We start from the raw sequence: 123,699 nt of genomic DNA, 5'->3' as shown, positions 1-123,699 counted from the left end.
CCCTTGCTACCCATCTGGAATAAGCAGTTCTATTCTCAAATGACTATTTCTATGCCTATATAAAAAGATAGATTATGCAGGTTATTATGTAGATATTACTGTTTAACAATATCTTATTCTCCCCTTCTTCCAGGCATACAGAAGACAATATTTCTTAGCTGCCCTTACAGGTAGGCAGGGTCATGTGACTAATATGACTAATGAAATGTGAACAAAAGTAATGAGTCATTTGTGGGCCAAAGCAGTGAAAAGCTGTTTGTGATTCTCAAGTCTCTCTTCTGTTCTGCCATTGTGATTGTGGAAGGGGCCTTGTGTTGAAATGGAGGAGCCAAAAGATTGAAGTAGCCTGTGTCTTTGAGTCATCATATGGGAGGGCAGAGCAGATTCCCGACTTTAAAAAATCTCTGTGTATATTGGTAGTGGCAATAAGGATATCCTAGGTCCTTGTAAAATGAAAGTGGTAGCTGATAATAGAGCCTCTGGGCATCTTTGAGTTGAATTATTGGGCTTTTCATGGCCGAAAACATATTGGCCTTAAACATGTTGTTTAAGCAGCTTTTTGGAGAGAACTTAAGCTTTGTGTAGGCAATAACCCATTTATCTTTTCTTGGAAACCTAGATTAACTCTTTACACAGGCAAACCTACTCTCTCAAGAGTAAAGAATATAGCATGGAGGAGGGGAGCATGAATGTTGGTGTCAGTTGGACCTGGGTTCCAATGCCTGCTCTACCATTTCAATTGTGGTCAGGTAACACTGGACACTTACTTGACCTCTCTAAACTCAGTTTTCCCCTCTACCAAAGATAAAAATGCCTATTTTGCAAGGCTGTTTTGAGGACAATAAAATACTGAATTAATGAAAACTTGTTACAGTGTGTGGCACATTGTAGGACATCAATTAAGGATAACTATATAAGGTCAATTTCTGTTTATTGATGTTTAAATAAAACATATCAAAGGGAAAAAAATCACCTTCAAACATTTAAAAAAAACTCTCTGTATAGATTTAAATAAAATATTGCCTAATAAACCCTGTATTTTAAAAAAAGTTTAAAAATCACTTATTTTGTAATTAGCCAAGGACAGAATTACTTTTTGGGAAATTTTGCTTAAGATTTAGAAGTCTAGAATTTAGCCTTTACATGATTGGGCTAAATATGCTTAATTTTTATGGTTCTTAGTTTTTGGTATGTTAAATTACCATCAAAGCAATTATCTGTTTAAAAGATACTAATATAGCCCACCATATATTACAAATTATCCCAATATGTAGACTGGAAAATGGTTTCCTACTGATATGAATCTATGATTATATCTCCTAATGCAGTCTCCCAATTTCTAGTAGTTCTAACACCTACAGACTTGCTATTAAATTCATCAAGAACATCTAGGAAGGGGGACTGGTCAAGGTGGCTCATGCCTGTAATCCTGGCACTTTGGGAGGCCAAGGCAGGAGGATTGCTTGAGGCCAGGAGTTCAAGATTAGCCTGGGCAACATAGTAAGATCCCATCTCTACCAAAAATTAAAAAATTAGCTGGGCACAGCTGGGCACACCTGTACTCCTAGCTAGCTACTCAGGAGGCTGAGGCAGGAGGATCACTTGACCCCAGAAAATCATGCCGCTGTACTCCCGCCTGGGTGACAGAGAGAGACCCTGTCTCTAAAAAAGTCATAAATAAAATAATAAAAAATTTAAAAAAGCATACCTGGGAAGGTAGAAGTTGAATACCCCTTCCCTCCCCACCCTAGGAAGCTTCAATAGTCACATACACACAGACACACACACACATAGTAATCATAAAGCAACCAGACTAATTTTTAATAGCAAATATGCCAAACTAAAATATTCATGAGTATTATCACCTTCAAAGGAGTCACCTTGAAAAGCTATTTAGCTGTTAAAGAATATCATGATTTCTCAGTACCTTTTTAGGACTCCTCTTTTATAGTTAACTTCAGAAGCTGGTACATTCTTTCTTGTATCCCTGATCATAATAAATATGTCCTTTAAGAAAAAATTTGATTTTTTTAAAGAGTCAAAATTTTGGTGAATTAAGTGATCACGCCAGTAATATATATCTTCTTTAGTAAAAGAGGAGATATGACTATAAAATATTATGACTCATAGTCTGTCTTGGAAGTAATGGCACAGCTTTGGAATAAAAGTATAAACTTATTTCAAAATTTAAAGGGCAAGAGTCATTTGGATATATAAATATATAAGTGCACAAAAACATCCACAAAGTAATGCAAAAGTCACTAAGTGATTTTTATTTCATACTTTCTTGAGCAGCAGGAACAGTGTTGCCTCTCCTGCTCCTGGCTGCCAGGCCACAGCATGCTGCAAGAACAAGTGTCTTCACCTCCCAAAAGGAGAGGGGAAAGATGGCAGGGCTAAAAAATATTCAAAGAAGTAATGGCTAAAAAACTCCTACATCTGGCATAAATCATAAGCCTAAAGATTCAAGAAACTGAGCAAATTCTAAACAAGATAAACCAAATGGAATTCACACCAAGACACAGCATATAGTCAAACTTCTGAAAATGAAGAAATAAAAAAAAATATCTTGAAAGTAGCCAGAAAGAAGTACCACCTTACCTACAGAGGAAAAACAGTTTAAGTAATAGCGGAGTTCTCACTGAAATCATGTAGGTCAGAAAGAAATGGCACAGCATTTTTCAAGTGCTGAAAGAAAAGAACTGTTGAGCCAGAATTCTATATCCAGTGAAAATATCCTTCAGGAAAAAAGGAGAAGGAGATTATAGTTTTATAATTTCGGGGACAATAACCAAAATCTGGGAATTTTTCCTTGGGAAGTCAAGGGCAAACAGCAAGACCAAGAGATGTAGTTTCAGGGAGCAGGGAAAGCACAGGGAAGTAGGGACTCTTCCTTGGAGCACTGATCTAAAAGTTTAGGGGGAGTTTGGAGGATAGGAAATCTTGGGGTGTCCTGATGAGTTGGTTTGTGAACCCCAGGTATACAAAGACATTCTTATCAGGCAGGATGTTCTAAGGGCTTAGAGGTTATCTCTCAGGAGCCAGTGAAGGGCCAGTGTTTTGTTTGGAATGTACAGAGTTTATACATCCAAGCCTGCTCAGTTAACCCTTACTGCACACATGGCAACCAAAGGAACGGTGTGGAATTGGATTTTGGTTCAGACACCTGTAAATAAAACAGAACAAAATAAAACAATAACCTTTTCTTTCAATGGCTTATTAAAGTATAATAGAAACATAATATATTGCATATATTTAAATTATACAGTTTAATAAGGTTTTTTTGTTTGTTTTTGAGACAGCATCTTACTCTGTTGCCCAATGTAGAGTACAGTGGCCTGATCATAGCTCACTGCAACCTCAAACTCCTGGGCTCAAGTGATCCTCCTGGCTCAGACTCCTGAGTATCTAGGATTACAGATGCACGACACCATGCCCAGCTAATTTTTTAAAAATTTTTTGTAGAGGCCAGGCATGGTGGCTCACGCCTATAATCCCAGCACTCTGGGAGGCTGAGGCCAGAGGATCACTTAAGCTCAGGAGTTTCAGACCAGACTGAGCAAGATTGAGACCCTGGCTCTACTAAAAATAGAAAAATTAGCCCAGCAGCATGGCATGCACCTATACTCCCAGCTACTCGGGAGGCTGAAGCAGGAGGATCACTAGAGCCCAGGAATTTGAGGTTGCAGTGAGCTATGATAATAACACTGCACTCTACCCAGGGTGACAGAGTGAGACTCTGTCTGAAAAATAATAATAATTAATAAAATAAAATAAAAATTTTAAACAATAAAAATAGAATTTTTTGTAGAGACAGGGTCTCGCTATGTTGCCTAGGCTGGTCTCAAACTTTTGGCCTCAAGCAATCCTCTTGCATCAGACTCCTAAAGTACTGGTATTACAAGGGTAAGTCACTGCACCCTGCCCAGTTTGATAAGTTTTGGTATTTGCATATACCTGTGACACTATCACCGTAATTAAGATAATGAATGTATACATCACTCCCAAGAATTTCTTCTTGCTCTTCTGGAATCCCTCCATCTGGCTCTTCCGTGTCTTCCCTATCCCCAGGAAACCACTTATCTTCTTTCTGTTACCAAGTTTGTAGTTTTTAGAGTTTTACACAAACAGAATCATACCGTATGTACTCTTATGTCTGACTTCTTTCATTTGACATAATTATTTTGAGATTTATCCATGTTACTGCCATATCTATAGTGTATTTCTTCTTATTGCTGAATAGTATTCCATTGTATTTCTGTTCATCAATTAGTTTAATACCTCAATATTTCCATCACCTGGTTTGTTTGGTTCGTTTCCAGTTTGAGGTTATCACAAATTAAGGTGCCATGAACATTCACATACAAGTCTTTGTATGGACATAAGCTTCCATTTTTCTTGAGTAGATATCTAGCAGTGGAACTGTTATATTATACAGTAAGTGTATGCTTAACTTTTTAACTACTGCCGGGTAATAGGCCTAAATGTAAAACCTAAAACTATCTAGAAGAAAACATAGGAGAAAATCTTTGTCACCTTGGGTTAGGCAAAGATGTCTTAGATATGACAAGAAAATATGATTCATAAAAGAAAAAAAAAGATAAATTTAATTTCCTCAAAAGGAAGAACTGTACTCTCTGAAAAACACTGTAAAGGCTCATACTTGTAATCCATCCCTTTGGGAGGCCAAGGCAGGAGGATCACTTGAGGCCAGGAGTTCGAGACCAGTTTGGGCAACATAGCAAGACCCCATTTCTACAAAAAAAAAAAAATCAGCCAGGTATAGTGGTGTGTCTGTAGTCCCAGCCACTCAGGAAGCTGAGGCAGAAGGATTACTTGAGCCCAGGAGTTCAAGGCTGCAATGAGCTATGATCGTGCCACTGCATTCTAGCCTGGGAGACAAAGTGAGACCCTGTCTCTAAAAAAAGAGAAAAGAAAAACACTGTTAATAGAATGAAAAGGCAAGCCACAGATGGGGAGAAAATCTTTGCCTATCACATATCTGATAAAAGACTTATATCCAGAACATATCAAGAATTCTCAAAACTTAAGAAAATAACTCAATTTTTTAAATAGGCCAAAGATGTGAACAGACAGAAGAAATATGAATGGCAAATAGGCACATGAAAAGTTGCTCAACATCATTAGTCATTAGGAAAATAAAAGTTAAGACATACTGAAATACTACTATGTGCCTATTACAATGTTTAAAATTAAAATGCCTAACAATATCAATTACTGGTAAGGATGTGGACTAACTGGAACTCTCATAAACTGGTGGGAACATAAAATGATGCAACCATTTTGGAAAACAATTTGACAGTTTTTTATTTTTTGTTTCGAAATTTTGACCTTCAAATACTTTCAAATTTACATAAAAGTTGCAAGAATCATTCAAAGAACTCTCATATATCCTACACTTAAATTCCCCAAAAGTCAACATTCTACATTTGACTTATCATCATCTCTCTCTTTTTTCCCCTGAATCATTTGGGAGCTAATTGCATATTTAATACTCCATCACCCCTTAATGCCACAATGGAAATTTCCTAATAAGGAGGATACTTTTCTACATGACCACAGTATAACCATTAGTCAGGAAATTAACACTGATATAATACTGCCATCTAATCCACAGACTCCTTTTAAATTTTGCTGATTGTTCTGATTATGTTCTGATGCTTTATAGATCCAGCATCCAGTACAGATTCTAATTCTAGACAAATGGAAAAAATTGAACATAGATTAGGTATTAAATGTTAAGAAATTGTTATATTTTAAGGTATGAGAATGGTATTATGTTATATTGCTTAAAAGTTCTTTTCTGTTAGAGATACATAGTTAAGTATTTATGGGAAAAATGATATAATGTTTAACAGTTTCTTTAAAACACTCCTGAGGGATAGGTAGAAGAGAAGAAACAAGATTGGCAAAATAACTATAATTGTTGAAGCTGAGTGATGAGTACAGGGTAGTTTATTATCATATTTCCTATATTTTTATGTATGTTTGAAATTTCCATAATTAGACAGTTTTTTTAAAAAAATAAAAAGACCAATGGAGAAATGGAAGAATTTTAAGGATTGGAGTGATATTTGTGAATTACCTCTGACTGCAATAGGAAGAATGGCTTAATGTGAAGCAAGAATGAAGACAGTGACTGGTTAGAGAGCCACTGAAGTCATCCAAGGAAGAGGTGATGGTAGCCTGAACTAAGTTAGTGGCAATGAGTTGGAATGTAGTAGATGGATAGTTACTATTTCTTTAGAAATAGTAACTCTCTGGATGTGAGAGTTGAAAGAAAGGGAATCCAGAATCACACTTAGTAGTGTGGTACCATTTACCTATTCGGGATCACTGGAAAAGGAACAGGTCTCCAGTGGAGGGAAGAAGATTTTTTTAAATGGCCTTGGGTCAAGCTAGTACATTTGTGTAATCTGGCCAGAACTAAGTAGATAGATGATAGTAAGGTACCTACATAATCATTATCTAGTGAATAGTGTAGAAGTAAGCCAGGTGGACAGAATAAACACATAATTAAATCTAGCTTGGGGTAATGTGATATTCTAAATGGACATTCGGCATTAGTAGGCAACAGAAAATGAAATGCAGTGAGAATGTCTGGGTAGATAGGTTATTTTATAAACTTGAAAAAATATGATTGGAGGCAGGATATAGCAGAAAGACTCCTTAAATTCACATTAAGTGAACTGAGCAGGGAGGATAATTCTTTTCATGGGAATGTAGCTCATAAAGATGTGTGAATGGAAAGACATGTTTCAGTTGAAATTGCAAGGTGGTACTGGAGATCCCTAAAGCTGGGGAGTGTAAGGGGACAGAGAACATGCGTGGGATGTTGAATCTATGGTTAACAGGATGACATGGCCGCCCTGCCTTGGCCACAGCGCTGCCATGGTTGGTGACCGAGGGGCCCCCGGGCACGGCCGGGACGAGCCTCCGGGGGGCTACCTGCAGCGACAGGACCAGGATGAGCTTGATGGTACTTAACTGGGGAGAAGGAGGGTACTGGTCGCAATTTTTACTCCTAGTAGCCTTGTTCCGGAAGGTTCAAGGTGACACTATAAGTGACTTGAGAACCCATCAAAGTCAGCTCTTTAAGAGTTTCCTCTCACTAGCCATGCCAGAGTGGAAGAGTTCCAGCAGGCACTTCTGTTAAAGAGACTTGTTCCGTGAAAACTATACAAATTGATGTTTTCATTCCTAAATGTATGATTGATCTACTTTCGTGCAGTTCCTTTGCTCCCATTTCCACCAAAGGATGTGAGCAAACCCTACCTTCCCGGTTTGCCTGGGCTGCTCCAACCTCCTGAGCCAGCCCACAGTGCAGAGCCCCGCCTACGAGCCCGTCCCCAGCGCGGAGCCCCGCCCACGAGCCCGTCCCCAGTGCGGAGCCCCGCCCACGGGCCAGGCTCTGGCACGGAGCCCCGCCCCCCTGAGCCCCGCCCCGGAGCCTGCCCGGGGCCCAGCGCCGCCGCGGCACGGCCGCCCTGCCAGGGCCACAGCGCTGCCATGGTTGGGGGCCGAGGGGCCCCCGGGCGCGGCCGGGACGAGCCTCCGGAGAGCTATCCGCAGCGACAGGACCACGAGCTCCAGGCCCTGGAGGCCATCTACGGCGCAGACTTCCAGGACCTGCGGCCACGCGCGCGCGGACCGGTAGGAACGTGGCTCATCTGGCCCGGCTGGCGTTCCCCGGCCTCCCCCGGCCCCGGGCCAAAGGCGTGACGCCTCCAGCTTGGGCGGCCCCTTTAGGATCCTGCAGGCTTTTCATCCTTCCGATTCCACCCTCGCTCACTTTTTGTCCTTGCACCCGCAACTGGTCTCCGGAACCCCCCACCTGGGCCGAATTCTCCTACAGCCTTTTTCCCAAATCGGCTCCTCTCTCTCACCTGGCACTGCTTTTTATTCTCTCTGACACCCCATAACATCTCTGCCTCCTTCCAACCTTGCCCCCTTTTCCCTCCTGAAAGCCCCGGATGATTACACAACAGCACATTCGTAGGCACCCGTTGCAACTTTGTTCTAGGAACGCTTTTGGGGCGCTCGAACAGGCCTTATGCCCTCAATCAGAATTCTCAAGTCTCACTCACGTATTCAAAACGGCACACCACGACATTCCTACTTTATTCCCTGGGCATCCTCGCTGTGTTTTCTGGTATGGAAGAACCTTCTGTACCTTCCTCGAAGGCATTTGTCTGAGAGTTTAGAATATCTTAGCTGTAACAGAAAGGGAGTTTACTTAGTCTAGACCTTTTAAAATGGCATTTAGTTTAAAATATTATTTTCCTTTTTGTCTGGAAGTTAAGGCGCATTATAAGCTGCTGATACTAACATTTTCCCCCCTTCCTTGAAGAATGAACTAATATGAACTAATATCTACTGAACTAATATGTTTCTGAACAGTCATTTAAAAAGTACTACCTTCCTTCATCTGCCTTTAATTCTGGCACTTCACAGCATCTGCCTTATCTACACATCCAGGATTTCCTGAAGAAATAGCATCTTCTGGAGCTGTCAGGGCAAAATATTCTCCCTCTAACCCAACGTACTTCCTCCTTCCTTCACTAAATATTGTTTTAGGCATTGGAAATACAGCTGTGGACAAAGCAGTCAAAAATCCCTGCCCTTGGGTAGCTTACTTTTTTAGTGCTTAATTTCAAGACTTATTTTTAACCTGAAATAGTAAAAATATAAATATTCCCCTTATACATGCTTATAGTAACGTAAGTTTCTGGTGATCTGTTTCCAGACATTGAAAACCAGGAAGCAGCCCCATTAAGAAGACAAAATAGGTGTTATGAAGTGTACACTGGACTCTATGCAAAGCTACTGAGACTTCACTCAGAACCAGTTTGTTTACTTTTTACAAGCTAGGTTATCTGCTCCTAAGGCTGCAGAAAAACCAAAGGGAAAAGGAAGCTGCTTTTAGGTATAATTTACAGCTGGTGGCCTTATAATAAGATAGAAGACTAGACAAACCAAAACAAAAATTTAAAAAGGCAGGCAGAAGAATTCAGATAGCTCTGTGGTGCACGGGGCAAATGGCCTCAACACTTTCACAGGCCCTGCAGGCAAGCAATTGATGGTCATGGGATGAATCAGAGTACTTATTATCACCTGCTATTTGCCAGTCTTCAAGGAAAAGTTATGCAGGGCCACAATCCTTTATGTAACACTCTGGAGGCCCGATAGGTTTCAGGATTCAAAAGTGTTCCTGTTCACGTTTTTGTGTGCACATTCCACACATTACCTAACACCTTCCTCAATGTCTGGGACAGCATCCAAAATCAAACACAGAGAAATTTATGAATATTCAAATTTCACACCGAACTGGACAAATAAAGACTACTAATAACCTCATACCAGTTCAGACTAAATTTGCTGCTGATAAATTCAGGTCAGATTTTTTAAAACTTTTGGGAAGGACTTGCTGTAATATAAATTTTAGTTTAGTTGTGAATGTGTATCATTTATAAATAACTAAACATTTTGAATCAACATTTTAAGCATTTATAACTAAATATTTTAGTATATACTAAAAATTATTTTGCATTTGAAAAAAGTTGAGATACCACTAGTTGAAAATATAATCTATAGGCCAGGCGAGGTGGCTTATGCCTCTAATCCTAGCACTCTGGGAGGCTGAGGCAGGAGGATCGTTTGAGCTCAGGAGGTCGAGACCAGCCTGAACAAGAGCGAGACCCTGTCTCTCCTGAAAAATAGAAAGAAATTAACCGGACAACTAAAAATATAGAAAAAATTAGCCAGGCATGGTGGCGCATGCCTGTAGTCCCAGCTACTCGGGAGCCTGAGGCAGGAGGATTGCTTCAGCCCAAGAGTTTGAGGTTGCTGTGAGCTAGGCTGATGCCACAGCACTCTAGCCCGGGCAACAGAGTGGGACTCTGTCTAAAAAAAAAAAAAAGAAAGAAAAAATATATATAATCTATAATTTATAGATAGTTATAACTTATTAACTTGCTTATTTTGGCTAGCTTTCCATATCAGCACAGGGTCTGCTTGTTTATAGTTTGATAGCTATTGCAAACTTCCCTCCAAAAAGCTTGCTTCTGTCCTTGGGCTCGCCAATAGTGTATGAGGGTGCTTGTTTTCCTAGATGATCACCAACATTGTATATGTCAGACTTTTTCGTCTTTGCCAGTAGACAAACATACCTCATTTAATTTTTATTTATTTATAAATTATGTAGGCCACCTTCGTGAACCATTTATTTTTCTTTTTCTGTGGACTGTTCATGTTCTTTGATTTGTTTTTCCACTCTCTGTGGTCTATTGGCTTATTCATTTATGAGAATTAGATATATGTTAAGATTCACATTTCGGGTCATATATTGCAAGTATTTCCTTCTAATTAACCATGTGCACTTTGATATTTATGTAATTTATGTAATCAAACATGTTGAGCCAAAATGACCAATTTTTTGTTCGATAGTCCCTGTGGTTTGTCTTATTTTCCAGAAAAGACTTCTCCGTTCCAGTGTTACCAAAAACCAAATTCTTTGAGGTTTAAAAATTTTTTTTATGAATTCATTTTTAAATTTTCATCAAATAAATATAGAAATAGCTTTTGAGACAGAGTCTCTGTTGCCCGGGCTGGAGTACCAGCTCACAGCAACCTCAAACTCCTGACCTCAAGCAATCCTTCTGCCTCAGCCTCCCGAGTAGCTGGGACTACCAGCTAATTTTTTTCTATATATTTTTAATTGTCCATATAATTTCTTTCTATTTTTTTAGTAGAGACGGGGGGGGGGGGCGGGGGGAGTCTCACTCTTGCTCAGGCTGTTCTAGAACTCCTAAGCTCAAACCATCCGCCCGCCTTGGCCTCCCAGAGTGCTAGGATTACAGGCATGAGCCACCACACCCGGCCTAGAAATAGGCTTTTTAAAAAGTTCTTATCTCTGGCCTGGTGTGGTGGGTAATCCTAGCACTCTGGGAGGCCAAGGTAGGAGGATTGCTCAAGGTCAGTTCAAGAATAGCATGAGCAAGAGCGAGACCCTGTCTCTGCTAAAAATAGAAAGAAATTATCTGGACAACTAAAAATATACAGAAAAAATTAGCCAGGCATAGTGGTGCATGCCTGTAGTCCCAGCTACTCAAGAGGCTGAGGCAGAAGGATTGCTTCAGCCCAGGAGCTAGGCTGATGCCACGGCACTCTTGGCTAGGCAACAGAGCAAGGCTCTGTCTCCAAAAAAAAAAAAAGTTCTTAACTCCATCTGAGTCTAGGCCATCCCCCAGCCCCTACCTCCTAGTGTGCCTCCCCCCTCCCCCAAGTAGGCAGTTAGAAAAACACACGTGATTCAGTTTTTCATTCTTTTCCACTAATTTGAGATCCTGCCTTTACATCATATGACAGGGTTCGTGTGTTTGTTCACTCCTACATCCTCAGTGCCTGGTTAAAAAAAAAAACTCTCAAAAATTTTTATTGAGTGAAGTATTTCCCAGATGTATTTAGGTGTATTTGTTGACTGTATTCTGTGCCGTTAATCTATTTAAGCACCACTACCACATTGCTTTAATTACAGAAGATTTATAACAAGCCTTAGTATTTAGTGTGGTTTACTTGACAGAATTTTCTTGACTAGTTTTACTTTAGTTTTTCCATATGAACTTTTTAAAAATTTATTTATTTAGAGATAGGGTTTCACTATGTTCCCTGGCTGGAGTGCAGTGGCTTTTCACAGGCAGGATCATGGGACACTACAGCCTCAAACTCCTGGGCTCAAGTGATCCTCCCATCTCAGCCTCCAAAGCACATGAACTTTAGAATCAGCTTGCCTGGTTCAGAAAATTCTGTTGGCATTTTTATTGGAATAATACTACATATATTTAGTTTGGGGAGAATTCAGATTCTGAACATTTTACTGTTTCTTTAAAACGGAGCTGTAAGTTATTATTAAACTTTAAGGAATCTAGCATTCTAGAAATTCTCAGCAGCTTGACAAATTTCTTGAGAACAGATGAATGAACTTGGTGATTTTTTACAAGGTCAGTTACAGAAAATATTCATTTTTAGATATGTTCATTTTAGTATTCATTCATTTAGAAAAATCAATAAGGCATTTAACCTAAAATCTAGAGGAGTGTTATCTAATTTCCATTTTCTGGGCTTTTGCTATTGGCATTTTTGAGCTTTTGCTATCATTTTTATTTTTTGGCTTCTTCACAGACTTAAAACCAAAGTCCTGCCCAAATTATCTAGCTTCCCCATGATACTTTATTTCTCGATTGGTTATATTTTCACACAGAATAGTTTCTTGCCTGTGTTACAAACAGCAGTTGAGGGGATCTGGAGCAGGTAAGAACAGAGGCCATGTTAAGTAAAGTCTTGCCCTCAAATTCAAGGAGAATGAGTAGTAGAAACCTAGGTAACGATTCTAGACCAATCACCTGAAAGTGATTTTAATTATATTATATAACTGTTTTCAAAAAATAATTGTGGGAAAAAACACTTAACATAAAATTTATCATCTTAACCATTTTTAAATGTGCAGTTCAGTATTATTAAATATATTCACACTGTTGTGCAATGGGAAATTGTGTAACATTTTAAATTAATTTCCCAAACTTCATGCTCACTCTGCTGCTTTTCTTATAAACTAGTGAAGTTTAATCATGGGGCTGTCATTGACCTACCCTCAACCCTTTGAATCTTAGAACCCAAGATTTGCAGCTGTGTGAAATAGCTGATCAGTTTTTATCCTTTCCTTCAGTATTTTATTTTTATTTTTATTTATTTATTTTTTTTGAGACAGAGTCTCACTCTGTTGCCCAGGGTAGAGTGTCATGGCGTCAGCCTGGCTCACAGCAACCTCAAACTCCTGGGCTCATGCGATCCTTCTGCCTCAGCCTCCCTAGTAGCTGGGACTACAGGCATGCACCACCATGCCCGGCTAATTTTTTCTATATATTTTTAGTTGGGCCGCTAATTTCTTTCTATTTTTAGTAGACACGGGGTCTCGCTCTTGCTCAGGCTGGTCTCGAACTCCTGACCTTGAGTGATCCACCCGCCTCGGCCTCCCAGAGTGCTAAGATTACAGGCATGAACCACCACGCCCAGCCCCCTTCAGTAGTTTTAACGGATATAGACACATGTTTAAACCAGTTTATTTTGCTGGGCTTGAGTGTTAGGAAGTGTCTGAAAGAAGCACATTTGGACCAGCAGCAGGGATTTCTGAGGCTTCGGTTGGGGACTCCATGAGGTGTGTGTTTTGCTAAAAAGAGGGTCCCCAAGGTTCCTTCCTAATCCTTGCGTTAAGATCCTTGGCTGGTTTTGTTTCTTGATGAGCTGATGCTTTTTATTTCTTTTTGGGACCCAGCGGGTGGCGGTGTGGGGGTAGGGGATAAGTTCCAAATGAACATTGCCTCTCCTAATGTTTTGGGGTGAATTTGCATCACTCTTTTTTATATGCTTTATGATTTATTTGGCTGTTTTATAACAGTTTTAGGAGAGTATTCAACTTCATGATCCTATTAAAAAGCAAATTGAATTCATTTCTTATTCTATGGCCTTCTTTCCTTGACTACTTATTATTTTGCTTTCATGTCACTTGCATTTTCAGTCTTCAAAACAAATATATTTTTTTCTCATGTAGGACTTTGTATATTTTCTAGCTCATACACCCTGCATTGTGTTTTCCTTGTCTTTAGTGCTCTCAGAAATTTTTGGTTACCCCTCACTTTGTGTTTATTTGCCTGCAAATGTTTCAGGAATTCATTATTTCCTTGTGCAGATTAAGTCAAAGATTTTATCAACACTGAATTGTAATGACCATTTGACTTCTAAACAAAGGAGGCCCTACCCCAGCCCATTTCCAGTTACATCTTGGCTACTAAACTTTTTAATCAAATTCTATTCACCTCCACAAGTCCTTGAATGCCCCAATATAAGGTAATGTTTGTATGTCTTGCATAAAAGCCTCTTCACCATGTTGGGAATCACCATGTTGAGAATCCTTTCAGTTTGCTTGAGAAAGCCTAGCAGATACTCTGCTCTTATTTCTGAAAGTATCATTCCCTGAGTGGGTTTCTGGGGCGCAGGGGTTTGTTTTGTTTTTGTTGTTGTTTTTTACTGTGAGCCTGTAATGGTTAGAATTAAGTTTAGCAGCATGTGACAGAAAACTTCCCTGATGCTTGCCGGCAGTCCTTAACGGGATTCATTGTGTTTTATTAAGCATTCCCTTTAATAAAGAATATCTTCAAATGTGTAGTCCCCCAGTCCTCCAATAGGCCGCTGTTTGCTGAGGATTGCTTCCAGTTCCAGTGACTCTGGGCATAAAGTCATGGCCTCCCAGCACTATTTCCCAAGAAGTTTAATTTCATTCATATACACTCTTTGCTTGTTAAACAAAGATAAAAGAGAATGTTAAACCACATTTGTTATCGTACACAGGCAGTGGTAACTCACCTCATGTGGCATGTGTTGTGTGTTATCTATGTGTTTGTTACAAGCTCTTTTCCATCCTGGGTCCAAGAAAGGCCTATCCTTTGCATTTGTAGTTGTATAATACAAGTAGAAACTACAAATGCAATAATTTATAATTGTAGTTCTACTTATATTTACATGCTTCTTAACTCCTTCCAATTATAGAGGGCTACTCCAGTTTTGTAGCTTCAAAAACAGAAAATCTGCCATTGCTCCTAGGTGCGGTGCTTGCATTTTATCATCTTAACTCTTTCATGTTGGATCTGCCAGGTCTTGAATATTTTACTTTATGAAGACCATCTGTATGCATTTTCCCTTTTCTTCCCTTATTTCTTTTGCCTCTTTTAAACTATGTTAGTCAATATGGATTTTGACTACTGTTCCTGTTTGCTGTTCTGACATAAAGTTTTCACTGGTTAATAGCTAACTTAGAAAATGAAAGGCAGAATAATGTGTAGGTGAAGGTAGATTTGTGTAAGATAAATTGACCCTTCTTAGGTAAGAAGAGAATTTTGTACTTCCTTGTACTTTTGATATTAAAATATTTTGTATTTTCTAAAGTGATATACAGTAAAGAGGTAGCAAAAAAGTATTTTCTTGACAAAACAAATTATAAATTGGTGATCATAATGTCTATCCAAAACTTAACAGCCTGTGAGACAAGAAAGCACTGGTAAAATTTTGTCTGAGTCTCACCAGCCTTTCTCTTAGTTTTTACATCCCTAAAATGGGGATCTATAATCTCCCTCCTTCACGGGATTGTCGTTAGGAAATGAAGAACAATAACACAGGCAAAGACTGGTGTTGGTAGGATTATTAATACTTCAGAATAATCCAAGTGGTGGCTGAGAGGAGCAGCAACATGTAAACAAGATTGGCTGTAAATTGGTAATTATTGAAACTGGATGGCAAGTATAGGGAGTTCATTATACCATTGTCTCTGCTTTTGTTTGAACATTTCCATGACAAAATTTTTTTTTTAAGTCAGGGTACTTAAGGAGACTGATCAGGACGATAATTTTTCATTTCCTTCTTAGCAACTAAATATTTTAGTTACTCTTAGCCGCTAAATGCTTCCTATGCTAAATTCCATCTGATACAGAAAGTCAAGAAAGCTGGCCTGCTCTAGTTGAGGAGGAAGCAGGAGGCCTGGAGCTTGTTCAGTCTCACCCTTGCCCCTCTGAGCCTCCCCTGCAGAAACCCACCAGCCCCTATACCTGCTTTTCCTCTCATGTCCTCCTGTTACTCTAGAATAGGAGCCCCTCCTCCTGTCAAAGTCCAGCTGTCTCTGTTGTGTCCAGGATCTGTGGCCTTCTGCCCTCCAAAGGGTTTTGCTGCTTCAGATACAAATTTTGTATCTTTCCCACTCTTCTATAGCATTCCTGTCAGCATCCTCACATGCTCTAGTATCTCCCATCTTTAAAAGCAGAACAAAACAAATTGCTCCCTTGATTTCACATCCCTCTCCATCTCTGACCCCATTCTCTGTCCCGCTTAATACCCAGGCCTTCTTGAGGGAGTTGTCTAGACTCGCTGTGTCCACCTCCTCACCTTGCCTCCACTCTGCAGCATGCCAGGGCCTGTGCACAGCAAGGCCACCTGCAATCACGTTACCGCAGCCGTGAGCACTTTCTGTCCTCATCCTCCTTACCCTCAAGGGGCATCTGTGACAAGGCCTTACCTTCTGTTTTCCTCCCTCACAGCCCAATCTCTGTCAGCTCTATCTCAAATCCACTTCTGTCTCTCTCTCTCTCTCTCTCTCTCTCTCTCTCCTTTGCCACCAACACAGTCTGGTGGTTATAATAGCTTTTGACTTTTGCTCTTTCTTGTCCCCATTCATTCTTTACTCAGCAGCCAAAGTGATCTTTTAAAACATGTATTAGAGCATATCGTTCCCATCTTAAAATCCTGCCAAATATTTTACCCTCCAACAAGGCCCTGCATGATCCAGCTGTTCCCTGTCACACCTGCTTTAACCCGGTCTCCCCTTTACCGTAGGTTCCAGACATACAGGCCTCCTTTTGGTTTTCGGAATGCACCAATCTCTGATTCACTTTTGAGTCTCTTTGCATGCTCTTTCTTTGTCTAAAATGCTTGCTGTCTGCCTTATCTCAACACAAATGCTACATCCTTAGGTCTTCCCTGATGACCACATTGAAACGTGTTCCCTTGTGCCCACTCTCCCGATCATTCTCTAAGTAGAGCACAAGATCATCTCTTCAACACAGTTTCTTTTTGAAGATCATAGCTTCAAATCCTGGGCTCAAGCAATTCTCCTGCCTCAGCCTCCCAAGTAGCTGGGACTACAGGCGTGCCAGGCCTGGCTAAGTTTTCTTCTTCTTCTTTTTCTTCTTTTTTTTTTTTTTAGAAATGTGATCTTGCTATGTTGCACAGGCTGGTTTGGAACTCCTGTCCTCAAGCAATCTTCCTACCTTGGCCTCCCCAAAGTACTAGGATTACAGGCATGAGGCACTGTGCCTGGCCTCTCTTTAACACACTTTCAAACTTGTACTTACACATTTGTTATGTTTGTTTTCCCCTACCAGACCAAAGGTCCGTGAGAGCTGGAACTATGTCTGTCTTCTCACCTCCATAGACTAAGTACAGCACCTGACAGAGTCAGCGCTCAACAGTGTGGGTGATGTATGTGTGATGGGTGAATGAGTGGATGAAAGGCCTCGTAGACCACAGAATGCTTAACCCTCCCTGGGACCATGTTTACAGAATTATGCTTCACTGGAGGACTCCCAGCTTTTATCAAGGATTATTATAAAGCCATATAAAAACTGATATTATAGATTTCATACACATAGATGAGAACATTGTTTATTATGTGATTCAGGGTACCACATGTAAGGTTTACGTTATAAATTTGTTAAAATTTAGTGTTGCTAAGTACTTTCTTGCCCCTAAAAGAATTTTTTGGCTTTCTCCTTTCTGATAATACCGCTTTTCTCTTTTTGCCCTGGCTGCCTGGATGTTCAGAGAAAAAGTTAAGGCTCAATCACCAGGATTGGCATAATAAAGGAGTGGCTTATGAAAGAGACACAGGTTGTGGAGTTCGAGCTGGGTTTCAATTCCAGCTCTGACACTGTGTATCCGTGGGCAAGAGTTTTAAACTCCCTGAGTCTGGGCTGCTGTGTCTGTAAAATGGCGATGACACCCACCTTGCAGAGCTGGTAACGTGCCTGAACCACAGGAGTGCTCAGTGATTATTTTTCCCTTCAGCCTCCCCTTTTCATTAGCTACATGTAATATAAACTGCTTCAAATCCTTTTTGGAAAAAGTGTATATAAATAACTTGAAGAACAACAGAATATTTGGTGATTTGGTGAAAAGCAATTGATTGAAAACATACAATTTTACAAGAGCCATCAGATTTCTCTAGTCAAGTGTTTTTACTTGTTAATATCTCAGTATTCAAATCTCAATTCAAATCTCCCCTGCTCAGAGGCCTTCCTTGACCTACCTGTCTAGATATCTTCTCTCCCACTACTGTGTCCCCTTACTCTATTTTCTTTACAGCACCCCTCACTATCTTAAATTACTCATTTGTCTTCTGGTTTGTATCAGCTAGTTGGGACTATGTCTGTCTAAATTTACCCCCGCACTCCCAGCCCCTAGGGCGGTACCCAGCACATAATTGGCACTCCATAACATTTGAATGAACAGAAGCTAAGTGGAACATTTTGGTTCACTCTTGGATAACTTTGAAAAGGAAAATGTATTTTCTCTGAAATCTTTAAACCATGCTTTTGGAAAATATTCCCAAACACCTATGTAAGATATAGTTATGTATAATATTTTAAAAGTAGAACTTTTGAGCTTAGATGATTGTTATCTTGTTAATGGTTCGCTCTCTATAAAAAAAAAATTAAATTTTCTGTTTTCTCTTTTAGATCAAAGAGCCCCCTGAAATCAATTTAGTTCTGTACCCTCAAGGCCTAACTGGTGAAGAAGTTTACGTAAAAGTGGAGTTGAGGGTTAAATGCCCGCCTACCTATCCAGATGTGTGAGTACATTTATAAATAACTTTGATGTAATTTCAGTTTTCTGTTCTGACAACATAGGAACCGATTGACATTAATAGTATTTCCTCTTTCCTGCCCCCATTCCACGTTAAATTTCACTTCCTGTCACCTGTGTTTCAACGAAACTACATCAGCAATAGATGTTTTCATGAAACCTGTCTTGTTTTAAATCTGTTTATACATAGAATTGTCACTATAGATATTAATATTTGCTCAGTGACTACTTGTTTGCTTCTTCTGACATGTTAACTTTGTTTACTTAATTCTTCATAAACTAGGAAGAGGGAAAACCTAGAAGAGAAGGATAAAGGCGTGGTGACTATTGAAAGCACTTGTGTACTTAAGGTTTAACGTCTGACTGGCATTGGAAATTCAATAACCTTCTGTGCCCAATGTGCCCATTCACTGCCTAGAGTAGAGGCGTGTTCAGAGTTGCCGTGCTTCTCCATGGGGCACTGTGACAGGCGAATCTGCCTTCTGCAGGGCTGTCCCAAGGACATTAGCATCCCAGGCCTTTACCCACTGATGTTCTCCAGTCATTGAGACAGCAACAAAACCCCACACATTCCCAAACTCCCCCTGAAGATGATGTTACCTCTGGTTGGGAATCACTGGTTAAAGCCAAAGTGTTAGCCATCAGCACTCCAGTGGTCCGTTCTTGAAGTATCATGTATGTTCCGTGTGATCTTTCCCCAGACATTCCCCGTGGCAAGGCAGATTGGCCTGGATGATGTCAAGTGGTTTGAACTGATAGTGCAGGGAACCGGTGAAGGCTTTGGAGAAGGGAAGTGGCAAATAAAAGGAAGCACTGCTTTACACAGTGGGTGGTAAATGTACAGAATTTGGTATCCTAAGAGGTGATAGCGGATATGAAAATACAGATAAGTCAAAACTGAGCTCCTTGAAGTCAGTAACCCCCCTTGGTCCCCAACACTGTACTGAAAGTATGTATAGGAGGTATGTAAAACATTAATTAATGAAAAAAGGTAATTAAATTTTTGAAAGAAAATTAAGAGCCTCTCTAGGTTTTTTTTATGCCCGACACCAAATACATGGTGTCTTTCTTGGCGCTACGTGGTGCCCAAAAGTGCAATTCAGTTCTGACCCTAACAGTCCATAGTTCGCGCAGACCCTGCAAATTAAGGGCTCAGTCCCACAAGATTGCCCCCACTGCAGATGCCAGTTGCAAGTCCCAGTACTTCTGGCCTATAAATTCTGGGTGTAAATTTCGGGTTTCCCACAGCCCCCTCAGGGGTTGGATAATTTGCTGTGATGACTCACAGAACTCAGGAAAATACGTTACTTGTATTTAATGGTTTGTCACACAGAATGCAGCTCTGAAACAGCCAAATGGAAGAGATGTGTAGGGCAAGGTGTGTGGGGAGGGGCATGGAGTTTCTATGCCCTCTCCAGGCCCGCCACCCTCCCAGCACCTCCATGTGTTCACCAACCCAGAATCTCCCTGAACCCTGTCACTTAGGGGTTTTTATGGAGGTTTCGTTACGTAGGCATGATTGATGAATTAAATCTTTGGCCATTGGTGATGGAACTCGATCTCCAGCCCCATCTCCTCCCCGAAGGTCTGGGGTGGGGCTGATGTTTCTCACCCTGTGATCAAGACTTGGTCTTTCTGATGACCAGCCCAATGCTGAAGCTATCCAGATACTGATCAGAGTTACCTCCTTAGCACTAACTCTGGTACGGTTGAAAGGGATTTGTTATAAATAACATAAGGTGTTCTTCTCACCCCTGTCACTCAGGAAATTCCAAGGGTGTTAGGAGCTCTGTGCCAGGAATCAGGGTCAGAGATCAAATATATATTTTTTGTTATGCCTTAGCTTCACAAACTCAAAATATTCTTGAAAAATCAAAATAGAGAAAAACTTGAATGTATCAGTACCATAATATTAATTATAGCATTATTAATGAAAGTAAAGAAATTGGAAGCAGTCTAATTATCAAACACTAAAGCGAGGTTTCTCCACCTTGATACCACTGACATTTTGGGTGGATAGTTCTTTCTTATGGGGCTGTCCTGTGCCCTGTGGGATGTTCAGCAGCATCCCGGACCTCTACCTCCTAGATGCCAGGAGTACCTTTCTCCTTAGGTTGCAAAAACCAAAAAAGTCTTCAGACATTGACAGTTGTCCCCTAGGGGCCAAGATTGTCCCCAGTTAAGAACCACTACACTAAAGAACTGTTCAGGTAAATCTTGACGTGTCCCTGTGATGAAAATATTATGGGATGATGTTTTTAAGAAAATGTGGAAATGCTTATAAAAAGTAAAAGTAAGCATAAATTATGAATTATGTGGCAAGGACATAAAGAGAACATTAGGAACTTTCTTTAAAGTTTAATTAGTTTTATAGATAAATTTTTCACCATTTTGTTAACATTGCTATATAATGATTGTTTAATTTAAAAAAAAATAATTATATAAAGCTTGATTTGGGGAACCATTCCTATCTTTCTGAAATGATATGATACAGGAAAACTTTGCTTTTCTGCAAAATAGTCCTTAATGACACTGTGTGAGAGAGAATCCTAGATCAGATGGACCATACAGGGACTCAGGACTATACACAGCTTTCCTATTCTCAGATGTCCACCTATCCAAGTAGATAACAATGGTAGCAATCCATCACATTGAAGCATTGAGGGAATGCAGAGATAGGTGAATCATCCAGGCTTCACAAAGGTAAAATACCATGAATTACTCAGAAATGCTTGGGAGGAAATGATTCATCTCCACTTCAGTAAAATCAAATAAATTCTATTTAATCTCAGAGAGTTCTTATTGGATATTTATTGGTTGGGTATAAAAAGAAACCTGAGGGCTGGTTGTGTAATATTGTTGAGTAGAAAATGTTGACTTGGATGAGCTGTAAGGGATGAAAAGAAGCATGAATTAGGCATCCTGGGGATAGGCAGTTTGCAGCGTGTGCATGACTGGACTTCAACACGAGCGAGCATTTCCACCTGTTTACAATCAGAGTGAGTGAGTGAGTGGGACACAGTTTGTTGTGGGAATACTAGGTAGGTCACTGGGGCTCCATCTTGCTTGGTTATTCTTGTTCTGCTTTAAGGTAGAGCACATGAACAGGTGCAGAGTGCTTGGACTTGCTGGTGAGCTGTCAAAACTAGGTTAATTGATGTTGGTTGCAAGCCAGGGTCAAGAATTACCATACAAGGGAATACATGGTTAAGTTACTAGACTGGAGTCAGACACAGCTGGAATAATTTTTTTTTTTTTTTCTTGGAGAAGAAACCAAGAGTTGGGGATCAGAGCAAATCAGAGGCAATAAATAGTACTTGCTGTTGGGAAATTTTACTCAGATTGTAAAGCTGAAAGTTAGCGGATCAAGCATGGTAAGTCTGGATCACCTGGGGGCGTAGGGCACCTGACAGCCAAAACCGAACTTTTTGCCCAGTCTACTTCCCCACAGGGTGCAGGTGGCTCCATGTTGAGCACCGTGTCAACTGTAGTTGCTGTGATACAGTTGAAATCCTTTTAAGATTAAAGGAAATGTTGCTGGGATTGTTCACATATGAGGTCTGTGTGAAATCCTCAGGCCTAGAGTGCTTGGAACTTAGCCAATATTAATACAAACAGGCTATACTTTCTGGAGTAACTCCTTTTTTATTTTTTTTTCTTTTCCAGAGTTCCTGAAATAGACTTAAAGAATGCCAAAGGTCTATCAAATGAAAGTGTTAATTTGTTAAAATCCCGCCTGGAAGAACTAGCCAAAAAACAATGTGGGGAGGTAAGATTTGTTAAACTGAAATTAAAAGAGGACAGTAAAAATCTCCATCATGCTCACCAGCATTTGGCTTTCTACCTTTTCTGTGGCTTAAAGCTGTGGTCCCCAACCCCTGGGCTGTGGACTGGTCCAAGTCCGTGGCCTGTCAGGAACCAAGCACAGAGCAGGAGGTGAGCGCTGGGTGAGTGAGTGAAGGTTCATCTGTATTTACAGCTGCTTCCCATCACTCGCATCACCACATGAGCTCTGCCTCCTGTCAGATCAGCCTTGGTGGGGGGATTAATTAGATTCTCACAGGAGCAGAACCCTACTGTAAACTGAGCATGCGAAGGACCTAGGTTATGTGCTCCTTATGAGAATCTAACGTCTGATGATGTGAGGTGGAGCTGAGGCAGTGATGCTAGCACTGGGGAGTGGCTGCAAATACAGATTATCATTAGCAGAGAGGTTTGAGTGCACAATAAATGTAATGTTCTTGAATCATCCCCAAACCAAACCATCCTCTCTCCTCCACCATCCCCCACCCCCCACCGCCCTGCCACCCGCCCATCTGTGGAAAAATTGTCTTCCATAAAACCAGTCCCTGGTGCCAAAAAGGTTGGGGACTGCTGGCTTAAAGGCTCTCCCATTGCACCTCAGATCCAATTTTGACTACAATATTTTGTTTCTTATTGCTGTGTACAAAGGGGAACATTGTTATTTCTACTGATTTAGGAAGGTTTTTGAAATGCAATTCATAGAGTATCTATAGATGATATTCTTAATGCTTAAGAATTTTTCTGAAAACAGTCGATGTGAACTTGACCATACTTTTTGCACACTTCGGACCTGGCATTGTGACCTGATCTTGACTTGAACCTTTATGTTGGAAAATGTTTGTAGACAAGTGATATCTGACCAAACTTTGCCACCTCTTGCATATCAGGATTCATTGTTTTCCTTAATTAGCGACATATTCAACTTCTTTTATATCTGTTCTACACCTAAGGATTTGCGCTGAGTTCAGCACTGATTCTTTTTTAATCTTTTGAACATCAAGGTCTACGTATGAGTTCTCCCTTGGGTGGCAGAACTCTCTCTGGAGAGCAGGACTAGGTGACTTCTAGGGGTAGAGTATTGTTATGCTTTCCTTATGCCAGACCAATTCCCTCTAAATGCAATCCATCTTTTCCTTACTTCTGTATAAATCACTCAAGTGTTTTTGCTTAGGCAACCCTAGGCCGCCTCCTCGTCTGTTTCAGACCTCTGTTAGAGATAACCAAAGGTAACATGCACCTCATATAAAGGCACTTGCATTTTATAACACAGTGAGTCACAGTGCAATCCGTGAAGTACCTTTTGGCTATAAAAATTATGTCCACTTAAGTTGATGTTTCCAAGAATTTAATGATTAATAAGGTACAGAAATCGATTGTAGAACAGCCTGAATAAAAAAACTAGGCCTTGGGAGTTATTCTGAAGTTCTTCTTAGTGTAAGGGAACTCTAATGTCTAACTAAAAAATACTAATAACATGGAGTTATATTGAAAATTCAGCTACAGAAAATCCTCTACTTTCTTGGATTCATGATTTATGATTTCACTTTTTTTGACTGTATTTTAAATTAAACTTTTAAGACAATTATATATTTATACATGTATTGTAAGAAATCCTAAAGACCTCATGCACCTTTTGCCCAGTTTGCCCACTGGTAACATTGTGCAATGCTGTAGTACAATATGTAACCAGGATATTGACATGGATATAACTGAAAAACAGAAGTGTTCCCTCACCCCAAGCATCTCCCGGGTTGCTCTCCTTTAGCTACCCCTGGTACTCCCACCTTTTCCTCCATACCTGGCAACCACTAATCTGTTCTCCATTTCTATAATTTTGTCATTTCAAGGATGTTGTATAGGTGTAGTCACACAGTATGTAACCCTTTGGGATTGGCATTTTTCATTCTGCATAATTTCCTAGAGATTCATCCAGGCTGTTGCATGTCTCAATAGCTGTTAGTTTTTGTAGCTGAGTAGTATACCAAGCTATAGAATTACCGCTGTTTGTTTAACCATTCATCAGGTGAAAGACATCTAGATTGTTTCCAGTTTTTGGCTATTACAAATAAAGCTGCTATAAACATAAATATGCAGGTTTTTGTGTGTAAGTTTTCATTTGTCTGGGATAAATTCCCAGGAGTGCAATCGTGGGTGTAGGGCAACTGCATGTTTAGTTTTTTAAGAAGCTGCCAATCTTTTTCAAATTGGCTGAACCACTTTATATTCCCACCAGCAATATGTGAATGGTCCAGTTTCTCCATATACTTGCCAGCATTTGATGTTGTCACCATTTTTTTTTTTTTTAATTTTAGCTGTTCTAACAGATGTTATGATGGTTAATTTTTTGTATCAATTTGGCTAAGCCGTGGGCCCAGATATTTGGCCAAACATTTTTTTAGACATTTCTGGGAAGATGTATTTGAAATGAGATCAACATTTAAATCATTAGACTTTTACTTACACTGATAATCTTCCACAACATGGGTAGGCCTCATCCAGCCAGTTGAAGGCCTTTGTAGAAAAAGACTGACATCCTCTGAAGAAGGGGGAATTCTGCCAGGAGGTAGCCTTCAGTCTTTTACTCCAGCATTATTTCTTCTGTGGGTCTCCAGCCTGCCACCCTGCCATATAATTCTGGACTTGCTAGCCTCTAAATTACATGAGCCAATTCCTTAAATAAATCTCTCTCTCTCTCTGCATATGTGTGTGTGTGTGTGTGTGTGTGTGTTTGTGTGTGTAGACAAAACAGCCTTCTATTGGAATGCGATTCTTCCAATATTTAGGACTTTCATCACTAGAGAGAAGTCAATACCTGACTTCAGAGCTTCAAAGGACAGGCTGACTTTTTCTTAGGGGCTAATGTAGCTGGTGACTAAGTTGAAGCCAGTGCACATTTACCATTTCCAAAATCCTAGGGCCCTTAAGAATTATGCTAAACCTACTCTGCCTGTGCTGTATAAATGGAACAACAAAGCCTGGAGGAGAGCACATCTGTTTATAGAATGGTTTACTGAATATTTTAAGCCCACTGTTGAGACCTACTGCTTAGAAAAAAAAAAATTTCTTTCAAAAATTTCTGCTCTTTGATAATGCACCTAGTAACCCCAGAACTCTGATGGAGACACACACAGAAATTAATGTTGTTTTCATGCCTGCTAATACAACATCCATTCTGTAACCCGTGGATCAAGGAGTAATTTGACTTTCAAGTCTTATTATTTAAGAAATACATTTCTTAAGGCTATAGCTGCCATAGGTAGTGATGGATCTGGACAAAGTAAATTGAAAACCTTCTGGAAAAGATTCACCATTCTAGATGCCATTAAGAGCATTTGTGATTCATGGAAGGAGGTCAAAATATCAGCATTAACAGGAGTTTGAAAGAAGTTGATTCCAACCCTCATGGATGACCTTGAGGGGTTCAAGACTTTAGTAGAAGAATTAATGGCAAATGTGGTGGAAATAGCAAGAGAAGTAAAAGTGGAGCCTGAAGGTGTGACTGAACTGCTGCAATCTCATGATGAAATTTGAATGGATGAAGACTTGATTCTTATGGATGAGCAAAGAAAATGGTTTCTTGAGATGGAATCTACTCTTGGTGAAGATGCTGTGAACACTGTTGAAGTGACAATAAAGGATTTAGAATATTACATAAACTTAGTTGATAACACAGTGGCAAGGTTTGAGAGGATTAACTCTGATTTTGAAAGTTCTGCTGTAGATAAAATGCTATCAAACAGCATCATGTGCTACAGAGAAATCTTTTGTGAAAAAGAGTCAGTTGATGGGGCAAATTTCATTGTTATTTTAAGAAATTGCCATAGCCACCCCATCCTTTGGCAGCCACCACCCTGATCATCAATAGCCATCAACATTGAGGCAAAACCCCCCATCAACTAAAAGATTATGACTCACTGAAGGCTCAGATGATCATTAGCATTTTTTAACAACAAAGTATTTTTAAATTAAGGTATGTACATTGTTTTTTAGACATAATGCTATTGCACACATAATAGTGGAAACATAATTTATATGCACTGGGAAACTAAAAAATTGGAGACTTGCTTTATTGCAATATTTACTTTATTGCAGAGATCTGAAACCGAGCCCACAATGTCTCCGAGGTATGCCTGTACTAGTATTCATGTGAGTCATCTCCGTGTAATGAGATTTGAAAGGGCATTAAATAGGGGAATGTACCATGCAAATCACTGTTCTTGTTTGTCTTAAATTCGTTTCTGTTAAGTCTAAAGTACTAGGAAGTGTAAAATATACATAATTCTAAAGAAGTTATTTATATTTTCAAATAAAATACAGTATAATTAGATGTTAAAGTGAGACTTAGGAATTCATTGTGGTGAAGCATTCACTGATGCTAGACTTATAAAATAATGAGTCATTTAATTATTTGAATGGGAATAGGTACTCAAAAACAACTTGTTCTTAAGCACTTCTAATTGCCTCCAAATGATTTTTAATCTGTATAGCAGTTCTTTATCAGTCATGTAAAAGTAAACTTATGTGTACTGTATTTTTCAAGATAGTAAAAGTCAAATTCATTTTTGTATTAATTATCCAGCAAGTATTTATCACCGGTCTGCCATGTGCCCGGCACTCACTGATCCAGCAGTGGGAAACTGCAGTGAGCAAACCATTAGGCCACACCGTCAGGGCACCAGACAGAAAGCAAGTGTACTACAAATCAAGCAGCTCCATGTGCTGGGAGGAAGAGTCAGGGTGCGAGGTCTGGAGAGTGATGGTGGAGTGGCTGTTTGTGTGAGGAGTTCAGGAGAGGCCTTGGGATTTGAGCAGAGGCCTGAGGGAAAGCAAGACAGTGAGCCCTTGCAGCATGGAGAGAGGGAGAGGTAAGAGCCAGTTTGTAAAGTAGTTATTTTCGTCTAGTCTTACAAGTTTTGTCAGATTTATATGTACAGAAAACACTAATAAATTAAACTAAAGCGATCAGTAAAAAGACCGTTCCCCCGCCCCTCCCCAGCTTGGCTCCTGCTTCCCGTCTGGTTTAGAGTAGTTTCTCCTTGACAAAATAGAAACTGCCTCTTTTTCCATCTTTCCTTAGAAGACCTTTTCTTAGGAAAACTTGCTTCTTAGGCTTTATCTAGACTGGTGTTTCTCAACTCTAAATTGAAATATATCCAGTAAATACCACAGCTTCTGATGTAAGAAAAAATACATTAACTTCACCCAACAAGAGCTTTCCTTTGCATTTATTCCCTAAGAGAAAAGTAGAATATTAAATGGGCTAACTTTATATTCTGTGTACAATGACTCCTATTATTATTTACCACTCTTTTAAGTCCCTTTAGAAACTGTTTTGAACATGAAATGAGAATTTCAAGTTGCTTCATTGTAATTGAGAAGAAAGAAATCTCAGTGTCATGTTCCGTATCTGTAAAAGTTGGCACTCTTCCCCCCTTTGGGGCCGGGTAACTGGTCAGCGTGGGGTCTCAGAAACCCTTGTTCTATTCATTTACCACCCCAGGGATGATTTATGCCTTCTAGGGGTAGGGGAAAGTGGCTTCCTGTGTTCGCTTACAGAATGTCTGAGAGGGAGGCCTTTTTCTTCCTGGTTCTGTGAACACTTTCCTAAGTGGAAATGAAGTAACTTTCTAAGTATTGATCAGCCTCCTACTGGCCCATTACTAGCAGGGAGATAGTAAGGCCTTTAAATATTTGCCTCCATACTCGCAATAGAATATTTTCAGTATGCTGTGTGGTCAGACGAATGTGCTGATGTTAGCAATGAGTATTGTCTGCTCAGCTGTCGTGTAGACAGGTTTCCTAGTTGGGAAGGTAGCTTTTACATTCATATGCTTTTAAATATTTTATCACATTTATTTGTATAGAAAAATATCCTATTGGATTTATTATACAGAAAATGCCAGTAAATTGAATAGGTCTCCAAAAGAAAAGTGAAACTTTATACTCACGTAGGTAGTGATTTGTCTTGGTAGCAACACACTGCAGTGAGCCCTTTAAAAGCTTTTTCCTGCTGTGATCGTATCATATACCTAATGCAGAATTTGTTGTATCAAAGTGAATAATGGGGCCAGGCATAGTGGCTCAAGCCTATAACCCTAGCACTTTGGGAGGCTGAGGCAAGAGGATCACTTGAGGCCAGGAGCTCAAAACCAGCCTGAGCAAGGGCAAGATCCTATCTCTATAAAAAATGTCTAACAATTAGCCAGGCGTGGTGGTGTGTGCCCAGCTACTTGGGAGACTGAAGCAGGAGGATCACTTGAGCCCAAGAGTTGGAGGCTGCAGTGAGCTATATTAAGAGGCCACTGTGCATTGTACATGGGTCTCTCTGACTGCCAGCTCGTTTTGCAGTTCCATAGGATCTCCGCTTTGGGCCATGCCTTCCCATTATTTGCTCATTTGTGGTTGGTTTTTGTTTACATGTTTAGGTGATGATATTTGAACTGGCTTACCACGTGCAGTCATTTCTCAGTGAGCATAACAAGCCCCCTCCCAAGTCTTTCCATGAAGAGATGCTGAAAAGGCGAGCTCAGGAGGAGCAGCAGAGGCTGCTGGAGGCCAAGCGGAAGGAGGAGCAGGAGGTGAGATGCCCTTGTCAATGTGGGTGGCCAGCCTGGAGGATGCAAGCTTCTATGGGTTTTTACTCTGTCTCTGCCTACAGACTTATCTTTATCTATGTTTTGCTCGGCATTTGATTGAAGAAAGGTAGATTTGTGTGAGAGAAGGTGCCAAGAGTGACTAAAAAATACTATGAGCAGTTACCTGCTGACACACATCAGTGCTGCTGCTTAGAACTCTTAGTCTAGGTCTTAAAAAAAGAGAGACTGAAAGGAAGCCATGTAGCCAAGCTTCCTGTGGTCTTTCTGAGCTCCTTGAGCTGTGCAGGAATTCACTGAGTATTGGAGGCTGTTTTCTTCTTTCCTGTGTGAGACAAGTATCTCATGCCCAAATGGTTAGCAAAAGTCAGGGAGTAAACTGTCTTTATTCACTAACCATTTGTACTTTTTCCTTTATTCTGTTTGCATAAGGATATAAACTCCTGTCTTATTTTAAAAATCCTTTAAATCAAAGATAATGTATGCGATCTAAATTTCCTTCTTGGTTTTAACTTAATCTTTTTTCTATATAGCCCTTTAATCAACTTATCTAGAACTTATTTTGGTTCAAGTTTAAAAAAAAAAATGCCTAAGTTTGTTTTTTTCCTGGACCTTTCTTAACACATTTATTAATCATTCTTTATTACGTGCTGTGTACTACTTCCTTTACAATACACTTCAACTACTTATGTATACTAGGTTCTATTTGTCAGTTATCTATTTTGTTCATCTGTTTTTTCCTTGAGTGTCTGCCGTACTCTTTGAATTATTGTATCTTTATGATGTTTTGATGCCTGACAAGTCAGGCCCACCCTTTCCCGTCCCTTCATCTTCCATTGTTTTTTTTCCCCTCAGCCATTCTCACCCCTTTCTTACAGACACGCTGTAGGATTGCTTTCTCAAAGTCAAAACAGAACAAATAATCCCCCTAGCATTTTGATTGAACTTGCACTAAATTTATATATTCATTTTAGAAGAATTGATACCTTGAGAGTATTCAAACTTCCCATCCAAGACTGTTTCTACATTTATTTTTATCTGTTGGTGAGACTTTCTAGTTTGTTCCTTATGGGTATGAGAGTTTCCTACAGTTACTTCTAAGGTTTTGCTTTTTCCTTCTTTTTGTAGGTTCTTATACCTGGCTTTTTTGTTTTGTTTTTTCTGCTTTATTTTGTTTATCCTATGTTTATGTTAACTCTCTTTGTAGGTTTCATTGATTTTGTTACTTATCTCCTATTTAAATTGTATAGCTTAGTTGTCATTTAGAGTCCATGGTTTTCTATTATTGTCATTGTTTTTAGGAAGGCACATTTTTATTAGAAGATAGTAAACATTTAGCTAACAATCTTGTTTACTGCTATAACTACCTGTAAGTTTGGGGTATGTTTTTATATTTTGTGTTATTGCTAGTATCGTTTTTGATGAGTCTCTTAACAGTTTTGATATTTACAATCCGGAATTTTAGGGTACTAATAAAAATGGGTGGAGATCAAAATACTTTCAATACTAGGAAAGCTGATTGGAGAATGCAGGTCGAGGTCTACGGCAAGTGAGTGTGGTATCTGGGCCATCGCCAGGCCTGGGCATTGAGGACAGCGCAGCCCACCTCCACCAGGCTGGCCCTGGACCAGCGTGTTTGCTGCAGACAGGCAGATATCAGAGAGCAGGGGCTGAGACAAGAGTGAGAAGTGATAAGCCATCAGCGTTGCTATGGCGAAGTCCCTGGGCATGGGAACATGAAGAGTGGAGAGCAAATGCCCCTCCCCACACGGTCCTAACACCTGTGTAAATGGGAATGCCTGTCGCATAAGAACTCTGGTAAAACTCGTGGAACTGCACTTTGCACTGAGATTCAGTATATTCACATCTCTTAGGAAAGGAGAGCTTAAGTTATTGAAATTCAAAAGATGTTCTGTGGTTCCAGAATTTATCTGTTTATGCGTTCCAGAGATTGGCATTTGATGGTAGTTTGTTTTATTTCAGCAACGTGAAATCCTTCATGAGATTCAGAGAAGGAAAGAAGAGATCAAAGAAGAGAAAAAAAGGAAAGAAATGGCTAAGCAGGTACTCTGTCAACTCTGCTGTACCAAAGTAATTTACATCTTGTGAAACATAAAATGTTTTAATTTCCATTGATATTTTTCTCTTCTGTGTTTTTATTGGTAGTAAAGCTTAAGATGAAGCACTAAAAAAAAAAAAAAAAAAGTCTTTGTTTAGACTCCCCAAATAGGTGGCAAAATTTAGAGTTGTATATTATCTGTAGATGATGTAGGCGAATATAATTACAGTAATTTATCAAATGAGTTGAGGGAGAGAAGAGATTGAAGCTTTCATAATTAACCTGGACTGAAATTCTTAATACTTGGAAAATAAAACTATTCGTTCATAACAAAGAGTAAATGGGAACCATTTGAATCTGCCTGAAATTTCATTCAGTGATGGCAAAAGATGATTCAACAGAGCAGGTTTAAAAGGCAGTAGTGACAAAAGTTGAAGTGTTTTTTCCTTTATTTTTCCTGAGTGCAGCTCAATCAAAAAACCAGTTCTACATGTTTGGAGAAATTCAGAGAAGATTTCACTCATCTTTTATAGAATTATGGCATTTAACTTAGGAGACGCTATGTGGTGTGACAGGAAGAGCACTGATGTGCAAAGAAGCAGCACCTGGCTTAAAGAGAGCTTTGGCTTTTTTACTGCCTAGCTCTGCGACCTTGACACACCTGTCACACTCTGTGTGACTCATTTTCCTTACCCGTAAGATGGGACTGATAATGCCTTCCCTTCTGTCTCATGTAATTGTTCCTACAGATGAATGTACTTCCCTATGTGAGAGTATAAAGCTGTATACAAATATAAGATGATGTCACTGTTTCTGCCGGCTCCGCTGTCTTGCGTGTGACCTGCCTTCCCATCAGCCACACTCTGCTCTGTCTTTGAATCCTCTCTTCTTTTCTCCTCACCCTCACTTTTCACACATATTCTAAGATTGTCATCACTTTTACTTATGAACTTCGCATTCTCTTGAAATGTGACCTGAAATTCGGTTCTTGAACTAGTACATATTTGGGCATCAAATTTTTTAAAGTTGAGTTCAACATTATTTCACTTGTAAGCATTCGACTTAAATAAAAAACATGCATTCTATGCAGAATTGGTAATTATGTACCACGATTGTCTTCCATTTATGACTTACGTCTAAAGTCGGTTTTACTTTTCTTTTTCTAGGAACGTTTGGAAATTGCTAGTTTGTCAAATCAAGATCACACATCTAAGAAAGATCCAGGAGGACACAGAGTGGCTGCCATTCTACATGGAAGCTCTCCCGACTTTGTGGGAAATGGCAAACTTCGGGCAAACTCCTCAGTAAGGTCCAGGTAAGTCCCTGGGATTTCTGATGTGGGAGGATGAAAGACGTAGAAGGATTAAAACAACTTGTAGTGAACTTTGATGGAATTTTCGGGTAATAGTCTTGATGACTTTTTCAAAGCCTGTATAAATATATTAGTTAGCAGTATAAAACGAAATTTTCACGTAACACTTCCCAAGTATCTTTAATGAAACCAGTTTTGTGTTCATTCTTTTTCATAATAGCCTATGACACATCACAGATTTGCTTTCAGTACAGCCTGATTTGACTTTTAATGACGACTATTCAGTGAGTGATTTGAAATTTTTTCTTCCATCAGAATCGTCGTCGTTCCGTCACATTTCACTGTTTGTGCGTTTCAGTCTGCAGTGCCTTAGGTCCCTCCACAGGTGTGGGGAATGCTCCAAAAAGAGCACAGCTGCAGAGCATCTGTGACATGGGCATGGGAACCCCAGTTTGCTGCCAGGGTTCCCCTCCCTCCTGCCACTGCAGTGGGCCCCTGGCTTGTTCCCTGTCACCAGAGGTCACTTGAAAGACGCTACTTCTTCCTCCACACTCTTTTCCAACTCAAGAATTGTGACTTCCCTGTTTGTCCCCCTGTAGACCAGATAGGGATTTTAATGCAGAAACAATTTGTGAGTGGCTGAGTTATTAAATAGTGGAGGTACTTTAGCTTCATTATATGTTTGAACTGTCTCTTACGAGACTCCAAGGAGCCCTTAAAAGCAACAGTTTGCTTCTATGAAAAGAAACATTTTAGGTGCCAAACTAAAGATTTATATAAACTTCTGGGTTATATTATAGTTCGTTTATTAGAAGGAACCATTTTAGTTCTTTTCCTTATTATCTACTTTTTAAAAAAAAAACAAGCTCAGAAATAATTTTGATATTAATGTTTACCTACTATTAGGGTGAAATAAATTTTTAAAATATTATTTCTGACAACAATTCCTTTTTGAGATTATAACTCCTTACCAATTTAAATTATTTTTGCAACTGAGCTTCCAAAAGACAACAGAATTTGAAGTTGTCAGAGCATTTTACTAGCAAATATCTTGTAAATTTTTATTGTAATAGAAACAGCTAAATTCAGTGATATGAATAAGTCTTTTCAGATGTTTGGAAAAAAATGTTCTTAAGTTGAAACATTTCCATTTTTGTGGCTGACTATAAACAGTGGGTCCAAAGTTAGACTCGCTTTTTGATCACAGATAGCAAGTTTATTCAAAGGAGAATGGTAAGTTCTTTCTCCCTTCAGTGTGGATAAAACAATTATATAATACCTGTAGAGTGGCATTTATATATCTTAGATAGAACAACGTTCCATGAGCATCTAAGAAGAAAGATGAAAAGAGATCGTTTGTATCTGTTTCATCTATTGTTTGCCAAGTTTGTTGCATATACAAATTGAGTATCCCTTATCGGAAATGCTTGGGACCAGAAGTGTTTCAGATTTCAGATTTTTTCAGATTTTGGAATATTTACATTACACTTACCAGTTGAGCATCCCAAATCCAAAAATCTGAAATCTAAAACATTCCAATGAGCATTTCCTTTGAGTGTCATGTCAGTACTCAAAATATTTCAGATTTTGGAGCGTTTTGGATTTCAGATTGGGGATTTAGGATGTTCAACCTGGGCCTGCATGGAACTCTGTGCTGGTACTAACTGTGCTGGCTACTGATTTGGAAGTGTAGTTTACATGCTGCTTTGGATAAGAAATAAGTCCTTGACCCCCTAAACTACCTCGTGATGTACTTTTGATTCTTTTTCTTACTTGCTGTTCATTGGTCTTTATGGGTTGGAAAGTCAAAGGAAACAAAGTGCTCCATTTTCTTCTGTCTGTTAATAAATACATTAGTAGAGTTAGTAGAGACAACCTTGCGATCAATATTGTTAGCAGGCAGTATTCAAATCGGCTGTGACTAAAAGCAATAAAATCTAGAACCACGATTCACTCATTGATTCAACAAATACTTACGGAGCACCTGCTATGTGCTGGGTACTATTCTGAGTCCTGCGGATTCAGCAGACAGGATCAAGAAGGCCTCTGCTTTTGTGGAGCTTCTGTTCCAGTTGGATGGAACTGCCCACAAACAAACAATGCAATGTCAGGCAGAGGTTAGTGCTGTGCAGAGTGTCAAAACAGGCTATGTTGAAGAGAGACTGGGTGGACGCTTTAGACTGGGCATTTGCAGGAAAAAATACAAGGGTTGGATCTAGAGTGGCTTTAGATTAGGGAATACCAGGTCTGGGTGATGAGAAGGAGCCAGCTACCCAAAGGTCAGAGGGAGGACATCTCAGCATGAAGAACAGCTGGTACAGCTGACCTGAGGCTGGCATGGGTGTGTCATGTGCCAAGCTCATCAAACAGGATGGTGCAGCTAGAATTGGTGTGGAGAGAGTGGTTCTTGGGACGGGAAGGGGAGGGGCAGGTCGCAGAGGGCCTTGTTGGCCAGGTCAAAGGTTCGGAGGTTATGAGAAACTTTGGAGGTTTAAATAGGAATATGATACTACTTGATTCATGCTGTATAAAATTCTTCCTGGCTACAAGTGGAAAATGGACAGCAGGAAAACAACAGCAGAGGAGTGATTTTTGTGTCTCATTCCTTACCACCTTCCCCTCTCCCTCGCCACATCAGTCCTTTGAACACAACACACTCCTTTGCATCTCAGAGACTCTGCTGGTCACTCTACCTGGGACACTCTCCCTCTGGCACTTTGCATGGCCAACTTCTCCTCCTCACTCAGTTCTCCCCTCAAATGTGACCCGTTAGAGACTCCTTCCTCAGCCTCTCCACCCCACTTCTTGGCTTTGTCACTTGTTATCCAGGTCTCTGTTGTATTTCTCTATGTACAAGTTAACCACTAGTTGAAATTCTTATTCATTTGTTTGCTTTTGAATTAAAAGCCTGTGAGAGCAAAGACCTCATCTGTGTTTTCCTCCATACCCGGAACAGTGCCTGGCAGGCACATAGTAGGCCCTCGGTAAACGTCTGATGACTGGGTGCAGTGGTGTGCGTCTGTAATCCCAGCTACTTGGGAGCTGAGGCAGGAGGCTTGCTTGTGCCCAGGAGTTGGAGGTTGTAGTGAGCTATGGTTGTGCCACTGCACTCCAGCCTGGGTGACAGAGCAACACCCTGTCTCAAAATAAACAAACAAATCAGATGAAGGGAGGGAGGGAAGAAGGAAAGATGATAGAAAGGTAGAAACTATGTTTTTGGTGTTTGTAGGGTCTGCAACCTCTTCAGCAAGAGCAAGTCTGCTTTTCTTCATCTGTGGGATCTATCAAGAATCAGGTTTTATTTAACAAAAGGTTTCCATTGCTTAAAACAAGAGGAAAAGAAAAAAAAACACTCACTATTCTAGTGGAAAGACCTTACATGCCTGGTACTCAAGGGCCTGGCCTCTTGACCCAGCTTTTCACTGATTAGCCTTTGCCTTTGTTGAGGAACTTTATTTTCTGTGTCCTTCCCATTATTTCCCTTCCCCCTCTTGAAGGATTTACTTGTTTAAAAAATTGAGGTAAATCAAATAACACACAATTAACCACTTTATACAATTCAGTGTGGAGTTGTCTTTTGTAAAGTGCACACTTAGTCCTCCCCGATCCCTGTCTTTCTCCCAGGGATGTTGCACCTGATGAATGAGCATTTTGAACCTTTTAAGAGAAGCAAAAAAACACCTCTATAAAATAGCTCATGGTAGAAAATTATTTTCACATATTCAGACTTAATCTCTTTGCAGGTTGTGGAAGTATAGCCCAGAATCTAGAATATATCCCCTATTTCCACCATCAGACAAGATCACGTTATCTCCTAGTTTGTTTTTCCTGTCCTAAAGTCAAGTGTGGTAACTGCTGGCTGTTCATCCTTACAGAGAAGAGATAATTAAAGATATAAGTCAAGGACATGGATTCCCTCCCCTCTTCCCAGAAAGCTGGGGAACCACTGCAGTATGAAGGATGTATGCAGCGGGAGAGGGGATCCTTGATACATCTCTCCAAACCTGTGTTCTTCTATCGTTCGCTGTTTTCCTAGTTGGTTCCTTGGGGGCATAGACTGGTTCACCTCAAATTAAACGACATCAGGGATTCTTATTAACTTTGTTTCTACAAAGCTGCCCCGAGTTTCAAGTTGAGGGATCAAGAGGTAGAGTTTTTGGTGGCATCTTGATGAATTAGGCAGGAAGGTGAGACTATCCCAGTCCCATATGTCTCAGGTGAGATCTTCTTTCTCCATCCTATCCCAGCCATCTACACCATTGATCGTGGTGGAGAGATCTTTTGGATGGTAGCCCAATTCTCAAATCCCCACTTGACAAACTGCCACCTCTTTTCTTGCCACTTGGCTTTTTTTAATCATTTTTTTTTTTCTTTTTTCAGGTACCAAGTTTCTAGATGCCTAATTTAGTCTTGTAAAATTGAATTATGTTTCATTTTCTATCCCTTATAAAACCTAGTCAATATTATTTGGCAATTCTGTTTGAAACATCCTTTATCCTTTGTAGGTTGGGTACTGCCACAGCTACTTGACAAAACTGACAACGTGGGTGATGTTTCTACTAATACTGCACACCCCACGGACCTCATAATCTAGGCTAGATCATTGATAATCAGACTGGAGTCGTTGCTTCTAGACACTACTTGTCTGTTTTCACGGCTGTTTCCAGTGGAGTTCACAAGCTATTTAACTGTGAATGAGTTAGAGTCCAACAGGTTGTTCTAAATCCTGTTCTTGATGAGTTCCAAGTGAAGAGTATGAGCACCTAATGTGTACACATCTTTTGGGTGAAAACAATGGGCATTATGACATTGGATTTGCCTCTTTATTCCTTCTTTTCAAACTCTGTGTGATTTTCTTTCTATCCTTTGGAATTGTTCCTGCTGTCAATCTGTCCCATGTGGCATGTACATTTGTCACTTTCTTGACAGTGTCACTTTTAAAATGATCCTACTTCTTCAATCCTAGTTATACCTTGTCTTATAGCACTCTTAACACTCTCACTGTTTGTACTTCTCAGTCATAATGAGGTGATTCACATTCTAAAACACCTTAAAGCCAAGCATTTACATGCTGTAAACTGAAGAACATTAAGATGGCCCAGGCTAAAATGACTACTAGCATCATCTGTTGGCAGGGTAAGAACCGATATAGAGGTGCTTCTGCATAATTTATGTTAATAAGTCATTTTGAACCTTTGCTTTTATCCTTTTCTCCATAAATCTCAGTGTGCCCTTGGTTGGACAGACAACTTTAGAAGTAGAAATTTAAATAGAACTACAACGTATTTGTTACTCGCTGGTGTTTAGAATATGTGAACATATGTATAGTATAAGAGACCGATATCATAATACATATCTTGTCACCAGTGTGGGTGGGGTTTGGGGAAGGGGAAGATGTATAGGATTGGGAGCAGAGAGACCAGGTGATAATGGAGTATTGCTTGTGTCCAGGAGAAACTTGAAGATGACCTGAATAGGGCCGGGGGAATGGAGAGGAGGACATGGTACTCGGAGTCAGTTGGATGCAGGATATCTAGAAGCCCAAGGAGACTCAGAGGTCTGTGCCCGATGAGACAGAATGGATAACTGCCACTAAGCAAAACCAAAGAACCGAGGGGGAAAAATCAGGCGGAGAGTGGGAGGGAGGGAAGTGGCCATTTTATTGACATTGCAGTGGCATGAGAAGTAAAGAGAAGGGGTGCAGAAGTGAAGATAGCAAGAGCCAAAGTGTAAATATGAGGAACAGGGGTGGGTGGTGCAGATTGAGGGAGGGGTCTGTGGGTGGGAGAGATTTAGAGGCTGAGGGAGAGGAGCCAATATAGAGAGGGACTGACGGATGGCCCAAGATCCCAGGGTAGACTGTAGGGAAGGGTACTGAGGACAGGGCAGCTGTTCTTCCCCAGAGTCACCTGAAGAGAAAGAGTAGTGCCAATGCCAAGTAACTTCATAGGTGGAACAATAAAAATTGTGCAGTTCACTCCTACATTGCTCATGTTCTCAGTGAAAGTAAAAGCCAAGCTCATGCTCTGAGTGAGAGTGATCTCTCTCAAGATCTTCTAGAGATCTGATCATGTACTTCATTCAGCTGTTTCTTGTAAGTGTTCAATCCTGACCATCAAGAGCTCTGTCCCTTGCCTCTTCCCTGTAACCGTCTTCCCCATTTATTAATTATTTTTGCACTATAATCTAGTTTCCCAGGTATTGCTCCCCACCCAGAAAAAAAGTATAAAAAAGAAAGAGTGGAGAAGTTGGGTCTTGAGTGTTTGGGGGAAGTCAGAGGGGGGAATGATGGGAGTATCTACCAGTAGTTGGGGGCCCTGTTGGAAACTGGGAATTTGTAGTGGCTCCAACCCCGCCCCCGTTTTTCAGCTTTCCCCAGGTGTGCGTGTGCATGGGAATGAAGAGATAACAGAATCAGTATGGGAGTGATCCAAATCACTGCTGGCCAGTAGAACTTTTTATGGTGATGGAAATGTTCTGTTATATATCTGTGCTTTAGACACATGTAGCTGTTGAGTACTTACATGTGGCCACTGCACTTGAACTAAATTTTTAATTTAATTTGAATTTGAATAGCTACAAGTGGCTCACAGCTACCATATTGAGCAGCACAGACCTAGAATAAGGGGTCTGTGGAGAAGATGACAGTGGGAAGTGGGCGAGTTTGCATAACTTTCCCATTAGCACCTTCAGCTCCATTCCCAGGGAAGACAGATGTTTGACTGTGAATGGACTAATAAACAGGAGAAAATGGAGGGGCCAGAATTTCCTACCTCAATCTTAAATTAAAGAAAAAAATCATTGTGGAAATTTATTTCTAAGGCGAGAACGTCAGTATTCTGTATGTAGTGGTGAAGATTCTCCTGGCTCCTGTGACGTCCTGTATTTCAACATGGGGAGTCTTGATCAGTTCATGGTGCACAAAGGGAAATGTATTGGTGAGTAAACTGACAAAATTCATTTAAATTACTATAGACAAAAGTTAATCATGAAGGAATGTGGTAGAATAGACACTGTTGTTCAGACCAGCACAGTCCAAGGAAGACCATCAAGCCAGTAGTTGGTCATTCTAGCTCCCATTCCCAGTGCCTGGAATGAGAAGTCACTCAGGTTTCCACTAATATAAGATGGAAATAAAAACCTGTGCTCTTGGAAATATTGTTAGCATAAATATAATTTTAAGTTTGTCATAATTAGCTTTTTGAGACACAAAATGGTTAAAATCTGATCGATCAGTAGAATTTTACGTCATGTACACCTACTGCTAATAAAATGTGTGTAACAAAAAGAGTTCTAATGCCTGTGATCTTTATTGACCAAATCTCCTTTTGAGTTGACATCCATCTCCTTGTCATTTTCCTGCTTGGCATGTTATACGTGATTGGGAAAACCACGTTATTTACTGTATGTCATATTTAGCAGTTTTGTCTACTGATGACTATTTGGAATGAAGATGGTTCAGCAATCAGAATTTGAATTGCTCATATTAAAATCAAGTTTTCAGTGTCTACTTCCTTTGCCCTAAACATATATTATCTTTTCTCAGCCACACACATAAAGCCACTGATTGGTATAGGGATCATTTGTACATAGTGAATTTGACAATTAACTTTAATTTTCAATCCCATGAATGAATATTTTTACCAGAACTAACAGGTAGCCAAATTATCTGAATTGAGTGCGCTTTCTTTCAGCATCTTTTCTCCTTCTCTAAGGAGATACCAGGAAGCAGGAGAGTTGTCAGGGAGCAGGCAGCAGGTGGAGGGGAAGAAACCAAACCTCTCAGTAGTCTATGAACTAAATACTTAATCGTGGCTGATTGAAAGCAGCCTAGATAGTACAAGAATCACAGAGCTGCCATATTCAAACAGAGCCACACTGGGGCAGGTTCAAGACCTTGGTAGAGATGGTTGGCTTTGGACCTGAGACTATCCTTGACTGGGAGGCATTTCAGATTCATGAATTAACAAGGTAAAACTCACTACTTGTAATAACCTGTGGAAATCAGGAAGGCAAATTAATCCAGGTGCTTATTATAATACCTTAACTCAGTCTCTTGTTCTCACTGGTACTCATTAGACAGATTCACCTGTGTTAATAACCCTCATTAGGAGGCACATTTGCAATTGGAGAATATTTTATAAAACAACCAAAGAAATTAATTATTTTGTTTTCTCATAATGGATCTGATTTTTTAAAATATGCCCTAATTTTTATGAAATATTTTTATAAAATATCAACTTTTTTATTTTCAATGAAGTATTTTTATTATGAAGACTAATGTTTGTTTTTCAGTTTGAAGTTGTTAGAACTAGAGAGAAGAGAGAACTTATGCATATGGATAAGGCACTGTAGAGACTGTGTAAGTGATCATTGTTAGCACATGACAGAGTTTCAGTCAGGGTTCTTTTGGTAACGTATTTTCCTTTAGCCTCATTGCAGTGTAGTCTTTTGTCCTTTTTCTTATCCCCATCATGAAAAAGTGACAAGAAGAGGTTGGCAATAATAAAATTATAATTTTTTGAAAAACTCAGCAATTGTGAAATGCCTAATTAGTCCCAATTGGGGAGATAAATATTGCAAGACAGTGTACTGTGTAATGCACAAATTTAATTAGGCTATATATAAATAACATCGCACTCCATTCTGTAAACATTTAGATGTCATATGTCTCCAGTGGACTGCTTAGATCCTACATTTCTCAGGTTGTTCCTTGGGTTGACAGATTTTCAAACATCAGTTTTTTTCCCCACAGGCTAAGACAGTCAGTTATTTTTGACTAGCATAATGGATTATTTTAATTAAAATCTCCAAATTATCAGCATTCCTATGAAGTAAAAACTGCTTCTCAGTTAAAAAGTCTAGGTGAGCTAGTTCAGTCATATTTCTCCAAAGTATTTTGGCTGAGACTATTTTATTGTATATATATAGGTTACTACACTTTTCATTTTTCAAATGGAAAAAATAATTATCAGTGTCTCATGAAAAATTTTTTTCATTATAAAGACAATGTAGCACTATGGAAAACTATTATTTATATACTAAGAGAAAAAGTCAGAACACTGTTTATCAGTGGTTCTCAACTGGGGGCAATTTTGTACCTAGGGGACATTTGGTGATATCTGCAGACATTTCGATGGTTAAGACTGGGGTGATGGTGCTACGGGTATCGTGTGGGTGGAAGCCAGAGAACCCGCTAAACATCCTACAGTGCACAAGATAGTCCTCTACAATGAATTTGGATTATCTGGTCCAAAATGTCATTGTGCCAAGTGTGCTGTATATGCTATGATTTGGTAGATTGGGGAGGGAAAGGTAGAGGGAGCTAAAAGAAAAATAAAACAACATAGTGATAGTTTCTCCTTTTCTAATTTTTTTGTTTTGTTTGAGACAGAGTCTCACTCTGTTGCACAGGCTAGAGTGCTATGGCGTCAGCTTGGCTCACAGTAACCTCAAACTCCGGTGCTCAAGCAGTCCTCCTACCTCAGCCTCCCAAGTAGCTGGGACTACAGGTGTGCACCACCATACCTGGCTAATTTTTACTATTTTTAGTAGGGACGGGGTCTCACTCTTGCTCAGGCTGGTCTCGAACTCCTGAACTCAAGTGATCCTCCTGCCTCAGCCTCCCAGAGTGCTAGAATTACAGACGTGAGCCACCGCGCCTGGCCCTTTTCTAATATTTTGATAAGTTTCTATTACAGTCTTTAATGAAAATAGAGATTTTTATGAGGAAATTTTTGGTGTTAGAAAAATTTAGCCCTCCCGGGTACAAGTGGAAACCATATGCTTAGTACTAAATAAATGTGCCTCTCTTTCCAGCTTCAAATTTAAGCTATCATTTCTGGTTCCTTATCTCCAAAATATTGGCCAGTTTATATTTATTGAGCATATTCAGATTTTACATTTAGAAAGTCATTGATATATTCAAATTTCCAAATTACTAAAATCTTTTTACTGTGCACACTAATCTACATTGATGGAATAATCCTAATGGAATGTTGTCTATTTTCAAATTCTCTCTACCATTTTGGTTGGTATTTAGCTGTGTGAGGGTACACCAGTAGGCACAGTCAGCAAAGGTGAATTTATTTGAAAATAACATTATGTGTAATGGCTAGTAAAATAAAACCTTAGTCTCTTTATTTGGTCTGATATTAAGACCTCATTGTTGATTCATGTCACTTTATAAAAATTAATATTTTAGGACTCAGGATGTGTTGTTAAATATTAAAAATTATTTATAAAAGAGCATGAATTATAAGAAATCATATTTTTCATAGTTAGCACATGGTATCTGTCCATGGTTGAATGAATAAATGAATGTATATCCCCCTCCCTTTTTTCCCACCCACAGAAAACATACCAGTAAGGTTTAATTACGTTTTCTGTTTTATGTGCAGGCAGTGACGAGCAGCTTGGAAAATTAGTTTACAATGCTTTGGAAACAACCACTGGCAGCTTTGTCTTGTTATATGAGTGGGTCCTTCAGTGGCAGAAAAAAATGGGTCCATTCCTTACCAGTCAAGAAAGAGAGAAGATTGATAAGTGCAAAAAGCAGGTAGGCATCCAAGGTGGCTAGCGGGGCAAAAGACCTAATCTTGAGCTTTAGGAGAGGACAGAACAAAACAGCTCTGCATTTGATTGGCTTGTAAAGGTGTGGTCCAGAGTTGTGTGAGATCTATTTAACCGGAGAGGGCAGTGGGGGCCTGCACCTCTTCATCAGCGTCTTCTCAGCTCCTCACTTCCTCTTTCAGAGCTTTTACAACAAGGTCAAAACTCTTGCAGCTTCCTTCTTAGCCTCTCTTCCCAGCCCTTGTGATGGCATTAACAGCCATCTCTCTAACTGGGACTAAAAATTATTTTGTAATTGTACTTTTTGCAATTATTTATAGTTTCCCTACTCTTTTCAAATATTGTTCCTAAGCAGTTTGGGGAGACTGGAGGATTTTAAAGTTAATCTGTATTACCAAGCATAAAGAGAACATTTAATATTGCACATTGCAGTGTTATGTAATAATGAGGCTGCGAAAAGAGTAGGTAAAGCATGGTGTTTAGAAACGTGTGTACTTATGCATAGTAAAAATTCGAAGTAAATACACTGAAATCCTAAGTTATCTTTTGCCGGTGGCCATATAGATAATTTGCTGGTTTGTTTCTTTGTATTTTTAAAATTTTGACAATGATCTTTATTATAATCAGAAAAGATTATTTTAGAATTAGTGCTGCTTTTCTCTGGTGGCCATATCTCAAAAGAAATTGATTTGAAAAACTTTTAACTAATTTTGTAGTATTTGCACACTAGGTTTTGCGATTAAAGAAGTTGAGAATTAACTAAATTTTTTCTATCTTTATGTACTATTAAGTTGACCATATGGTTTAAGGGCAGATTCAGTTCAGGGAATATTTGTTCTCCTCTCATGTGAAAGTGTATCAAATACTTCACTTTTGAGGTGAAATGCCAACTAATGCTGATTGACCCAATATTACCTTTTTTTGCCCCCATATCAGATTCAAGGGGCAGAAACAGAATTCAACTCACTGGTGAAATTGAACCATCCAAACATAGTACGCTACTTTGCAATGAATCTCAAAGAACAGGACGACTCTATCATAGTGGACATTTTAGTGGAGCACATTAGTGGGGTCTCTCTCGCCGCACACCTGAGCCACTCAGGCCCCATCCCCGTGCATCAGCTTCGCAGATACGCAGCTCAGCTCCTGTCAGGTCTCGATTATCTGCATAACAATTCCGTGGTGCACAAGGTCTTGAGTGCATCGAATGTCTTGGTGGATGCAGAGGGCGTCATCAAGATTACAGACTACAGCATTTCTAAGCGCCTCGCAGACATTTGCAAGGAGGATGTGTTCGAGCAAACCCGAGTTCGTTTTAGTGACAATGCTCTGCCGTATAAAACAGGGAAGAAAGGGGACGTTTGGCGCCTTGGCCTTCTGCTCCTGTCCCTCAGCCAAGGACATGAATGTGGAGAGTATCCCGTGGTTATCCCTAGTGACTTACCAGCTGACTTTCAAGATTTCCTAAAGAAGTGAGTATCATTGAGGTTCTCTCTAATTGCACTTTACTCCTGTACCTTTGATTTTGCAGACATCTAAGTGATGTGGAAGCTGAGAAGTGAGGAAAGAAGAAACGCCCTGGGTATTCCAAATGGAGGACCTCTCTGTTGACCATTGCTGCTGGTGATGGAGTCAAAGACAAGGCCTCCTATTTAGAAAACAGCTTTAGGGGTGTGATTCTGTACCTTGTGCTTCTTAACCATTCATCTTCCTTGGCTGTCCCATTAAGCCAAGTTGTAGGTGCAAATGACTCTGTACTCCAGCTGGAGGATTTTCAATACCTGAAAATTACAGGTGCATGTTTAATTACAGAGCCACGTTTTATCAAGTTTGGGAGAATCCTTCCCGAGAGGCCTTCCCCAGGCTTAACGTCTTTGGCTCCTTCACATCAGTGTTTCTAGTTTAGCGCTGCCTCTGTTCCCAGTCCCAGCCAGAGCTAACTTCTCTCAGTGCATGTTAAATGAGAGATAAGATCCCTTAAGCCTGGATTTTTCCAGATAATCTCCTGGTCCAGCCTTCCTGCACAAATTGACCGGGACTGATTTGTTTTCTGACGTTCTGTCTTCTCACCTTCTTTTTCCCAGTCACTAGCTTTTATTCACATCATCCACTCTCTACACTTCTTTTCTTTCACCCTTTCCCATCTATCCCCATTGCCAGCGGCCTGATCCACGTTGTTATTTCCTGTCACTCATTGTCTTACCTATCCCAGAGATGAAAGTAGCTGCACTTGTATTTAAATGAGAGTTTTTGTGTACTACAAAAATAGAAGTAGACGTGATATACACACAGTTGTGGAAAGGGGCCAGTTCTGATTCTTTATGCTGGTTTCTCTCCTTAAAGTATGTAAAAATCTTTTGTGATTTCTTTTAAATGTGATGGAGCTTTTAAAATATTTATTTAAACACCCCCTAACAATGAGGTTGGCCAAAATGACAGAGACGGTGATAGAATCTCTTGGGTGGAAAGACTCATTTCAGTCTTCACAATGGCCCCGTCTAGCTTTCTGCCCTTCTTAACTCATCAGGAGTAATTTAGTAAAGGTAAAAACAGCACTGAGAGGTTTAAGTAGAACATATCTTTCACAGTTAGAAGTGAAATGACAGGCTTGGTATCTAAAACTTTACTGGTTCTCTTAAAGAAAAGAGCTCTACGCTCTGTCAGTTTTGAACTTGAGTCAGCGCTATTTCTTACTTTTTTAACATGAGGGCCCCTTAGGATATTTGGTACGTTCCTCTCTCTTGCTGGAGCGGTTCCCTGGACTGTGCCTGTTTGAGGAGCTGCCCAGTATTGTTTTATAACCTTTGCTGTCCAGTCTCAGTTAACAGAAGAAAATCATTCACAAAGAATGAAAACAGCGACATTTCATTTGTCATTATGTTTTGACTCACTGGTGAGCACCCTTTGGAGAAGGTTTTGTTTCAGATCCGTTTATCCCACCTCTACCCCTACTGGCTGAGTGACTTAACTCCCTGCCCCAGGTGCCCCACCCCCCAGGAGGGATGATAGCGCCGCCTACTGCAGGAGGGGGTTGTGAGGACTAAAGGAGTGAACAGCTGTGAGGTGCTTACGTGGTGCCTGTGCTTGGTCCCTGCTAAGTCAGTGCTAATTCTCATCACCATCCTCATCCTGTCGTGAGAACTGTGGAGAACTGTGGAAGTTTCCAGACATATTAACCCTTTTGGTTCAAAGGTGGACCTCTGCTACTTAAAACTACTGGGCAAAATTATTGGTTCAGAGAAGTTCATCTTTTTAAGTGAGATCTTGGTGGCTATAAAAATCCCTTAATAGTACAATTCGTTCTAGGTAGGCTTCAAATTTTTTCTGATCCAGATGTATTGTCATGTCAATCACATTAATGTCACAGTTGAGTTAGAGTGATAATGCACTGTAGAAACCCAATAGGGCATGTCTAGACAGAGGTGTTCATTACAGCATTTTTTTAATACAAGTGGAAAATTGGAAATAGTCCTAGCAGTAGGAGAATATAAGTTCTGGTAGATCTGTGCCTATACAGAAGTTTAAAAAAGATCTTTACTGGCTTAGAAAGGTCTCTGAGACACATGGTCTAATGAAAAAAGGAAGTTGAAAATGTACAGGATGATGTTTAAAAAAAATCAATATTCAAAAAGAGAAGAAGAATTGGAGGAGGGGTTTGGTCAAAGACTTTATCATTGTCAGCAATGTTTTGATATTTGCAAGGAGAAGGTATTTATGTTTTACTGATATAATTCAAAATTAATTTTAAATTTAGGGGAAAATAGAGTATCTTAGAGTATCTTCTTTTATTGGAATTTTTTCTTGCCTTTTCAGAATATGAAATTAGTGCTTTGCTTTTTAGTGCTGTGACATAAAAAATAAAATGTTATCCTTTACATTCCTTCGTATGTCTAGATTTTGAAGTCCATAACTCTCAATGGTGGTTGATTCTTTTAAATATATTGTTTATAATTAGGGTCAAGTGGTGCTACATGGGTCATTGTTATGAAAGCCAGCTTGGCTTAATTAGAATTTAAGGAGGGCGAGGTAAGGGAAAGTGTTAAAGCTTTTCTCCCCTCAGAGGTACTTTTTCAAACTACTAGTTGGGGCTCCTTCCAGTGCTTGTGTCTTTCTGACTGTTGTAGCTCTTGCTATATTTCTAATTTAGGGCCGGGCACGGTGGCTCACGCCTGTAATCCTAGCATTCTGGGAGGCCAAGGCGGGGGCATTATTTGATCTCAGGAGTTCAAGACCAGCCTGAGCAAGAGCGAGACCCCCGTCTCTACTAAAAATACAAAGAAATTACCTGGGCAACTAAAAATATATATAGAAAAAATTAGCCGGGCATGGTGGTGCATGCCTATAGTCCCAGGTACTCGGGAGGCTGAGACACGAGGATCGCTTGAGCCCAGGAGTTTGAGGTTGCTGTGAGCTAAGCTGACGCCACGGCACTCTAGCCTGGGCAACAGAGTGAGACTGTCTCCAAAAAAAAAAAAAAAAAGAAAAGAAAAAGAATTCAACTAATTTAGGCTTAGACTTTAACTTAGACTTCAGCTTGTATTGAAATCACCTAGAGGGCTTGTTAAAACAGATTACTGTCGGCACCCTCAGAGCTGCTGATTTACTAGCTCAGGGGGTGCGTAGAATTTGTATTTTTAACAAATTCCAAGGTGATACTAATGCTGCTGGCCAGGGACCCCACTTTGAGAACCCCTGGGTTAAAGGTATGGCTTGTTTTTACTCATTAAAAAACAAAACACAAATTGTTTATTACCACATTAAATAGTAAGTTAATAGGTTCAGGGTTCAAGGGATGAGAATTAAAAGAAAATATGTGGTAAAATGTGGGACTTTAAAAAGTATTCCTTCAATGTTTCCAGCTTACTTCATACTGTGATGAACAGGCTTCATCTAAAGTTCATCATAGTGATCTGTAACCCTGCATCAGCTATGTGATTTGCTTTGTACTTTTTAATTTTTATTTTTAAGAGACAGAGTCTCCCTCTGTCACCCAGCCTGGAGTGCAGGAGTGCAATAGCATGATCATACTCACTGTAGTGTCGAACACCTGGGCTCAAGCCGTCCTCCCACTTCAGCCTCCCAAGTAGCAGGCGTGTGCCACTGTGCCTGGCTTTTGTCTTTGGAAAGCTTGCTTTATGACTGGTCCCCAGAAAGGCTTAGGCATGACAAGGTGTTAACTTGTTAATGGAGGTGAAAATGTATAGCCTACCTGTGCTATCTTAGACTTTTAAAAATTTGTTTTTCCTGTCTCTAGAGACTGCACTGTCTTTTTGATTCCCCACGTGCACCCAGCCTGGTCCTCGGCATATACATCCTGCAGGAACATTTATTAATTTAAATTCACTTTGGTTCATGATTAACATGAATTCTCTGATGTGTATCTTTAAAAAATAAACCCATAGTTAAATGCCTTGGATTAACCAGTTTAGCATTGATTTTGTGTGTTGCTAAGATTCTTCCTTCCCTCTCATGAGGTGTGTTTGCTTGGATGACAAGGAAAGATGGAGTCCTCAGCAGCTGTTGAAACACAGATTTATAAATCCTCAGCCAAAAATGCCTTTAGTAGAACAAAGTCCTGAAGGTGAGTCCATTGCCACTCTTTTTTTGATGCCCTGTTTGACATTCAGTTATTTTGAAAGTATATACAAACCTAAAACCAGAAGGGACTGCATGGATTATTTATTTATCTACTTTATGCTGAGCTACACAAAAATCCATTCTTTTGCTGTGTGCTGTGTGCATGGGACTGTTTTGCCACCCTGATTTTTCCAGTTTCTACTTGATGGAACATCCATTGGTGTAGCCTTTTTTAGTCTTCAGTCACCTTTCTTGTCAGGTCACCCTTATTGTCGTGTAACTAGATTTTTCTTGCCACATTTCAGATAAAGGAACCTCAGTAGAGATTGGGATGAATCAGGAGACCTAGGTTTGGGTTTTAACTCTATATAATCTGTCACTTACTCTATGTTACCCTCACCTGTAAACTTGGTCTAATTATATATTTATACCTATATAAATATATAAATATATTTATATATATATTTCTGCCTACTTTAACGAGGGCGAGGTAAGGGAAAGTGTTAAAGCTTTGCTCCCGTTAGAGGTACTTTTTCAAACTACTAGTTGGGGCTCCTTCTTCCAGTGCTTGTGTCTTTCTGACTGTTGTAGCTCTTGCTATATTTCTAATGCCTGATTTGCCTCTTACCCTTTGTTTCATCTCAGATTCTGGAGGACAAGATTATGTTGAGACCGTTATTCCCAGCAACCGGCTACCCAGTGCTGCGTTCTTTAGTGAGACACAGAGACAGTTTTCCCGGTATTTCATTGAGTTTGAAGAAATACAGCTTCTTGGCAAAGGAGCTTTTGGAGCTGTAATCAAGGTGTGATAGAGTTGTCCCCAGTCCCTTTTAGAGTTCCTTCTCTGTTTCATTTCCACAAAGACTTACAGACTTGACTTCTCTTTTGGAGGTGGGAAGGGAAGTGAATATGACTGTTAGAAACTAAGATCATCTTCACCTTCCTTAAAGTTACACTGGACACATTTAAGAATGCACCAGGCTAGGTGCGGTGGCTCACGCCTATAATCTAGCACTTTGGGAGGCCAAGGTGGGAGGATCGCTTGAGGTCTGGAGTTTGAGACCAGCCTGGGTAAGAGTGAAACCTCGCCTCTACAAAAAACAGAAAAATTAGCCGGGTGTGGTGGCACACGCCTATAGTCCCAGCTACTTGGGAGGCTGAGGCAGGAGGATTGCTTGAGTCCGGGAGTTTGAGGTTGCAGTGAGCTATGATGATGCCACTGCACTCTAGCCCTGGTGACAGAGTGAGCCCCTATCTCAAAAAACAAAACAAAACAAAGAGAATGCATCATTCCTCTTTCCTTGCTTGATTCATAGAGCATTAACATGAAAAAAACATGATTATAACAGCACTTCAAGTGGAGTCAGGACCTCTTTGTAAAGAACAGCTTTGTGTACTTTGCTTCAGAAAGAAAATTGTTGTGGTTTTCTCCCATTTGCTGTTAGTAGTTGCTGTAGAGAAAAGGGCTCCAAGGTTAGAACAGAGATGGAATTCAAACTGGGAAATAGCCCCAAATGGTCTTGATGGCCTTTATTTTTCAGCTCTTACTGAGATGGAAAAGTAGCGATGTGTTATTAAGGCGTGCTGTTGTTAGGTCTTTCTTTCTTCATTATAGTCTATTTGGGTGACTTTTATTATTACCTGCCCCTTGTAGAAAGAGGCTTCAGCTATTTTTATATGTAATCTATTCTTTTTGAATTTAGGAGACCCAGACTAATGTTGTAAGGCACATGTCCTCTTTCACACATGAAAGTGACCCACCATCAACAGGGCATATGTCTCTTTAGGATTCTGATAGTATTATTGGGAAGCATAATTACTATTGCTGTGGAAGGACTTTTACACTGAAAAAAGAATTATATTAGTTGTTCTGCGGTAAAAGAAACACAATCTTAAGCAAGACAGGTCTCCTGATCAGAAAGATCGAATTTATCTTTAAGAGGAGGAGATGATTGAAGCATATACTATCTTTTTAACTCATAATGTCATTTTGGTCAAGTCCTTTAACTTCATTATGTTTTAGATTCTTGAATATAAAATATTAACAAACTTCATTTCCGTATAAGTACTTAAAAATGATTAGTAAGTTCATATATCAAAAATATCTAAGTAGTTTAAGCTCTCATTCAGTCTGCCCAGTGATCTGGCAGCCGTTGGTCAGCAGTTCCACCCATTACTGGGTATGCACCTTTTCAAATTCCTGGGAGTTTCCAGTGTAGCACGTGCTAGACCCCCCTTCCTGGTCAGTGAGTCATAGTGTGTATGATGTGTACTGAGACATAATACTGATAGGCAATGCTGAGACCTCCCCCACGTCCACTTCCCTCTTAATGTGGCAGCAGAAGAACACAGTTGATCATTTTTTGGGAGCACATTCCATATTTCAGGTGGTGTGCCAAGTGGCTTACAGGCCTGTCTTTCAATCTCAGGACATTCTTACAAGATAGATACGATCCCCATTTTCCAGATGAAGGAACTGAGGCTCAGAGAAGTTATGTCCTTTGCCTGAAGTTACATATATCTACAAAGAGATGAAAGCAGCATTCAGACCCACATCTGTTGTACTCCAAAGCATATGTTCTTGTCACCATTTTGACACAAAAAAAGATAATCTGAAACTCAGTTTTATAGTACTCCTTTCTTATTCCTAGTAATTGTAATAGTCTAATTGAAACCTGTGAGCTAAACAAGAGAATGATGCTCTGTTTTGTTTTGTAAACAACTAATTTCTCCTGCCACCCATGGCCAAGTATTGCTTTTCTAGAGTATATCGTCACCTCAGTTGACCTGCACAGTTGGGACTGGAATGTTTCAGTGAACAGGATTTTATAAAGGTTACTTCTGCCCAGTTACACAGTGAAACTGCCCGGCATAAGGATGCCTATGTGTAAGACAGGGGGACTTGCCTTTGAAACTTTTTCTTGTATTTTTATTACTTTATTGTGTTCTTCATTGTGTTGCTCTATTTTCAAAACACATCATCAATCAGAAATCTTAGTTATGTGACAAAATCAGTGGGCAGCAGTTGTGTTCATAGCCATTGCTGCTCTTGGCTAAGCTAAGCACCTTTCTCTGTGAGGCCTTGACGCAAGTGCTGTCCCCACGATCTCTCATTAATCCTTACAGTCACTGGCAGGGGTAGTGGAAATGGTAAAAATACCATTTTATAGATGAGAAAATTGAGCCTCAGGAAATTAAATAATTTGCCCAAGTTCACACAGCTTTATAAATCAAGGAATTAGCATTTGCATTCAGTTCTGTTAAAATTTTCGGAGTTTAAATTGTCTTTAGTGACTTTAAGTTTTAAAAAAAGATCAGAGAAACTAAAATCATCATCTAAAACTTTACACTGACTTGAGAAAATAATTTTTATTTTAAAACCAAGATTTATTTGGAAATTTAGATAGCAGATATGATATTGGAAAAGCAGGGAAGTGATTGTCAATAAAATTAATGATCTAAAATGAAGATTATGTTTTCCTCAGGGTCTCCTAGCAAGCTAAATATGTACAGATCGGAGTGCGCTGTTTTCTAAATTCTGGGGCACTCAGGGCTTTCTTCAGTTTACAAGTTTAAGACGTGGTTCTTCGCTATGGCCGTTGGGTCTCATGTGGAACTCCAGGTTCTCCTTGGGAGAGGAAGGGATGACTTTTGTGCAAGGTTCCGAGTGACTGACTGAGGCCCCTTCCCCTTGCTGCGCGCCAGGTGCAGAACAAGCTGGACGGCTGCTGCTACGCGGTGAAGCGCATCCCCATCAACCCGGCCAGCAGGCACTTTCGCAGGATCAAGGGCGAGGTCACGCTGCTGTCGCGCCTCCACCATGAGAACATAGTGCGCTACTACAACGCCTGGATCGAGCGCCATGAGCGCCCGGCGGGCCCGGGGACGCCGCCCCCAACCTCAGGGCCCTTGGCCAGGGACGGGCAAGCTGCCCGCGGGCAGCCGGCGGGCGACACTGACAGCCCGGACAGCGTGGAGGCCGCCGCGCCGCCGCCCATCCTCAGTAGCTCGGTGGAGTGGAGCACCTCGGGTGAGCGCTCGGCCAGCGCCCGCTTCCCCACCGCCGGCCCGGGCTCCAGCAGCGACGAGGACGACGAGGAGGATGAGCTGGAGGGTGTCTTCTCGCAGTCCTTCCTGTAAGGGTGTGGGCGCGGGCCGGGCTGCCTCGGATGCACCCCCAATCTTTACACCCCTTCAAGCCTATGCCAGGGGAAAGGGGGTTCATTTAGAAATCCAGATGTGTTGACCATGCTTCACACACACACACACACACACACACACACACACACGAGACCCACTTTCAGAGAGTAACAGAGAGTAACCAAATGTAATCCAAAGGACTTTTTTTCCCCACTGTCTTCAAAAGATCTTTAAAATCCAAGCCCTGAAAAAAGGAAAAATAAAAATTACTGTCTTTGAAAGACCTTAAAAATCCAAGCCCTGGAGAAAGGAAAAATAGAAATTACTTCCAAAACCTCATTTTAATACATTTAATAAAATTTCTTATAGGGCATTCTTTAGATAAGGGCTTCCAACTCTGGAACATTTAAGAATTAATCTGGAGTCTTGATGTAGTGCCAGCGGCGGTTCCAAAAAAGGTATCAAACCAATAATTATGATCCTAAAGTTTATGCCTCTCAGAATCCACCCTGGTCATTTACTTTCATGATTTTACTATATCCAGTTGGATACAATTTATCATAACTCTTAGCTATTAAATTTTTTCAGGAAATTTAGTCTGGCTAGTTTTTATTTAAATCAAGAATTCTGTGTTTTGTATAATATTGAGTACAAATCAGCATGATACAGTATATAGATTGATGCCTGTGGGGTCATGATACAGTGTCTCTAGCCTTTTGTTCTTTCTAGTAATTAACAATTGTCAATTTTTAGAATTACTACAAGAATTTTGGTTTCTTTAGTATTTCTCTATTTCTCTTTTTAAGACCTGCTTCAGATTCTGAAAGTGATATCATCTTTGACAATGAAGATGAGAACAGTAAAAGCCAGAATCAGGTAAATATATACATAGAAATTACACCATTTTATTCATCATAAGGTGGGGGTATAAGGAAGCTAACACCTGATAAAAGGAAACGGACATCTGATACCACAAACGTCATGTAAAATATTAAAGCCTTTAATCTGATATGCAGGTGTAGAAAGTATCAATTTTAAAAACATCATTCATTTCAAATATATGCTACTTGTGTTTATATATAGCCCTTTATTTATTCACATAATAAAACATACCTACTTTTAGAAGAAAGAAGTAAATTGAGACACTGCATTTTTGTGTGTGTGATGAAAACAATTTCCTGAGGATTCTGGGAAACCAAATTATTGGGGAAAAGAATTGAATGCAAATTAACTAAACGGCCTAATCATAGAATTACCTTGGTCTGTCCCACATCAATTAATCTCGATTCCTTATTTTCATGGACCATCCTCTAGAACAGTGTTTTAACACCATGTATCATGATACCGTAATAGGTTATGAAATCGGTATAGAGGGTCACAACCAGCTTTATTTTATTTTTAATGCTGCAGAGCAGTAGAGAATACCAAAATTGCATCATACTTATAGTGAAGGTAAACTTTACTTATGGAATTTTTCTCTTATGATTATGTGTATGGATGTGATGTAAAATGTATTTCTTCATGTGGATCATGGTCAAAAAAGTTTGGAAAGCACTGCTCCAGGCCTCGACACACACTTGATTCTGCATCTTCCTCCATCAAGGCCAGCAGTGCCCCTTGGTGCTGGGGCATGGAGCTCAGGGTGGAGGTTTTTAACTGCTGAGGCTGTTAGTTGTTGCTGCAAGGAAGCATTCTGCAGCAGAGGGCTGGATACAATGATTTTATTACCAGAAATAAAAATGTAATTACCAGTAGTTATAAGGATGCATTCATAGTAGATAAAGAAAAATCTAAATGTTATCTCTTAAATAAGCAGTTCAATAGATTTGAAGGAGGCTTGAATGCATTAGCCAATGTGTCTTTTTATTTTTATGTTTTCATGTCCACTTCCTAATCCTGAGACAGTGTGTTTTTATAAGTACTTTTCTTATCAATTAAAATCATCTTAAACGCCTCTCAGTGTAAATGTATTAATTATAAATTTAACCTTAAATAATATTAATAGCATAAATAATGTCAACTACTGCTAAAGCAAAAGTTAAAGTTTTAACATTAGTTATGCATGTAATTATCATGGGGGCTCCAGATTTACAATCCTGGTTTTGCTCAGGTAAGGGCAGCATCCCATGGGCATTCTGATTGATGGGTAGAAGCCTCCAAGAGATTAATCCTCTACAGATAATCCCCAGAGTACGTAAATGCTTCCAGAGCAGAGGTTTTTTTTTTTTTCTTTGATAAAGGAAAAATGTTCAAAAACTTTTCCTCAAGAAAACCTAAATCAGAAATGGGCAAATACCAACAGATGCTTCTTCTGTACTCATAAGGATAAAAGCATTCAAATACATCTATCAGGAAAAAAAAAGAATTTTTTTTAAAAAAGGTATCATGTATTAGAAAGGAAATTAGCTGTAGGGGACAAACAGATTAACCATGTGCCAAAGTAGTCTAGAGGATCATTCACTGCAAGTGGCAGCTGAGTGCTTGTTCTTCAAGGATGTGGCCCTAAGGGCAGTGTGCCCTTTGATAATATGGTCACAGTGAAATCGTCTTAGCTAAAGATGGATTTCTAGTCTTCTGTTTCCAAAGTAAGCCTTACCACCGAAGGAAGGCGTTCCAGTAAAACTGAAGCCTTAAAATGTTAGCCTGTATACATCCTGCCCTTCTTACCATAGAAGGATACGAATGGGCAGAAAGAATTGACTTGGCAAGGAGTCTTTCTATAGATTACACATCTTCAATACCTACCTGTTTTCTATCTTCCCCATCATTATTTCGTGTAGCGACAGACTCGTAAACTATACAGAGGATTCTGGTAATAACAAACTTGCCTTAAAAATGCTGTGAGCCTCTAATGGACAGTGGTTGTGTTCTGCTAACTGACCTCCCAAGGCAATAAGATGGCCATGTATGTGGGGGGTGAGCACAAATCCTTAGTGATGATGTTGATCGAGTTTAGTTTCATCCCCATTTTGAGTTCCTGTGTGTTCCTCTTGGGTTAGGATGAAGACTGCGACGAAAAGAATGGCTGCCATGAAAGTGAGCCATCAGTGACGACCGAGGCTGTGCACTACCTGTATATCCAGGTGAGGTCCTAGTGTACAGCATGGTGACACAGCAACACCCAGTAGTGGCTGGTAGGCATGTTTCAGGATGCTGGAATAAGACAATGGACAGAAGAAGGCTTGCTGGCACTACCAAAGATGAATTGGCGTCTTTTCCCTCAACCTTGAACTCAAGCTTTTCTGTAGCATATCAGGAGGCACCATAGAGCGGCTCTGGGCTCAGGCTGTGGAAGTTCACATCCTGGATCCACCTGTCATAGCTGTGTGAGCTCAGCATTCTGTGCCTTGGTTTCCCCATCTATAAATTAAATAATAATAGCTATCTTATAGACTTGTAAAGAATAGATGAGGTGACATGTATGAAGTGCTTAGAACCATTTCTGAGTTCCATAAATGCTAGACTATGCATGCCCAGAAACTCCACTTTGTCCAAGCCAAATCTAAGTAAGGTATGACGCACACATATGCGTATGTGTGCGAGAGCCTTAGGAACCTCTGGGAGACAAGTGCCATAGGCAGTTCTAGTGAGGCGTTACTCAAAAGAAGCCCAGGCTTTGGCCTGCTCACCTGCCTGAGCTGCAGCATCCTGGGAAGTGGTAGGCCCTGCCAGCAGAGGGACGGCCGGAGCCAGAGAAGAGGTCTTTTCCTCTGCCCCGAGTGAACAGTCCTGTGGGTCACTGCTAGTGTTTTCAGCCTTAATTGCAATTAGGCAAATCTTTCAACGTGAGATACAGTACTGTGGGGAGAAAGGAACCCTCAGATAATTGAAGTGTTTCAGAAGGGACTAATTAGGTAGTTGCTCTCATAGGGTTGGAGCTGGTTTTAGGTATTCCCTGACATAAATATCTTTGAGGTACTGCTTACACAGATAATAAAACATTCATCCCCCAAACCACTATTGAGTATCTATTATGCACTGTTACCCCCTAAACAATTCTAATGAGACAGAAATACACAAGCAAGTGCACTGGAGGTGTGGTAGGATGGTGGTGTGGGCATCAGAGAAGGCAGTGTGAGGCCCTGACTCAGACCTGGAGGATGAGTCAGAATTTGCTGACACTTGTTCTGAGGGCGAGAGAATGAGGGCTGATCTTCCTTTCTTTAAAAACAATAAAATTGTTCTTCATGAGAAATCTCAACTCTGGCACTGGTTGAAACATATAGGCTACTTTCATAAATCAAATGCTATGTGTTGATTTAAGATTTAAATGATGCTGCATTGTTTTCTGATACATTAATACAACCACAAAGGGGTGAGACAGAGCCTTTTCTTGAATGTTTTAATATTTACAATGTTTTCCTTTAGACTTGAAGGTCATTTGTATTCAATGTACTAATAAGAAAAGCTAATGACATCATTAGATTAATTAGCCCTTTTTGTAAATTTAGGTTTGGAAGCAATCCTATAAAACAATAAATAAAACTTTACTGTATTCTCAGTTTTTTCATATTATTTGTGACAAGGATTTTAAACAAGTCTCTTTTTTTTTTTTTTTTTTTTTTTGAGATGGGGTCTCGCTCTGTTGCCCGGGCTAGAGTGCTGTGGTGTCAGCCTAGCTCACAGCAACCTCAAACTCCTGGGCTCAAGCAATCCTTCTGCCTCAGCCTCCCGAATAGCTGGGACTACAGGCATGCGCCACCATGCCTAGCTAATTTTTTCTATATAGTTTTAGTTGTCTGGCTAATTTCTTTCTATTTTTTTTTAGTAGAGAAGGGGTCTCGCTCTTGCTCAGGCTGGTCTCGAACTCCTGAACTCAATCAGTCTGCCTACTTCGGCCTCCCAGAATGCTAAGTCTTATTTCTTTAAAGAGCAATAATATAGAAAATTAAGAGATGGTCAAAAATGGTTATGTTGGGATGCCAGATTGTGCATATTTGCCCCCAGTGTATTTTTAATGTGGTTGGTTATTAGCATTATTAACATCATTAACAAATGCATATTTACCCCAAGGTAATTTTTTAATACTCTTGGTTTCTTTCTTCAATGTAGAAAATCGAGTCTTTCCCATAACTGTTTAAAATCCATGGTATAAGTTTTAAAATAGAGGATTACATTAATTGCAATTATGCTCTTAAACTTTTGTCTCATCCAATTCTGCCTCTTGTGTCCTGTCTGCAGATGGAGTACTGTGAAAAGAGCACTTTACGCGACACCATTGACCAGGGCCTGTACCGAGACACCATCAGACTCTGGAGGCTTTTTCGAGAGATTCTGGATGGATTAGCTTATATCCATGAGAAAGTAAACGTCACAACATTTTGTATCTGAAAATTTACATTTATATGAATTTATGACCGAATAAAAAAATCAAATGTGAGAATGAAGAAAAACTGAAATAGGAAACTATGGGTTTTGTATGAAATAGAACAAATTGTCAAAAGACAAGAAAATAGTGCAAAGTATCTCTTTTTTTTTTTTTGAGACAGAGTCTCATTCCCCCAGCTAGAGTACAGTGGCATGATCATAGCTCACTGTAACCTCAAACTCCTGGACTTAAGCAATCCTCCTGGCTCAGCCTCCTGAGTAGTTGAGACTACAGGCACACGACCTGATGCCTGCCTAATTTTTCTTTTTCTTTCTTTCTTTTTTTTTTTTTTAGTAGAGATGGGTCCTCGCTCTTGCTCAGGCTAGTCTTGAACTCCCTAGCTCAAGTGATCCTCTCACCTCAGCCTCCCAGAATGCTAGGATTACAGGCGTGAGCCACTGTGCCCGGCCCAGAGTACCAAAATTTAAAACACTGATTGGGGGAGGCAGTGGAAAAATAAAATAAAATACAGTAAAATAATAAAATATAAAATAAAACACTGATAGAACAGGGATCAGCAAACTATGGCCACAGGTCAAATCCAACCCACCACCTGTTTTGTATTTATATGGCCAGTGAGCTAAGAATGGCTTTTATATTTTTAAGTGATTGTTAAAAAATCAAAAGAAGAATACTTCATGATACATAAAAATTACGTGAAATTCAAATTTCAGTGTGCATCAATAAAGTTTTATTGGAAGATAGCCATGCTCATTCGTTTACATAGAGCCTATGGCTGTTTTTTGCCATAACAACAGATTTGAATAGTTGCAACAGGGACTGTATAGCTTGTAAAGCCTAAAATGTTTACTATCTGGCCCTTTACAGGAAACGCTTGCCAACCTCTGGGTCAGAAAGAAATATTTGAACATATATGGAATGTGAAGATGATTCCTTGAGTGGTTTAGAATAAAGCAAAAGTGTGATTAATACCTGCCAAGTTATTTGATTCTAACTGAATCAGTGCTGCCCTTCCCAGGAACATGGAGAAACCAGAAAGTCATCTAGCAAGGAGGGAAATGAGATTCTGAGTAACACTTGTCACACGTATAAAATGTCATTTTAAAGCTAGAAATTGCCATTATAGTGTAAATGCTAATGGACCTAGCTTCAGAATGAAACACTGCTTACAGACTAAAAATTGGACTGTCTAATGCATTAGCCAGTATAAATATATCAGTTTTTTCCTTTGCCTCGATTTGCTTTAACCTTAAAATGTTTATACTGCATCACATTTATTCTGCCAAGAGAGAGCTGTAATTTATACATCTAGTTTATAAATGAGTTGGTGGAAGCAGAATTTTCAAGGTTGGAAATAAAAATGAGTTCTAATAAGGGCCATTAGAGCTCTATGACTGTAATAGCATCTTGGAGTTCTAGAGCCGTGCTTCCTCTGCTCTCTTCCTCTCCATCGAATTTGTTCAGTATTTGCGAACCATTTGCTGTCTAACACTGGGCCACACCTAGAAATACAGGGAGGCACAAGTATGTGGCAAACCCCATGCTTGAGAGAGACTTCTTGTTTTTGGAGGGACCCAGAATTTACCGCCATGTAATGGTAAATGAGATCATACGATAAAGTGCCTTTATTTCATTTAATTGTTTTGTATTTTATATTAATAATACATGAAGCAATAAACATTATGAGCCCTTAAGAAGAAGAGAAAGCAGAGTTCATGTAACAAGTACTCGTTGAGCACCTACTGTGTGTCCTGGCAATGCAAAGTTGAATTGTTGGGATTGCTGTGGAAGGCTCATGAGTGAGTTGGCACTTGGCCAGTGTTGTCACAGTTCAAATGAGTGGAGAACTGAAAGGATGTCCTCGGTGGGGGAAACAGTGCAAAGAAAGGAATAGAAAAGGAATGAAATGGTGTGTCTCCCTGACCAGAGCAGGGGCTTTGTGATGCAGCAGAGGGAAAGGTAATTTGGTGAACCCAGTGGAAGGGGCCTTGGATGCCACAGGGAATCCTTTGGAGTTCACCTGATCAGGGTACACCTGGGCAGAACTGGGAGATGGCAGAGCGGGCATAGGCCAGTCGGGAGACAGTGCAGAGGCCAGACGGCCTGGGCCAGGGTGGTCTGTGAGAGAAGACTCCTCCGGTTTTCATCACTAGGTTGGCCTTTCAACTTAGGAAACAGGTGTACTGATAAACTGTGCATGAGAAGCATTGTTGGTTTCTTTACTCTTTTCCAACAGGGAATGATTCACCGGGACTTGAAGCCTGTCAACATTTTTTTGGATTCCGATGACCATGTGAAAATAGGTGATTTTGGTTTGGCAACAGACCATCTAGCCTTTGCTGTGAGTATTTTAAAAATTAGACTGTCCCCCCCAAAATGGACCCAGATGCCTGATAATCCTGAAAGTGTTAGAAGAAAGGATGGTAGAGTTCGCTGAACTCTGCTGTGTAATCCTCAGGAAATTACACAGTGCCTGAAGGGGCGCACTGCAGATGGTCTTTTAGGCTTTGAAATGGTGAATACAGTTTAGAGCATTCTACCTGAGGGACATAAAATTACTGGCTTGTGAACAATATTTAAGTCAAAAGCATACAATACCTTATGAAATAATTTGGTATTTTGATCTCTCGTGCCTGGCACTGGTTCAGGTGCTTTACGCTTGGATGGCTTTTCATTAGTTTGGGGAAATGAAGCTCAAAAACATAAAACAGCAGGGGATCATATGGTCGTGAGGATCAGGAAAGGCTGTATAAAGACAGCGTTTCACATGGCCTTGAAGAAAGGGTGGGAAGTCCAGCATGCCAAGGTTGAGAGTAGGCCCTGGTGACACCAGGACACGGGATCCCAGAGAGGAGGCACAGCATAAGCAAAGGCCCTGCGGTGAGCAGACACAGCTGTTCTAAGACCAGGGTGTTGTCTCCTTGGCTGGAACTGGGAGGTGCAGCGGAGAGTGAGGGAGGATGCTGGGCGGTTGGGACGTCACTGGAAGGGTGGGCAGTCTTGTAGGTGGCAGGCCTTGAGGAGGAGTTTTACTTCATATCGCAGGCCAGAGTTATTAGACACCAAGATCTGTAGGAAATGCAGTTAATTCCAAGGGTAGGCAGAGAAGGAAAACAGGACTTGGATTAATAATGGTGAAAACAGCCACAGGGGCCAAATTAGAAGGCGAGGTTAGGAGTGGAGAGGGAGGAGGCGGGAGAGGGACAGTGAGGACGTGGTTCTGACCAGAACGGTGGGGCACGCTGAAGAGTGCTGAGACCAAGGAAGGGCCAGATGATGGAGATCTTGATCCCTAAAATAAAGAATTTAACTTGATATCTGGAAAGCTGTTGTATAGTGAGGTAGTTAAGAGCACAGGCTCTGGAATCCCACTGACCTGGAGTAGAGTCCTATCTGTGCCACTGCTTTGTGGCATGATCTTGGGCAAATTGATTAACTTCTTACTACCTCCTCTGTAAAACGTGCTGAATACTAGTACCTACCTCAAAGAGTTGTCAGCAAGGTAAGATAAGAGTGCAGGTAAAACACCTGAAACACTGCCTGGCACTGAGAAGGTAGAAGCTGCTGTTATCTATGCCGGTGCTTATGATAGGAACCTGTGGCGTGAAGGCATAACAATAGTGATTCAGGGCGTTGCTCGAGACAGATGTTCCAGATTTCGAGGAGGAAGATGAGGCTGCCTAGGAGGTGTTAGCGACGAGTGATAGCAGGTTTGGGGACCAGCCTCGAGGAGAGAAGAGTAAAAACTGACCCAGAGAAAGTAACAGCAATGGGAAAATAGAAAGATTAATTTGTAGTTGGTTTTAATATACTCTCACATTTTTGAAAATAGATTCTGTTTTTGGCATTTGCAACATGAAAATAAATTGCTTTCTAGAAGCTTTTGGGTATTTCTGCCTTGAAGAAAGAGTTGTATAGTGAGTTGCCCTCCGCCCTTTTGAGCTCAGTGGATTTCCTGTGAGCCTTGCATTAGTGGGTTAACTAAATGAAAACAAATTGAGATTCAAAAAAAGGCGTTATTATTCAGATTTCCATGCATGTCATATTTTTTTCAGTCAGTATTAGAGATGGAAAGGCCAGCCCTTTGGAATAATATAACATTTTAACTGGATATCCGACTTACCTGTGTTTTTAGGCTGACGGCAAGCAAGAGGATCAGGCAGGAGATCACTCAATGAAATCAGACCCTTCAGGTAAACCCAGAAGGTTCCATACTTCATTCGTGTACTAAAAAGAAGACCACAGAATTTCTCAACCTGAAACCTGCTTTTTACTTGTAAAGTTTTTATTCTAAAGCAAATTTTCATTATTCATTAGACTTAACAAATTATAGAAATGCTTTAATTTTTTTTTCTTTTCAGTGTGTTAATTGTGCTTCAGAACTTTAAGAAATTAGAGCTTCAGTTAGAATAATTGGCTCCCTTGGGTAGACAGTCACACTTAGTCTAAGCCCAAGTGGTACTGTGAGGTCACCTTTTGACCCTGTCCCTTTGGGGTCGTCTTCTCTGGCACGGCCCCTCCCCTGCAACGGCAAAGACATCCTTGTGTGGCATGGAGCGTGTGGCCATGTCTGACTTAGGGTTGTTCATTTGGTGCGGTGCATGCTGCTGCTTCCTATGGTTGGTGCCGACGGTTGACAGATCACGCCTCACTTTTAAGAAACTTTTTTTTTTTTTTTTTTTTAATTTGCCTAATCTTTAGGTCCTGTTATTGGAAAGCTTTCCCTCTCTTTTCCTCCACACAGGCCATTTGACTGGGATGGTTGGCACTGCTCTGTATGTAAGCCCGGAGGTCCAGGGAAGCACCAAATCTGCATACAACCAGGTACAGGGTTTGTGGAGGGAAGAGGCAAGGTCTCAGGAGTAAGCTCACAGTAAGAACATCAAGATCACAGCATTTGGGATTTAGTTACCAGCTGAATAGTCAGGAACGTTCGCTCATTCGCACTCCTTGCAGAACACGTGGTGTCCGAGGATGGTGACCAAAGCTGATGCTGCCAGGAACTTACAGTCCACCCATCCATCCGAGGAGTATGTGGATTAACCCTGTCCTGGGCAAGGTCCCAGGAACACAGGGAACAGGCAGTCACGTGAATAAGGCCCCAGCCCTCAGGGAGCTTACCCAGTGATGGATGAAACAGATGATAAACAAGCAAAAAGTAAAAGAAGTAATCACAAATTGTGACAAGGGCTAAGCAGAAAAGAAATGCAGTGAGGTGACAAGAGAACAGTAGGGGGCATCTTCTTTAGGTGACTGACCAGAGAAGACCTCCCTGAGAGGACAGCATTTAGAATAAAGGATGGCAAGGGACAAACCATGCAAAGTTGGGGCTGGAGAATGACAGGGAGGGAAAAGGGGTGCAGCAGAGGAAACAGCATGCATGAAGACAAGGCCGTGGGTGAGACAGCTTGGCATGTTTAAGACAGTCAATAGGAAGGTCAGTGTGGCTACAGTGTGGCCAGCAACGGGGAGAGAGGCACAAAGTGAAGGTGGAAAAGAAGGCAGGGGTCAGATCACGCAAGGCTAGGTTAGCCAGGGTAAGGAGTATGTGTTTACTAGGAAGTGCACAGGCAGCCACTGAAGAATCTTTTACAAGAGAGTTCACTGTGGCTGCTGCCAGGAGGCTTCAGAAGTCCAGGTGGAGTGGCTGGTAGCTGGAACTGGAGCGGTAGCAGCAGAGATGGGGAGAAGTATGCCGATGTCGGAGGGGAAAGTGAGATTTTCCCATCGGAGTGGATGTTGGCGAGGAAGTGGAGGGGAGTAAGTCCAAGGCTCGGGTTTCTGCCTGGAGCACCTGGGTGAAGGGCAGTTGACCAAGGTGAGGAAACCTGGTGAAAGACATAGGGGGAAGGAGGGGAAGATGGCAGGAAAATTCAGTGTGAGGCATGTTAATTTGAAATGCGTGATGAGAAATCTGATTAGAGATGCCCAGTAGGTTGTTAGAGACCAAAGACTTGAGTTCAGAGGAAAGATGAGAGTCAGAGGCATAAATTTGAGACTCATCAGCACACAGACAGGATTTAAAGCCATGAAACTAGATGAGATCACTCTCATCTAGAGAGTGGAGATAAATATTGAAAATGTATCAGGCAGGCCATTGGCATCAAAGAAGATTCTCAGGCTTGCAGTGGAAACTCAAGCCTGGGTCTTGGTCCTCACAGGGAGCATCGGGCAGCAGTGGGCGAGGGTGTGGGGAGCTGGACTGCATGCACCGTGCATGTGGGAGGGCACCTTTAGTGTCATCTTTCTGAGGTCAGTTTGGAAAAGTGTCATGAAATCCTTAAAAGTGCTCTGCCGTTTGGCTCAGAGATTCCACTTTTAGAAACTTATCCAAAGGAAACAACCAGGGACGTCTAAAAAGATTGATACGAAAGAGGTCCATCACAACATTGTTTGTAATAGTGAAAAATAAGTGTCTAAAGTGGGGGCTGGTTAAATGAATTATGGGACTTTTGTATAATTTAGTACTATATGCCATTAAAAGCATGTTTCAGAAATCTGCTTTAGAAAAATGATAATAATAGCATGTTAAAAACATTCTCAATATCTTAAATGAATAATAAGTTAGAAACAGTAGTATGGTTCTAGTTTTGTAGTGTGTGTGTGTATTTAAAAAAAAAAAAAAACAGTACACATCTTAGACATCAGTAGTAGTAAGTATTGGTGCTTTTCTGTATGTTCTACATTTTCTATGCCAGTATGTGCAGGCAATGAGAATTTAAGACTTTGGAAGTCACCGGTGGTATTTCAAGAGACTCTCTTACTCATCTTTGGGTCCAGATTAATTTAAGAGTGCTTCTTAAAATGTCTTCCATTTTCTTGGAAGTGGCTTCTCTTCGCAGCTGACAATGAGCAATGTTTCCCTTAGCCAGGTCGTGACCAGTTTCCTCAGACACGCTACCTTCCAAATGCCACCTTCCCCTCTGCAGCTCCCTACGTTGGTTTTCTCTGCACTGTGCCTGCGCTTTTGCTTCTTTTGTATTACTGCCATTTATTTTTGTTTTTATTCATTAATTATTTAATAATTATCTTGATTATTTATATCCTTCTAGTTTCTTTGAGTTTACTCTGTTTTCTTTCTCTGGCTTTTTATGATTTGCTTTTTTGTTTGTTTGTTTTTTCCTAGCTTTACTGACAAATAAAAATTGTATATGTTAAGGTATACAATGCTGTTTTGATGTACATATACATTGTGAAATGAGTTCCACAATCAAACTAACATGTCTACCACCTCACCTAGTTACCATTTTGTGTGTGTGTGTGGTAAGAACACTTGAAATCTACTTTCTCAACAAATTTCAAGAATATAATACATCATTATTCTTTTTTTTTTTTTTTTTTTTTTTGAGACAGAGTCTCACTCTGTTGCCTAGGCTAGAGTGAGTGCCGTGGCGTCAGCCTAGCTCACAGCAACCTCAAACTCCTGGGCTCAAGCGATCCTCCTGTCTCAGCCTCCTGAGTAGCTGGGACTACAGGCATGCACCACCATGCCCGGCTAATTTTTTCTATATATATTTTTAGCTGTCCATGTAATTTCTTTCTATTTTTAGTAGAGATGGGGTCTCACTCTTGCTCAGGCTGGTCTCGAACTCCTGAGCTCAAACGATCTGCCCACCTCGGCCTCCCAGAGTGCTAGGATTACAGGCGTGAGCCACCTCGCCCGGCCTGATTTGTATTTTCTTGATGATTAATGATGTTGAGTGTCTTTTCATGTCCCTGTTGGACATTTGTATGTCATTGGGAAAATGTCCGTTCAGCTCCTTTGTCCGTTTTTTGATTAGGTTATTTGTTTTTTTGCTGTTGAGTTGTATGAGTTCCTTATATATTTTGAATATATGAGATATATGATTTGCAAATATTTTCTCCCATTCCATAGGTTTCCTTTGCATTTCTTCTTTAATTGCACTTCCGTATTTTGCTAAGATTAGTCACATGAACTTTCTGTTGTGCCATTCTTTTGTCCTTGCTAGGATGGCTTTGCAGTCAGTAGTGGACATTTGCTATCAGCTGCAGATTTTGGTCTTTGTTTCACTTTTGAGATGATTAGTAAAGATGCAAAACAAAGCAAATTCTTATGACCAGTCCCAGTTGCCCTTATTCTTCAGCCGTTATTTCCAATCTTCAGCCAGCAGTTACCTATGTCTGTGTATGTAGCTAAACCAGTTACAATTATTATAATTTTCTAGGAAAGTGTTGAGAGAAATCATGCTAAATATTTTATCATCATCTAAATATAAAATATCTCATTTAGTCTTTATACCCATAATTTTTTAAAACAAATCATCACATTTTCCTAATGTGGCTTGTTTTGCGCTTCAGCAAACTTTATTCTACAGGTGCTCATAATTCCATGGTAAATTATACTTTCATATCAAGGCTCTCTAAATACAATTCTTTCTTCCCCTCAGAAAGTGGATCTCTTCAGCCTGGGAATCATCTTCTTTGAGATGTCCTATCACCCCATGGTCACGGCCTCAGAAAGGATCTTTGTTCTCAACCAACTCAGAGATGTACGTATCACATGTTTTGGTGCATAAGTTTCCAGTAACCTGAAATCTTATGGAGATCATAATTCAAGGCAAGGTATTTTTCTGGTATTTATAATATGGAAGAGGCTGTCCTGTTGTAATTCTAATGACTCATTTACTGAGACATGACAGGCCAACCAGTTCTCCGATTTGCAGTGAAACATTTTTCTGAGCAAGGAAAGTCACCTCACCTAAGTTGTTAAAATAACTTAGTTTTGGTACCCAAATACTGTCAACTCTTGGGAGGGATCTTATAGGTCTGTCTACTGTGTCTCTAGTAAGTGGAAGACCACCTCTGCTTACACACCTCCAGTGATGAAAATCTTACCTCAGTTTTGTTTGTTTTTGGAAATCTTACTTGGAGAAATTGATAGGTTATGTTACTTGTAAAAAATTATTCTTAGAGGTTTACTCTCAATTTTAAAACAAAAGAAGAATCAAAAAATTTTGTTTGATATCAATACAGCTCTAGCAGTGGGAATGGGTTATAAGGATAGTAGATATTTAGCTCTGGAAATTGAAGATTCGTGTTGAATGGACCTGGTATAGTAATGCCTAAAGAAAACCACCATGATCAGAAGTTAAAATGCGTCTGAGAAAAATATCTGCTCCTTGAATTTTTTTCCCCCTCAATAAAATTCTCATTTGTATTCTTGGGATTAATCCTTACCTCTGTTATTACTGTAGCTTAAAGGACCAACATTACAGTGTGAGGGTAGAAAATGGCATTAAGATGACAGTGGAAAGTGAGGTTTCGGTGAGGATGCACAGGGAAGCAGGAGTATCCTTTAAGCTAAGTCATATACACTGTCACTAGGAATACACCTCTGGATACTTTGGAGAACAATTGAATTATTTTATTTCCAATACAGTGGGGACAGCTGTGTTTGTAAAGTATAGGAGTAAATAAAGGGGTTACTATCACTTTGTCTTGATTATAATGCTCTTAGGTGATTTTGTCCTTGATGAAGTGCCCTTCTTAAGTCTAAAATTCATATTTGTTCTCTCATTTCAAGAATATCTAAACTGTTAAGTTAATTTTATAATTGAGGTCCCATTTACCAGAAAATTGAGAACTTTTGGGTCGGTAGAGGTTTTAGTGTTAGTGTTTTTCTCTTACTCTTTGTTGGTGGATTGGCATTTTTTGCCTTTTTTCATCTGTGCTTTTCGTACAATTACTTTGTCTTCCTCTGAAACCATTTGATTTTTAAATACTTTGTCCTCAGATGATGTGCTTTTAATAACCTAGGTTGTCATTTGGGTAAAGTTTGTATTGAAATAATACATGTGCAGTTGGAAGAATGAACATCAGTCTTCAAGGCAGTATCGCCTCAGTCTTTCCTTGTTAGCAGATTTTTATTCCTGTATTTTTCTTACTTATGCTGAATAAATGCTTTCACTGTGGCAGTTAGCCAAGCACTTGCTGATTTGAATATAATATTCTTTCAGCCCACTGCGCCTAAGTTTCCAGAAGACTTCGATGATGGAGAGCATGCAAAGCAGGTAATTTTCTCTTTAATTACTGTGTCTTCAGTCTTGCATTTTAATTACTATTTTTATTCTTTTTCAATTAGTAATCTTCTGCCACTCATTCTCTTGTGTCCTGGGAACAACGTGGGGGAAAAAAATCAAAAGATGAAGCACTTAAAATGTTATTAGACTTGAAAGGCCCCATAAGAACGCCAAGGGCTGGCATAGAAAATTAACAAACTACAGGGATCTTTTGTGTGATTCATTGTGCTTTTGAAGTGCTATTTGGACCCTTGGCTTAGCTGTTGAAAAGAAAAGAATGCTTTTACAGCTCATTGTTTTAGATGAAGCTTGAGACTTTTAGAAAAAAAAAAATAACTTAAAGCTATAATTTTGGGATTTTTTGTGAATTGGAAGTAGCTCAGATTGTGGGGGAGGGATCGCATTTTCTAGACAATCTGATGTTACAGAATTTTAAAAAGCAAAATAATTTCTTTTGTATACCCTAAATATCGACTGTGTGTGTGTGTGTGTACGTGTATGTAACTCATGTCATAGGCTAATATTGCTATGCAGCTGATATGAAAGAATAATTATTAGTCAATTTGTGTATTGTCCTTTTGGTGGACCTTTCTTTTCAGTGCCAGTGTTTGTCTTGGTGAACCTTCAGTGGTTAATACTCTTGCTGTATAGAAGCTTATTCCTTAAACTGAATTTTATTGATATTATAATCAAGGCAAAATCCCTCATTTAAATTATTAATGTTGAGAACAGAAGCATAAATAGAACACTATACTGATTTTCTATTTCTTACTTATTGATTATGTATCTGGATGTACATGCCACTTAACTTTTCTGGACTTTAATTTTCCTCACCTGTAAAATAAAGGGATTAAGTACCCTTCATTTATATTAGCACTGACATTCTATAATTTCACAATGTTTAACATGACAGTTATTTATGACTATAGGGACCCATTCTGTCTCATTTATTTAATTAGTGAAGATCATTAGAAATACATTGCATCATGTTTCTATTTCTTTTCCTAGCTATTATTGTTTCTGGGGGTCATGAGTAAATAAATGTTAATTTCATAGCCTTTCCCTGTAACAAGGTCAGTCTTATTCAGTATTTCTACTTGTTGACAGCTATGGTGGCAAAGGAACTTTATTAAACTACAAACATGAGGTTAATTATACACGCCATTTTTCACACGGAGGACTGTTCACCTGTCCTCAGATATGTATTAGGTACTCGTAAGCATTTGAGTCTGAGCTGTACAAAATTGGCGCTAAAACACCACCGCCACAACTACTACCACCTCCCATGTCACAGTCGTTGCTTTTTATTTGAAAGGAGGCAACACAGAAGATGCTTATAAACTGACCATAACATAGTTTTTGCCATGCACAGAAATTTAACAGCATAACAGGGTCTCTTACGCTGAATCAGGTATTACTATTTTTACCAGTTTAATTTAACATAGCTTTCATAAATGTTGTGTCATGTCAGTTCCTTTCTTTATAATATGAAGCTCCTATATCACAAGAAAAGTAATTACCTGTGTTGTTACTTCAGCCTAAGACAGTAGTAAGGGAGAGTGGTGATGGGGGGGAGTATTTTTTAAAGATATATAATTAGAAAATGCTTAATAAATTCATCCAAAGACTGAGCTTTTCTGATCTCAAATATTCCTCTAACTCCTTATAAATCCTTATTATAAATAAGAGGATTAAGAATTATTAAGGAACCTCTTAAAGGTTTATATTGCCTTCAAATGGTCCCTGCTTAATGAGGTAGTAACTGTGAAAGTATAACATGAGTAATGTAAATCAAGAAAATTCGAGGGAGTGGCATCAATACAAGTAACATAAATGGAAAAGAAAGCAAGATGTTTTACATGTTTAAGGATTCCAGCAGCTATTATGCATTATAATTTATATTAAAATTAGGCCTGTAAACCTATTTGTTTTATGTTCTTACATCTTTTTATACCATATTTTGTGTGTTGATAAGGCCTAAGTTCTGCTTCTACATAGTTGTTGAGGATTTTTTTTTGGTTACTTGTGACAATAAAATGTAAAAGGGGCCTCCACCTTTTAAGAAATACTCATATTACATTGCTGTACAACTCTGTGGCCCTAACAAAAGTGCAGAGAAAAAATGACCTATTCAGAGATGTCAAATGCCAGTGAAATGCAAGAAGTGGTGTCTTTTCTTTGGCCTGAACTGACCGTGGCTTCTCTGGAGACTCCCGAGCCCCATGTGCTGCCTCTCATCAGTGGTGTGCCTGGGTTTCCTTACAGAAATCTGTCATCTCCTGGCTGTTGAACCACGATCCTGCCAAACGGCCCACGGCCACGGAACTGCTCAAGAGTGAGCTGCTGCCGCCGCCCCAGATGGAGGAGTCAGAGCTTCACGAAGTGCTGCACCACACCCTGGCCAACGTGGACGGGAAGGCCTACCGCACCATGATGGCCCAGATCTTCTCCCAGCGCGTCTCGCCTGCCATCGATTACACCTACGACAGCGACATACTGAAGGTGGGCTTGCGCCACGCTGTACAGAGGGAGCTTAACCTGGGCCACAAAAGGATCAAATCAGTTCCTTATTTTTCATGGATTTTTTTAAATGCCTCCAACGTAAGTTCCTATGTGAGGTCTGGGAGGCCCCTAAAAGTACACCCAAAATGTGTGCATATGCATTCTGGGAAGAAGGGTCACACTGTTAATCACTTTCTTGAACGAATTCTTGACCCATCCCCTAGAGACTGATCCCTGGCCTTGCTGCCCAGAGCCAAAAACATCCAACCAGCTCAGATCCAGAGGAAGTAGTAGCGTAGCTCCCAGCACTGGTCACACGTCCAGATCACCGGGCAGCGCTCTGACAAAGCAGATGCCCAGGTCCCCCAGCACATCAGCACGTCGAGTGGCTTGGATCTCTAGCTGTGAGGCACTGCAGAATCTCTTTAAAAGCTCCCAGGTGGTTTCTGAAGTATAGCCTGGTTGCCAGTGTGGGGAGCCTTTAATATTTTATTTCTTTAAAAAAAAAAATCTGAAGCAATGTAGCAAAATGTTAAAATTTGACAAAGTTGGGTGGGTAGGTGAGAGATAATTTGTTATATTCTCTGTATGTTTCTGTATGCTTAAAATATGATATAATTTTAAAAGAGAGTAGTAGAGGAAGTAATGAAATTTATGGAGGATCAGTATAGATTTTTAGGGACCGGAGTTTTTGCTGCCTGGCAACATTAGAAACATATTTACAGGATTATAGGTAACTTTTTTATATTTGTCCTTTTGCTTATATACTGTTTCTAAATTTTCTATGGTGAAATGGTACAACTCTTACAATAAAAAAACAAATGAAAAAGAAAGCTCTTGGCAAAATATGTAAATGCCATGTAGCTTTCAGTAGGCCTACAGTGAATCCCCTCCCTGTGTGGGATGGGGCCTTGATGCCTTTGGGTGTTTGTTCCACAATGTTCCTGAGAGTCAGGGAGAAAGTGTTATTTGATTAGCTCTCTCTCAAAGGTATAGATCAACGTGGTTAAGGGCTTGGACTTTGATGCCAGGCGGCCTTCCCACTGCTTGAAAGATTAGGTCTTGCGTTCTAAAGCAGGATGCTTTGCAAGACACGTGGCCTCTTCCCTGAGTATGTTCAAAGAGGAACTGACTTGTTGAAATCTCCTTTATGATCCTGGGAATAAGCAATGTAGTACCTACTGAAGCCACAGATTAATGTTTTAAGGGACCCCTTGGATTGGGCTTTGATGATGACGTTTTAATTGGTCCATTTTAGGGCAGTTTTTCAATCGGTACAGCCAAGATACAGCAGCATGTGTGTGAAACCATCATCCGCATCTTTAAAAGACATGGTAATGCCCTTTTTAAAAATCATATTCTTTTTCATAAGATTTTTTTTTTTTGTCATCATTAGAAAGTACCGTTAGTGGATTTGGGTATACCGTATTTTACTTTTAAATTTAGTTACAGGCAATTGACATCGTGTGAAATTTAAGCTTATTTTTACAGCTCAGCTAGTTGAAGAGAAACTGATTTAAATATTATAACCTTGCTACTAAAATACAGTTGGTTTGTAGAGTCAGAAATATGACCAGATTGACAAACTTAACTCTAAATGAGCTCTCCACTTGTAAATTTAGAGAGTTGAAGAAAAACTGATGATGATTTTAACAGTCCCAGTAGCAGATTACTTAACTGTCAGATGTGTGTTCCTTTTAGGTTGCCTCCTAGGAAGAATAAGAACCTGATGGTTTGTCATTTTTTCTGGTTTGGTGTAGGAGCTATCCAATTGTGTACCCCACTACTGCTTCCCCGAAACAGGCAAATATACGAGCACAATGAAGCTGCCTTATTCATGGACCACAGCGGGATGCTGGTGATGCTTCCTTTTGACCTGCGGGTGAGGCTGGGAACCCTCTACTCACAGTCTGGGTGCCGTGTCTGGTCATAGGGATGGCCTATCTGTTAAAGGATTGCCCCTACTGCTCAGTTTTTCTGCCAGGCTTATATTCTGAATGTCACCTTTAAGAAATGTATTCTTAAGGGACTTGTCAGAGTAAGAGCATTATTGGAGTTTAGTAAATGTTTGGCCCTGACGGCATCCACTTTGCTAATAGCGCAAGTGTTTCTGGCTCTAGGAGCCAGAGGAATCCCGAGTTGCAGGAGCCACACATGCACCTCAGCATTGTGATCTGCCGGATGACCCAGCAGGTTAACCTGGCCAACTCAGACAAGTAAATGTAGTAACATCCTCACATGTTAATGTCTAGAACAATTAAATTCTTGTAACAGCAAATATCTCTGCTAACTGGCAGTGGTGTGTTTTGCCCAGGCGTGCTTTCTTCTGACCCCCGGGGCTCCTGTCGACAGCAGCAGTCTTGCCAATCATGCAGTCACATGATATTGGCTGGTAACAAGCCCATCTGTGGCACTGGACCATAGGCCAGAGGAAAACATGCAATGCATGTGTCAGACAGGGGCTTAATACCCCTCAAGTACAGAAAGCACTTACAAGTGGGGACATGAGCAGAGGATAAACCAGGCAGTTCTCAGAAGAGAAAATGCGCATGACTGATAGGCTTCTGAAAAGATGTTCCGCCTGCCTAATAAGGAAGTGCAAAGCTATCTCAACTTTACCCATCAGGCTGGCAAAAAATACTTAAATTAATATCATCGAGAGATGACAAGGGTGTAGGAAAATAAGTACTTTCATATGTTGCTGATGGAAATATGAATTGCTAATCCTTTAGAAAAGTAATCTGAAAGTTTATAACAAAAATTTTTTAAATTTGATGCACATACTACATCTTTTGAACTAGCAGTCCCACTTTGAGGAACTTATTCAAAGAAATAAAAACACATTGGTGTACGAATGTTAAAAAGACATTAATTGCCATATTATCATGATGGTCAAAAACTGAAAACTACATGTTTATCAATAAGAAAATGGTTGAATAATTTCTCATCAATATTATGGATTACTAAGGAGCTATTAAAAAATTTACATCTAGATTTTCCAATAAATATGTATATTTATATATGTATAAGGTGAAAATATATACAGTTGGCCTTCCATATCCTTGATTTTCACATCCATGGATCCAGCCAAGTGCGGATGGAAAATATTCAGAAAAAAAAAAAATTCCACGAAGTTCCAAAAAATAAATCTTGAATTAGTGTAAACTGAGGACTACATTGAATCCATATGAATGAAGCAATGTGTAGACATTATATTAGGTGTTATGAGTAATCTAGAGATGATCAAGATGGGTACTGGTCCATGGCCTAAAGCAGGAGGTGAGTGGCAGGCAAGAGAGAGAGAGGGAAAGAGGCGCTTCTCTGGATTTACAGCCACTCCCAATCACTCGCATCACTGCCTGAGCTCTGTCTCCTGTCAGATCAGTCACTGAGTCCCATCACCCCCAGATGGGACCGTCTAGTTGCAGGAAAACCGGCTCAGGGCTCCCACTGATTCTGCATTATAGTCAATTGTCTAATTATTTCATTATATAATTTTATAATAATAGAAATAAAATACACAATAAATGTAATGACCTTGAATCATCACAAACCATCCCCCCCAACCCGGTGCATGGAAAAATTGTCTTCCATGAAACCAGTCCCTGGTGCCAAAAAGGTTGGAGACCACTGATCTAAAGTATATGGGAGGATACGCATAGGTTATATGCCAATACTATGTCATTTTATATCAGAGACTTGAGCGTCTGCTGATTTTGATATTCTTGGGGGGGGTCCTAGAACAAAACCCCATGGATACAGAGGGTGACTGTATATATTTAGATATGTCCATACCTATGTTTGATCTGTAGGAATGTCCATGGTGTATCATTAGCTTAAAAAAAAAAAGTTTCAAAGGAACTCTAATAATCCCATTTTTGTTACAGAGAAAGAGAAAAGTTTTTTTTAAAAAAAGCTGTATGTGTACTAAGGTACACTGTGTTTACATGCACTTGGTGTGTGTGCAGGTATAAACATGCTCTCACGTGTGTGTGAATGACCATGCACACCAGCTTGTTTGTATCACCAAACAGCATGGTGTCAAAGAAGGCACTCATTTTGACCTTATTTTTCTAGAGGAGGGAATGGAATCAAGGCATTTTCTTTTTTTATATCTATGTCATATGGCTTATTGCAAGAACAGGTTTTGTGTTTATGGTCTAAGTGGAAATTCCTTCCACATTCCTGGCCTTTTTTTTTCTTTTAAGTAAGCAAAGTGATTTGGGATTATTTTGAGGTAGAGGTAAATAAATAACAAATCAGTCATTTGGGAAGGTAAAGAAAAAGTAGAAGTACAAACATTTATACAGCTATACTTAAAACTGGCTGCTTATTCTCTAAATATTAGGAGACAAAACTACATATTTTTAAACATTGGCTCCCTTTCCATGAGCTAATGTTTGAAATAAAAAAATGATTGCTCATTGGGAATTTGACCTGTGATACCATGTCTGATCTCTTGGAGCAACCTGTCAATGGTATTACTAGTTTTGATTATTATTTGAAGGTGGTTATTAATAATTTCTCCTAAAAGATTGATAGGAAAATCAGAAAATTCACCATAAGAGATAATACCCATTTTGATTACATTATCGTAAATGACATTTAAAAAAAATTCACAAGTAACCAAATTACTTGCACCAATTCTAATTTGACATAGTAAAAGTATGGCAGAGTATATTTAACTAAAAGTGAATTTTTCTCAAACTTAAAAAACCTGAGGGCCGGGCGCGATGGCTCACACCTGTAATCCTAGCACTCTGGGAGGCTGAGGCTGAGGCCGAGGCGGGTGGATCGTTTGAGCTCAGGAGTTCGAGACCAGCCTGAGCAAGAGCTAGACCCTGTCTCTACTAAAAATAGAAAGAAATGATCTGGACAACTAAAAATATATATAGAAAAAATTAGCCAGGCATGGTGGCACATGCCTGTAGTCCCAGCTACCGGGGAGGCTAAGGCAGAAGGATTGCTTGAGCCCAGGAGTTTGAGGTTGCTGTGAGCTAGGCTGACACCATAGCACTCTAGCCTAGGCAACAGAGTGAGACTCTGTCTCAAAAAAAAAAAAAAAAAAAAAAAACCTGAGAAGGGTGATGGTGTGTCTAACATTGGAGCCTACTGCTGACTGAAGCACTCAGGAACATTTCAAGGAGTATGCACGGTGAGCAGAGCATAACTTTGCGAATACACTAAAAACCACTGAATTGTACACTTTAAAAGGGTGAACTTCGTAGTATGTGAGTTATATTTCAGTAAAGCTGTCCTTAAAAGACAAGAGGAATATGAGGAATATGATAGTTGGCACATCTTGACATTGACCTTTAAAACTTTATTTTTCAGGTCCCTTTTGCAAGATATGTGGCAAGAAATAATATATTGAATTTAAAACGGTAAGAAACAATAGGGTGTTCTATTTGGCAGACATGAGAAAGAAATCAAGGAAGACTCTTTTATCTTCTGGGATCTTTACACAGGAAAGAATTCTGAATTCAGAGTATTGAGCTTAGGATATGGTAAAAAAAAAAAAAAAAAACAGAGCCACAGTACCCCTTTCTATAAGGTAACTAGGACTATTAGAGGGAACGTAGCAGGCAGGTACCATGATGTTCCTGCAGTCTATTCTGTGCCTTCTAAATGTCCCCAAGCAACATAACTAATTATGTTCACAAATGGTTGCTTGATAAAAACATCTGGCTGTTGTTGATCACAGATGGCCCCTTTTAAAACTTAATTGAAGTGACACATGGCCAGTGGTGTCTGTGTGAAAACTGCCTACACAGGTAACTGAACAAAAGCTGCTCGTGGAGAAGTGGAGTAAACCCAGCAGGAATGCAGAGCGCTGAGGACCTCCAGGCACTTAGTGTTGGAAAAAGGTTTTCTGTACATTCAATACCACAGGGGTCCCACATCGATCTCTTGGTGAATTGGAGCAGTATTGCTGTCAGTGAGGCACCCTGCTTTAAAGCTCCTTTCTTCAAAGGCAGTTAAAGCCCTTTACGTGCTCTTATCCTAGCTACAAGTGAACGATTAATAGTCATAGTCCTAAAGTGTGGGTATCCCTCTGTAGAAAGCAATCATGTAAGGTAAAATTATTTTTGTGTACAATTTTCTCTCTATTTCAACCATTAAAAACCAATTAAGCTCCATAGTTTAATAGTGGCAAAACTGGGAATTGGAACCTAGATGACAAGGCAAGACTGTTGCAGGGCAAATCTATCTATGCCCTCTTGATCATACCACTGATTCATTTCTTTTCCTATTTGTTTTGTTCAACGATTTCTCATACATATTTGTTTCCAGTGAGCAGTGACCTTAGATTTCTGGGTTTCTCTCTCCAGATACTGCATAGAACGTGTGTTCAGACCTCGCAAGTTAGATCGATTTCATCCCAAAGAACTTCTGGAATGTGCATTTGATATTGTCACTTCTACCACCAACAGCTCTCTGCCCACTGCTGAAATCATCTACACTATCTATGAAATCATCCAAGAGTTTCCAGCACTTCAGGTGTCTTGTCCACATTTTAGCATTCTGAGACTACCCCCCACTAGAGCCCTTCACCAAGTGTGGTGGGGAAGCCCCAGTGACAAACCTGCTTCTTGGTTCTTTACTAGCATAAGTGACAAAAGTTTGGTGTTGCTTTCAAGGTTGATCTCAACCTCTTTCTACCTTGACAGGAACTGGTTTTGTTTGGGGGGATAGTGGTTTTTCTCTGCCATTCTTCAAAATGCAAGAAATCAGACTACAATCGCTAGGATGCTTTTAGCATGTTCATGCCCTGCAGTGGTTCCCTCCAACATCTGATCTCTTAACTCCCCAACTTCCCTTCTGTGTATGCACATTGCCCCCAGTGGGGACTGCCGCCAGCTCTCCTCAGCCCTCCCATCCCACACACATGCCCTGTCATTCCTGCCACCATCAGTCAAGTGAGCCCTTGTCTAGAGAGTCTTGTCTTCGACAAGCCATAGTTTGGGCTTCTTCTCCCCAGGAAGTCTGACTGCTGCCTGGTTGATTGGTTGGCCACCTTTTCTTCTCAACTCTCACAGGTTGATATGAGACAGCCACAAACTACCTTGAGTTGCGTTAGTTTTCTCCAAGCAGAGGGTGTGTTCTTTCAGGGCAGAGGCCATGGGTTCACTTTTCTGTGTACCCCAGTGCACCCAGCTCAGCACACAGCTCACCACTCTGTGAATGCCCGTGAATTTGCTCGTGTGGACAGAAGAAACAATACACGAGCCTGTGCTTATAAGTTAATTACTATTGAACCAGATCCTCCCTCTTTGAAATCTGTGTGAACTCAATGAGGCTTTTAAACAAAACTGGAGACCAGTCAGAGTATTTTTGATGCACATGATACAGTGTTAAATTAGATTATACTCTCTGATTACAACAATATAAAAAGAATGTGTATGAAACAATAAGCTAGGAGGCCATATGCTAAAATTCAATCCTTTTTCTTCCATGGTGGTATGATGATAAAGTGATGGTAAGATTCCAGATTTGGTCATGTATCTACAATTACTTTTATAATGAAAATAATAATTTTTCTCTGTGTCTCAGGAAAGAAATTACAGTATTTACTTGAACCATACCATGTTATTGAAAGCAATCCTCTTACATTGTGGGATCCCAGAAGATAAACTCAGTCAAGTCTATGTTATTCTGTATGATGCTGTGGTAAGCATTTAATTACTTGGACTCAGTGTTGAAAAATAACAATAGTTCAGGATTATTTTCTTACTGATGCAGCCATAAAACTGAATTGGGAGTTTTACCTCCTTCCCTTGAAGGTGAAAGAACAAATTGGCTTTAATTATAGCAACAGTTAACAAGTATTGGTTTAGCTTTTATTCTACACTAAGCCCTACAATACTAGTAACCTCTAGGGTGTTTTTTTGAAGGGTAATTTCTAATTTGAAAAATAGTAAAGTCCTTCAGTAACCTACTTCTTAAGGCAAGAAATCACTCAGTAATTGGTCCTGATACTTGCCAGTAATGATTTAAAAACAGTCAGCCTTTACCCAGCACCTCCCCGTATGCCGGGCATTGTTCCAGGCCCTTCCCATTGGTGAACTCACTTCACCCTCACACCGGCGCTGTTATTATCCTGACTCTCCAGAGGCTGAGAGAGGGTGTCAGTGTGGAGAATAGAAGACGTGCGCCTGCCCTTGCTGCTTCCCCCCTGCCTGTGCTCACCAGTCGCGTCACTGATAGATTTGCTGGTTGAATTGGGGGAGAGTGGCTTCGACCTCTAGTGAGGCCTCATTTACCACCTCCTTCCTGTGGGGCTGGGGCTACGGCACCTCCGGTCACTCGTCCCTCATTTAGCCACGTTATAGTATTCGTCACTTTATGGTATGTGTGCAGATACAGAGCCTGGAGGGGAAACATTGAAAAAACAAATTAGCTTTCTATTGTGGTGCTGGGATGAGGTGAATGTTTATCTTTTTTAATATCTTTTCATGTTACATTTTGTTTTCATAATAAATAAGAGGCATCCAAGAGATTCAGTAACTGGCAGTGCCAGGCAGCCTATGGTTAAGACAGCGAATAGTGGGAGTCCATAATGACTTACTGTTTTTTATACATCAAGAGGCTTAACTAACTTTTCTTTCACCTGGCAGGTACACACCAGGACCCAAACTTTACTGTTTGTTTTCTAGTGGTTCTTTCCTCCCCCCAAAGTGCTGCTGCTGTTTGGCAGTGACAAGTACAGTGTGATGTCAGTCGGACACTGACGGAAACCCCAGGGCGCGTGCCGAGGGGCTTCCGCTCGTACCTGTGCATATCCATGGCCACGGCCCCTCTGCCAGCGAGGGATGAATTGCCCAAGGCCCAGCTTGGTTAGGGGAACACGGATCAAAACAACTCCCTCCCCGCACAAACGAATACTCTGTTTAAGCCTCTTCAGATCTGGGTCACCTCACCATTCAGCGAGTACATTTTTCCTCATTTTAATTCTTTTATGTCAGAGTTTTTCAAATTTTAAAATAAGTTAGTTATGGTTTTGTGTGAATTGGGGGAAAGAGTTTTTTTAATCACAGAACTAAATCCATCCTTTACAATTAGGAGCATTTTGCCCAAAATGAAGGCTATTATTGTCAGAATTAGCCTGGAAATTGTGTCTTGTTCAGGGCCAGATTTGGTGACTCGTTGTTACATTTTTCTTCTGCATTAGACAGAGAAGCTGACGAGGAGAGAAGTGGAAGCTAAATTCTGTAATCTGTCTTTGTCTTCTAATAGTGTAAGTACCTTCTAATGGTATTAATACAGCTTTCTGTGTCATTTTGTGATGCCAGAAAATGTCACCCAATTCTTGTTGCGGTAAGATAGCAGCACTCCGTGCTGCCTTGCAGACGCAGTTCTTCCCTTGCACGTCAGGCACCATGGCAACGTCTGGGATTAGCAGAAGAGAAAAACTGATGCTGTGATCAAAGACTGCCTCTCCATGCTCCTTCTTGATGTGCTGTAATCGTCCTGTTCTTTCTTGATCAGCAGATACTTTTCTTTTACCCCCTTATAGAGCTGTGCTTGGTAGAGCCTCCTGCTGAGCAGATCTAGTACTAGTTGTCCCCTTCTGAAATAGATTATGTGGGACTCAAAGGAGGCACAGAGCTCTGCGGATTCATCTGGGTATCCCCACCCTACCCCCTGCCTCCAGGGCTCCTAACTCTTCAGAGTTGAATTGAAGCCCTTGCTTTTCTGGTACATTTCTTACTGCTAAAATCTCACATTTGATCCCATTAGCAATAAGGAAAAGCTCATGGGATAAACAGGTTGGTTGTATTCTCGCTGCGGGCATCAGATTGACCCCAGATCTTTGGCACAGTAACCCACACTTAATTGAGTAGCTGAACAACAGAAGACAGCAGGGATTTTGTACATTTTCCTGAATATTTTTATAAGAAGAGATTTTTTTTTTTTTTTTTTTTAACTTCCCCACAACCCTTCTAGCCCCTGGTCTGACACTCAATACATGATCCTGTAGTGATCAGCAGAATTCACATATGGGCTGGATTAAAACACGACTGTACACAGGCCAGGCAGTCACTCGATCTTTTGGACACCTACGGTGTGGCAGGCACGGAGCCAGGGGTATATAGAGGAGTAGGCTGGGGAGTCCACAGACTGCGTTCGACTTCTTAATTCGTATTGGCCTTAAAAAAGCCACAGGGGAATATGTGCAGCAGATCTCTGCCCTCAACTCTTTAAAACAACTTTCACAGGGTACATGGAAACCATAGTTTAAAGACATTACCCATTTGCAGGTAGGGAAAGTAAACCAGATACATAACACTAGGAGTTCTGGAAATTATGCCAAGTTAAATCTTGAATATTTAACATTAGGGGAGTTACTAATGATACGTAAAGTGACCCAATAGCATAGTATTCAAATATGAAGAACAATATTTACATACACTCTGAACATGTACACGGCACACACCTATGTGCAGAAATAGTCCCAAGTTTAAACAGCACAAAGAATCTGCACAAGAAACTAGTCAGTGATTCCATACACAAAGTTTCAAGCCCATTAGGTTCTTTCAACTCATGTCACATTTCAGAAAGTCTTGTAAATATCACACACTTGCACATGATAGCTGCATTGGTTGCTAAAATGTCAGCTTTTTCTTTTTGCTAAATCTCTACCCACTGGTTATTTGATGATGCTAAGCATTAGTCAGAAGTTGTGTGTTGAATTAGTTTTAAAATGGAAAAATAGTATCTAGTAAAGGCCTTTGATACTTTAATTATTTTAAAATGGAACTCTAAGGGTGCTGGAAAGAACAGTAGAAATAGTATAATAGAGTTTCAAACATCTGGCTCAGTCTTCTCATTTTATAGATGAGACACCTGAAGCCCAAAGAGATGTTGTGATTTGTCCAAAGTCACATGGAGTTAGTTGATGATAGGGTGCAGACAAAAATCTGGAAATATTGACTCTAGTGCTCCTGGTAGTTTATTAATGGGGTCGTTTATTAATGTTAAAATTTATCAAGAATTTTTTTATTTCACTAAGAAGAAAAATATTTTAAAGACAATGATTTTCAAATTTAAAATTTTGATCTTTAGTAAACAGATTATAGGAGATTTTAACACTCTTTAGTTTTATTTTTTTTTTTTTTTGAGACAGAGTCTCACTTTGTTGCCCAGACTAGAGTGAGTGCCATGGCGTCAGCTTAGCTCACAGCAACCTCAGACTCCTCGGCTTAAGCGATCTTACTGCCTCAGCCTCCCGAGTAGCTGGGACTACAGGCATGTGCCACTATGCCCGGCTAATTTTTCTATATATATTTTTAGTTGTCCATATAATTTCTTTCTATTTTTAGTAGAGACGGGGTCTCGCTCTTGCTCAGGCTGGTCTCGAACTCCTGACCTTGAGCGATCCACCCGCCTCAGCCTCCCAGAGTGCTAGGATTACAGGCGTGAGCCACCTCGCCCGGCCTAGATTTTTTAAAAATGTAAGAGATTTATGATTTATAATCATATTAAGCTATGTCAAGCCGAGTCTTCATTCGGCCCTTAGTTTTCATGTGCCAATTTATGGATGAACCAGGTTCTACTTGCCTACAATCTTAAAATAGCTATAATATTGTTTCTTAATAATTTCAGCTTTAGCTCCTGGGAGTTTCTTTTCTGCCTTTGTGATTATGGTCTCTTTTACTCTTACTCCTGCTACGTGCCAGGGACTGTGACTGCCCCACAGGTAGATCATCTGTAGCCACTGCCCCCTCTTCTGGGGCAGACGGTGCTACCTACAGCTGGTGAGAGCCAGGGGCAGGAGGCTGCCTGCCGGAGACAGCAGCTCAGGGATACAGATAGGAGTTATTCGAGCAAAGGGAGGGGAGGGAGTCTCTGGTTGATTCTGTGAGCATTAGAACAGGCAGACTTTGCCGTCCTGTTCCCCCATTTGTGTGCCTGCAATAATGGGAATTCATGAGAATGAGGCAGGTAAAGAGGAGCAGTACTGTCCTGAGAATATGTACTGGAGGCTCTGCTAGTGCCAGGGTCTGCTGTGCCATGGTCAGCATTAACTGTGAGTAAATGTCTGTGAATAAAAGTGAACCGTATGTGCCTAAAACACTGCTGCAGTGTGCTTTAGAGTTGTTGGAAAATTCTTAGTCAGGGTAGTAGCAAAGGCTGTGGATGTTTTGACCGTAACACCCCTTCCCCACCCCCAGAGGGAGAGCTGTGTCTCCCCGTATGTAGGAAACACAGGACAAAGGGAGTCTTCCCCTGCCGTGGATTGGCAACTAACTGGCCTCTTTGCTTTCCAGCTGTGTCGACTCTACAAGTTTATTGAGCAGAAGGGAGATTTGCAAGATCTAATGCCAACAATAAATTCATTAATAAAACAGAAAACAGGTGTTGCCCAGTTGGTGAAGTATGGCTTAAAAGATCTAGAGGAGGTTGTCGGACTGTTGAAGAAACTTGGCATCAAGTCACAGGTTTGGCAACTGTTTGATACTGGCAGTACGGATTTGTGGCATTAATAATAGCGCGGGGTGGGGGGCGGGGAATGGGTTTCATTTCATTAATGCTAGTCAGTGTTTCATTTTTCCAGAAAAACTGCTCTCTTCATTTCAGAGCATTTGATATCCAGTAATAGTTTTGGCTTAAATCAGGGTTTCTTTGCAGACATCACTATTCCTATCGTGTAGCGATTCTCGTTATGTTAGCCTCAGAGGTGGTTATTCTTGAAGAGAACAGAGTTTCTCTGGCTTGGCAGGCTACAGTTAAACAGACTTGGTGCCAGATTTCACTGAGTATTTTGTTTATGCTACATTGTTCTGATGCTGTTGATGGGAAACAGCATTTTCAGTGTTACATCCCACATTCTAAACTTCAAGCCCTTGACAGCGTTTGTGTGACATTTCACTTTACAGGTCTTGATCAATTTGGGCTTGGTTTACAAGGTGCAGCAGCACAACGGAACCATCTTCCAGTTTGTGGCCTTCATCAGACGGAGGCAGAGGGCTGTCCCCGAAATCCTTGCCGCGGGTGGCAGATACGACCTGCTGGTGAGGGCTTACCCTTTAGTTACTTGTTCTGGCTTAGTTTTGTTTCTTCCCCAATGTATTATCTTGAAATTTTTCAAACCGACACAAAAAATTCAACCAGTAATATGATTAAATACCTCTGTATCTTTCTTCTAGGAATAGAAATGTAATGTGAACCACATTTGTAATTTTTTTTAACTTTTTAAAAAAAATAATTATAGTTTTACAGAAAGTTGTAAAGATAGTACAGAGGGGTTTCATGTGCCCTTTACCCAGTTTCCTCGAATGGTTATACCTTGCGTAACTATAGGAAAATATCAAAACCAGGAAATTGACATTGGTACAATGTATGTGTATAATTCTGAGCCATTTTGTCACATGTGGATTGCCATAACCACTGCCACAGTCAAGATACAGAGCTATTCCATCACCACAAGTAGCTATGGTATCAACATTTCACCAGTTTATTTTCTCAGTTCCCTCCCTTTATGTCTCTTTATGCGCCGTTTATAATGTAATTGCTTAAAATACTTCCTCTACATATAGTGAGATCCACATCAAACAATGTTAAACTTTTTGCTCTGTCAAACATAATTTAGAAAACCGAAAAAGAGAAGAAAGTCTATTGTATTTACCCAAAATTCTGGTTTCTGATGAGAAATCCACTGTTATTTGAATTCTTTTTCACCTATAGGAAAGGTATTTCTCACTTGATGCTTTCAAGAGTTTTTTCTTTTTCTTTAGTTTCAAATGAAATTATGATATGTCTTGATATGAATTTCTTTGAGTTTATCTTGTTTGGGATTTGCTTAGCTTCTTAAATCTATAGGTTTATGTCTTTTGCCAATTTGGGGAATTTTTCAGGTATTATTTATTTGAATTTTTTTTTTTTTTTCATTCTCACCTTCTTTTTCCTTTCTGTGACCACAGTGACACAAATGTCCTGAGATTCTGGAACATTTGCTTTTTTTTTTTTTTTTTTTTAAGAGACAGGGTCTTGCCGCCATGTTGCCCAGGCTGGTCTCAAACTCCTGGCCTCAAGCAATCCCCCAGCTGTGGCCTCCTGAGTAACTGGGATTATAGGCAAGAGCCATCACACCCGGCTTCATTTTGCTTTGTAGTCTGTTTTCTCTCTATTATTCAGATTGAGTAATTTCTGTTGTTTTATCTTCAGTTTCACTAATTCTTTCCTCTGTCATCTCCATTCTGCTATTGAGCCCATCCATGGAATCGTTTTTATCTCCTACTTGTTTGCTTTCCACTTTTTTATGTTTCAGTCCTGTTCATAATGCTTGTTGAGGCATTTTTATGGTGGTTACTTTAAAATCCTTGTCAGATAATTCTGACATCTGTTGCCTGTCTTCCTCATCTAGTTTGAGATCTCCTCAGCTCTTGGTATGATGCATGATTTTTGGTTGTATCCTGGACATTGCGAGTGTTAGGTTACAAGACTCCGGAGCTCATCTGGATCTGTTTTAGCAGGCCGCCTCCGATACCTCACCCATGTGGGCAGGGGGTGCTGCTGTCAGGTGGGGGTGAAGATCCAGGTTTCTCACATGGCCTCCTTCAACACCCCAGAGTGGGAGGGTGCCTTGTTGCTGCTTTCCACATGCCTCCACTGATACTGTGGGGGGCGGGGATGGCAGGAGCCCATGTTTCTGCTGGCTAGTGGTGAAAATTCCAGCCTCCCCACTCAGTCTCCTCTGGACCCCCTCCAGCGGAGAGGAATGCTTTGTTCCTGCTTGGATGAGGGTAGAAGTCCAGGATTCTGGGGGTTCTGGCCTCCACTGACACTGTTGGGGGTAGGGCATTGGCTGTTGGCACTAGGGCATTACCCCCAGGCAGGTGTGAAAGTCCTGGCTCCCCACTTGCTCTTCTCTGAGAGCTCCCTGCCAGACTAGGTGGGGGTCTCATTACCTCTGGGTAAGGTGTAAATGTCTGGGCTCCCCACTCAGCCTTTGCTGATGGGGTGGGAGGGGGGCCATGCTTTTTTCCATGACATTTGACTGGAGCAGGACACTTATGCCTAAAAGATTTCTGTCTTGCTGGGTTGCCCCTCTCTTGGTCTTTTGGCCAGAGAGAACAGGTTTTTCTTGGGGCTTTTGTGTCTTTTCCTCTTGGCCTTTCTGGGTTGCAAGTTTCTCCAGCACCCAATCCAGGATATAGGAGGCAAAGAGCAAACCCAGGGAATATACACATGTTCCTCAGATCCTGTGGTCCCCAGCCGGCCTGCCTTCCTCTACCTTCAGGATCTTCTTGTGTTTGTTTTGTATATAATGTCCAGGATTCTTAGCTATACTTAGCAGGAGAAATAGGGAGAAGTATACCTACTCCATCTTGATCCAGAACCTACATATGTAATTTAAGTTGTCTAGTAACATTAAGTAAGTAAAAAAGGACAGGTGGGATTAATTTTAATAATATATTTTATTTAACCTAGTATGTCCAAAATATTATTTCAGTATGTACTCAAACTTCTAAAAATTATTAATGAGCTATTTTACGTTCTTTTTTTCATTCAAGTCTTTGTAACCAATGAGTAGTTTACATGTACGGCACATATCCATCCGGATTAGCCATATTTTAAATACTCGATGGTCACATGTGGCTTGTAGCTACCATATTAAATAGTGCAGACCTAGATGGAACATTTGGTAATATTTTCCTAAATTTGCATGTGTGCTTCTCTCTCTTATTACATGCATATACACACACTTCTTTTTGTTGAACCCTTTGATAAAATTGCTGACAGAGTGCTCACTCTATAATCATACTTTTCCCATAATTGCAGTTTCTTGTCTGTTTTATAACCAGGCCTGTTTGTGTCTCTCCCCAGATTCCCCAGTTTAGAGGACCACAGGCTCTGGGGCCAGTCCCCACTGCCATCGGGGTCAGCATAGCTATAGACAAGATAACTGCTGCTGTCCTCAACATGGAAGAACCTGTAAGTTCTGGCTTTGCTTTCCAGTGTGCTTTCAGATGTCTTTCATTTCTAAAAGTATTATATGCCTTGTGCAGTCATTTACATGGAAGCCCAGATGTGGCAGCTGTAGACTGAGGATTTTGGAAATTAACATGATCTGTCAAGCCTAAGACTTGGTGTCAGACCCTGCGTTTCAGTCCTTATCCTCTGTTCTTTAGGTGGGTGACCTTAGACTGTTCATTCATCCTTTCCTAAGCTCACTTTCCGCATCTGTAATGTACCATACAAATGTGACATGTTATAGTTGTTAACAGACTCTTACTAAAGCCCCTCGTTGAGAAATCCTGCTGTGGTCTACAAAGCTAGAAATGGCTTTTTCTCCTTTGTATTTCAGGTAAGACTAGTTTTCCTACAGGAAAAGAATATCTTCCTGATGGCTCAGGGTAGTTGAAATAATTTCTGTATTAAAAGACTAATATAAAATTTTTTGACTGTGTCATTTTTTTATGATGTCATTTTGAAGCAAAACCTTCTGCACACTATGTTGCTGCACCAGATTTCAAGAATGCCTGTCTCCCGTGGGTGCCTCCCCTCCAGGTGCTGGTCCCATGTCCACACCTACTGCCTTGCTCCTCTAAGTGTAACCACTCTGTTTCTGATCCAGGTTACAATAAGCTCTTGTGACCTCCTCATTGTAAGTGTTGGCCAGATGTCCATGTCCAGGGCCATCAACATAACCCAGAAACTCTGGACAGCAGGAATCACAGCAGAAATCATGTACGACTGGTCACAGGTAATGGCACAGAAAGCACCTATGAGTGAAGGGCAGATACGTATGGCTTCCATGACAACTGTCCTCTGCTCCTATTATAGACTCTGTCAAGCTCTGTTTATCTCTGTGGTTAGAGTTGCTTCCTGCATTAATTTCTGATTGCTGTAGTAACCAATTACTATAATTTCTACAACACTTATTTATTATCTTACATTTCTGGAAGTCAGAAGTCCAAAAGCAGCTTCATTGGGTTAAAATCAAGGTGCCAGCAGGGCTGGTTCCTTCTGGAAGCTCTAGGGAAGAATCTGTTCCCTTGCCTTTTCCAGCTCCTGGAGGCCCCCTGCATTCCTTGGCTCATGGCCTCTTCCTCCATCATCAAACTCAGTAGAATAGCATCTTCTTTCCTCTCTGAGCTTCTGTTCTTACATCTTCTCTCCCTCTCTCTCTCTCTCTCTCTCTCTCTGATCTGTCTGGCTCCCTCTGACATGGACTTTCTGTTTACACTGGCCCCACCTGAATAATCTGCGGTGATCTCTTGCAGGTTCCAGGAGGTTAGGATGTGGCCATTTTGCAGGGCTGTCCTGCAGCCTTCCGCACTTCTGAAGGCATTGTGTGTCGTGTGTTTGTGGCTCTGTATCCTCAGGTCTCCCACAGCATGCAGGCCTGACACCTCACCTGGGTGTGAGGCGAGGAAAGAGGCACCCCTGGGGACACCTGCCTGACCTTTAGAACAGGGGGTGCTGTGCTGTCACAAGCAGAGCACAGAAGGGGTGTGCCCCCAAGAGGTCATCCAGGCTGTACTCACGTTCATGCACACTAAAGGTGCCCCAGAGCATGGCGACAACCAGGGACACAGCCCCGCCACCCTGCCTCCTGCTCTGTTAACATCACCTGCCAGGAGGCTTCTGAAGCTGATGCTGTGTGTTTTCAAAATTAATATCAGAAGTGTACTAAGCAACAATTTTTTTTACTGTTTATTTTGAAATAATTTTATAGTTACATAAAAGGTATAAAAAACAGTTTATGTGTAACCTTCATCCATTTTCCCCCAAATTTAACATCTTACATATCCGTAGTACAATTATCTAACCCTGAAAATTAACACTGCACCAATACTCATAACTAATCTATAGATCTTATTTAAATTTTGCCAATTTTCCCACTAATGTCCTTTTTTCTGATCTGAGATCCACTTCTGGGACCCAAATTTGAGCAACAATTTTTAATGATTTGACAGAGCAGTATCTGCTTCCACTTGTTCACTTGTTTCATAAATTGTCAGAGAAGTGTCCTGTCCTGCAGTAAAACACAAGCCCAGTGACCAGTGACTTTAGTCCTGCACAGCGGCACCCTGCAGGCTTCTCTGCCCTGATGCTCGTTTGCGTTCTTTTCCATTCTGCTCGTCACCTTCCACTGTTTCTTTTATTTCCTTTGCTCTCCTGAGAGGTTTTCTGCTGTGTGAGTGTGTGTGTGGGGGGGGTGTAGTTTTTGGCACTTTCCATTAAGACTTGAAGCTTTTGAAACCCCCTTAGTATTGCCTGATTGTTCATGGCCCCTAAGAACAATCATAAAAGTAAGGAAGGCAAAAAGGCCATGTTCCTCCTTTGAATTCTGAGCTCGTCTTGCTTCATATTTATAGCTCCTGAAGTCAGCATATTTAGCAATCACTTTGAGAATACAATTGAAAACAGCATTTTCATTCACAACTACTTGAACCTGTTCCAAGTGCTGTGTGTTTACTTATGCAATGTGTTTATTTGTTTCAGTCCCAAGAGGAATTACAGGAGTACTGCAGACATCGTGAAATCACCTATGTGGCCCTTGTCTCGGATAAAGAGGGGAGCCATGTCAAGGTAAAGACCGTAGATCTCTCACGAGTCAACAGTGGGACTTTGCAAACTCCCCATCACGGAGCGCCCACCTCCTCACGGGAGGCCTGGCCTTGTGCGCAGGTGCAGATCCGTTACTTCAGCTCCGCCTTGGAATTGCCGGGCTTCTTACTGGAGAAAGTATATAAAATAAGGAAGAGAGAATCTGACCATCTTTCCTTAGAGCTTTTAAAAAAGACAAACTGTGGCTGTAGTTTTTGTTGTTTTTTGTTTTTTTGTTTTTGGTTTTTTTTTTCTTTTCTCCCCTTATTCTATTTTTCCATCTAAGAAAATAAGAATAATAAGCAGAGCTGATACCTCATGACTGATACATCCTCTGGCTGTTTCCTAACCAGTTTTCCTTTATTGTAGTTAACATATTGACTGCCATGAGAGTTGTATTTAACGCAGTCTAGCTTTGACCCTGGGGCTGCGTGAAGCATTTATAAAATCTTACTTATTGATGTTCTTATTGTTACAATTAATATTGACAATTTAATTCTAAAAATGTGGATTAAATGAATAGAAGTCAATACATTTCATTTTTCTATTTATGTTTACCTTTAAATTACAATTGAAGTTTTTATTCTATTAATAAAACACTGTGGCCCTAAGGAAAAGTTTCTGGGTCTTTTTGTGTGGCAGTCAATGTATTAACTAAAAATGCTCATAAATATACCACCTCATAACCTTTATTTATAATTATTTTTAAAGGGAAAAATAATCAACATTTTTTTCAACCTTTTCCCCCACGTCTGTCTTACAATGTCTTTGTCTGGTTTTGATATCAGGGTAATGTTGACCTCATAAAATGAATTGGACAGTGTTGTCTCCTCTTCTGTTTTCTGTGAGATTTTCTGTACAATTGGCATTAGAATTCCAACCTCACATACTTGGTAGAATTCACCAGTAAATCCCCGTGGGCCTAGATACAGAGCTGTTCTGGTTGCTTCTTTCTTCTAGAATGAGCTCTGGTAGTTTGTATCTTTCCCAGAATTTTTCCATTTCTTCTTAGTTTTCAAATATTCCCTTGTTATTTTTTCACTATTTCTAGGATCTGCAGTGATGTTCCCTCTTGCATTCCTGGTATTGGTAACTGATGTCTTCCCTCTTTTTCCTGATCAGCCTGGCTAGAGGTTGATCAATTTTATTTGTCTTTTCAGAGACCAGCTTTTGGCATCTGATTTTTCTCTATTTGTTTGTTCATTTGTTTTCTATTTTATTAATCGCCATTCTTTCTATTTTCTTCCTTCTGCTTATTTTCGATTTAGTTTAATCTTCTTCTTCTACTTTCTTCAGGTGGAACTTTAGAGGTTGATAAACTACAGCCTGGGCCAAATCCAGCCCCTGGCCTATTTTTGTATGGCCTGTGAGCTGGGAATTATTTTTACATCTTTGTGGGGAAAAACACAACAAAGAAGAGTATGTAACAGAAACTGTGTATGGCCACAAAGCTTAAAATATTTACTATCTGGCCGGGCGCGGTGGCTCACACCTGTAATCCTAGCACTCTGGGAGGCCGAGGTGGGTGGATTGCTCAAGGTCAGGAGTTCGAGACCAGCCTGAGCGAGACCCCGTCTCTACTAAAAATAGAAAGACATTATATATGGACAACTAAAAATCTATATAGAAAAAATTAGCCGGGCATAGTGGCGCATGCCTGTAGTCCCAGCTACTCGGGAGGCTGAGGCAGTAGGATCGCTTAAGCCGAGGAGTCTGAGGTTGCTGTGAGCTAAGCTGACGCCACGGCACTCACTCTAGCCTGGGCAACAAAGTGAGACTCTGTCTCAACAAAAAAAAAAAAAAAATATTTACTATCTGGCCCTTTTCTGAAAAAAAAAAAAAAAAAAAAAAAAAATTGCCAGCCCCTGGCCTAGATCCCTGATTTTAGATCTTATTCTTTTCTAAGTATAAGCATTTTTTTTTTTTTTTTTTTTTTGAGACAGAGTCTCACTCTCTTGCCCAGGCTAGAGTGAGTGCCGTGGTGTCAGCCTAGCTCACAGCAACCTCAAACTCCTGAGCTCAAGCGATCCTCCTGTCTCAGCCTCCCAAGTAGCTGGGACTACAGGCATGCACCACCATGCCTGGCTAATTTTTTCTATCTATATTTTTAGCTGTCCATATAATTTCTTTCTATTTTTAGTAGAGACGGGGTCTCGCTCTTGCTCAGGCTGGTCTCGAACTCCTGAGCTCAAACGATCCGCCCACCTCGGCCTCCCAGAGTGCTAGGATTACAGGCGTGAGCCACCGCGCCCGGCCAGTATAAGCATTTAATGCCATAAATTTCACTCTAAGTATTGGGTTAGTTACATCTCACACATTTTTATAAGGAGAGCTTTCATATTCATTTGTTTCAGAATATTTTCTAATTTCCTTTATGATTTCTTCTTTGAACCATAGATCATTTAGAAGTGTGGTCTAATTTACAAATATATGGGTATTTTTTAGGTATCTTTCTTCATTTCTATTAATAGTTTCATTCTATTGTGGTCAGAGAACATACACTGTATGATTTCAGTCCTTTTAATTTTATTGAGACATGTTTTGAAGTCCAAAATTTGGCCTGTTACTCTGAATGTTTCGTGTACACTTGAATGTATTCCGGGCCAACCCCAGTGGCTCGCACCTGTAATCCTAGCACTCTGGGAGGCCGTGGTGCGAGGATGCTTGAGCTCAGGAGTTCAAGACCAGCCTGAGCAACATAGTGAGACACTGTCTCTACAAAAACAAATTTTTTTAGTTAGCTGGGCACAGTGGCATGTGCCTGTAGTCCTAGTTACTTGGAGGGCTGAAGCAGAAGGATCATTTGAGCCCAGGAGTTTGAGGTTGCAGTGAGCTATGATGACACCACTATGCACTCTAGCCCAGGCAACAGAGCAAGACCCTATCTCAAAAAGAAACAAAAGTCTTCATTTCACCTTCATTTTTGAAACATATTTTTGCTAGGTATAGACTTCAAGATTGACATTTTGTTCTTTTTGCACTTTGAAGATATGTTTTACTGTCTTCTGACATGGTTTCTGTTAAAAAGTCTGCTTTGATCCTCTGTATATAGTGTATTTTTTTATTTTCTGTCAGCTATTAAGATTTTCTTCCATTACTGGTTTTCTGCAGTTTGATTGTGCTCTGCTCCAGTGTGGTATCCTTTATGTCCCTAATACTTGGTGTTCATGGGGCTTCTTTAAACTATGGGGTTTATAGTTTTCATGAAATTTGGAAATTTTTCAGACATTATTTCTTCAAATATTTTTCTGTCCCTTCTCTCACATTTCCTCTGGGACTCTGATGACAACATATTAACCATTTAATACTGCCCCACAGCTCACAGAGGCTCTGTTTGTTTTTCTCCTCTCTCTGCTTTATTCTAGATAGTTCTGTTTTTGTTTTTGTTTTTGTTTTTAGATAGAGTCTTGCTCTGTCGCCCCGGGTAGAGTGTAGTGGCGTCAGCCTAGCTCACAGCAACCTCAAACTCCTGGGCTCAAGCAATCCTCCTGCCTCAGCCTCCCAAGTAGCTGGGACTACAGGCGTGTGCCACCATGCCCGGCTAATTTTTCTATTTTTAGTAGAGATGGGGCCTCACTCTTGCTCAGGCTGGTCTCAAACTCCTGAGCTCAAGCATCCTCCCACCTCGGCCTCCCAGAGTGCTAGGATTACAGGCATGAGCCACCGCGCCCGGCCTGTATAGTTCATTGATGTTTTCTTATGCAATATGTAATCTGCTATTAATCCCTTCCAGTACATTTCTCACTTCAGATACTGTATCTTTTTTATGTCTTCCATTTCTCATTTCAGCATCATTCTTGTTTCCTTCACATCCTTTACAAGATTTGTAATAGTTGTTTTAAGGTATTTGTCTATTAATTCCATCATCTCTGCCACTTCTGGGTCTGTATATATCTATTGATGTTTCTCCTGGTTATTAGTCATATTTTCCTATCACTCGGCATGCCTAGTAATTTTTGACTCGTTGTTGGACATGGTGAATTTTACATTGTTGGGTGCTGGATTTTCTTATGTTCCTGTAAATATTGTGGGGCTTTGTTCTGAGGTATAGGTAAGATACTTGCATTCTGTTCGATCCTTCCCAGGCTTGATTTTCAGCTTTGTTAGGGCAGCTCCAAGCAGCCTTTTGTCTAGAGCTGATTTACCCGACTGCTAAGGCAATACCGTTTGGAGGGTTCTGCCTAAAGCCCTGTGTATCATGTTGCCTCTCGGCTCTGGCTGGTAAGAACAAGAACTATCCTGAGCCCTATGAGTTCCAGGAATTATTACATCTGCTCATTTCTGGTGGTTGTTCCCTGAGCCTTGGGTAGTTTCCTCTCACCCATACACAGATCGGTGCTTGGTCAAAATTGTGTGTGGACTCACCTGCAGAGCTTCAAAATCTTTACTTCTCTGAGTATGTAGCTCTCTCCTTTTCATCCTCTGCCCCATAACTTCCAGCCATCTTGGCCTGCCTAAACTCCACTCTGTCTCCTCAACTCAGCAAGGCTCTGGAGCTCCCCCTCAAAAGGTTCCCCTTCCTGTTTAGGTTTTCCTTCCCTGCACTGCAGTCCAGAAATTTCTTCAATTCAGTATACTGGGCATCTGTGGGGCTCACTCTGTTTGTTTCCCTTCTATCAGGGATAATAGTCATCCACTGCTTGTTGTCCATTGTCTAAAAAACATTGTTTTTTTGTTTTATTTGGTTTTCTAGTTGTTTAGAGCAGGAGGGCAGTTCTCATAGCAGTTAATCCTTCGTGGGCAAATTTCCAAGTCCCCACTTTTGGTCTTCTTGTTAATCACGATATTATAAATGACCCTAAGTCTCACTAATCAAACTCTCCCAGAGGAGTGATTGCTTCTGCCATATTGCCAAGAGATGAGCATCTGGCTTGCTGGATAATTCCAGTGTCATAACACACTGCCATAATTATTAGCAGATTTTAAAAACTTGAATCAGAATGTGCTTCCCAAAATTTATACTCACTGGTCCTAGTTCTGCCCTCTAGAATAGTCAAAATAATGTCTAATTCTTCCTCCTTCTTCGAAGTAAATTTTAGGGTCAGGCCCAGAGGCCGAGGCAGGGGGATCTCAGAGTTCAAGATCAGCCTGGGTAACATGGCACGACCTCATCTCTACAAAAAAGAAAAACAAAAATTATCTGGGTATGGTGGCACGTACCTTTAGTCGCAGCTGCTTGGGATGCTGAGGCAGGAGAATCACTTGAGCCCAGGAGTTCAAGGCGGCAGTGAGCTGGGATTACACCACTGCACTCCTGCCTGGGCAACAGAGTGAAACCCTGTCTCAAAAAAAAAGAAGAAGTTTTAGGGAACAGCTGCCATAGCATTTTAAGTGTCCTCTTTTCTGGTTTAAGCATTACTTACTTAAGTTACTTAAGCCATTCATTATAACATGGTTTCCAAATCCTTGACCCTCCTAGTGAACCTCCTCTAGACACACTTTACTTAGTCACTATCTCTCTTTAAATGTGATACTGAATTCTACAGAGTGCTCTAGCATGTTTTGACTAAATGGGAAGAGTCTCTGACGTTCCACAATCCAGACACCGTACTTCTGTTACAACCTAGGATGACCTAAATCTTAGCAACCATGTGGCTGTTTGGCTCATACTGAACTTATCATCAACTATTATAAAACCCATTGGCCTTTCCAAGTTATCACCATGTCTGGCTAGACTTCTACAGTGAGGGCTTTAATTACAGGACTTTATATTTATCTCTGTTAAATGCGATGTTTTTATTTCAGTACATCATTCCAGCCTATCTAGCTCTTTTGATTTTGCTGCTGCCTCTATTAATGGTGGGTCAGTAGCATCATTTTCATATTTGAAAAGCAAGAAATCACATCATTTATCAATTCAGCATTCACAGTGTGAGAGGGATTGAATTTGGGGCCATGGAGGATACAGAGACATTTAATCCTCAGGCCTTGCTATCAAGGATCCTACAATCTGGCAGGGAACATAAGACATTAGTATGGGATTATGAACTAGAAAATGCTAAATGCCATCAGAGTCCTACAGATGAAGTTCTCTGAGGGTTCCTCAGCCTGGGAGATTACAAAAGAGGCAGCAGGAAGTCTTCAGGTTGGTGGTGGGATTTATGCTGGACCCTCAAGGATGGGTAGAATATAGATACATGCTGAAAGGGCCTTTAAGCAAAGGGAGTATGCAAAAGTGATAGTTCCTTCAGTAGTTGTCCAAAAGATAGATGCAGGCCAGCAGAGAACCACTCTGGTACTGCTCTGAGTAGTCGATGTTGGGAGAAGCAGGAAGGTTGGAAAGAAGGGGACTTCAGCAGGAGGGCATGGCTATGGCCAGATCATGGAGAGCCCAGATGTCAACCAAGGAATTTGAACTTAATGTAGCAGCCAATGGGGAGCCCACAAATGTTTCGGACAGAGGGGACATCGGAGTTGTAGTTAAGAGAAATTAATGTGCAGCAATGTGTGACATGGAACAGAGTGAGGGAAAATTGAAGACAGGACAGCAGTGTGAAGAATATCGGACTAGCCCAGGCCAAGGTTGGGTGCCGGTTGGAGTGAAGATGAAAGGGCGGGTACCGTAAAGGAGGGATGGCAGGACTTGGGTGCAGAAAAGAGAGGGAGGAGTTGTATTCATAGATGATGCTGAGGTCTAAGAAACCTTGGTGATTGACCAGAGGATGTTTAATACGTGAACAAATCAAATGAAATGGAAGCTGGTTCATCTTGGCCTTTTTAATTCTATCATCTCTGATAAACTAGTCCAGACTAGGGTTTCTCGACAGCGGCACTTTTAGCATTTGGGGACAGATACCTTTTTGTTGCACGGGCTGCACTGTTCATTGTTCAGCAGATCTCTGGCCTCTACCCATTAGGTGCCAGTTGCACCCACCCACAGTTGTAACATCCAAAAATGTCTCCAGACATTGCCATGTGTCCCCTGGGGAGTGAAATCAGCCCTGGTTAAGAACCGCTGACCTAAACTGTTGATTAATAGTGTTACTATGGTACTCCGAGCCAGCCTTCTGGTTTCACAAACTTCCAAGTGATGAGTCTGTTTCATTCTTTTTCAGGTTAAGTCTTTTGAGAAGGAAAGGCAAACAGAGAAGCGTGTGCTGGAGTCTGACCTTGTGGACCATGTTATGCAGAAACTGAGGACTAAAGTCAGTGACGAAAGGAGTATCAGGTAACTTAGTCAACAGAAGCCTAGAAAACTGACCGCAATTACCTACATAGAACCAACATAAATTTGTTTTAAAAGTCAATTCGATCCTTTTGGGAAATAAAGACAGGTCAGAATTACTTCTGATGCGCCATAGTATTGCTTCTGAATAACTCAATCAGCAGTTTAATTTTATGACCCCTTGTTTAAGACTAATCATATCTTACTTTCCACATTTTGTTCTTCATAACGTTTCCCAGAATAGTTTATCATTTTGAAAGGCCTAAGGAGCCAAAATCTGTCTGTTGTTATCTTATTCAGTCTGTTAATCAGTAAATTTCAATAGTATTTTGTCTGTGTACTTTGAAAGCTGTAACGTGTTCTGGGAAAAGATCTCATGTGCTCATGATGGGAGTATCAGCCATCCGAGTAGGAATTTAGCAAAGTAAGTTAAAAGAATTTTTAAAAATTGACCCAGTAATTCCACTCTCAGGAATTTATAGTAAAAATTATTCCAAAGTTTTCTATCAAGGCATTGTTTATAACATCAGTTCTCAAACTTTTTGGTTTGAGGACCCCAAAGAACTTTTATGTGGGTTATATCTGTCAATATTCTTGTTAGAAATTAAAACTTGAGCATTTTAAAAATATTTATTCATTTTAAAATAACAATAACCCCCTTACATGCTAACCTATATAATATTCTTATTGGAAAATAACTATATTTTCCAAAACAAAATTAATTTAGTAAGAAAAGTAGCATTGTTTAACATATTTGTAAATCTCTTTGGTGCATTGTTTTATATTCCTGTAATCCCTTTTAATGCTTTAGAAGAAGAAATGATTCTCATATTTGTTTCTGTATTCAATCTGTTGTGATATCACACATCATATCGTCTCTGGAAAATTCCATTGCACGTTTGTGAGACAATGAGAGTGAAAGGGACAGTTAACGTTAGTAGGATTATTATGAAAATAGTTGTGACCTTACAGACCCTTTAAAAGGATCTCAGGGACCTCCAAAGGTCCCTGGACCATACTTGGAGAAATCTCTCATTTATAATATCAGAATACACATTGGCAGAAAGACGATTGTTTGAATTATGATAATAACTCAGTGAAATACTGTGCAGCCTTTAAAAGTGATGACTCTAGTTAAGCTGAGTTTATCGGCATGGAAGGATGTCCACAAATAGGCTGTATAATATCCCATTTTGTTTTAACCAAAATATGCAACCTATACATGGAAAAATGCCTGGAAGAATGTTCCAAATTTTTAATTGTAGTTATTTCTGGTTAGTGGGATTCTAAGGGATCTTTATTAAGCTTTTCTATATATTTACAACCCTTATGTATATGCTCATAATCAAAAAACACCCTATCATAATTTTTTTTGGCTTACATTAGTGATTATCAACCAGCAGTGATTATGCCCCCCAGGGGACATCCGGCAATGTCTGGAGACATTTCGGTTGTCAAAGCTAAGGAGGAGGGGGCAAGGGCAATATACGTAACCTAAACTTTTATACCCCCACAATATGCTGAAATAAGAATAAAAAAGAAAAGCAAAAAAAAAAGCTAAGGAGTGCCTCTGGTGTCTAGTAGAGGCCAGGATTGTGTTACTAAAACATCCTACAAAGAATTATCTGGCCCAAAAAGTCAGTAGTGCTAAGATTGTGAAATCCTGGCTTATGGAAAATAGATCTCCTTGCTTTCTTCTTCCTCTCATGTCCCCCCACTTCCCATTTGCACCTCGCTTTAATAAATTCACCATCAGGCTTTTCTGAGGGAATGTAATGTTCTTGAAGTGGCCGGTATTAGAATTACAGATCCAGGCCGGGCGCGGTGGCTCACGCCTGTAATCCTAGCACTCTGGGAGGCCGAGGCGGGTGGATTGCTCAAGGTCAGGAGTTCGAGACCAGCCTGAGCGAGACCCCGTCTCTACTAAAAATAGAAAGACATTATATGGACACCTAAAAATCTATACATAGAAAAAATTAGCTGGGCATAGTGGCGCATGCCTGTAGTCCCAGCTACTCGGGAGGCTGAGGCAGTAGGATCGCTTGAGCCCAGGAGTTTGAGGTTGCTGTGAGCTAGGCTGACGCCACGGCACTCACTCTAGCCTGGGCAACAAAGTGAGACTCTGTCTCAACAAAAAAAAAAAAAAAGAATTACAGATCCAAATCAAAGACAGAGGTTTAGAAGAGAAAACCACAAATAGCTAACTAAATAGCAGTGAGTATGAGCGAACAAATGATATTAAGACACTTAAAAGGCTAAATGGGATTTAGTTTTAGCTGGGAAAGGTTCAGAGTCTTCCCTCCATGCAAATGATTATTTCCCTGTTGCTGTTGCGTCTCTCAGCGGCTATAAATTAATTCACAGCATTTGAAAGAACATCCATTCACAGCTTTTGAAAGAATATCCTTATTTACCAAATGTTCTCCCTTGGGTGGTCGCCAAGGCTGCCGTAGAGAAGGTGGGGCACGCTGTTGCTCATGTTTCCTTGTATTATGAGGGGGGCGGAAAGAACTCCTGTTATATTTCATGTGTGGATTCAGGGTTTCAAACCCAGCTGAATAAATCAAAATGTTTTCTTTATGTATTTGTTAACTTGACAAGACATCCTTTATCATTTTTTACTTGCTCTTGGCCAAAAGCATAACTAAGTGCAGATTTTTTGTTGTGGATTTTTGTTTTTCCTCCCACTAATAACTAAGAATAATATGTTTTTATATTTAACAGAAAAAGTGGCTCAGTGTACCTGTAGCTCACTGTAAGTTATCTGTGTTGCTTTTGCCGTATTGACTGTTTTCTAATTGTTTTTGTTTGCTTGTTTTTAGAGAAGCTTCCGATAATCTTGCAGTACAAAATCTGAAGGGGTCATTTTCTAATGCTTCAGGTATAATTACTAATTATGATCCGAACATGATAATGCTTGTGTGTATGTTTGCTTTAAGGACTTATGACTGTGGCTAACTGCTTGTGACATTGGAAATACCTTTTTTAAGTAACATGTATATAATAAATTGTACTCTGTAAGAATTCATCCCTTTGCTTTGAAACCCACATCCTAGAAAATGATAAAACTACTAGGCCGGGCGCGGTGGCTCACGCCTGTAATCCTAGCACTCTGGGAGGCCGAGGTGGGCGGATCGTTTGAGCTCAGGAGTTCGAGACCAGCCTGAGCAAGATCGAGACCCCATCTCTACTAAAAATAGAAAGAAATTATATAGACAGCTAAATATATATATAGAAAAAAATTAGCCGGGCATGGTGGCACATGCCTGTAGTCCCAGCTACTCGGGAGGCTGAGGCAGGAGGATTGCTTGAGCCCAGGAGTTTGAGGTTGCTGTGAGCTAGGCTGACGCCACGGCACTCACTCTAGCCCGGGCAACAGAGCGAGACTCTGTCTCAAAAAAAAAAAAAAAAAAAAAAAAAAACTACTATAATTTAGGTCATTCTTCTGGTATATCTCTGTCTTATTTTTACAAGTGATTTAATCTTCATTTTACTCAATTCATTATGTAGATGACATGTGGATATTTTTCCTGGAATATTTCCTCCTACAGAGAATTGAAGAAAAGTATTTTGAAATCCTTAGAAAAAGACACTATATAAATTTTATTTTCATGAAAGCAAAGAGGGAACAGTGCTGGTAGTCATGCCTTTGGTTTCATCACCTCTATCAGCCTTACTGAAAAAGGAGGATTCCATTAAGTCCACGAGGAAACATATTTGCCTTTTAACATAATTGAGTCCCATTCATTTCTGTTAGCATTGACTTTGTGTCACCATCAGATTTTAACTACTTTGAGGAATTTAAGGAAGTATTAGAGTTTGGGAGATTTCAAGCTTGATTTTCTTAGGTTCGTGAGGTTTTGGTGACTCATGTGGCCTCCCTGTGCCTTCTGACAAAGTTACCCCCACTTGACAGAAGCGTCAACAGCGCTGGGTATTGGGGTTCAGGGCTCCCCCTTGGTCAAGTGCAGGTGCTTGCATAAATAGAAAACAGGGCTCAGACATGATCTGGCCCTTAGAATCATGACGGGATGTCTACTAATAAACTCTGCTCTGTGTAGTATGTTGTATAAAATAGAATGAGATAAGGCCATAAATTCTGAAACTCTCTGTCTCAGGTTTGTTTGAAATCCATGGAGCAACAGTTGTTCCCATTGTGAGTGTGATAGCCCCGGAGAAGCTGTCAGCCAGCACTAGGAGGCGGTATGAAACTCAGGTACGCCAGGCCAGGGTTGCTTTGGACAGAAGAGAAAAAAAATAGGAAAGAAAAATAATAAACATAGAGTTTCTTGGAAATATTTTTCTTCCCACTTCCCTAACTGGTGGCTTCTGAAAGTTTCCTCAGCACAAAGCATCTCTCTGGTGCCAGGACTCGGCCCCATCTGTCCCCCAGAGAGGCCTCAGTGTACACTGTGGGCTCATAGAAGCAGCTATTATCAGAATGATTGCATCTAAACGAAAACTTTCTAATCTGACTCTAATGGCAGTCTGGGTTTGTTTGGTTTTGCTCTAAATAACAAAGCAGAAGAGGCTGATCACAAGACTTAAAGCAGGTTTCTCATTCCTTACGTGGTTTTGTTATCTGCTATATGCCTGATGGTGTGCTAAGGGCTGTGTACAATATAAAAGACATTAACTAACATGGCCCATGTCCTCAGAAAGTTTATAACCTTAGAAGCATGTTCATTATATAGTTAGAGAACAATAGAAGAAAATAGGTACTAGAATGCTGAGCTTAAGTATACTGAATATGAGAGTTAGAGTGTGCTGTGGACATATGGGAAAGGGGGAGTTAAGAGCCATTATTTAGAAATGTAATTAGACTGAAATGTGAAAGATCGGATACTTTATTTGTGTGAACTCTCCTAGCTGTTTCTCAGGATTTGGGTGGAAACCCATTTACTTCTAATTTAGCTATATACTAAAATCTCTCTGCTTCTGTGTATACTGTTTCACTGTACTGAGTTCTTATTGGGTATCATTTTAAAATTATAAAGAAGTGATAAGGATTATTAAACAAGTGATCAAGATAGGTTATAAAAACCTTATTTCCCCCGAGATCATAATACCTAGACACCCCTTTTTCTGAGGCATATTAAAAACAAATCTTTAGACACTATTTGGAATCCTTTTTAGGTTTTGGTTTGTCATTCTATTGTTTCCTGGAATAGGAAATAAGATGGCAAAAACTATGGCTTGGTTTAACATGTTCTGAATTCCATTTTCTTCTTGTTAGGTACAAACCCGACTTCAGACCTCCCTTGCCAACTTACATCAAAAAAGCAGTGAAATTGAAATTTTGGCTGTAAGTTGCTTCTTTCTTTAATATTTTGAAGATCGCCTCTGTCTATACTGTCAAAATAGTTGCCTTAGGTTCAGGGCGTTTTTGCTCAGTGTCAGTGGTACTTGGATGCAGGCCTTATTGTCACTGTGAACCAGGTGCTAATCTAAACCTGTAAAGAACTGTGGGGGAAATTGAAGGTTTTTGTTTGTTTCTCTTATTTCTTCCTCTGAAATACGGAGGGGGGAAATGACAAACAAAATCAACCTTTTCTAAATGTTTCAGGCCTTTGCCTTACTAAGCCTATACTCAAGCGCATGTAGCAGTGTCAGACCTTTGGGGAGTGGTGTGTAGGGACGGGAATTCAGTTTCCACTGCTTATTAGTTCACCAGTGCTACATACCACTGCACCTTCCATCCCAGCCTCTGTCAACCCTATTCATATTACCCCATCCGAAGTGCCATCATAGTCAACATGTGAGTTCCCTGATAGATGTACATTTTTATGTATTAACAGGTGGATCTACCCAAAGAAACAATCTTACAGTTTTTATCATTAGAGGTAAGCAATATGAACTCTTCTATACTGTGGCCTTTAAGATCCCACCCAGATCTTTGCTGTTAGTTTGCCAAAAAAAATATTGAAAACAGCATTAAATTTTCTTAGTTTTCTGACAGCTCCAGGAATTTAGTAACATTGTTCCTTTTATGTGACATATGTATTCCTAAATCCTATGTTGAAGGAATCATACTTTTCTAGTGACTTTTAAAAATTTCAAGCCAAGCATGGAAGCTCACGCCTATCATCCCAGCTACTGAGGAGGCTGAGGCAGGAGGATCACTTGAGCCCAGGAGTTCAAAGTTGCAGTGAGCTATGATCATGCCACTGCACTCTAGCCTGAGTGACAGAGCAAGACCCTGTCTCTACAAAAAAAAGAAAAAAGAATACTTTAATAGCTATAGGTGATTTTTGCAAAGTCTTATCAAAGAATATTTTTTTGTCTATCCAGAGATTTCATCGAAGATTAAATTAAAAATGAACTTTGCCCCAGAATTAATATTTCATGTTCCGTTGTTCTCTTACAAATAAGCATATACCCCTATACTGGCAATTTATTGACAGTCAAGTGGACACACAGCTGATATTTTCATTTCACAAGAAGTAAACAGTAGGCAGAAAAGTCAAATTAGCACACCAGGGCTGCAGTGTTATTAATCAGGCTCTAATTAGGTAGTCTTGTTTTAAAGAAAATTGATGCTTCAAAGGAAAAACCCCAGCAGTCTTGGCACCAGTTCTACCATCTCCCTGTAACTGATTCTCCTGGCATACTTGAAAAGGGGAATGGCATTGGAATTTCATCAGTGACCCAGAAAAAGCCAGTTGGTAGGTCCTGGTGCCCTGTTAAGTGTTATCTGCTTTTTCCTAGTGGGATGCTGATGAACAGGCATTTAACACAACTGTGAAGCAGCTGCTGTCACGCCTGCCGAAGCAGAGATACCTCAAATTAGTCTGTGATGAAATTTATAACATCAAAGTAGAAAAAAAGTAAGTTATTATTTAGGCATAGCAGGTTTCACATGGTTAAAATTCCAGGAGGGGTTTCAGAGTGACGCACATTTTGTTGTCTTGTTGAGGTCTGATGACTGGTAAGTTGTTAGAGGTGGCAGCCAGTACCGCTTGCTTGGACTGTGAATCACAGTCACAATGTCATCAGTAACAAAACACAGTGGTCCTATATATCCCAATTATGTCATTCACCCAGGTAACTCACTTCTAGAAGTACATTTAAATGAAAGAAAATAACTGTGATTACTTTGCTTATGTCAAAATGCCAGTCATTCATGTTATCATTCATTTAAAAGGCAACAGGGAAGCCTGTGAGGCGAATGGTGTTCTCCTTACGTAGGACCTTATCTGCAGACCCTTGCCAGTCATACCTTCTGTAAAACCTATGTCATTTTTCGTGACTGGCCTTCCATCTTGTTTTTGATTAAACAGTGCTCCTAAAGTTAAATGTCCTAACAATATATTAACTCTGTTCTTCACTTATTAAACTGAGTCTGTCCTTATAATCTACTTTTTCCTTTCTTTTGCAGGGTGTCTGTGCTATTCCTGTATAGCTACAGAGATGACTACTACAGAATCTTATTTTAACCCTAAAGAACTGTCATTACAATGTTCAAACAGACAGGGGCTTTTACTGGAATAATGGAATGTTGTACATTCGTTGTAATTTTAAATTAACTTTCAATTCTAAGAAGCTGTCCTACAAAGTTGAGCTTTGTTAGTTTTTCACATATATTGTGAATTTATCTTTTTGGATTTAATAAATGCTTTCATATATCTGCTGCTTTTTAATTACAAATCTATTAATACTAAAGGTTTTATGGAGCTGGAACACAAGAAAACATCCTTGTTCTTCCCTTGGCCATAATGACTAAACCCATGAAAACGTCCAAACTAAAGGACATAAAGAAACCAAAAATCACCGTTACCTTGGAATCTTTAGTCTTAATGATTTTGTAATATGTTTCTCCTAAGGCGGTTAAGCAAAGTCTCATTTATGAGAATTCATTCAAATTTGCTAAATGAACTATGATGATAAAATTATACAGCCAGGTGAGACGAATGCCCATGAGTTAATATGACTTTTTATAAAATTGTCAGGTTTCAATTCCAATAACCTAGAAGATAGGGCTAAAACCCATTCATTAATCGCATCATTCCAGAATTAGTAGTTATTGCCAGAACTATTAAAATGGGTTAGGAAAAGGAATAAGAGACGGTCAGTGCTGATAAAGCGACATGTTTAATGAGACACTGCTCCTCACAGAGATTACTGAGACTTTTAATCTATAATCCAGGAATATACAACCATGCAGCACAGATGAATTTGCTAGATCTAAAATAAACTGGCTTCTCACCACAACTACCCTGTAAACATTGCAACCCCTTTCTATAAAATGACCCTAATCTCACATGAAAACAATTAGTGTGGGGGAACCAGAAACTAAGCTTTGTGGCCAAAAGTAAAAACCAAAGGAAAAATAGCAATTCAGTGGTTAGTTGGTGAAAGCAGGAAACTCAGTATCCTTCACTGTGCTGCTTTGCTCTTCTTATTCTTGCTCTTTTTGTCCCTCTTCTTCAGCCCATCCATGTTAGCTCTCAGAAGGTTGGAATAAGCCTGCAAAACACAGAACATGACCTTAGCTGGAAGGGTGCACATTGGTGGAGGAGCTGCCGTATTTCCATAATGGGTAGCCAAAATCAGAAACCCACCTGATAAAGAATGTAAGACCATGGGATACTTTTAATGGAAAATGATATAAACGTAAAACACTCGTTCACATAGCAGCTTCTGCAACACTTGCTCACAGAGAGTTGCAGAATTTTTACTTTTTATTAAGGGAAAACTGCTGGCAACTTCTGGTTCAACTACACTATAGGTAGAGCACATCTGAAGCCTAAGACAACAAAATCAAGCTTAAAAAATGAGAAAGAAAGACAATATTGGTGTTGAAACTCATAGCCTGGCAGCTTTTACTTGAAAAATACTGGTAAAACTTACACCACAGGAGAGCAGTGAACCCAAATATCAATCTTACCCAGTCCTCACTACTGTGCTGACTCTTGCCCTGAGAAGGGGAACACAGAGAACATCAGAAACTCACCATCTGAAACTTATTCACTTCTTTGGAGCTCACCTGAAAAAGGAAGAGAAAAGAGGTCACCCGTTACCTATATAGGTATCCTCTGTTCTACCCTAGATAGTATCTCAGAAGACTCATGAAGACAACATCCTAATTTTTAACACATGAACTGCCACATGAGTTATTTAACTCATGCTAGTTTTGAGCCTGGGGACTCGTGAAGCATATGTAACTCACCTTGGGAGCCTAGAGAACTATTTTTCAAGTTGCATATAACTCACAGAAAACAATAAAAAATAACAAATTTTTCATTAAATTTGGGTTGTTTTGTTTTTGAAGTTTTTATTCTATTTTCATAATAAAACCCTGTGGCCCCAAGGAAAAAAATTTTTTCCTAGTGTGGCAGTCAATATGTTAAAATACTTCTTCCCAACTTCAGGGGTTGTAATACACTAGCAGCTATTTTTCTATTCCACTTTCCTCTGCCTAGGGAACAAGCAAAGTAGCTCTGCATCTTTTTCCACGTGAGATTGCATCAAGCTATGGATTCCTAAAGTAGCTGTGTTTCTCAACCTCTTGAAATCCCTTATATAGATGGCATAGTTTTCTCCCTGGGTTCTGAGAGATGTCAAAGGACTTCTCAGTATTAATTTTTTGTGCAGGATACATTTAAATTCCTCCCTCGCCATCTTATTTTTTAAACTGCCTTCCATTAATTCAGGCCTGTTTAAGCACAATGCAAGCTATCACAAAGGAAATTCTACCTCTGAAGAAGATTCCTTAGGTTTTCATGTTTCATGGTATCCAACTTAATTTTAAAAACCACATAAGCTTACTTTACTGTGAAAGTCTTCTCAAGATAATTTATAAAGGGAGACTTATCAACTAATTACAATCTACATGCTCAAGAATATCCTACACTAATGTGATTAGAGGGCAGTCTGGTTCTGCCACAGGGGAATAAAAAAGTATTCACTCAGAATCCAGGGAGTCTCTTCCTTGGCCATATTCCCCCTCCACCCAAAGGAAAGACTAAGGCTCTTGACTGAATGCAAATTTTCTCAAATACAAAGCCTAACATATACCCATGTGAGTGCTGAGACCCACCAAGATAAGGGAATAACAGCTCAAAAGTAAAATCATCTGGTACCAAGAAACCATTTATTGAAAGCACAGTAAAGGGATAAGGAATCAAACATTTATGCAACTGCTTACACTACTACGAGTATGGACCAACATGCTAATTTTATTTCCACAAAAATTTTAGCAAAACTAATAAGTGTTGGGCCTCTACCTTCTTCATTTCGATTTTATTGTTGAGGTTTCTACTACTAAAGTAGTAAAGGAAGGTCCTGGTCCCAAAACAGCTCGGGAACTACGCTATAGTCTTGATGTTGGGGGAAAAAAAACAAAAAAAAAGCCTTGTTCAGATATGCCCCATCCTCAGCTAAGTTCAAGTCTTTAAACTCCAAAATGTAGCCTTAGGAATCGAACAACTCACCACAGTGCTGATCTTCTTTTTCCCATCAGTGGCTCTCAACAGACACTTGTTGTCTGAGGGCTCAAAGCCCTCCACAGAACCTTTCTTTGGAACGGGTTTAGTTCGACCATCATCTGCATGAAAAACACATTCTGGTGAACACAGCCATGGCCACACACGCATACCTTGCTGATAGACAAAAAGTGAAAATAGAGAGACAAAAAGAGGTGACCTAATCCACGCCCACCGCTCTAGTTCTGTTTGTTAACCACATCATCCCCGATTACGTTTTGGCCAAACCTTGGAGAAACACTATAACATCAAAACATACTAAACCTCACTAATCGTGGCGCGGTTTGGGATCCCCGACAAAAAGAAAAGCCCCGACATGCTCGGGGCCTCTTGCAACCGACCTAGGTGGCCGGGGGCCGCACAAGCCACAATCCCTAATAGTCTCCGGACGCTAAGCCCCGAATGTGCCCAGCACAAGGTGGAGGAAGATAGGAGAACGCGGCGTTCCTCCACAAAGAGACCCCAGTGACTCCTAGACATTTAGCACCCGGGCCAGGCATCGCTAGGCTTCCAAGGCGCCCTCTCCTAGCTTCCTTCCAGCCCTGCCGCGACGACGGCTGCTTACACTTCTTCAAGGTGATGTACACGCTGCCCGACAACCGGCACTTCTGGAACAGCCTGGTCAGCTCCGTCAGGAACTGGAACACAACAAACCCGGCCCTGTCAGCAGCCCCAAATCCTCGCCCCGCCGCGTCAAGTCCCCGCCCCTCCCGCAAACCGAGACAGAGGTCTGGATCTAAGCCCTGAATTGCACCCGCCCCTCGGCCGGCCAGGTGTGGCCATACCTGCTCGCTCTCCAGGAGGACCATCCCAGCGGTTCTGGCTCCCCTCGGCCCGCGTAAAGCCAAGCGGTTAGAGCCGGAAGGTTGGCCTCGGCTGGGCGGGACTTCCGCTGTCAGGCTTCGATTCTCTTCCACCAATCCCTGCCTCCGCCCTCTTCTCCCCGCCCCTCCCGCCTCGCGTCCGCGTCCTGGGGCTTCTCCGCTTGTCCCGGGGGAGAAAGGACCGGCAGGGCGCTGGGGCTGACCTGAGATGTCACAGACCAAAAGTCCTCTCACCCCACTCAGTGTGGAGGACTGAGAGCAAAAGAAAGATGTCATGGAAACCTATAGTTGTGTGTAGTCACCTCTATGTTAGACAAGTTACCTAACAGTTCAGTGCTTCGGTTTCCTCGTCATTAAAGTGAGGATAATAAGGGTATCTGCTTCACAGTGTGGTTGTGAAGAGTACATGAAATTTATAGTAAACATGTAGTACAGTGTCTGAAACATAGAAAGTGCTCAATAAGCATTAGCTGTTGTTCTTTTCATTATCATTGTCATCACTGTAATAAATTCCCATGAAGGTCCTTTGAACTCTCCTCTGACCAGACTGTGTGGCCCTAAATGCTAATCCACAGCTCCAGCACGGGAGACTGGAGCCCAGAGTCCCGGGTTTTGGCCCTGCTCTGCTAGTAGCCAACTTGAACTCTGAGCCCTCGGTAAAGTCAATCGTTTTCACACAACGGGTTTTTGCTGAGTGCATCTTAGCCTGTGCCAGGCACTGTTGTAAGGGTTAGGGGTACTACAGGATATGACAAGCTAAGTTCCTGGTTTCCTGGAACTTGGGTTAAAGGGGTAGGGAAGAAATAAACAATCAACAAGCAAACAAGTGGTCATATAGCTCCATATAATGAGTGCTGTGAAGAAAACTAAGCAGGATGATATAAATGACCGTGGCAAGGGTTGGGGTCAGGGAGTTCTCTCTGAAGAGCAGAACTTTGAGCTGAAAGCTGAAGGGGCCAGCCATCCAAAGCTCTGAGGGCACAGTTTCTCAAAGAGAATTTCTAGAGCAAGAGCTCCAAAGGGAAAACAAATTGCCCTGTGCCCACAAGGCTGGGAGGTGAGGTGGGGTGAAGAGGGAATGTGGAACAAGGAGCAAAGGAGTATGGAGAGGTAGCCGGTGACCAGATCACCTAGGGCCTATGGCCATGGTAAGCTTTGATTTTGTTCCAAATACAAAGAAAAGGTTCTTGTTAAGGAAGTTTTAAACAGGACATAGACATCTTTAGGAGGCCATCCCGCCTACCACTGAGGTTTTTGCAGATGTACAGTTGCTAGCATGTTTGCAACAAGATTAGCATATACTTGAAAATAGAGCCAACAGGACTCATATGGGATTGGATGGGAACATTAAGAGGCAAAAGGGGCCAGGTGCGGTGGCTCAAGCCTGTAATCCTAGCACTCTGGGAGGCCGAAGCAGGTGGATAGCTCGGTCAGGAGTTCGAGACCAGCCTGAGCAAGAGTGAGACACCCGCCCCCCGCCCCCCGCCCTCCGTCTCTACTAAAAATAGAAAGAAATTACATGGACAACTAAAAATATATATAGAAAAAATTAGCTGGGCGTGGTGGCACATGCCTGTAGTCCTAGCTGCTTGGGAAGCTGAGGCAGTAGGATCGCTTAAGCCCAGGAGTTTGAGGTTGCTGTGAGCTAGGCTGACGCCACGGCACTCACTCTAGCCCGGGCAACAAAGTGAGACTCTGTCTCAAAAAAAAAAAAAAAAAAAACAAAATGACAATAATAATGCTTATTTCATTGATGTTATGAAGATTTTATAAAATACTGAATGTAAGATCCTTAGGCTTGCTCTAACATGGTAAATATGAATATTTATATTTAAGTTAATTAAAATTAAATTTAAAAAATTTTTAATTCCTCAGTCACACTAGCCACATTTCAAGGATTCAGTAGCCATATGTGGCTTGGACAGTACAGACATAGAGCCTTTTCACTCTTGCTGATTCTACTAGACAGTGCTACCATCAATAACATTGGGCCTGGCATATAATACATGCTCCATAAACAGTATCAGACAGTGTTATATTTATAGGCCATACACCTTCCATCACTCAGACATCACCATCCTGATTTCTGACATTATCCTAATATCACCTGTACTGTTAGTTAATATTTTTCTTTAAGTTGACTCATTTTATACTTAAATAAATGTATTTAATATTATCATAAATGGAAAACCAGTATCATTTGCCATAAATAAAAAGAATAATAAAAATAAGCAATATGAAATAAAATAATGTTGCTAAATTTTAAATTTGGGGATAAAAAATATAAAACAATGGATAAAAGCAATAATGAAGTTAATTGATTTATGAGAATATATAAGAAAATAAATTCCCCAATTTAAAAAAATGGTATTGTTCAGGATTAGTCAGGAATAAAGTTAGCTCCAGGTACAATGAAATTAAGTTTATGTTGATAAGACACGGTTAAATTTTGATATTGTCCAGCACCCTAAATTCTAACTTGCAATTATGGGTGGTTAGGGTAACATATCATTAATCAAATTGTAATTGAAATACATAATAGAGGTTAATGGCATTTGGCCCTTGAGGCAGAGAAGTTTGTATGTGAGGCAGGGAGCTAGGTCACTGCCTGCAAGTCACACAAGCCAGACACCGTCCTGCTCCCTCTCCCTCACCCTGGAACTGCCAAATGCAAATGGCTCCCAAATCCCTTCCCACATCAAAGGCCTAGGCAGCACTAAGAGAAAAAAGGCACTTGTACCAGCCTTGGCTGCTTCCCCATGTGCAGGGCTACTACAAGAAGAGGAGGAGAGAAAAATACCCCATGTTCCTCAACAGTGCATGGGACCTAAGGGGCCTGGATAAATATTCCTGTTTGTTCCACCTAAGATCATCTCTCCTGAAATGCAGGGGAGGTCACGCGTTTTTTTCCTCAGAGCACAATTTAATTTATTAGGTTTTAATTAGAGTTAGGTCTGAATTAGGGTCAAGATTTAGGTTAGAGTTTGAATGAGGATCGAGGGTCTTGCTAAGGTTAGGGTTGATTAATGCACAGCTGCAGTGACTCTGCAATTCCACTTGGCCCTGCCTGGAAAATGTAATGGTTAAAAACACAGTCGCTAGTTCCTAGCTGCCCGAGTTTGAATCCCGGTTCTACTGCTCTTTGTCCAAGTGATTGGAGACAAAATACAAGACCTCTGTTAAAAGATAATTTTCAATAATTTTTTCAAAAGGTGAAATCATGACTCTCATAGACTTATTAAAGATTTGTTTAACTTATTATTAACATAGGGACCAGGTAGATGTTATAACTGATTCAAATGAGAATCCAAAGAACAGACAGATTTATAGATCAGGAATTCTGAAATGAATTTATAAATGGAAGCAAAATTGAATTTCACACAGGAGGGACCCAGGGTTGTCCCGTCACCGAACAGAATCACTTGTATGGACATAGGTAAGAATCATTGCATTGCTGCATGCATTGCTGTTGGTTCTCTACAACCTACAGAGTTGCAAAATAGCTCAAAGGAAATGAAAGGCTAGAATCAGCTAATCTGGATGAGTGTGTTCTAAACAATGTAGAGTTTTCCACTGGAAACATCCACTAATCTTTGTTTTGTTTTTTGTTGTTGTTGTAGTTTTTCTTTTTTAGTTTGTCTTTTATTTATGTTTCCACTAATCTTTTCTACTTATTCCAAAATTACTTTAAAAAAAAAAAAAAATCCCTCTGTGCCTCAATTTGCTCATCTGTAAAATGGTAATGTCTTAATAAAAGTGCCTACCTCCCTGCCATGGGGAGGGGTAAATGAGCTAATGTAGGCATTACTGCACTCTCATCACTTAGATTGGAGTTGGCTGTTCCCATTTGTTCCTTGTCAAGGTGGGTTTGTTCTACATAAGCAGATCACAGCCAGCATGGATTAGTGCCCATCCTGCCAGACACTGCATGGTTTAGGGGTGCTGTCCTCTGGCTAGTTTAACTGTTTCCGGTTTGATCCTGAGGGGAACCACACCTTGGATTCTGGCTGTCTCACCTTGCCATAGTGCCAGTGTGCTGAATTTAGGGTCAGCTCCACAAAAAGGAAGGGGGGTGTCATCTACATGCATCAAGGAATATCCTTGGGTGGGTTTTGGTTCAGAGTGACAGGAGTGAGGACCTGAGGCTGGGAGACCTCCTTAGTCCGTTGGAGGATTAGCTCTGGTGGAGGCTTCCTAGAGAAGGCCAGAGGGGTGGCCAAGGGAGATGAGAGTGTGTCCTGGAAGCCTGGGTGCTGGGAGAAAGAGAGCAACAACCCTGAAGCCACATCAACACACTCCCTGGACTGAGTCCACTCAGACATTTGCAGCTACCAATTTTTTTATTCTTTCCTTCAGTCAGTTGGTCAACAAATGCTCATTGTGTCTACTGGGGAGATTCAGGGCTCCAGGGACTCTGTCTCTGTCTCCACCCCCGGAATGAGGTCCTGGATTTAAATCCCAGCTACAGTGCCCTAGAGCGGGGCCCTTAACTGGGAGTCAGAGGGCCTGGGTTTGCCCTGGTCCCTCACTTTGTATGGGACCCTGGGCAAGGTACTTAGCTGCACCTTATCCTCACATAGTACCCAACACAGAGGGTTGTTTTGGGGTTTCAATGACATAATCCATGTAAAGGGCAATTGTAAGCACCCAGCTGACGTATTATTAAAAATTTTTCCCCATTATGTTAAGGACTTAGACTAGATTGCTGAGGTCACTTCCACTTCCAAAATTCTGAGAACTACTGCTTCTCTCCCCACATCCCCTCTCGGGGGCCCTAGGGAAGTTTCCAGAGCCCACCAGTGCCAGCGATTAGCACTGGCCTTCCCCTTGCTCGCCTGAGGTAGAGGTGGGAGGCAACGCCCCCATGCCCTGCTCCAGGCGGCGGCCCGCAGCGAGAACGGGCCCCCAGGCCCTGCCTGCAGCGCTCCTGGCGGCCGGCAGGGGACGCCCTGCCCTCGCCGGACACAGGGCTGCCGGCAGCCCAGTCGTTCCCAGATCTTGCCCCATCGTTTACCTTAGACCGACCAGGAGAATAAATACCCAAGATTGTGGTCGTTATTTTTTCAAAATCATTTCTGCGGATGCCAGAGCGTTCTGTGTAACAGGAAGATTATCATTCATTCATTCACTGAGCAAGGACTAAATAATAAGCAGTGCCAGGCCCTGATCTAGGCGCAAGAAGAAGCCTCAATTTCGTGTTGGGGGGGAACTATTTTTTGTCCAAGAATGCCTCGCTTATATTTATTGAGAAGTTACTAAGTGCCAGGCTCATTTCTAGGTGCTTCACATGTTTTCTCCCTTGAGTCCTCGTAGTAGCCCTGTGAGATGTGTGTTGTTTTATGTTCATCTTTTCGCCTGGAGACACAGACACTAAGGCATCAGGAGATGAAGTGACTTGTCTGGAGTCACATCACGAGTAAGAGGTGGTGTGGGGATTTGGACCCCATCCAACCAACTTCAGCCCCAGTGCTGCAAGATGAGCAAGCAAGTGCAGCCTGAGGGCAGCTGGTGTGGGGACAGGACCTGTCAGCTGTCCAGAGAGGGGGGAGGAGGAGGAGGGGGGAGGGGGAGAGGGTGGTGAGAAGGGAGGGAAGGCAGAAAAGAGGCCAACTCAGGGCAGAGTAGAACATTCTGGGACTCCACTCTCCACCCCTCCTCTTTCCCTCCCTCATGGTGTGGACCCCCATCCCAAGCCCCTGTCTCCTCCCAACCCCCATCCTGCCTCCTGGGTCCTCAGTCTTTGGGTTCTGGACCCATCTTGGCACTTTCTGGCTGTGTCTCTGAAGGAAAGCCACTTTAATCTCCACGCACCTCCATTCCCTCAACTGTAACCTGGGAATAGCTTCCTGACACTGCTGTGGTGCATTAAAGGAGATGATGTAGGTAACAACTTGTAAATGAGAAAGGCCAGGTTGCATTGTTCTTTTCTCCTCCTTCTTAGGCAGTATCCTGAGGACAAATATGCAGTCCCCCAAACACCCTCCCTTCCACCTCCACCAAAGCCGGGTCTCTCACTAACCTCAACTAGCTGTGCAGCGGTAACCCATCTGGTGGCTAAATCCGAGTGTGACAAATGGTAAGATATGTCATACTCCATTTTTGGAGGAAACTTAGGCAATGTTAAACAAAGAAAAGACTCTAATGGTGGGACTTCAGGTGGAGGGGCTTTGGGGAGATACAGAGGAATTCCAGGTACCCCATAGACAGCACTCCATGGACAGCCCCTGGGCCCCATGCCTGGAAGGTCAGCCTTGTGCAGAATCAGGTAGTGGCACTTAGAAGACACGTGTGAGCTTTAACACATTCTCCCCTTCCTATCTGTGATTTCCTTCTTGCTGAACCTCAGGAAGGGGGTGGCCAGCACACCTCATATTGTACAAGAGGAAACTGAGGCCAGGAAAGGCCAGCATGGTTATTGCTCAAGCATTCCCAGCCAGGATGGAGGTCTGGGGCGTGAAGACTTCTTCCTGCCTTCCTCTTCCCCCAGCATTCATGGGTTTAGTGGGCGGGAGGAGGGGCCCCTTTATTCATGATGATTAGGGGTCCCAAACTTAAAATTTCCTGCCTGGAAGTCAAGGACAGGAAATTATATAGCCAGAGTTTCTGCATCAATTACCCAGGTGTCGTAACTCCCCAAAGCAACAGATGCGGCTCATTTCTTGGCCTCTGTGTCATCATTCATCCTTGATTGTCCAGGGAAGCCCACTCCACCTCTCTGACAGACCAACAGATGCAGATTTATATAGGGAAATCTAGACAGACACAATGAACAGACTCCCGTCTGATCAGAGCCAAGTCCGGCTAATAACATCAATGAATCACTGACTGCAGTGAGTCACAACACTGCGCTGGAAGAGGCCTCCAGGGTCTTTCCAGTCCAACCCCTTACCTTCTAGTTGTTCACAAGTAAGAAAACTGAGTGAGGCCCAGAGAGGGAAAGTGACCTCTCTGAGTTCACAAAGCCTATTAATGGCAGAGTAGAGGCTGGAAGCCCTGAACCCCAGGCCCATGCACTTTTCACTGCCCTTCATGCTCCTCTGGGTGCCCCCACCTGGCTGGCACCGAGAGCAGGAGGGAGGGCAGAGGCCCCTCAACACTAGCCAAGGGCAGCTCAGACAGTCTCCTAGCAGGTGCTCAGTGTGTCAGCCTCAGCCCTCCCTTGGGAAGGGAAGAGCCGGGGGCGTCCTCACACCCCAGGCGCCGGCCACGGATCTGAGGCTATAGGAGGCAGCTTCCTGCTTGGCCCGCATCCAAGGCCATTTCACAATGGGGGGAAGAGCGCCAGGCTGAGACTCCGGGTTATTGCTCACTCCACCCCCATTCCAGCCCCTCTCAGACCCTCTGGGGAGAATGGACCAGGCCCTGCCTGAGGTTTGGGGTGAAGAGAGCCTCACGAAGGGAGACTGAGGCTGGACATCCCGCATTGGGAGTGTTCTGTGAGCCCTTGGAGTTGGGCGAGGGGCAGCTTTGCATGTGCCCACCACTCTCCCCCTTCCCTTGCCGTCCGCCCGCAAGCATTTACGCTGGGGGAATCCTTTCTGGGACAGGAGGTGGTCAAGTCATGTCAGCCCCGTAACACTCATTACTAGTCAGAGGAGAACCTGGCAGGGGCCAGGCCAGCAAGCTTGGAGAGGGCACGGCCTTGGTCAGCTTCCTGTAACGTGACTACCAAGCAGAAATGCTGGGGAGGGGAGGGGAGCCCAAGTCACCCTTCTCTTTCTGCTCCCAACATGCCACAGTGTCTGGGGTGAACTGTGGCTCGGCGGACTGAAATGCAGGCAGGAACCAAGGGAGAGACACTGGGGCACTCGGCAAGGATTTATTGTGTCCTTATGGTGGAGTTAGCTCTGACCTCAGCTCTGTAGGGAACTCGTTTGAAGTAGGAGGTAGTGGTTAGGGACCCAAATCCTCCTGTCTTGAAGTCTTGAAGAGGAGACAAAACAAACGTAGGTGAAATGTCAAACCACAAGACTGGGCGGTGTGAGGTTAGGGCCCACGTTCTCATGCTGGACGGTCCGGTACGGCCAGTGGGGAGGCGGGGAGGTAGCACTGTGGACAAAGCCTCAGAGAAGAGGTGGAACTGAGGGGACCCAGAGAATGGGGAGAACTTGGCTCTGCAGAGAGGACAGGAAAGGTCTTGTGGACAGGGAAAGGAGGAAGACAGAGAAATGAATGTGCACGTTCGGGAAGAGGACCCTGTTTGCACAGGGAGTGGTGAGCCATGAGGCTGGAAGTGTGCCTGGCCACGAGACACTTCCTCACTCGGCTAGTGCTCCTTGAACACGGTCTTCCTCAGCAGCCATGGGAAGCCACCGACCCACTGAGGCAGGACACCACGTGGAGAGCTAGACGGGGGCGTGGAGGTGCCAGCGAGCTCAGCCCCTCAGTCGAGGAGCCCTCTGACAACAGGAAGCAGCTGCAACAGGCTCCAGGGCTGTACTGGCGTCTGCCACTCTCCCCCTCCCCCAGCTGCACCCTGCAGAACAAACTGTTCTTCGAGAAGCTCTGGGGACAGAGGGCCCACACCTGCTCCCAGGCTGATTTGGATAAGGCCCCGTGGGCTCCGGCTGGGAGCCCACCCGCAGCTCCTCGCCCACTGCCTCCCCACCCCAGGCCGGGCTGCAGTGCACTGAGGCAGGGAAGGACAAAACAAGAACTTTGGGAGGACAGGAACTGACTCTTCATAAATACCTCATCCTGGGACTTCCAGCCACGTCCCTAAAAGTAGTACCTAAACTCCAGATCCCAAACTCTAAATCGAGTGGGGATGCTAAGTGGTGTGTCTTTACAGAAAGAACACTGGATTGGCAGTCAAAGCGCTGAGTTCTATTCTTTTTTTTTTTTTTTTCTCCCCCCCCCCGCCCCCCGCCCCGAGTTCTATTCTTAATTCCACCACTACTTAGCTCTGTGACCCAAGACAAGTCACTTTCTCCTCGATGGGCTTCAGTTTCTTCCTCTATAACATGGGGAGTTGGAATTGATGGGCTCTAGAATCCCTTCTAGTTTTAAAATGTGAGACTCCAGTGCTCCGAGGCAGCATCAGGGTTGCTGTAGTGATCGTTTGGAGCCAGTATAGCTGGAGAGAAATTAGGATGAGGATCCAACCGAGAGCTATTAATAGATAAAATGGAATTAGATTCCATTTAGGACCTGAGATGCGATGGAGTTTTATTTCCCCCAGATCCTATTTGGGTCTGTTGGACTGAGACTATCTCAAGAAGAGCTGATTTTGTAGAAGATTCCGCAACACTTGGTGGGGCAGAGTGAGAATCCTTCCAGATATCTTGGACAGTGGGGAGTCGGGAACAGCCACACCAGGAAGGACAGATCCCAGCCCTCCCAACTGTCACTCCCACTTAAGCTGCTCCTTAAAATTCCTTCACCTGAGGACCAGGCCTTTCATTCCAGTTACAGCTAAAACTTGACACGACCGTCTAAATTCCCATGAGGGGACAGAGGGCCAACACTCTATCCTAGGACCCAGGCTGTGCGGAGAGGCCGTCAGAGGGCATGAGGGCTAGGAGGAGGGAAGGCAGAGGCCCAGAGACCACAGGAGCCACACTGTGTTTGAAGCCAGGTCTAGGCCTAGCAGCTCAGAGCAGCTTCCTGTGGGCAGCGGTGTGGGAAAAGGCCCAGGGCTTCTGAAATGCCGCTGGGTCACTTTCTGAAACCCTCCACACTGGCCTCCCAGGCCTCAGTAGCCCCTGGGAGGAAGAGCCCAGTGTGGCTCCCACAAGTCTACCGCCTGCTCATCTTCCAGTGCGTTGGGGGGACAAAGGAACGTTGCCTTTTGTCCCCCCACCAGATTACTCATGTGGCTTAGGTCAAATAGATTCTGTCAGAGCTGTTTGAGCAGGAGCCACAGCCCTAGGCTTTTGGAGGCAGCTCCGGGTCAGGGTGGAGCATGCAAGGTGGGAGGTGGGTGAGAAGGTGTGGGAGAAGGGAACACGCTGTTCTCTGCCGGCCCTTCGTCCTAGGGCTGCACCCTGCCAAGACCAACGTTGGCAGAGAGCAAGGGGAGAGAGGAGTACCGAGGCCAGACCAAGCCCGTGTGTGGTGACTCTCCACTCAGCCCAATATGATGCAGACGTGGGGCTTGGCCCGCTCGTGCCGTGTGTGTGTGTTTGTGTGTGTGTGTGTGTGTGTGTGTGTGTATATGTGTGTGTGGGTGTGGGTGTGGGTGCGCACTTGTGCACAATAAGAGGGTGTGTGTTGTAGGCCTGAGTGAACACTGGCAGTCGCAGCAGAGAAGATGCCCAGACCGTATTTCCTGTCAGGGTCAAAGGCGTTGGGAGCCGCAGAGCCAGAGTCCCCCAGCCCCTGCCCATCCCGAGACACTGCTTCTCACTGCAAACAGAGAAGGGGGGAGGTGGAGAGGCCCGAAGTAGAGGCTTCATCTACGAGGAGTGTTTAGTCAGGCCAGAAGCCCTCCTCACCTCAGCCTCCCCTTCTATAAGCCAAGGAGCATTAGTGAGCAACTCCTTTGTCTTGGGAGCTCTGCAAGACCCCGGGTCCCTCTCTTCAAACGCATGTGCAGGAGATGCAGGTTTATACGTACAAGGAAGGGCTTCAGGACAGCATCGCGAGTACCAAGTCATGAAGGAGGTGGACTTCGAAGGAAAGAAAGAATTTGAAAGAACTGAGACTAGTTGGGCCAGTTGCGGTGGCTCACGCCTGTAATCCTAGCACTTGGGAGGCCGAGGCGGGTGGATTGTTTGAGTTCAGGGGTTCAAGACCAGCCTTAGCAAGAGCGAGACCCCCCCCTCTCTACTAAAAAAATAGAAAGAACTTATCTGGACAACTAAAAATATATATAGAAAAAATTAGCCAGGCATGGTGGTGCCTGCCTGTAGTCCCAGCTACTCGAGAGGCTGAGGCGGAAGGATTGCTTAAGCCCAGGAGTTTGAGGTTGCTGTGAGCTAGGCTGACGCCACGGCACTCTAGCCAGGGCAAAAGAGCGAGACTCTGTCTCAAAAAAAAAAAAAAAGAACTGAGACTAGTTGATTAGTGAACATGGGAGATGAGAGAGCCATTTCAGACAGAAGGGGTTAGAAATGCATGTGATTTATAGGAAAAGTTATAAAGAGGCCTCTTTGATTGGTACATTTTGACACCAATTCTCTGACACCAACTGGGCATTCTGCAATTCCATTCAGTGCCAATTCTGACACTAGCTACCTAGTTAGTGTCTGTGGTATAGTGAAATATATATTTTGTCTTCCTCTCCCGGCATGCAGCTCCTAAAATCCTCAGAATCTCTCGAGTGGTTTTTGTATGCTAATGAGTTGACTGGTGGCTGGTAGTCCCTAGGTGGCTTCAGCATGGGGGCTGGTCACTGGAAAGCCCCAGCAGGATTAGAGCATTGGGGCTCATAGCCCCACCCCCAACCTCCAGGGAGGGGAGAAGGGCTGAAGGTTGAGCTGATCACCAGTGGCCAGTGGTGTAATTAATCATGCTATGTAATGGAGCCTCCATACAAACCCAAAGGAACAGGGTTCACGGGGCTTCCAGATACGTGGAGAGTGGTGCACTTGGGGTGGAGGGAAGCTCCTGCCCCTGCCCCGCACCTTCTCTTCGTCTGTACCCTTTGTAGTGTCCTTTAAAATAAAATGTAAGTATTTCCCTGAGTTCTGTGAGCCACTCTAGCAAATTAATCAAACCCAAGGAGGGGCTCATGGGAAGCCTAATTTATGGCCAGCAGGTCAGAAGCACAGACAAAACAAGCTGGGCTTGCACTTGGCATTGGAAGTGGGGGCACTCCTGGGGACTGAGCCCTCAACCTGCGGGATCTGATGTTGTCTCCAGGTAGATCCTGTCAAAATCGAATTGGAGGATGCCCAGCTAGCATCTGCTGCAGAACTGATTGCTTGCTTGGTGGGTGGGTGAGAGAGAGCCCCCCACACATCTGGTGTCAGAAGTGTGTAGAGACTATAGTAGGAGAAACCAAGTTCATTTTTTCTATAGTGTCACATCCCACAAAGTAAAGGGCAAAGTCTCCAAGAAGCCAGCCCTTACTTCAGACTCCAGATGTAAGTGCGGTCCCCAGGCTCCATGCACTTCTGTCTGACTTGGCTACAAATCTGGGGTTCTCATCACCCCCCTTAGGGTCCAGTAATACACTAGAACAACTCACAGAACTCACTGAACATGGTACACTTACAGTTTTATTATAAAGTACTACCCAGGAGCAGCCAAAGGGAAGAGATGACTAGGGCAAGGGCTGGGCGGGGTGCAGGGCTTCCACGCCCTCTCCTCACGGACTGGGATGGGGAGTACATCGATGTGTTCACCGACCAGGAAGCCCCTCTCAGTCTCAGTGTCCGGAGTTTCTATGTGGGGTTTCAGTCCACCGGCATGAGTGATTAAATCATTGACCACGTGATGAATTCAATCTCTAGTCCCACATTCCTTCCCCAGAGGTTGGGGTTGGGGTGGGGTGCAGGGTGGGGATGGAATTTCCAACCCTCTGGTCACAAGCTTGGTCTTTCTGGCATGGTCAGTCCCTCCTTAAAACAGTCCAAGGGCCCACCACCAGTTGCCTCATTAGCTCACACTTAGGTGTGTTGGATATGGGCTCATGTGAATAACAAAAAACATTCCTATCACTCAGGAAATTCCAAGGGTTTTTGAAGCTCTGTGCCAGGAAAGGGGGACAAAGACTGAATGCACTTTTCATTGCACCACAGATGGTAGTCAACAGTTCTTGTAGGAAAAGGGGGGAGCTGAGCGTGAAAAGGTAGGATGGGGCAGATTTATAAAGTCAGAAATTGATGGGTAGGGGAAGGAAAACTCACCCCCTCTCCCCTAAGGAAGTGGAGGCAGAGGAAAAGGGTAGACACTACTTGCTGGCTTTAGTGTCTCCATAGAATCCTTCGCTCTTCTGTTTACTTCCCCCTAGGTGTTTCATCCAGAAGGAGGAGGCATCCTGCAGTCTCCACTTGGGCACCCAGGGCCCATGACTCAGGTCTGCCACCTCACAACTCAGCCTATTGACATTCCACCCAGTTCCAATGCCACCTCCTTCTAGAAGCCTTCCCTGATTTAGCCCAGTGGAAGTGACCCTGCCCTGAACTCTGAAAGCCCTTTGAATCAGCCCCCTACTGCCCTGAGGGGACTACGAGAAAACATATTGCAACTCACATGCTAATCTCCCTAATTTGACCCTCAGCACCTTGCCTTACCCCATTCTGCTTCATTTCAAACAACCAGCACTGAGTGTTTTGGATAACACTTGTGAGCTCTATGCACACATCCATTATCATCACTCGCCCCTCCACTGCCCGTGAAGAACTTGGTGCCTTCCCTCAAAGAGCCCTGTCTCTCCGAGTAGAGTGTGCGTGTCTGCCCTGCCAGACTATGGGCTCCTCCAGGGCGAAAACATGTGTCTACGTGCCAAGCCTTGGTGCAGTCCGACAAGTAGGGGGTGCTCAGACATGTGTGCAGAGTGAACTCAGTCACTTTCTCCTAGAGAGTGTCGCCTTTCTCACAGTTAGGAAGAATCAAGAGAGTAGGGGAGTGAGTTATACTGGGAAGAATGAGAAGGAAGTCAGGGGTCGAGGGAGGACTCAAACAGGGAAAGGCTGGCCTTTTCCCACAGGACCCTGGGCCCCCTGGGCCTCTTGCCAGAAAACTGCTCTTGGTGGCAGGTGAACTGGCAGGATAAGAGGTCAGACCAACCTGGACTGGTGACAGGCGGGCAGATGGGCAGCATTAGCATTACACTAACTGCTGCGGACAGCATAGCTGAAAGGAGCCATTCTGGGCATCCTGTGAAAGCTGTCCCCTTGAATGGCTTCCAGCCCTTTGACAACTCCAGAGCAGCGTCCCAGCTGTGGTGAGCTGAGGTTCACTCACTCGCACTAGCAGTTACCACCAGTGGCCCCAGGCTGAGAGGGAGCACAGGCTGAGTGGGAGCACAGGCTGAGGGAGTGGGAGCACAGGCTGAGTGGGAGCACAGGCTGAATGAGTGGGAGCACAGACAGTGGGAGCACAGGCTGAGGGAGTGGGAGCACAGGCTGAGGGAGTGGGAGCACAGGCTGAATGAGTGGGAGCACAGACAGTGGGAGCACAGGCTGAGTGGGAACACAGGCTGAATGAGTGGGAGCACAGACAGTGGGAGCACAGGCTGAGGGAGTGGGAGCACAGGCTGAATGAGTGGGAGCACAGACAGTGGGAGCACAGGCTGAGGGAGTGGAGCACAGGCTGAGGGAGTGGAGCACAGGCTGAGGGAGTGGGAGCACAGGCTGAGGGAGTGGAGCACAGGCTGAGTGCGAGCAGCCTGCTCAGTAGCTGACCACCCTCCTGAGGCTGAGCCTATGGGCCTAACGCTCCCCATGGCAGCCCTTGGGGTCCTTAGTGGGCGGCCCCTGGTGGGAGTGCATGGCACCCCCTGAGAACGATGCTCCCTTCTGCCTCTCCCAGGTGGAGGCCCACGACTTGGAGTGAATTGCTCAGGAGTGTGGCAACCAGACATGAAAAGGGTCATGGTCCTCAAGGTTTCTCAGTGGCCTCTGAAGATGCCCAGAGTCAGTGTGGGTACCTTGGCCTCTCTCTGCAGGCTTTAGGGCTGCTGAGGCTGGGGTTTATCTTTTGACATTTCTGTGGCTGGCTTCCCACCTCACACTCCTGTTCAGCGTGGCAGCCGGCATCGTGGGGAAGCCACAGTTTGGGAATGGAGAAGGCCTACTCCCAAGAAATAGTTAATGTTCCCCCTTCCCCCAGGCCCCTTGCACCTGCAGGCTGCGGTGTGTGGTTTCCCACAGCTGCAGCTGGCTCTGAGGCAGCCCCCTCCCTGCGAGGGAACCTGAGAGGCTCGGGGCCTGAGGCACCTGGGAGGGGCTCCTCACCCTCCTTCCCACTGTTGGGGTGGCATGGGTGGGTCTGGCTGCCCTCTGACCTGGACCTGACACAGGAGTGCTCTGGTTGAGTGACCAAGCTGGAATTCCAGGCTTTGAAGCCAAACGCAGACATTCTGTAGCTGGGGAGGTGGGGAGGTTTCCTGAGGAGGGAAACAGGGAAACTAGCCTGGGGCCCCTCGGCCCCTCCTCGCCCCAACTCTGCTGACTTCTGGAAGAAGCTGACTGGCCTCTTTAGTGTGGGCTTGGCATTCCCCCAGGGGTAGGATGTAGGGCCCCAGAAGGAGAGGGCGAGTTGAGTGTGAGAGGTGAGTGGGAAGGACAGGAAGGAACAGGAGGAAGTGAGATTTGGCGGGGCCAGGCCTCTGCTGGTCACAGCAGCCTTGAAGCCACGATGCTAGGACCCTGGCAGAGTCAGCCCTCTGTCTGCCCTAGAAAAGGGCACAGAGCCCTGGGCAAATATCCAACTGTCCTCTGGGCCAGACAAATGTGTCCACGGGACACCTCTGAACGCTGCTCTCTCTGAGGCAATGAGGCAAGAAGCAAAAAGTCCTGGGAGCTTCCCTGCTGGAACATTTCCCTGGGAGCATCAGCCATCAGCAGGGACCAGAGGCTGGGCTCATCCTAACAGCCTGCCCACATCCCACCCCACGCTGCCGGACATGCACTTAAATCTCAGGGGACAGCTGGCTGATGCCACATGGGGTGCTCCGGCCCAGGTCCTAGCTGAGGGATGCTCACTCAGTCCAGAGTCAAGGCTTGGGCCGATGGAGGGATGGGAGGACAGGAATCTGACAGGCACAGGCATGACAGGGCCCAGGGCTCTGGCTTCTCTCACATCCAGCTCCAGGCAAACTGCTTCAGTTCAACACTTTCCCTGAGAGGCCCTGTAGCCTCAGGCTCAGGGCTTCTGTGGCCCTTGGTATGCAGAAAAGCTCCACACCCCCGTCAGAGACAACTCCCCACCCAGGGCAGTAAGAGGGAGGGAGACTTGGCAAGGGAGGTTTGAAAGGAAACAGAGCCACCCACCTGCAGGAGCCCCCGAGTCAGATGTGGGGAGTGGGGAGAGAGGGCCCAGCAGCAGCCACAGCTTGGTCCGCACTCCTCTGCCCCAGGCCGCTGCAAGGTGGCAGCCAGGGCCTGGAGGAGGTGAGGGGCGTGCTGGGCCAGCACCCCCCACCCCCACCCCCACCCCCCCGAGCTTCAGGCTTGGCTCCCACAGACGATGATACTCCTGTCGGGTGTAACTGATGCCAACCACCCACGGCCAGTGCCTGGAGTCCACAGTGTGGTGCAGACTGTGCTTGGCCCATTTGTGACGGGGCTACACGGCCACAAGCACAGAGTCCAGGCGGGGAGGCAGCTGCTAACCGTGGTTTGCCCCAGGTGTATGGAGGCA

The 123,699-nt window shown here is 41.8% G+C and overlaps 2 protein-coding genes across 2 annotated transcripts; one reads left to right on the top strand and one right to left on the bottom strand.

Annotated features, from left to right (window-relative positions):
• The first annotated feature begins 7,488 nt into the window (after positions 1-7,488).
• On the top strand, positions 7,489-103,733 carry EIF2AK4 (eukaryotic translation initiation factor 2 alpha kinase 4). The gene is made up of 39 exons (XM_069484768.1): positions 7,489-7,674; positions 18,357-18,469; positions 22,150-22,252; positions 28,713-28,865; positions 30,864-30,944; positions 32,106-32,254; positions 39,074-39,189; positions 42,652-42,809; positions 43,760-44,295; positions 48,298-48,404; positions 49,046-49,203; positions 52,106-52,536; positions 53,347-53,416; positions 55,540-55,623; positions 57,722-57,844; positions 60,106-60,210; positions 62,005-62,062; positions 62,614-62,693; positions 66,278-66,379; positions 67,847-67,900; positions 70,175-70,411; positions 71,670-71,745; positions 72,172-72,293; positions 75,746-75,795; positions 76,744-76,912; positions 77,966-78,082; positions 79,584-79,649; positions 82,684-82,854; positions 83,293-83,427; positions 86,243-86,350; positions 86,994-87,122; positions 88,868-88,954; positions 96,028-96,140; positions 98,960-99,018; positions 100,256-100,353; positions 101,374-101,442; positions 101,936-101,980; positions 102,846-102,964; positions 103,516-103,733. The coding sequence occupies exons 1-39, from the start codon at positions 7,531-7,533 to the stop codon at positions 103,571-103,573; spliced, it is 4,953 nt and encodes a 1,650-aa protein (XP_069340869.1). The 5' UTR covers positions 7,489-7,530; the 3' UTR covers positions 103,574-103,733.
• A 371-nt stretch (positions 103,734-104,104) lies between these two features.
• Positions 104,105-107,485, bottom strand: SRP14 (signal recognition particle 14). The gene is made up of 5 exons (XM_069461681.1): positions 107,407-107,485; positions 107,187-107,259; positions 106,571-106,683; positions 105,091-105,123; positions 104,105-104,603 (listed from the first exon to the last, which is right to left on the bottom strand). Exons 1-5 carry the CDS (start codon positions 107,428-107,430, stop codon positions 104,514-104,516), a joined length of 333 nt encoding a protein of 110 aa, XP_069317782.1. The 5' UTR covers positions 107,431-107,485; the 3' UTR covers positions 104,105-104,513.
• Between the last annotated feature and the right edge of the window lie 16,214 nt (positions 107,486-123,699).

The sequence above is a fragment of the Eulemur rufifrons genome, chromosome 2, assembly GCF_041146395.1.
Source record: "Eulemur rufifrons isolate Redbay chromosome 2, OSU_ERuf_1, whole genome shotgun sequence".
Taxonomy (NCBI): domain Eukaryota; kingdom Metazoa; phylum Chordata; class Mammalia; order Primates; family Lemuridae; genus Eulemur; species Eulemur rufifrons.
Note: the sequence above shows the minus strand (reverse complement) of the source record. Positions and strands in the feature narration are given on the sequence as shown.

What these genes read in the sequence shown, in the direction of transcription:
- EIF2AK4 (XM_069484768.1), top strand. Translation starts at nt 7,531, where the DNA reads ATGGTTGGGGGCCGAGGGGCCCCCGGGCGCGGCCGGGACGAGCCTCCG. An exon ending in AGTAGAACAAAGTCCTGAAG is followed by an intron (nt 48,405 to 49,045) that starts GTGAGTCCATTG and finishes GTTTCATCTCAG; the next exon opens with ATTCTGGAGGACAAGATTAT. An exon ending in AACTTGGCATCAAGTCACAG is followed by an intron (nt 82,855 to 83,292) that starts GTTTGGCAACTG and finishes TTCACTTTACAG; the next exon opens with GTCTTGATCAATTTGGGCTT.
- SRP14 (XM_069461681.1), bottom strand. Translation starts at nt 107,430, where the DNA reads ATGGTCCTCCTGGAGAGCGAGCAG. An exon ending in GTACATCACCTTGAAGAAGT is followed by an intron (nt 106,684 to 107,186) that starts GTAAGCAGCCGT and finishes TTTTTCATGCAG; the next exon opens with ATGATGGTCGAACTAAACCC. An exon ending in AAGTGAATAAGTTTCAGATG is followed by an intron (nt 104,604 to 105,090) that starts GTGAGTTTCTGA and finishes TGTGTTTTGCAG; the next exon opens with GCTTATTCCAACCTTCTGAG.